Source organism: Biomphalaria glabrata, chromosome 5 (genome assembly GCF_947242115.1).
Source record: "Biomphalaria glabrata chromosome 5, xgBioGlab47.1, whole genome shotgun sequence".
Lineage (NCBI taxonomy): Eukaryota > Metazoa > Mollusca > Gastropoda > Planorbidae > Biomphalaria > Biomphalaria glabrata.
The window spans coordinates 28,526,460-28,644,814 of record NC_074715.1 but is presented as its reverse complement, the minus strand read 5'-3'; the positions used below and the strand labels follow the sequence as shown (position 1 = coordinate 28,644,814).

Genomic DNA, 118,355 nt, shown 5'->3' with positions numbered 1-118,355 from the left:
AGATACCTATGACTAATGTCAGATCTATAAAGGTAGTCTGTCAGATACCTATGACTAATGTCAGATCTATAAAGGTAGTGTGTCAGATACATATCACTAATGTCAGATCTATAAAGGTAGTGTGTCAGATACCTATGACTAATGTCAGATCTATAAAGGTAGTGTGTCAGATACATATCACTAATGTCAGATCTATAAAGGTAGTGTGTCAGATACCTATGACTAATGTCAGATCTATAAAGGTAGTGTGTCAGATACATATCACTAATGTCAGATCTATAAAGGTAGTGTGTCAGATACATATGACTAATGTCAGGTCTATAAAGGTAGTGTGTCAGATATCTATGACTAATGTCAGATCTATAAAGGTTGTGTGTCAGATACCTATGACTAATGTCAGATCTATCAAGGTAGTGTGTCAGATACCTATGACTAATGTCAGATCTATAAAGGTAGTGTGTCAGATACCTATGACTAATGTCAGATCTATAAAGGTAGTGTGTCAGATACCTATGACTAATGTCAGATCTTTAAAGGTAGTCTGTCAGTTACCTATGACTAATGTCAGATCTATAAAGGTAGTGTGTCAGATACATATCACTAATGTCAGATCTATCAAGGTAGTGTGTCAGATACCTATGACTAATGTCAGATCTATCAAGGTAGTGTGTCTGATACCAATGACTAATGTCAGATCTATAAAGGTAGTGTGTCAGATACATATCACTAATGTCAGATCTATAAAGGTAGTGTGTCAGATACATATCACTAATGTCAGATCTATAAAGGTAGTGTGTCAGATACCTATGACTAATGTCAGGTCTATAAAGGTAGTGTGTCAGATACCTATGACTAATGTCAGATCTATAAAGGTTGTGTGTCAGATACCTATGACTAATGTCAGATCTATAAAGGTAGTGTGTCAGATACCTATGACTAATGTCAGATCTATAAAGGTAGTGTGTCAGATACATATCACTAATGTCAGATCTATAAAGGTAGTGTGTCAGATACATATCACTAATGTCAGATCTATAAAGGTAGTGTGTCAGATACATATCACTAATGTCAGATCTATAAAGGTAGTGTGTCAGATACATATCACTAATGTCAGATCTATAAAGGTAGTGTGTCAGATACATATCACTAATGTCAGATTTATAAAGGTAGTGTGTCAGATACCTATGACTAATGTTAGGTCTATAAATGTAGTGTGTCAGATACCTATGACTAATGTCAGGTCTATAAAGGTAGTGTGTCAGATACCTATGACTAATGTCAGATCTATTAAGGTAGTGTGTCAGATACCTATGACTAATGTCAGATCTATAAAGGTAGTGTGTCAAATACCTATCACTAATGTCAGATCTATAAAGGTAGTGTGTCAGATACATATCACTAATGTCAGATCTATAAAGGTAGTGTGTCAGATACCTATGACTAATGTCAGATCTATAAAGGTAGTGTGTCAGATACCTATGACTAATGTCAGATCTATAAAGGTAGTCTGTCGGATACCTATGACTAATGTCAGATCTATAAAGGTAGTCTGTCAGATACCTATGACTAATGTCAGATCTATAAAGGTAGTGTGTCAGATACATATCACTAATGTCAGATCTATAAAGGTAGTGTGTCAGATACCTATGACTAATGTCAGATCTATAAAGGTAGTGTGTCAGATACATATCACTAATGTCAGATCTATCAAGGTAGTGTGTCAGATACATATCACTAATGTCAGATCTATAAAGGTAGTGTGTCAGATACCTATGACTAATGTCAGATCTATAAAGGTAGTGTGTCAGATACCTATGACTAATGTCAGATCTATCAAGGTAGTGTGTCAGATACCTATGACTAATGTCAGATCTATAAAGGTAGTGTGTCAGATACATATCACTAATGTCAGATCTATCAAGGTAGTGTGTCAGATACATATCACTAATGTCAGATCTATAAAGGTAGTGTGTCAGATACCTATGACTAATGTCAGATCTATAAAGGTAGTGTGTCAGATACCTATGACTAATGTCAGATCTATCAAGGTAGTGTGTCAGATACCTATGACTAATGTCAGATCTATAAAGGTAGTGTGTCAGATACCTATGACTATTGTCAGATCTATCAAGGTAGTGTGTCAGACAATGTTTTAAATGAGATGTACTGACAGTTACGCAGAATCCTCTGAAGATTTTTTGTGTAAATAAAATTCCCAGCATCAATTTAATTTCAATAAAAAATGTAAAATATGACATTGCAGCGAGCGGACGAACGCTGTCTTCCAATAGGTCACGTGACACACGCCTCGTGCCTTGGAAACAGTAGATCGAATTTGACAAATGTATAACATCCGACCCGTCTAGTATTTCTGTAATAGACACTTGTCTTTCTGGGCCACTGTATGACAAGGAACTCACAGAGAAGAGAATAGGGTTTTAGAGGGGAGTCAATCCAATCAGATCTTATGTTGTGAATCTGTGTCTTTGTCCTTTGACATCTTTACGTGCTAAAAAGGATTGATGCGAATATAGTTCAGACCCAAAGAAAAGATATCGTCTATTTAAAGCATGAACGAATAGACGAAAAAAATAGATAATTTTAATTCAACGGCTTTGTTTGCATCAGTTGTGACAAAAATGTAGGCCGTAGCTGGATCTTTGTACCCACGTGAGATAATGCAGTCTAATTTAACCGTCAGGGGACTCGCAACAATTCGCCTCTTATTAAAAGAAGTATTTCCCCCCCCCTTCACCCCAAAAAAAAATTATTCTAAAGCAGGTCTATGTCCAATGCTAACTGTCACCCTCAACCCTCACGAGGCTATATGTCACCTTAATGTCTACTAGATCTGTAAATAATAACAGCAGAATTTTGAAATTAAAGTTAAATGTACTCGTTGCTGCAATGATACTTTAGAATGTATTTCTGAACAGGTTTAAGAATCTAAAAAGAAATGGAATAAAATGCAATGAAATTGAACCGTGGTGAGATTTGCTAATATAATTTTTGAAAAAGTGTGTTACATTCTAGATAATTCCATTGAATTAAGGTAGCTATTTAAACAACCAACTTACCAGTTATAATTGCAAAAGTATCAATAACAGTCAAGTGGGTAACTTCTAGCTTTATGATTCTGTGATGTTGTTTTGACCACGTTTCTGTTTCTTAGATATAGAAATAGGCAAGATCGCCAAAAACGCTTCAGAGAAATATCCAGGCCCTGAACTGAGCTAGTGTTACCTACATGCGCTATTGGTGTATCCCAGTGAGAGACTTGTCTCCAAGTGTGAAGAAAGAGAGCATTGTTTCACGAGAAGACACAGACCCAGTTGCTGGTTCACACATTGTTTCACGAGAAGACACAGACCCAGTTGCTGGTTCACACATTGATTCACGAGAAGACACAGACCCAGTTGCTGGTTCACACATTGTTTCACGAGAAGACACAGACCCAGTTGCTGGTTCACACATTGTTTCACGAGAAGACACAGACCCAGTTGCTGGTTCACACATTGTTTCACGAGAAGACACAGACCCAGTTGCTGGTTCACACATTGTTTCACGAGAAGACACAGACCCAGTTGCTGGTTCACACATTGTTTCACGAGAAGACACAGACCCAGTTGCTGGTTCACACATTGTTTCACGAGAAGACACAGACCCAGTTGCTGGTTCACACATTGTTTCACGAGAAGACACAGACCCAGTTGCTGGTTCACACATTGTTTCACGAGAAGACACAGACCCAGTTGCTGGTTCACACATTGTTTCACGAGAAGACACAGACCCAGTTGCTGGTTCACACATTGTTTCACGAGAAGACACAGACCCAGTTGCTGGTTCACACATTGTTTCACGAGAAGACACAGACCCAGTTGCTGGTTCACACATTGTTTCACGAGAAGACACAGACCCAGTTGCTGGTTCACACATTGTTTCACGAGAAGACACAGACCCAGTTGCTGGTTCACACATTGTTTCACGAGAAGACACAGACCCAGTTGCTGGTTCACACATTGATTCACGAGAAGACACAGACCCAGTTGCTGGTTCACACATTGTTTCACGAGAAGACACAGACCCAGTTGCTGGTTCACACATTGATTCACGAGAAGACACAGACCCAGTTGCTGGTTCACACATGTCGTTAACACCACTAACAGTGGCAAAGCAACCCTGGCGCGAAGATATTCATTGCGACCTGGCCGCAACCGATAGGGGCCGAAACTGTAAGAATGTGAATAATTGTAATTCTTACATATTTTAAACAAAAACAAATATACAGAGGTGAACTGAGTGTCAAAATAAGCCGGGCAGTACCAGACGATTTGGTCCACAACTTGATATGTATACAATTGAACAGACGTGTGCAAATGTAGGTTTCCAAAACGTATTGTATTTCGAACTTAGGGATCTATACAAAAAGGAAAGTTCTCCATTTAGACCTTGTGATCTAGAGGGCAGATGATGTAAAGGTCATTTGTTTCTGTGGCCTACGGTTAACGAGGGTGTCATACGGACAGCACAACGACCAACCGCCTTTACTTTTCCCCAACTAATGTCAGGTAACCGTTAGAGTTGGGTGGACTCAGAGGAGCCCAAGGATCCCGATAGTAAAAATCCCAGTCTTCACCAGGATTCGAACCCGGACCTCCCGTTCAGAAGCCAAGCGCCTCCCACTTAGGGGCTATAGGAAATCTTAATTTGTGTTTAAAAAAGTCTAAAGTGCATCGCAATCTTAATTAGTTTATTACATTATTTCAATATAACTAAAAGAGTAAAGCTTAACACTTGGTGGCAGCCTTTTCGTGTGTTTTGCGATCTGGAATGTCCTCTCGATAGTCCCGGGTTCAAACTCTGACTGCCCACTTCTCCCCTTCCCCCTCCTTTCCCTCGAACGTCCTGTGTGTTGTTTGAAGTAACAATCAAAACATGTTTAAAAAAAAAGGGAAAAAACCCTAACCCAATTAGTTAATATAATAGCAATTGGTACAGTTATTACAAGACAACAATCTTTTGCTACAATCTTCATAAAACAATCTCCACAATAACCATTGTCCTTATATTCCTAGTGTCATATTTCTATTCATCAATTCGTTTAGTAATTATTAATGCCTACTCAGGAGACTCGGGTAAGTAAACGTCAAATAACATGATTGTTTCAAGACTCGACTCCACTGTTTCGTGATCGCATTTAGAGACAGTAAATTATTACAAGACATCTGAAGTTGAAGGCACACATGTGTATGCAAGAATCAGAGCGTTTAAGTCTCACATCTTTGTGGATAGGGGTGTCTTCACATCATCTGGCATGATTTCCAGGGCTAGTATGTTGTGTAAAAGATACTAATGTAAGCCTGTTCATAATATTACTGAATAGAAGTTGGAAGATAAAAAAAAAACACAGATAGTTGCACAGAAAATACATTATCCTCAGTAGATCCACAGAAAACATTCTAAGTTTTGTCTCTAATGGTTCATAACACAAACCTCAGCCACATTTTCATGTAATGCTTAATTACTCGAAGTTCGTTTACATTGTGTTTGTTAGAAATTCGTCCCTGGAAAGTTCGAGTTTCCAATGGACTTTTACTGAGTAGATTAATAACAATATTAACAAATGTGCTTCAAACACTATTGTCCTTTTGTTTTTTGTTGTCCTCAACTATTAGGGCTCAGTTACACTCAACATACTTGAGGAAGGGCCCAAAGTCGTATTCCTGAACCAGGTTACCTTTCTACACCACTGACCACAAATATTTTCTTGAATAAATCTACACTTTATATTGTTAGCTTCACCTTTAGTACACATCATCACACACATACAGATAGGACTTTTTATTTGGGTAAGGAAGTCTGTACTTTATAGTATAGGGAGATACATCATTCACATACAAACACAAACACACTTGGTGAGCCATTGTATTATTGTATTTATAGAGCTACCAATCATCAGCATAAGACTAGCTACAGGAAATTGTCCACAAGTTTACTCCATTTCATTTACACCCAGACGGACAGTTGAACAATTACCGACATCGCAAATACTTTCTCTTAGATAAGGTCAAATCTATTGATGTAATTCAATAGTTCAAGTTCCTTGATCCCGACTTCGTCTGCTGACAAGGTCAAGTCCCTGAGACGTAAGATAGTCCCTTCACAAATCTGGTTATTATGCCCCAGCAGTCCCTTCAAATTGAATCACTCATCAAAGGGACACAACTTCTAAATCTCGTTCTTTTTGCAAGAGTTTCGTCACACTTGGAAAGTCGTCCACTACAAGTAAACACACTTTTTTTGTCTTCCCTTGAAATTCTTGTCTTGTCTATGTGAAGGATATCTTGATGTGACCAATATAGACTTTATTCTCACAACGACTTTGTCCATTTTAATATATATATTAGTGCTATTACCTCACATAGTCATGTCACTTATTTTGTCTTCAGAATGCACCTAGCGTTATGTTAACAAAGAGCTAGAAGCACCAAGTGTTATGTTAACTCAGAGCTTATTTATTTCTAAAAGAATGATTGTGAATGATTGAAACAAATGATATATTTATGTCTTCCCTTATCAATCACACAATCACGACTCAGACTGTGTTACAGACTATTCTCCTACACCTACAACTAAGGTGGACAGACAGTCAATGATGCCATGTTTCTTCACATCCACTCATTGAGCCCCCTTGATCCACTCATTGAACCCCTTGATCCACTCATTGAACCTTGATCCACTCATTGAACCCCTTGATCCACTCATTGAACCCCTTGATCCACTCATTGAACTTTGATCCACTCATTGAACCCCTTGATCCACTCATTGAATCCCCTTGATCCACTCATTGAACCCCTTGATCTACTAATTGAACCCCTTGATCCACTCATTGAACCTTGATCCACTCAGTGAACTTTGATCCACTCATTGAACCCCTTGATCCACTCATTGAACATATATCCTCTTATTGATCTTCTTGATCCACTCATTAAACCTTGATCCACTCATTGAACCCCTTGATCCACTCATTGAACCCCTTGATCCACTCATTGAACCTTGATCCACTCATTGAACCCCCTTGATCCACTTATTGAAATTTGATCCACTCATTGAACGTTGATCCACTCATTGAACCCCCTTGATCCACTGATTGAACCCCCTTGATCCACTCATTGAATCCCCTTGATCCACTCATTAAACCCCCTTGATCCACTCATTGAACCCCCTTGATCCACTCATTGAACCCCTTGATCCACTCATTGAACCCCTTGATCCACTCATTGAACCCCTTGATCCACTCATTGAACCCCTTGATCTACTCATTGAACCCCTTGATCCACTCATTGAACCTTGATCCACTCAGTGAACTTTGATCCACTCATTGAACCCCTTGATCCACTCATTGAACATATATCCTCTTATTGATCTTCTTGATCTACTCATTAAACCTTGATCCACTCATTGAACCCCTTGATCCACTCATTGAACCTTAATCCACTCATTGAACCCCTTGATCCACTCATTGAACCCCTTGATCCACTCATTGAACCTCTTGATCCACTCATTGAACCCCTTGATCCACTCATGGAACCCCTTGATCCACTCATTGAACCCCTTGATCCACTCATGGAACCCCTTGATCCACTCATTGAACCCCTTGATCCACTCATTGAACTTCTTGATCCACTCATTGAACATTGATCCACTCATTGAACCCCTTGATCCACTCATTGAACCCCTTGATCCACTCATTGAACTTTGATCCACTCATTGAACCTTGATTTACTCATTGAACCCCTTGATCCACTCATTGAACCCCTTGATCCACTCATTATAAACCTTGATCCACTCATTGAACCTTGATCCACTCATTGAACCTTGATCCACTCATTGAACCCCTTGATCCACTCATTATAACCCTTGATCCACTCATTGAACCTTGATCCACTCATTTTAAGACTAAGACTAAGACTAAGACTGCTTTATTGATCCTTACGGAAATATGTTGTGATTACAAGGACTCGTTTCTCATATAAAGACAACACAACAGAAAAATACACATAAATACAACAGACAACATAAAGAGTTCATTCAGCGACTACACACAGGTATCTTGGTGCATTTCATGTTCCCTGATCAATGAGTGGCGGTGATAGAGTCTGACCGAGTGAGGTACGAACGAGTTTTTGTACCGCTCCGTTCTTGTTTTGATTGACAGCAGTCGCCCACTTCGCGACGACATGGAGTAGTTCTGATGGAGCGGATGGCCGTTTTCTTCCAAGATTTTTTCGATTTTTCTTAGGCACGTTTGTTCAAAAAGTTCCTTTAAATGTGGTAATGTTGTGAGTGTAATTTTTGATGCTTTTTAGCGGCCCCCGAAAGGGGAAAAGACGCTATTAGTTTTGTGCGAAATGTCTGTCCGTCTGTCCGTCCGTCCCGTTTAGATCTCGTAAACTAGAAGAGATATTGAAAATCCGACTTCACAATATTTTAGACCATTCAAAGTTCTGATGCAACGGCTACTTTTTTTTTTCCTGAAAGCGAAAATTCTAATTTTTAAAAATCAATTATGCAAGCAGTTTTTTTATAAGAAAAAGCTAATTAGTATGCATTATATGTTACAGCTAATTTAAGACGAATAGTAATCTTATAAACATCATTTTCGTAAACACATTTCTATATAGTTGGAAGCTTTTTTTTTTTTTTTTTTTTTTTTTTTTTTTTTTTTGAGAATTCGAAAATGAGATTGAGCCTTTTCAAAGAAATTAACTTATTTAATTCGAACCGAGGGTCCCGGGTTCGAATCCTGGTGAAGACTGGGATTTTCAACTTCTGAGTCTACCCAGCTCTAATGGGTACCTGACATTAGTTGGGGAAAAGCAAAGGCGGTTGGTCATTGTGCTGGCTACCGAACACCCTCGTTAACCGTAGGCCACAACGACAGATGAACTTTACATCATCTGCCCTATAGACCACAAACTAGTTAGGCCAGGTTCACATCTAACTTTACATTCACTTTCACGTATCCTTTGATCTGCGGGACGGTTGGGGCACTACACAAGATCTGTTAACCTTCTTTCTCCATTCTTATCTCTCATTTGTCTTTGATATAATTTCATTCGGATGTTCTTTCTGAAAATATTGAAGCCTACCTGGGTGGACCACTTTTCGTGCGGTTTGCGCGCTGGACTGTCGTTTGGATTTATCGACGATCGAAGGTTCAAACCCTGCCTGCTCCCATCCCCCGTCGTCCTGTGGGAGGTTTGGACTAGGAAGTAAACGATCTTCAACTCTGAAGGATTATCCGAATTATGTAAACCATTTTACTTCGGGGGCCGATTTTGAGTTTGTGTTTCCACACAAACTGTCTTTTGTAACCTTGTTTAATGATGTTTTCTAGACGTTGCAACAGTTTAGATGAGGCGTTGCCTTGCCAACAACTTATTCCGTATGTTAGCAGATTTTGAACCCCTTGAATCACTCATTGAACCTTAATCCACTCATTAAACCCCATTGATCCACTCATTGAACTTTGATCCACTCATTGAACCTTGATCCACTCATTGAACCCCTTGATTCACTCACTGAACCATGATCCACTCATTAAACCCCCTTGATCCACTTATTGAACCTTGATCCACTCAATGAACCTTGATCCACTCATTAAACCCCTTGATCCACTCATTAACCCTTGATCCACTCATTAAACCCCCTTGATCCACTCATTAAACCTTGATCCACTCCTTGAACCCCTTGATCCACTCATTGAACCTTGATCCACTCATTGAACCCCCTTGATCCACTTATTGAAATTTGATCCACTCATTGAACGTTGATCCACTCATTGAACCCCCTTGATCCACTGATTGAACCCCCTTGATCCACTCATTGAATCCCCTTGATCCACTCATTAAACCCCCTTGATCCACTCATTGAACCCCCTTGATCCACTTATTAAACCCCCTTGATCCACTCATTGAACCTTGATCCACTCATTGAACCCCCTTGATCCACTTATTGAAATTTGATCCACTCATTGAACGTTGATCCACTCATTGAACCCCCTTGATCCACTGATTGAACCCCCTTGATCCACTCATTGAATCTTGATCCACTCATTGAACCCCCTTGATCCACTCATTGAACCCCCTTGATCCACTCATTGTACCTTGACCCACTCATTGAACCTTGATCCACTCATTGAACCCCCTTGATCCACTCATTGAACCCCTTGATCCACTCATTGAACCCCCTTGATCCACTCATTGAACCCCTTGATCCACTCATTGAACCTTGATCCACTCATTGAACCCCCTTGATCCACTCATTGAACCCCCTTGATCCACTCATTGAACCCCCTTTATCCACTCATTGAACCCCCTTGATCCACTCATTGAACCCCCTTGATCCACTCATTGAACCCCCTTGATCCACTCATTGTACCTTGACACACTCATTGAACCTTGATCCACTCATTGAACCCCCCTGATCCACTCATTGAACCCCTTTGATCCACTCATTGAACCCCCTTGATCCACTCATTGAACCCCCCTGATCCACTCATTGAACCCATTTGATCCACTCATTGAACCCCCTTGATCCACTCATTGAACCCCTTGATCCACATAAAATCGGCTGAAATGCAGCATTGGATTTCGAGTAGCAATAGAAGGATATCTACAGGGAGCTGGCTACACATCTTCGGATTCTCAACTGGCGATCGATAGCTCGGCAATAGATATTTTAGTGTAGCCAAATGAGCAGAGAAAATATCAATTAAAAAATTGAAATATAAAAAAAAAAATCAATTTTAACACTGCAACTAGGCAAAAACAATGTCCGAAATGGCAATGTTTGAACTTGGCAGGTTTCCTGTCTAACATTGGACAAGATTGCTACAATCAGGTTGCTTCAACTAAGCCATATTACAGTCTTTGACATCAGGTTGATAGCTTCAACGAAGCCATATTACAGTCTTTGACATCAGGTCGATAGCTTCAACTAAGCCATATTACAGTCTTTGACATCAGGTCGATAGCTTCAACTAAGCCATATTACAGTCTTTGACATCAGGTCGATAGCTTCAACGAAGCCATATTACAGTCTTTGACATCAGGTCGATAGCTTCAACTAAGCCATATTACAGTCTTTGACATCAGGTCGATAGCTTCAACTAAGCCATATTACAGTCTTTGACATCAGGTCGATAGCTTCAACGAAGCCATATTACAGTCTTTGACATCAGGTCGATAGCTTCAACTAAGCCATATTACAGTCTTTGACATCAGGTCGATAGCTTCAACTAAGCCATATTACAGTCTTTGACATCAGGTCGATAGCTTCAACTAAGCCATATTACAGTCTTTGACATCAGGTCGATAGCTTCAACGAAGCCATATTACAGTCTTTGACATCAGGTCGATAGCTTCAACTAAGCCATATTACAGTCTTTGACATCAGGTCGATAGCTTCAACGAAGCCATATTACAGTCTTTGACATCAGGTCGATAGCTTCAACTAAGCCATATTACAGTCTTTGACATCAGGTCGATAGCTTCAACTAAGCCATATTACAGTCTTTGACATCAGGTCGATAGCTTCAACGAAGCCATATTACAGTCTTTGACATCAGGTCGATAGCTTCAACGAAGCCATATTACAGTCTTTGACATCAGGTCGATAGCTTCAACTAAGCCATATTACAGTCTTTGACATCAGGTCGATAGCTTCAACTAAGCCATATTACAGTCTTTGACATCAGGTCGATAGCTTCAACGAAGCCATATTACAGTCTTTGACATCAGGTCGATAGCTTCAACTAAGCCATATTACAGTCTTTGACATCAGGTCGATAGCTTCAACTAAGCCATATTACAGTCTTTGACATCAGGTCGATAGCTTCAACTAAGCCATATTTCAGTCTTTGACATCAGGTCGATAGCTTCAACTAAGCCATATTACAGTCTTTGACATCAGGTCGATAGGTTGACAATGAGAATTGACAAACACTCTCAAACACACTCTACATCCACACACTACACGTAAACACATCCACACACTGAGCGCATTTTATAAGCCACTTTCAATCCAAGTCAAATTTCGAGACTAACATTTTTTTTTTATTAAATTTTGCTGAACAGTGAAAGAAAAAAACATCACCAAAAATTGGCCTGTTGTTTTCTTTTAATTAAAAAAATTTTCAAAGCGGAAATTTGCCAGTTTCTTTTATCTTCAGAAATGTATTTTTTCCTATGTTGTAGGTTTCTTTTAAAAACAGCCTGAATCTATTCATCGTTCAATAAATATTAAACACACTTCAAGTTATCTTTACATAAGCCAATGTAAACTAGAGAACTGTACAACAAAACATGGCATGAACAGTTCAGGAAATATAACAAGGTTTCGTTAATGTTCTTGAAGATAAACAAGAATAAATTATACTGATATAAAATTGATCCTGAGAGATGGTATCCCTAAGAGATGATATCCCTGAGAGATGGTATCTCTTTAGATAGACTAGAGACTAATCAAACAAGGATTTTCTCAAATCTTGCCACTAGAAATCTGCTCGGATCAAGACGAATTCGCAAGTAATGAGACACACACACACACACACAAACTTAACCTGACGTTATAGTTCAGGTTGACCCTGACATTATTTTATGTTTTTCTAAGTTCAAATGATATGTAGAAATAAGAGGGGGGAGAATATATCATATATATTTTTTTTTCTTTTTACACATAAGGGAAGTTATCTTCCCCTGACATGCATATTGCAACTTCCGGCTAAGCGAGAAGGATGAGCGGTCTTAGAGATATCCCTTTATATCTTTTTAGTTCGTTGCTGGAGAGACATACAGAGAGTAGGAGTGTGTGTTTTCTTGTGCTAGGACAAAAATGTCAAAGAAGATTGGAAGAGAAGGGGCGAGAATGAGAAATACAGACTACAGTGCAGCCAGTTCCATCAGCTGTTTGACTCCAAAAACAAACACACACAAAATGCGCTGAAAATACGCAGCTAGAGAACTAGCAAAAACATTTTGTCACAGAACATAACACTCCAGGACACTCCAGGACACTCCAGGACATCCCTAAAATTTTTTACAAAAATTGCAAACAGTAAACTAGAGAGTGGGTAAAACACTTTGATTGTGAACCTAGGGGCCAGAGGATCGAATTTCAATGAAGCCTGTTTTTTTTTAACTCGTTATTTTTAGGATAAAAAAAAATCAAAGTACAACTTAAAAAAATAAAAACACGGGCACGAACAAATTGCTAGAAATATAAGAAGGAAACACTCGACACTCGGGTGCACACAAACAGGCAGTCATCAGGTCACCTATCATGATCTTATCTTCTAAGAGATCCAAAAATTGCTTTGTGAATTCCAATAGACCAAATTATTTCCTTTCTGTTTTGAATGAGTGTGATACATGCGTGTGTGTGTGTGTTCAACTTTGAAACTTACAACATTGTTCAATTATTGTTTAGATTCTCTGTGGCATTTTACATCTCGAGAGACGATCTTTTCCCTTTGCAACTTTTTGTGTGACTAAAGAGGCCAATCCTTGATACACAGCTGCGTCACAGGTTGGGTATTGCAATCACCAGGCGCCGTTGCATTTTCATCCTTCTTTCTGCTGCTGTGGTGTATGGTATCTGCAATCCGAGAACCGTCCTTTATGCTCTCTCTCCAAGTGGATCTATCCAGCGCTACTTTTTCTCAGCTGCTAGTGTCAATTTTGAAGAGCTTCATGTCGCGTTTGCATACATCCGGATGGATGGATTGTTTAAATTCAACGTAAAATTATCCTCCAAACTAGTTCCAGATGCCAGTCAGTAGTACACAATTCTTGTGGCATTATACTGAATGAGAAGGAAATGTAAAGCAGTCCCCTTAGCAATGAAGTAACAACATCGAGATGTTTTGTTTTAAAACGTGATTTGGCAGAACGTGACTCTCACAACATATACAATCATAAAAACATTACAAACACGCTCACACTTACATTTATACAAATGACAAATATCAGAAACAAACTCAACTTTATAAACTATCTTGATTGGCTATAGGAAACATTCCACATACCCTGCTAACCACATGATAGGCCCTTCAATTTTTAGCTGCCCTCGGAAGGCGAAAAGCCGCTATTAGCTTTGTGCAAAATGTCCGTCTGTCACACTCAGATCTAAAAAACTAGAAAACAAATGAAAAAATCTTATTTCACCAAGGGTTTTAGCTTGCAAAGTTTAGGTGCAACGGCTAATTTTTTTTTCTAAAAGCAAACCGTTTACTTTATAAAATTAATTATGCAAGCGTTTTTCAATAAAAATACACCAATTCTAAAACAATAATTAAATGTAAGGAAGATTATGTTTGCAATATGTTAACATAGAAAGACTATTTTTTTTTATCGACACTTTTTGCAAAGACTTTGGTGCAGGAGAGTAACAACCGCGGCCACTTGATACTAAAATAGATAGTTCCATCAAAAAGTTTTAACTAATCAGGTTTTTTTTTTTAATTAATTCCCCTATCAGCATAAAGCTCTTACTTTTGTGCATTTTGTCTGTTGGTCTGTTTGTCCGTCACTTTTAGATAAAAAAAAAGACTAAAAGCTATTAAAAATCTGATTAAACCTTTAATTTTCCTTCCAAAAAATCGCTAGTTTTAAGTATCTATAAATAGGTTGTTCCGGAGTTTTTTTGTGAAAAACAAATCAATGCCAATGAATGTTTGGTATTTAGCTTCTAACGTATATTACATTTAAATTTCTTGATTAAACGTTGCAAAAATTCATGATCAATAATATATTGTTCCGGATATTTTAATACATAACAAATACAAGCTAAATGAAAATCTCTATACTGACTTCTATCTCATTACTTATAAAATATATAGAAATATATAGAATAAATACAGATTTTAGATCTAGATCTAATCTAAAAAATCTAAATCAGATCTAGTCTAAAAAATGTAGTTTAGATTTAAATCTAGCTAGTAGATCTAGTTGGACTTCTCGATAATCCCGGGTTCAAACCCTGCTAGCTGCCATCCCCCGTCGTTCAGCAGGAGGTTTGAACTAGGAAGTAGATTATCTTCAACTGGAAGAAACATCCGAAACATGCAAACATTTTACAAAAAGCATTTTTACAACGCCAAGTGAATCTTTGAAAAATTATTACTTTGGACGATCAAAACGAAATGTTTCCTTGAATATTCCTTGCAAATAGGCGAATTCGATAGGGACCCTGGTGATAACACAAACTCTCTTTGTAATCTTGTTTAAATATAAAAGAGGAAAAGAAAACAACTGCCACTTTTGAAAGAATACACAAATAACAATAGAGTACAACTTCTACCTGACATGATCAATGAAGAAACAAGACATACAACTTCTAGGCTACAATGGCGCAGTCATACAAACCAGGTCTTGAGTCTAGCATATAACTAATCCCAGTTCCTGATTCCAATTAAGAAACTGATGGCGTTCATGCAAAATACATTCCAGTCTAGATTTAAATAAAACAAAGAATGAAAAGGGACACGACCAAGTTAACTAAAGAAACATGTCATTCATCGGCTAGACCCATTTAGCTGTCACTCGATAAGCTTGGCCTGGATCAAGCTGGTATTATTGTGTCCAACACGTCATTTGTCGTCGTCCGAATAAATGTCGGCTAATTATAGCAACACGGAGAGAGGCGTGCGTAACCGTGACCCTCCGGAAGTAAAGGTCCGGCTTATTGACCATTAGTCAGGTCCACCCGGAACCAAGCCGCCGGAAAGTGTCTGGATGCCAAACAAGAGTTTTGTCCGAACATGCGAAGACCTTGTCCGTTGACCTGTCTGGACAATTCTGTGCATTTATATCCTATGAGGCTAATATGTTTGGGGAGATGTGTGAAAAACAAATCATATTGACACTGACTGACAATTTTTTTCTGTGCTATTTGAAGAATATCTACTTTGGCTTGGGATTTTAGATAATGCGTATCATCGTCCAAACCCTTCTACTTTTTTCCCCATCAATTACAAATCATTTCTTGTGTTCGTTAAGCAGTTGAAGCGGCAGGCAACAAAAAAAAATCTTGCATGATCTACAGTGACACACCGTTCTTGTACCGCGTTATCAAAGACAGACCAATACATTTATGTTAAATAACATAAAAAGATTTACTAATTGATGTGTCAAGACAGATAGACCTACATAATTAATGTGTAAAGACAGATGGACCAACTAGTTGATATGTAATCTCATAGGCCTACTAACTGATGTATAATGACATAGATAGACATAGTTAGACTTGTTGATGTGTAATGACATAGGTAGACCTACAAAGTGATGTGTAATGACAGGCAGACCTACAAATTTATGTATAGTGACATAGATAGACCTACTAATTGATGTGTAATGACATAGATAGACCTAAAGAGTGATGTGTAATGACCTAGGTAGACCTACTAATTGATGTGTAATGACATAGATAGACCTAAAGAGTGATGTATAATGACCTAGGTAGACTTACTAATTGATGTGTAATGAATTCGATTGACTGAAGAGTGATGTGCAATGACCTCAAACTTTCTTATCTTGTACGTCAAAATGGTGCTGCCTTGGACAGAAGACTCAAATGCTGAATATTCACACATAAACTAGTTAGCTAGGAAACAACCAGCGCCCCTCTCCTCTTCTTCATCCACTCTTTTCTTGATGCCACTGAACAATCTCAACAATCATGATTGATATGAGATTTAAACCCTTCCCAGTCCTTGTTCGTGTTCAATTAGTTATCCCTCGCATAAGTCCGTAGTGTGGGAATGTTCACGAGATGAGGAAAGGTAAATAAACTTGTAGGTGGTCTTCCTCAGACGTTACGTCACGTACAAACTTGCAACTAAATGTATATGTACTCCTAGAGGCTTCACTTAGGCTGGAAGTTTGAAGAGGCGTGGGAAAAAAAATAATATTGATACTGTCTGACATTTTTTCTGTGCTATCTGAAGAATACCGACTTTGACTTGAGCTTGTAGATAATGTCACTGTGAAGACCCTTCTATTTTCCAAACAATTTCAAATCATGTCTTGGTGAGCACTAAGAGGACATTACTATCATGAGTGTTAAAGACAAAATAAAATGGCCACTACGTTTATAAAAAAAATACAAAAGGCCATATCTTCTAAAGACGTTACATTTATCTACAAAATTGTGAAGTTGATGTTAAACTCAGAAATAAATAGCTCTTCTATCTTTTCAGATTTCAATAAAATAGACAGACAGACAGCAGACAGACAGATAAAACACAAATATGCTCAGCAGCCCGCTAGAAGAGCAACTAATATAAAAGAATGACATAGAAATGGAATGGACTGTGTAACGACTGTTAAGAAAGAAGTTGAAGATGAAATGCTGTTAGAAATGTGTTGTTTGTGGGGTGTAAAGATAAAACATCGCAGGGATGAAATTTCATTTTGGTTTTGTTTCTGTATCGGAGATGTTCACGATTAACTCAACAATGTCAAGGACGCTAACTGAGCTTCAATGTTGCCAACTAAAAACTAGCTACAGTCGGAAGAGCTGAGACAATGTGTTTCTGCGGGGCTAAACTTGCACTAAATACTAGCTACAGTCGGAAGAGCTGAGACAATGTGTTTCTGCGGAGCAAAACTTGCACTAAATACTAGCTACAGTCGGAAGAGCTGAGACAATGTGTTTCTGCGGAGCAAAACTTGCACTAAATACTAGCTACAGTCGGAAGAGCTGAGACAATGTGTTTCTGCGGAGCAAAACTTGCACTAAATACTAGCTACAGTCGGAAGAGCTGAGACAATGTGTTTCTGTGGAGCTCCATTAATTCTTGAAATACTCAAAACAAAAGCTAGGCCTATCCACACTTCTCTACACCGGATACACCAAACAAGCAGCTTGCTATTGATCAATTTGTCGCCATGAATGTAAATCTCCACCACTGTGGCATTGAAAGTTACGTGTCTAGCAGAGTGCCCAACCAAACTCGGTGGAATTGGTCTGCCAAATCTGCAGTTTAAAAATCTTCCTGACCTTTGTCCAAGATTCGGGACGCTAGAGCTTTGTATGAATGTTTGTTGATTTATTAGACATCAATATTAGTTTTTTCCTTTTTTTTTTCTTTTGTAACATATTCAGTATATTTTTATATTTCTGGAGTGTTATTGAAGTGAAAACTCTATAAGGAGTTACCTTAAGCAGGAGCAAGAACGGGTTTTCTTTTTCCAATCTCAGGTTTGCAGATGACATCGACCTGAAAATGCAGATCAGGAACAAGATCTTTCTTCAAAACTGGATACTGCAGCTAAAGCAGTTGACTACAAATCAGTGCTAAAAAAAACAACAAAATATTAGTTTGTGGTAAAGATTGTACGACATGTTACAGTTGAATGGTCAAACATTAGAAGACTTAGAAGACTTAAGGTCAAACATTAGAAGACTTAGAAGACTTAAGGTCAAACATTAGAAGACTTAGAAGACTTAAGGTCAAACATTAGAAGACTTAGAAGACTTAAGGTCAAACATTAGAAAACTTAAGGTCAAACATTAGAAGACTTAGAAGACTTAAGGTCAAACATTAGAAGACTTAAGGTCAAACATTAGAAGACTTAGAAGACTTAAGGTCAAACATTAGAAGACTTAGAAGACTTAAGGTCAAACATTAGAAGACTTAGAAGACTTAAGGTCAAACACAACAAGAGATGGAGGAAACAACCAAAGGCTCGTCCTAACAAACGCGCTGACTGATCCAACCAAAGGCTCGTCCTAACAAACGCGCTGACTGATCCAACCAAAGGCTCGTCCTAACAAACGCGCTGACTGATCAACGTAAAAAAAAGGAAGAGATATCCTGCTAGCGCTGACCGGGTAAAGTGGAAAGATTTAGTTACACGAACTGTCACAGCATCCTTGTGACGTAAGGGACAGATGAGATGGTGAGCATGTTCTTTAAGTTGGTAGTTTTGTATTCTTTCTAAGCAAATGTTTATCTATCAAAATCATTCTCTATAATAAGATATTATCTTCAAATCCAACGATTAAAGAAGAATGCTTTAAAAATGGAGAACTATATCAGAATGACATCTATATGGTCCATGTTGACCACACTTGCGCATAGTTACACCCCGATTCCCCACTTCATCTATTGGCAACATTACGTCTAGAATTCCAATTTCTGCAGGAACTATATACCAGAAACCCAGTGGCGCATGTGGCACACACCCGCCTCATCCTAATCCCACACCAAGTTATTACGATCAACATTGTTAACATCTTGCCGCTTCAATTTCATGCTCAGAAAACCAACCAATCATCTTCACGTTAAAAAAACGAGCTTTGAAAACAAATTCATAGCGTCTGTTTCCCCCCCCCCCTCTTTTTTTTTTACAAGCGCACACAAACATACTGTCGTTGTTTTTTCAAACATTTTTAGCGGCCCCCAAAAAGAAAAAAAAGCAAGGCTTGAAAATGTATTTGTCTATTTGCAGATCTGATGTGACCGCTTTTGAGTTTGTCTGATAACACAAACTCTCCTTGCAATCTTCTTTTATTCTAAAACTGTACTTTACAAATCAAACTTTTTGTTTAAAGTATTTTTAGATTTTGTGCTTTAATTTTTGTTTAGAAGTATATTAATATTTTATTATTTGTTGGCTTTGTGTGTGTGTGTGTGTGTGGTTGTTTTATGAATAATTAGATTTAAACATCATAGTCCAATGGGCTGGTACTGAAACAAAACAACACAAATCTCTACCCATTAAAGTGAATTAAAAACGAGTATAAATACCTGCATGCAATATTTAGGCTTAGCATAAAAGAGGTAGAACAAAAAAAAAGTTTTTGGTCAACGGTTGTTAGCTTGTATACTTGACAGTGCATCAGCTGCTAGGGAGGGTAGAAAGTGCTGTTTGGTTAACATCGTTCTGAGCGCAGGTAGAACCTCTGCAATCATCTTATGTACAGGAGACGCCATACATTGAAAGCACATGAATATGAAATATATGCATTAAAAATATTTTGACAACTTAATGTACAAATAAAACTAAAATACATTTTTTAAAAAATTCTCCCTCTTAATCTTTATACTTCTCTTCATATATTCTTGGTCAACCTTTAAAGTATTTTCGTTAATTGTATGTACTAGATATGAACAACTAAACAGTTTACAGATTTAATGTTTTGTTTTATTTTTTACTTTCGGAAGACGTAATGTTTTTCTTTGTATGCATTTAGGCGTGCTTGATAATATGATGAAATATTAAATTGTATATAGCGCTTTTTGTTTTTTAGATCAAAACGTGACATACGGACGGACAAACAGAATACACAAAAGTAATGACGGCTTTCCCTCTTTCGTGGCTGTGATAAAAGAAGTCAAGAATTCAAACATTAAAGATTAACGCCTTTAAAAGTGACACATTTAAAATGGACTTTAATCTATATAAAACTGATGTTTAGATCATGGCCATTTTGTATTTCTCTGTAATGGCTCTAGGGAAGAGGAACACTTGTACGAATGTGTATGGACTCAGAAATGTTTCTCTTTTTTTTTTTTTTTGTCTTCCAGACTGTTTCATTAGGTTTTGTTTTTCAATGGAATTACCATTAAAAACAAGCTCAAAACATTTTAGCTTTTCGGATTTTATTCTTAAACCTAATGGAGACAGATTTAAAGCTATTAATAGCTCAAGAAATGTCACTACAACATTTTTGGCCAGACAGTTTTGCTTGTAATCTAGAAAATCTTTGCAAAACGTCTTAAAACAAAATAATGGTACTATCTGATACAATAGTTTGTAATCCTGGTAAAGAGTAAGAGTTCCGTTAAATCTCAATTGACCTCGAGCAGAGGTTTTGTTCTCTGAGACTTGGCTACTTGCCTGTGAACATGAGACCTCAAGTCGTAACGCCGCTATGAGAATACAAGGTAACTTACGAAAACATTCAAGATGGTAACAATACAATATAATTTATTAATTAGCAACTCATTATTACGTAGTGGGTATATATACCGTACTTAGTTTTATTTTAACACTGACATAGAGATATAAAGAGTTTGTACATTAGAGAATTCCGATGTTTAGAAGTAGCTAAATCAACTAGGAAATGAAGACAAGAGTTCAACATCAAAATTGAATTTTTACTAATTTTTAGTTTGAACTAGGCCCTACCTTGGGGAAACAATTTCTAATTTAAATGTTTTCATCAGCCTGTTTTTTCTCAAAGAGTACTAATCATGATGAGTTGCCGAAATATTTCATTTACATTAAGAAAGAAAGTAATTTCATTTCGTTTTACGATCAATGACTGAACGATTAAGTCAACTTTTTATATTTCTGTAAACTAGTAAAATTCTACATATATAAATCAGGATAATTGTAAGCAATAGAAATTATGAAAGAAAATAAGATCATACAAGAAAAAACAAAAACTAAACTATGTCTGGCACATAAGTCGTGGCACTGTTGGACGAGAACAAACAAAGTTGGACACAAAAAGAAAAAGAAACAAAGACCATTGGTCTAGAGTCTAGCCGTTTCAATCAAGACTTGAGTTTGTGCTCTGATGTATGACGGGATATTGTGTTACATCCTGTAACTATGACAACCGACAGTTAAAAATGCCAGGATGCTAAGAGGTCTCGTGTCACGTGGTACAAGATGTTGACAATGTTGTGGAGGACAAGTTGTTGAGGTGTCATTTTAGGTTTCATCAAATACTAAAGCAACCAGTTGGCTCATCAAGTACTAAAGCAACCAGTTGGCTCATCAAGTAATAAAGCAACCAGTTGGCTCATCAAGTACTAAAGCAACCAGTTGGCTCATCAAGTACTAAAGCAACCAGTTGGCTCATCAAATCCTAAAGCAACCAGTTGGCTCATCAAGTACTAAAGCAACCAGTTGGCTCATCAAGTACTAAAGCAACCAGTTGGCTCATCAAGTACTAAAGCAACCAGTTGGCTCATCAAGTACTAAAGCAACCAGTTGGCTCATCAAGTACTAAAGCAACCAGTTGGCTCATCAAATCCTAAAGCAACCAGTTGGCTCATCAAGTACTAAAGCAACCAGTTGGCTCATCAAGTACTAAAGCAACCAGTTGGCTCATCAAGTACTAAAGCAACCAGTTGGCTCATCAAGTACTAAAGCAACCAGTTGGCTCATCAAGTAATAAAGCAACCAGTTGGCTCATCAAGTACTAAAGCAACCAGTTGGCTCATCAAATCCTAAAGCAACCAGTTGGCTCATCAAGTACTAAAGCAACCAGTTGGCTCATCAAGTACTAAAGCAACCAGTTGGCTCATCAAGTACTAAAGCAACCAGTTGGCTCATCAAGTCCTAAAGCAACCAGTTGGCTCATCAATTCCTAAAGCAACCAGTTGGCTCATCAAGTCCTAAAGCAACCAGTTGGCTCATCACCCTCAAGTACTAAAGCAACCAGTTGGCTCGGGGGGGGGGGAGAGTCCAAGAGGTCAGTATCCGCCGATGTCTTTCAAATCTAAATAAACGTTTCAAAAGAGATTCAGTTTTGTTCATTGACTGAACCTGTTCAACTATACGTAACAAATGTTGTCAGTTACAAATGTAGTAACTTTATCTCGTCGTCCAGACTATGTCATAATGAGAATTTTTAAAAAAATTAAGTCTGTAGGTACTCAGTAAGAGCCCGATTGGTTCTCAGTAGGGTCTCACTAGAGTCTCAGTACGGCCTAAATGCTCTGCAGTAGTGTGTCAGTAAGGTTGTTTTTTTTATCTGAAGACTAAACGAGAAAAACATTTCAAAATACTTTTTAAAAACAGACAATGCCTCCGTTATACAACTTAAAATATAATTTTAAAAAATAATGCTTGGTTCAAACCGGGTATCGAGCCCATGATTTGACACTATTGTGAAATTAGGCATTTGTACCAATGCGGATATTGATATTATCTTTATATGGACATCTTCATCTATTGCTACACCTAGACTTCTGATTTAAAACTTAAGATCTAGTCTAGATCTCCTTCTAGATCTAGAATCTAAATGTTATCTAAATTAGATTTACGTATTACAATATAAGTCAAGCTTAGATATTCGTTCAAAAAAATTGAAGCAACGTTAAACGTTCTCTTTTATCAAGTCAAATTTACATATATTTAATTTTTACTTGGAAAAATTATAACGGTCAAACTAGAGTTTTCCCTATGTGGCCAACGAGCTATTAATTCTTTTCTCAGCGTTATACATCAACTGTTAAATTTCTAAAAAAAAAACGTTAGAGCCGTTTCTGAGATCAGTTGCCCGCCTAGCCACCAGGCTCCTCCATGAAGACGTGAACGTACTAGAGGTATTGTCAAAAGAGCAACAACAAAACTATTGACAAAGAAATGTGAGAAAAGAGAACTGTAGAACAAGAAAAAATTGCCACAAGAAAATAAGAGACGATTCTTATTCAATAACGTCTTGACCTATTCTGTTGAATGACATCCAGATAGAGGAAGTCAAGACACATAACTGATGGGGATTTAACAGAGAGAAAGAAAAGAGGGATGTCTAAAATAGAGAAAAAGTTCTCGTGGAGACAATAAATTATCATAAAAGAAAATTAGACTATATTAGAAAGGAAGTCAGAACTTCGTCCATTCTGCTCGATTGTCTAGCTAGAAAGCTTTACTGACCACAAGAAACTCGGGAATAGACCGTTACGTTAAGATGTGGAAAGTGAGAGCATAGCGTGAGCGAGGCTGAAAAACAAATAAGACAGTGATGGCCTGGGGGCGAGCAGGTTATGTAGGGGAAATGACCGGTGTCCTCAGATGTATGTAGAAATAACATGAGAATGTGATGGTGGGTGGGGGGGGGGGAGAGACGAAAGGTCTCTTATTTTGAAGTCTGCTTCCATCCTGGCGTTAAGACATGTCTTGATCATTCATGATCGCCAACCAATACGAGTTTTTATTTTGATCTTCAGAAGTGTAAGAAAATGTCTCAGTGTTGATATGATTACACACACACACACACATATATAGGCAACATAAACTATAGGGTAGGACCTTATAGACAATTTAGCACTGACATACGACATCTGAACTTATATAGGGCCCCTTTCCCATATGTCAAGTAGTTTAGGACCTTTTCATGTCTAAACACGACTTCGTTTTTATAGTTGTTATATTATTTTCGTTGTTGTTATTACCATTTTGTTGGTTATACTGTTTATTACTGCTGCTGTAGTTGTAGTTGTCCCCTTTTTTTTTTTTTGGTTGTTGTTGAGGAAAACAGTATTTAGTAATTAAAAGGAAAACGTCACTACCAAACATGAGTTGCTGTTCTTTGTATTGTTGTTTATCCGATGACCTGTCAGATTCTTTTCAATATACAAGAGACGTGTGCTTGGAATCAATCGTTTGAGAAACTGAGTTGCTTACCGGATGAGACGACTCACTCAGGTCAGAATAACATGGCTGTGTACTTCAGAGACTAGACAAGATTTATCTCCCTTGTTAACAACCACAACAAGGTAAATTTCATTTCTAAGCTTAGGCTTCTACAAGTTGTGATCAGTAGGTCTGGAATACTTTTCATTTCTAAGCTTAGGCTTCTACAAGTTGTGATCAGTAGGTCTGGAATACTTTTCATTCCTAGGTGTCACAGATTACATTATAGAATTGTTTGTACATTTCACTTTTGAAAGTAATATAAGCCCTCGACATGAGTCTCGGGATTTAATCCTCAAATTTAGACACTTGACGTTCAAGTCAGGATTTACCCAAGGGACGTAATTAGTATGTTTGAAATCTATTGGTTGATTTGAATTTAAACAAAGACATTTTTGAAAAGAGTTAGCGCCAGAGAATTGGCGGTAGTAAAAAGGAGTCGATAAAATAATGTTCTTGTAGCTAGTCACGTTTCTAAGAGCTCTGTTTGAAAAGCCTTTGTAATATGCTCATTGATTTGTAATTTGTACATAAACTGTACTTACGTTGTATTTAAATAAAGTTCCAGAGTTTTGTTTTATCAAAGAATCGTTAATTTGTGAGTCTAGATCGTCATTTTTGTTAACTATTGAATTCAAGTAAAATCCCCGGCATAACAACACATCGTAACATCGTGCATGTTGTTACATCTGGCACAAGTGTTGTTACATTGGCACTCTCCGACAAATAAAAGTTCATGGACAACTTTTAACGAAATTTATTCAAGATCTAGGACCAATTTCTAAAACTCTTCAAAGGAACTTCATTCTTATTTAACGGAGGACAGAATTTCTGTGTTTAACAGGTCAGTTGGTTATCGATAATTTATTTATAAAGATTTTCGTTAGAGTTACGTCTAACTCACGAAATCTATTATTATATGTAATTGGCAAAAGGAATAAGACCAATATACATAATAACTGGCAGTATAAAAAAGACCAGTAAATCAAATAACTGGCATTATAAAAAAGACCAGTAAAGCAAATAACTGGCAATATAAAAGACCAGTAAATCAAATAACTGGCATTATAAAAAAGACCAGTAAATCAAATAACTGGCATTATAAAGAAGACCAGTAAATAATCATTTGTGCAGCACAAAGTAAACAGAAGACCAGATTTAACCAACTGTTAAACCAGTAAAAAGTACATCGGCTCAATAGATCTATATATTCAATCATACGACTCCAGTAACTACAAGTCTACTGTCAAGAATTTATTAGCAAATTGAGGCTTCAAGAACTTTGTCATTATATTATTATTATATCTGAGATAAAGCCAAAATCCAGATATTGTAAATTTTGCTCCAATACAAGAAACTAACAAAAAAAAAAATTAAATATGGCTTCCAGTTCTAGAACACAACGATTCTTCGAATTAATAGAATTAGCCAAAGAAAAGCATATCCCAAAACCAGACCAGTGGCAGTGGGCAGAGAAACAAGAAGAAAAAGAATACCAAGAGCAAGAATCTGAAAAACGCATGCAATTAGAAGAAAAAAAATTGCAAGACGCCGAAAAACAAAGGCAAGAATCTGAAAAACGCATGCAATTAGAAGAAAAAAAATTGCAAGACGCCGAAAAACAAAGGCAAGAATCTGAAAAACGCATGCAATTAGAAGAAAAAAAATTGCAAGACGCCGAAAAGCAAAGACAACATGAAAAAGAAAAAATGGAATTCGAAAGGCAAAATAAAGAAAGCATTCCAATTCAAGGTCACTCAAATATGTTTGACAAATACAGATTAATGAACAAAATATCGGCTTTCAACGAAAACATTGACAATATGGACTCGTATCTCATAAGATTTGAAGAAATAGCTACAACATCCGGTCTACCTGAAGCACATTGGTCGAGCTCACTCCTCACCCTTTTGACTGGCAAAGCTGTCAACATTTGCTCACAACTGTCCATCAATGAACGCAGCACTTACTCTGATATCAAGGAAGCTCTACTGCGCCAATACGGAGCAACTTCAGCCAACTATAGAAAGAAATTTTATAATGAAAGGCCACAGCAAAATGATGATCCTCAAATTTTTGTAGCTAATATGTCAATGTGGTTTGATAGATGGGTATCCATGGCAAAAATAGAAGAAAGTTACCAAGCTCTTCGTCAACATATTATTATCGACAACATCACCCATGCTCACTCAGAAGATATTCAATCCTATATTATAGAGAGAAATCCTACTGATATACAGACATTAACCAAGATCATCAGACAATATAGAGCAGCCTATCCAAACAAGTCAGTCAAACCATCTGTTGAAGAAAATTTTGTCTGCTTTGCTCAAGACAAAAATGCAAGATATAAGTCAGATGACAAAGTCAAATGCAACAAATGTCATAAACTAGGGCATTTCACATCTCAATGCCGCAGCAGAACCACAGAATGTTCGTATTGCCATAAAAAGGGTCACCAAACTCATGAATGTTGGAAAAAACTGGCAGTCTCCAAAAATCAAAATTTTGATAGACCCACATCACCAACTCAAAGATACAGCAATAGAGAGCAATACAATCTCAACAAAACACCTGGAAATAATAAACCAGATAACAACAAACCTCGCTACAGAAGTCATTCACAGGACTCCAGACCACAATATATGCCAAACAGAAGCTCATATAACAGAAGCTATTACAATGAGCATTCAACTATGACAGTCATTGCAAAGTCCAATGGTCTCAAATTTTATCCAGGCTTTGTAGGAGACAAGAAGGTGGAAGTTCTTCGTGACACCGGAAGCACGTCCACATTAGTACATGAACGCTTCGTACACGCAAACCGTTTCACAGGCAACCACGTCCAAGCCACTGCATTCAACGGAACTGTCAGCAAGTTGCCTGAAGCCATCATTTATGTTACTACACCATTCTTCAGTGGTCAAACAAAAGCATTAGTAACACCCAATCTACCAGTGGACCTAATCATTGGAAACATAGAAGGAGTTAAAGAATGCACTCCTCAAGAACTTGCTGAATGTACAAATGCCATACAGCAAGGTCAAAAATGTTTGGCAGTAATGACAAGATCCATGTCCAGACAACAAGAACATTTGGCACCTGAACAAGTTAGCCAAAATAATCACATGGCTACCTCAGTTACTCAAGTTATGCAGAATGCAACAGAACCAGTTACTAGTCCAGTAGCCAGCAACAATCAAGAACATTCAACATGGACACCCCCAGTTACATCAAGCCCATCCCTACCGGTCATAAGTCCACCTCCAATTCCCGAATGTCCATTGTTGAACTTTGAAGAACAAAATGAAAGAGCCATTTCATGTCTTGCAGTCATACCAGAAGAAGATGAAAACGACACGTCCGAATTTGACGACATGCCCAGAGTCTCTAGCAATGATACAAAAGCTCTAACTGGCCAAACTGAAGTCCATCAAGACAAGTCATATTTCACACATGATGACTTCATACATCAAGACTTGAATAAGACTACATCTGCATCAAATACTATGATATGCATTGAATATTTTTGCTACAATCAAGACAAGTCTCATGAACCAGAAGCAGATACTTATATTCAATCAACTTTGGCGATACCAGACAAAAGAAAAACTATGCAACTTGACTCTAACACTCATACAAGTATTCCTCATTTGAAAGAATGTGAGTCAACTCAAGAAGCCATTACAACCATGAACATTGGAAGTCAAAGAATATTACATGAACACATGAAATCAAGATATTTTGCTCAAGGAGATCAAATCAATTTACTGTTACCAGATTGGAGTAACAAGCTATTCTACAAATGGCAAGGTCCATTTACCATCACCAGAAAGATTTCCAACCTGCTTTATGAAATCAATGTCAACAAGTTTACCAGAGTATTTCATGTTCATATGTTTGAACATTACCATGAAACAGATAATGAAGACATCAAAGCAGAAGTTGAACATTTTACAATCTTAGCAACTATTCCTGAGGAAGAAGAAACATCATCAACACCCATTTCTGAGATAGATGTTTCATTACCAACATCAAATAACATTGACATTCCCAAGGTCATCACTCTGGATGACATAACACTACAAACAGTGAAAGACACTAAAGTGTTTCCAGACCATGCAGATTTCTTTACCAGTGTTTCTGAAACATTTCCAGTACTGCAATTTGAAAGAAACTCAGAGAGCAACAACATTGACAACACCAAGTTTCATCCTCCGTCCACTCAAAGGGCAACTTTTCTTCAGAAAGGAACAAATGAACTTCTTCAACATTGCTGTATTGACCGAATGAACTCAGACATGTTCAGTCATTGCTCTATTGAACATTCTAATGCAAAGCATTCTGCTACCATTGTTCTACAGCGTCAAAGTTCATCAACCAGAAAATTGAGTTTTGGTTTCGGACAGTTCTTATTTTCACCAAACTCAAACGCGGTTCAATCAGACATTATCTGTGAGATCATTATGACATGGAGACAACAGCTTCATAAACTGAAAGACCTTTCCTTCAAGTTTAGAAAACGCACATGCACATCCATGTCGGCAATTCAGAAGGGTTCCGAACTTTACATTTCTACTCTACATATGTACTATAGCATATTTAGTGCCACTTGATCCATTATCATTCATACTCGTCAAGGAAGAACAGTGTTCAGTTGTACTTAATCAATTAATTTGTCTACTCATTTTTTCCACAGGAGTTCTATATCAGATGTTGTATTTATTTCAGCACCAAGCAACCCACTGAGGAAGGTCACTCATTCAAGATACTTTGTTTATTATATTTCAGCATCTTTGCATATGACATGCATCAGACATCTTAATTTTTAAATCATGAGCATTTTATTTCAGGTATTTTATTTCAGGTCGAATATTATTGCATATATCCTATTATAATAGTACAGATACATGACAGACAATTGGAATTTTTCATTGCTTCACACATGTTGAGATTTATTTCACATTGAGTATTATTTTTTCAGAAGATTGTCATGTATACATCATTTTTTTTCTATGTCAATTTTTCATATGCAATATTTTTTTCCATGTACACATTTTCACAAATGAGTTATAATGTCATATTTTAATTTCATCATGAAGCTTCATAACTTATTCAATTCAAGATTTATGCTTTGTACAATTTTTGATATTGTTCATGACAAGCATTGTCTCATTTTCATAACCACTTGAATAGTGAGACAGGTATTCAAAGTCATCAATAATTTAATTCACTGCATTTACATTTTTTATTATTGTTGTTATCTCCAAGTTGACTTTATTTTGTCATATGTTACCTCAACCATTTTTCTATAGTTTCATGTATGGTATTTTATGTATACATATGAGCATTTCTATTACCATACAAATGCTAAATGGAGAGGGGGGTAATATGTCACAGATTACATTATAGAATTGTTTGTACATTTCACTTTTGAAAGTAATATAAGCCCTCGACATGAGTCTCGGGATTTAATCCTCAAATTTAGACACTTGACGTTCAAGTCAGGATTTACCCAAGGGACGTAATTAGTATGTTTGAAATCTATTGGTTGATTTGAATTTAAACAAAGACATTTTTGAAAAGAGTTAGCGCCAGAGAATTGGCGGTAGTAAAAAGGAGTCGATAAAATAATGTTCTTGTAGCTAGTCACGTTTCTAAGAGCTCTGTTTGAAAAGCCTTTGTAATATGCTCATTGATTTGTAATTTGTACATAAACTGTACTTACGTTGTATTTAAATAAAGTTCCAGAGTTTTGTTTTATCAAAGAATCGTTAATTTGTGAGTCTAGATCGTCATTTTTGTTAACTATTGAATTCAAGTAAAATCCCCGGCATAACAACACATCGTAACATCGTGCATGTTGTTACATCTGGCACAAGTGTTGTTACACTAGGCTTAGGCTTCTACAAGTTGTGATCAGTAGGTCTGGAATACTTTTCATTTCTAAGCTTAGGTTTCTACAAGTTGTGATCAGTGGGTCTGGAATACTTTTCATTTCTAAGCTTAGGTTTCTACAAGTTGTGATCAGTAGGTCTGGAATACTTTTCATTTCTAAGCTTAGGTTTCTACAAGTTGTGATCAGTGGGTCTGGAATACTTTTCATTCCTAGGCTTAGGTTTCTACAAGTTGTGATCAGTGGGTCTGGAATACTTTTCATTTCTAAGCTTAGGCTTCTACAAGTTGTGATCAGTGGGTCTGGAATACTTTTCATTTCTAAGCTTAGGTTTCTACAAGTTGTGATAAGTGGGTCTGGAATACTTTTCATTTCTAAGCTTAGGTTTCTACAAGTTGTGATCAGTGGGTCTGGAATACTTTTCATTCATGGGGTTAGGTTTTCACAAAGTGTGATCAGTAGGGCTGGAGTGTCTTCAACTCCAACGTAGAATAAAAAAAATGAATTTATTCTACAGAAATTTTTAATACTGTGCAAAAGTGGTACCAAAATTATGTATTTTCCTTTTGAAGTCTGTGTCCAAAGTTTCAGCTCCTATTCCGAAGCCCTGATGCTGGCGCACATTAAGATGATGAGACACTGTCTCCATGACCTATATAGAACTGGTGTTGATGTTTGAGACACTGTCACCATAGCCTAATTAGAACTGGTGCTAGATGGTTAAGACACTGTCTCCATGGCCTTATAGAACAGGTGTTAGATGGTTGAGACACTGTCTCCATGGCCTATATACAACTGGTGCTAGATGGTTGAGTTACTGTCTCCATGGCTTTATAGAACTGGTGCTAGATGGATTATAGAATAGACAAGCGCTCAAGGGCCCGTGGGATCTCGCGCTGCATGTCTGTATGTGTTGTGTTGACGTCCACAAATCTCATTTGCTAGAAGACTTCGCTCCCTTGGAGCCAGCTCTGCTTGAATTAATTTGTTTTTCTTTTTCTGAAAAAATAAATCACAAGTTATTATCCAATCGTTGAGAAATTTAAATTTAAATTGTATCGTCTGGTTTGCCTTGTGTATAGGTGCATCTGATCAATTGCTTAAGATGACTGGGGAAAATTGCATAAACACACAAACATATTGAAACGATTCACACAGACTAATACATACAGACAGACTTAAATATACTCAAACATTTCCACACCAACAAAAAAACATTTTTAAATATACTGAAATGTAAAAACATGTTTTATGTATAGATTCAATGTGATAGGCCAAAAAAACAGCAATAACAACAACAAAACTAAATGAAATAGCTAAGAGCCCAGTCGTTTTGAAGTTTATGAAGCAAAAGTGCAGGCTATTTGGGAGATACAAGGCAGAAGCAAAAGAATCAAAAACAACATCTTGTGTTCAACTTGTGTACCTAATGTGTACAGCTTATGTATACCTTGTGTACAGCTTGTGTATAGCTTGTGTACAGCTTGTGTATAGCTTGTATACAGCTTGTATAGCTTGTGTACAGTTTGTGTACAGCTTGTGTATAGCTTGTGTATAGCTTGTGTACAGCTTGTGTATAGCTTGTGTACAGTTTGTGTACAGCTTGTGTATAGCTTGTGTACAGCTTGTATACAGCTTTTATAGCTTGTGTACAGTTTGTGTACAGCTTGTGTACAGCTTGTGTATAGCTTGTGTACAGCTTGTATACAGCTTGTATAGCTTGTGTACAGTTTGTGTACAGCTTGTGTATAGCTTGTGTACAGCTTGTATACAGCTTGTATACAGCTTGTGTATAGCTTGTATACAGCTTGTGTACAGCTTGTGTATAGCTTGTGTATAGCTTGTGTACAGCTTGTGTACAGCTTGTGTATAGCTTGTGTACAGCTTGTTTATAGCTTGTGTATAGCTTGTATACAGCTTGTGTACAGCTTGTGTATAGCTTGTGTACAGCTTGTTTATAGCTTGTGTACAGCTTGTATACAGCTTGTGTATAGCTTGTGTATAGCTTGTGTATAGCTTGTGTACAGCTTGTGTACAGCTTGTGTATAGCTTGTGTACAGCTTGTTTATAGCTTGTGTATAGCTTGTGTACAGCTTGTGTACAGCTTGTATACAGCTTGTACAGCTTGTGTATAGTTTGTGTACAGCTTGTGTACAGCTTGTTTATAGCTTGTTTATAGCTTGTATACAGCTTGTGTACAGCTTGTGTACAGCTTGTACAGCTTGTGTATAGCTTGTGTACAGCTTGTGTATAGCTTGTGTACAGCTTGTGTATAGCTTGTGTACAGCTTGTATACAGCTTGTATAGCTTGTGTACAGTTTGTGTACAGCTTGTGTATAGCTTGTGTACAGCTTGTATACAGCTTGTATAGCTTGTGTACAGTTTGTGTACAGCTTGTGTATAGCTTGTGTACAGCTTGTATACAGCTTGTATAGCTTGTGTACAGTTTGTGTACAGCTTGTGTACAGCTTGTGTATAGCTTGTGTATAGCTTGTGTACAGCTTGTGTACAGCTTGTGTATAGCTTGTGTACAGCTTGTTTATAGCTTGTGTATAGCTTGTATACAGCTTGTGTATAGCTTGTTTATAGCTTGTGTATAGCTTGTATACAGCTTGTGTACAGCTTGTGTACAGCTTGTGTATAGCTTGTGTATAGCTTGTGTATAGCTTGTGTACAGCTTGTGTACAGCTTGTGTATAGCTTGTGTACAGCTTGTTTATAGCTTGTGTATAGCTTGTATACAGCTTGTGTACAGCTTGTGTATAGCTTGTGTACAGCTTGTGTATAGCTTGTATACAGCTTGTATACAGCTTGTGTATAGCTTGTATACAGCTTGTGTACAGCTTGTGTATAGCTTGTGTATAGCTTGTGTACAGCTTGTGTATAGCTTGTGTACAGCTTGTTTATAGCTTGTGTATAGCTTGTATACAGCTTGTGTACAGCTTGTGTATAGCTTGTGTACAGCTTGTTTATAGCTTGTGTATAGCTGGTATACAGCTTGTGTATAGCTTGTGTATAGCTTGTATACAGCTTGTGTACAGCTTGTATACAGCTTGTACAGCTTGTGTATAGTTTGTGTACAGCTTGTGTACAGCTTGTTTATAGCTTGTTTATAGCTTGTATACAGCTTGTGTACAGCTTGTGTACAGCTTGTATACAGCTTGTACAGCTTGTGTATAGCTTGTGTACAGCTTGTGTACAGCTTGTATACAGCTTGTACAGCTTGTGTATAGTTTGTGTACAGCTTGTGTACAGCTTGTGTATAGCTTGTGTACAGCTTGTATACAGCTTGTACAGCTTGTGTATAGTTTGTGTACAGCTTGTGTACAGCTTGTGTATAGCTTGTGTATTGCTTGTATACAGCTTGTGTACAGCTTGTGTATAGCTTGTGTACAGCTTGTATACAGCTTGTACAGCTTGTGTATAGTTTGTGTACAGCTTGTGTATAGCTTGTGTACAGCTTGTATACAGCTTGTACAGCTTGTGTACAGCTTGTGTACAGCTTATGTATAGCTTGTGTATAGCTTGTATACAGCTTGTACAGCTTGTGTATAGCTTGTATACAGCTTGTGTACAGCTTGTGTATAGTTTGTGTACAGCTTGTATACAGCTTGTGTATAGCTTGTATACAGCTTGTGTATAGCTTGTGTACAGCTTGTATACAGCTTGTACAGCTTGTGTATAGTTTGTGTACAGCTTGTGTATAGCTTGTGTACAGCTTGTATACAGCTTGTACAGCTTGTGAACAGCTTGTGTACAGCTTGTGTATAGCTTGTATACAGCTTGTACAGCTTGTGTATAGTTTGTGTACAGCTTGTGTACAGCTTGTGTACAGCTTGTATACAGCTTGTATAGCTTGTGTACAGTTTGTGTACAGCTTGTGTACAGCTTGTGTACAGCTTGTGTATAGCTAGCGTAAAACTTGTTTACAACTTGTGTACAGCTTGTGTATAGCTTGTGTACAGCTTGTGTATAGCTTGTGTATAGCTAGCGTAAAACTTGTTTACAACTTGTGTACAGCTTGTGTACAGCTTGTGTACAGCTTGTGTATAGCTTGTGTATAGCTTGTGTACAGCTTGTGTACAGCTTGTGTACAGCTTGTGTATAGCTTGTGTACAGCTTGTGTATAGCTTGTGTACAGCTTGTGTATAGCTTGTGTATAGCTAGCGTAAAACTTGTTTACAACTTGTGTACAGCTTGTGTACAGCTTGTGTACAGCTTGTGTATAGCTTGTGTACAGCTTGTGTACAGCTTGTGTATAGCTTGTGTACAGCTTGTGTATGGCTTGTGTACAGCTTGTGTACAGCTTGTGTATAGCTTGTGTACAGCTTGTGTACAGCTTGTGTACAGCTTGTGTATAGCTTGTGTACAGCTTGTGTATGGCTTGTGTACAGCTTGTGTATAGCTTGTGTACAGCTTGTGTACAGCTTGTGTATAGCTTGTGTACAGCTTGTGTACAGCTTGTGTATAGCTTGTGTACAGCTTGTGTATGGCTTGTGTACAGCTTGTGTATGGCTTGTGTACAGCTTGTGTATAGCTTGTGTACAGCTTGTGTATGGCTTGTGTATAGCTTGTGTACAGCTTGTGTATGGCTTGTGTACAGCTTGTGTACAGCTTGTGTATGGCTTGTGTACAGCTTGTGTATAGCTTGTGTATAGCTTGTGTACAGCTTGTGTACAGCTTGTGTACAGCTTGTGTACAGCTTGTGTATAGCTTGTGTACAGCTTGTGTACAGCTTGTGTACAGCTTGTGTATAGCTTGTGTACAGCTTGTGCATGGCTTGTGTACAGCTTGTGTACAGCTTGTGTACAGCTTGTGTACAGCTTGTGTACAGCTTGTGTATAGCTTGTGTACAGCTTGTGTACAGCTTGTGTATACCTTGTGTACAGCTTGTGTACAACTAGTGTATACCTTGTGTACAGCTTGTGTACAACTAGTGAACAACGTTTGTTAGCTCTGTTGTTGCTCGCTCTAAACGTTTTAAAAGAGGCCCTAAATCATAATTAAACCTGGGGAGTAAAGTATGTCAGCCCGAGCCTAATTACATCACGTGAGACTGACTATTAGCAAGGGCTCTCAGGCCAACTAGATCTATAGAAAAGCTTTTAAGTCATTAAAACTCCATCGGCTATCTTTGAACCAAGTTTGTCAATGTCACTCAGCTCTACCTTGTTCTAGGGCCCGTGGACACAAACAAAACAAGAAAGAAAGCCAGCAGCTGTTGAAAGCAGGAAGTTTGTCATCACATCTAATCCAACGACATTTTTTTCTACAATTATTTGTTAAAAAGTTAAAAATTTCTGTAAGGTCTTCTCTGCCATTTAATAGTAAATAGTTCAACTGCCACGATAGAGAACAACATTATATACCTCTACCAGTATTACGCACGGTCGTTGATTGGTTCCAAAGCTATTAGATATTGTTTATTAGCACGGATCCTCCAATTCTTCAGTCCAATTAGACAATTTGCATTGAATACTCCACAAACATAATTTTGGATGAATTCGTGTATCATTTTTTCCCTCCCAAATGAAATAGTCATACATAAAATCTCAATTCAATGTCGAAATATAGGACAGGCTCTCGGTCGCTTTTCAGTCAGACTCCTCCCCCCCACCCCCCAACCACGCACACACAACTTTCTCCATGATTTTTGTTTATCTTTCTCCAGTGGTACAGTTCAAAATGAACACCACTCTTTGCAATTTAGTCAGTGTGGTTATTGTATTGGTACAGACTAGTATAGAGTATAGAAGAAACAATTCATGATTTAAGATATATTGGATCAGTGGTTCTCAAACTGTGGTCCGTGGACCCCCAGAGGTCCATGAGACGACCGTAAGGGGTCCGCATAAATATGAAAATTTTATACAATTAAAATAAATTCTTTGCTAAGAACCAGTTTATACTACTAATCTTGCAATCCATAACGTGAATTTAAATTGCTGATGTTGTTTCTTAGCTTAAGCCTCGTTACCACTTCGCCAAATTTACAAAATACCGACCAATGAAAAAAATACAACAAATGCTCATATTGCCCACCATCTCATATTACCCCACTTTCCCCCAATATGCATTAATTAATGTAGCTTTTCACTGACAGGTCCATGGGCAAGTTTTGACTACGTAAAAGGGTCCCCGGTTCAAAAAAGTTTGAAAACCTCTGCATTGGACAGTTTCACGTTGACAGTTGGGTATCTACATCAACATGTTAGATGTACCCATGACAGTTTCAGATATAGAATAGATGTATTATATGTTGTTAAAGCTTTGATATGTAGTATGTACAGAACAATTATCTGATGCTATTTTCCAATATACAACTGCTGAAAACGTATCCTGATGTGTTTGGGGTCTCATCAGGTTCTCCACGTCATGAGACACTGCTGTCGTACGATCAAAGGATCTCGGGGATAACGCTGTGCGGCCTGTGCCAAACGATTAGAACTGAACAAGAATTTCCAAATGCTGTTTTAGTTCGCATGTTGGCCCTTTAGACCAAGTCTAATGTGTTAGGCCTTCTACATTCAAAATGTTAGGCCTACAACATTCAGTCTAAGTGTTAGGTCTACTAGATCCAGTCTATTGTGTTAGGTCTACTAGATCAAGTCTATTGTGTTAGACCTACTAGATCCAGTCTATTGTGTTAGACCTACTAGATCCAGTCTATTGTGTTAGACCTACTAGATCCAGTCTATTGTGTTAGACCTACTAGATCCAGTCTAATGTGTTAGGTCTACTAGATCCAGTCTATTGTGTTAGGTCTACTAGATCCAGTCTATTGTATTAGACCTACTAGATCCAGTCTATTGTGTTAGGTATACTAGATCCAGTCTATTGTGTTAGGTCTACTAGATCCAGTCTATTGTGTTAGATCTACTAGATCCAGTCTATTGTGTTAGACCTACTAGATCCAGTCTATTGTGTTAGACCTACTAGATCCAGTCTATTGTGTTAGGTCTACTAGATCCAGTCTATTGTGTTAGGTCTACTAGATCCAGTCTATTGTGTTAGATCTACTAGATCCAGTCTATTGTGTTAGGTATATTAGATCCAGTCTATTGTGTTAGGTCTACTAGATCCAGTCTATTGTGTTAGATCTACTAGATCCAGTCTATTGTGTTAGATCTACTAGATCCAGTCTAATGTGTTAGGTCTACTAGATCCAGTCTAATGTGTTAGGTCTACTAGATCCAGTCTATTGTGTTAGATCTACTAGATCCAGTCTATTGTGTTAGATCTACTAGATCCAGTCTATTGTGTTAGATCTACTAGATCCAGTCTAATGTGTTAGGTCTACTAGATCCAGTCTAATGTGTTAGGTCTACTAGATCCAGTCTAATGTGTTAGATCTACTAGATCCAGTCTATTGTGTTAGATCTACTAGATCCAGTCTATTGTGTTAGACCTACTAGATCCAGTCTATTGTGTTAGGTCTACTAGATCCAGTCTATTGTGTTAGGTCTACTAGATCCAGTCTATTGTGTTAGGTCTACTAGATCCAGTCTATTGTGTTAGGTCTACTAGATCCAGTCTATTGTGTTAGATCTACTAGATCCAGTCTATTGTGTTAGGTCTACTAGATCCAGTCTATTGTGTTAGATCTACTAGATCCAGTCTATTGTGTTAGACCTACTAGATCCAGTCTAGTGTGTTAGACCTACTAGATCCAGTCTAATGTGTTAGGTCTACTAGATCCAGTTTATTGTGTTAGACCTACTAGATCCAGTCTATTGTGTTAGGTCTACTAGATCCAGTCTATTGTGTTAGATCTACTAGATCCAGTCTATTGTATTAGACCTACTAGATCCAGTCTATTGTGTTAGACCTACTAGATCCAGTCTATTGTGTTAGATCTACTAGATCCAGTCTATTGTGTTAGATCTACTAGATCCAGTCTATTGTGTTAGACCTACTAGATCCAGTCTATTGTGTTAGACCTACTAGATCCAGTCTATTGTGTTAGACCTACTAGATCCAGTATAATGTGTTAGGTCTACTAGATCCAGTCTATTGTGTTAGACCTACTAGATCCAGTCTAATGTGTTAGGTCTACTAGATCCAGTCTATTGTGTTAGATCTACTAGATCCAGTCTATTGTGTTAGACCTACTAGATCCAGTCTATTGTGTTAGGTCTACTAGATCCAGTCTATTGTGTTAGGTCTACTAGATCCAGTCTACTGTGTTAGGTCTACTAGATCCAGTCTATTGTGTTAGACCTACTAGATCCAGTCTAGTGTGTTAGACCTACTAGATCCAGTCTAGTGTGTTAGACCTACTAGATCCAGTCTAATGTGTTAGGTCTACTAGATCCAGTCTATTGTGTTAGACCTACTAGATCCAGTCTATTGTGTTAGGTCTACTAGATCCAGTCTATTGTGTTAGATCTACTAGATCCAGTCTATTGTGTTAGACCTACTAGATCCAGTCTATTGTGTTAGACCTACTAGATCCAGTCTATGGTGTTAGACCTACTAGATCCAGTCTATTGTGTTAGACCTACTAGATCCAGTCTATTGTGTTAGACCTACTAGATCCAGTCTATTGTGTTAGACCTACTAGATCCAGTCTAATGTGTTAGATCTACTAGATCCAGTCTATTGTGTTAGGTCTACTAGATTCAGTCTATTGTGTTAGACCTACTAGATCCAGTCTATTGTGTTAGACCTACTAGATCCAGTCTATTGTGTTAGACCTACTAGATCCAGTCTATTGTGTTAGGTCTACTAGATCCAGTCTATTGTGTTAGACCTACTAAATCCAGTCTATTGTGTTAGACCTACTAGATCCAGTCTATTGTGTTAGACCTACTAGATCCAGTCTATTGTGTTAGGTCTACTAGATCCAGTCTATTGTGTTAGATCTACTAGATCCAGTCTATTGTGTTAGATCTACTAGATCCAGTCTATTGTGTTAGACCTACTAGATCCAGTCTATTGTGTTAGGTCCACTAGATCCAGTCTATTGTGTTAGACCTACTAGATCCAGTCTATTGTGTTAGATCTACTAGATCCAGTCTATTGTGTTAGACCTACTAGATCCAGTCTATTGTGTTAGGTCTACTAGATCCAGTCTATTGTGTTAGACCTACTAGATCCAGTCTATTGTGTTAGACCTACTAGATCCAGTCTATTGTGTTAGACCTACTAGATCCAGTCTATTGTGTTAGACCTACTAGATCCAGTCTATTGTGTTAGACCTACTAGATCCAGTCTAATGTGTTAGGTCTACTAGATTCAGTCTATTGTGTTAGACCTACTAGATCCAGTCTATTGTGTTAGACCTACTAGATCCAGTCTATTGTGTTAGACCTACTAGATCCAGTCTATTGTGTTAGGTCTACTAGATCCAGTCTATTGTGTTAGACCTCCTAGATCCAGTCTATTGTGTTAGACCTACTAGATCCAGTCTATTGTGTTAGACCTACTAGATCCAGTCTAATGTGTTAGACCTACTAGATCCAGTCTATTGTGTTAGACCTACTAGATCCAGTCTATTGTGTTAGGTCTACTAGATCCAGTCTATTGTGTTAGACCTACTAGATCCAGTCTATTGTGTTAGACCTACTAGATCCAGTCTATTGTGTTAGACCTACTAGATCCAGTCTATTGTGTTAGACCTACTAGATCCAGTCTATTGTGTTAGACCTACTAGATCCAGTCTAATGTGTTAGGTCTACTAGATCCAGTCTATTGTGTTAGATCTACTAGATCCAGTCTATTGTGTTAGATCTACTAGATCCAGTCTATTGTGTTAGATCTACTAGATCCAGTCTATTGTGTTAGACCTACTAGATCCAGTATATTGTGTTAGACCTACTAGATCCAGTCTATTGTGTTAGACCTACTAGATCCAGTCTAATGTGTTAGACCTACTAGATCCAGTCTATTGTGTTAGATCTACTAGATCCAGTCTATTGTGTTAGACCTACTAGATCCAGTCTATTGTGCTACTAGATCCAGTCTATTGTGTTAGACCTACTAGATCCAGTCTAATGTGTTAGACCTACTAGATCCAGTCTATTGTGTTAGACCTACTAGATCCAGTCTATTGTGTTAGACCTACTAGATCCAGTCTAATGTGTTAGGTCTACTAGATCCAGTCTATTGTGTTAGGTCTACTAGATCCAGTCTATTGTGTTAGATCTACTAGATCCAGTCTATTGTGTTAGACCTACTAGATCCAGTCTATTGTGTTAGATCGACTAGATCCAGTCTATTGTGTTAGACCTACTAGCTCCAGTCTATTGTGTTAGACCTACTAGATCCAGTCTATTGTGTTAGACCTACTAGATCCAGTCTATTGTGTTAAACCTACTAGATCCAGTCTATTGTGTTAGGTCTACTAGATCCAGTCTATTGTGTTAGACCTACTAGATCCAGTCTATTGTGTTAGACCTACTAGATCCAGTCTAATGTGTTAGGTCTACTAGATCCAGTCTAATGTGTTAGACCTACTAGATCCAGTCTATTGTGTTAGACCTACTAGATCCAGTCTATTGTGTTAGACCTACTAGATCCAGTCTAATGTGTTAGACCTACTAGATCCAGTCTATTGTGTTAGACCTACTAGATCCAGTCTATTGTGTTAGACCTACTAGATCCAGTCTAATGTGTTAGACCTACTAGATCCAGTCTAATGTGTTAGACCTACTAGATCCAGTCTAATGTGTTAGACCTACTAGATCCAGTCTATTATGTTAGACCTACTAGATCCAGTCTATTGTGTTAGACCTACTAGATCCAGTCTAATGTGTTAGACCTACTAGATCCAGTCTAATGTGTTAGACCTACTAGATCCAGTCTATTGTGTTAGACCTACTAGATCCAGTCTATTGTGTTAGACCTACTAGATCCAGTCTAATGTGTTAGGTCTACTAGATCCAGTCTAATGTGTTAGGTCTACTAGATCCAGTCTATTGTGTTAGACCTACTAGATCCAGTCTATTGTGTTAGACCTACTAGATCCAGTCTAATGTGTTAGGTCTACTAGATCCAGTCTATTGTGTTAGACCTACTAGATCCAGTCTATTGTGTTAGGTCTACTAGATCCAGTCTATTGTGTTAGACCTACTAGATCCAGTCTAATGTGTTAGGTCTACTAGATCCAGTCTATTGTGTTAGACCTACTAGATCCAGTCTATTGTGTTAGACCTACTAGATCCAGTCTATTGTGTTAGACCTACTAGATCCAGTCTAATGTACTAATGACAAAGAGTAATAACAAAAATGTCAACTGTCAAACTTAATTTTTGTTTACAAATGTCCGTAATTAGATTCCACTCTATCTGTGTCTTTGGATAAAACAAGCGAAAAACATTTGATTGAGTGTTAGATTGATAAAATATCGCCAGCTTTAAGCTGAAATAAAACGACTCACTCACCTCACGAGTCAATGACATCCGGTCTCAGTTTGATTACAAGGATCTATCTAGGTCGATGTGACATTGTTCTAACACTCTCACACACACACAATCTCACAAATAACGTTATTTATTTCGGCTGTCAGTGCTCTTAGAAAAAAAAAACAAGGGCAGAATGACAGTTAGATTTAGATCTTCACTAAGCCCAAGATAAGCTCTTGAATCTTAACTACATTTATCCCCTGGCCAGCAATGTTTACAATGTGTGTCGACTTTGCGTTTGAAAAAAAATATTCATAATGGATATTTTATTTATGGCCATATTCTTATATGCTTGCGAGTCTTGGACGCTGACTGCAGAGGTAGAGAGGAGGATCCTCGCAATGGAATTGAGATGCTACAGAAGGATCCTAGCTAGGTATCATATTTCAAGACCGCCTCACAAACCAACAGAATAGAGGAGGCATGGTTACTACAGTGATTGGACCCCACGATGACCTGCTAAATATTCTAAAAATAAAACGCAAACTAAAACTATAGGGCCATGTTACAAGGTCTCCGGGGATTCAGTCAGAGACATTTCTTCAGGGAACAGTACCAGGAAAAAAGTAGAATAGGTATGTCGAGAAAAAGATGGGAGGACAACATCAAAAAAATGGACATGCCTGTCATTGAAAGAGGTTCTATCCAAGTCAAAAGACAGAGAAGAATGGAGAAAGACGGTCGACAGATCTTGCGTTGTGCCCCAACGCTCCAACAGACTAAGGGGTAGGTGAAGGTGAAGATGATATAGTTCACGATAATATTTTGTTGATTACTTCATAGCATAGCATAGTTGGCTAAGTACATGTATTGACCGTTGTGAGGGTGTCTAGTGAATGTACTGGACTCTCACCAATGTCGTCCTTGAATTGCTCTAAAACATCCGACAGTTGATTTCACTTTGACCCCGTACTTTCCTTCTTTCCAATGTCTCGGTGTTATTGATTCATTCCTTGGCTGTGTGTGTATGTGTGTGTATTCAGAAACAAAAATAGCAACTTCCTGTTTCCTGTTATGCTGACGTCAGTTTATTAATTTCGTGACGTCACTACGCTGATAAATAGAACTCAAATGTTTGCTATTGTTAAAGTTATTTATAGAACAAATGGAACAAGGGCTGACAGATATTTATACTCTCATTAAATCAATATATATTTTTTTACACATTTCAGTTCAATATTTGCAGAACATGTTGATCACTGGGCGACTAGGAATGTGATAACTACAATTATGTGAACAAATCTCGAGAAACTTCAACCAATTTAGTTCACTAATAATATTCAAAAGGATAACTGGTTATTGAATCACATACTCACAAGTACTATTGACTTTGCAGATATTTAATTACTTTGTTGTACCGATAACTAGTTCTACACAACCGGAACGCAATCAAAAATACATTCTTCCCCTATATTAATTTGAAACATTTCATATCGTCGGTAGGAGTCCAACTTAACAAAACAGGACGAGGCCGGAATAACCAAAATGAGGCGTAAGCCCATAAAAGAGGCATAAGCCAAAAATTAATTCAATTCGTAATGGGCTTACGCGGGCAAGATTACATTACAATGGAAAGTTTAAAGGAGTACAGCGTAACTCAGGCAGCAGTTTGCCTCTGAAAGTTTAAAGGAGTACAGCGTAACTCAGGCAGCAGTTTGCCTCTGAAAGTTTAAAGGAGTACAGCGTAACTCAGGCAGCAGTTTGCCTCTGAAAGTTTAAAGGAGTACAGCGTAACTCAGGCAGCAGTTTGCCTCTGAAAGTTTAAAGGAGTACAGCGTAACTCAGGCAGCAGTTTGCCACTGAAAGTTTAAAGGAGTACAGCGTAACTCAGGCAGCAGTTTACCTCTGAAAGTTTAAAGGAGTACAGCGTAACTCAGGCAGCAGTTTGCCACTGAAAGTTTAAAGGAGTACAGCGTAACTCAGGCAGCAGTTTGCCACTGAAAGTTTAAAGGAGTACAGCGTAACTCAGGCAGCAGTTTGCCACTGAAAGTTTAAAGGAGTACAGCGTAACTCAGGCAGCAGTTTACCTCTGAAAGTTTAAAGGAGTACAGCGTAACTCAGGCAGCAGTTTGCCTCTGAAAGTTTAAAGGAGTACAGCGTAACTCAGGCAGCAGTTTGCCACTGAAAGTTTAAAGGAGTACAGCGTAACTCAGGCAGCAGTTTACCTCTGAAAGTTTAAAGGAGTACAGCGTAACTCAGGCAGCAGTTTACCTCTGAAAGTTTAAAGAAGTACAACGTAACTCAGGCAGCAGTTTGCCTCTGAAAGTTTAAAGGAGTACAACGTAACTCAGGCAGCAGTTTGCCTCTGAAAGTTTAAAGAAGTACAACGTAACTCAGGCAGCAGTTTGCCTCTGAAAGTTTAAAGAAGTACAACGTAACTCAGGCAGCAGTTTGCCTCTGAAAGTTTAAAGGAGTACAGCGTAACTCAGAGACAGCTGGGGGGGATCTTCGTTAGGCTGCGGGACACATATTTTGAGCTGAAAGAAAAGCCCTGGCCGAAGACAACCGGTGGGCAACGGCTTTGTCCTCACGAGATGTCCAAAAATATGCCGTCTTCAATTGAGTTAGAGTGGTGACCTGCAATATACTTATCTGATCAAAGGTCTTACTGGTACCAGATTGATTCTGGGCGATGGGGCGGTTCGGCTTCCGTGTTTCGAATCCACCTCGATCTCTGTTTCACTATGTTTCATTTACCTTCCTCTTTCAATAACCTTTGTACCTTTATGCTGCTATTATTTGTTACGTACCGTTTGTATTGATCATCTGTTTCAGCGCTAAAAGCTTCAAACTCCATTTATTAAGAAATAATTGTACAATAAAATTAGAAGATATAAGATGTAGAAATCTTTCCTAATTATGTCCTCCATTATGAAGACAGCCTAAGTATTTCTTGTGTTTAATTTTTTTCCGTAAACTATTTCATTTGTTAGACCTTGAGGTTATCCAAGACTTTGTTGAGCTATTTTGAAGCGATTCCTAGCACTAGAACCGTTATTTTAAAGATCACATTCACTTCTGTACACAATGATCTATCTAGGTCCAATCTAGGTCTGTTTCCTTGAAACGGAGACATTACACAAGTACATCCAAACTACAAATACTTTTACTATTCCTCTTATTAGCTTGCAAACTCTTCATGAGCTAAACCTGGGACCTAAGAAGACACGGATCACGACAATGTCTCTAACGATTTCCCTGTGTATAACTTCAATATTTTGATATCTTTTTATCTATGTATATAATATAATATATATATATCTGTATATATGTTAATAAAGGTATATCTTTGGGAAAAATTACTACCTCATTGTCCACACAGTGAAAACTCTGGTTTGACCGTTATGATTTTTGAAAATATTATCATCATAATTTTAAATTTGGTCTACTCTAAACAGGGGTCAGTGGTAACTCCCTCATAACAGGCGTCAGTGGTTTCTCCCTTATAACAGGCGTCAGTGGTTTCTCCCTTATAACAGGCGTTAGTGGTTTCTCCCGTATAACAGGCGTCAGTGGTTTCTCCCTTATAACAGGCGTCAGTGGTTTCTCCCTTATAACAGGCGTCAGTGGTTTCTCCCTTATAACAGGCGTTAGTGGTTTCTCCCTTATAACAGGCGTCAGTGGTTTCTCCCTTATAACAGGCGTCAGTGGTTTCTCCCTTATAACAGGCGTTAGTGGTTTCTCCCGTATAACAGGCGTCAGTGGTTTCTCCCTTATAACAGGCGTCAGTGGTTTCTCCCTTATAACAGGCGTTAGTGGTTTCTCCCTTATAACAGGCGTTAGTGGTTTCTCCCGTATAACAGGCGTTAGTGGTTTCTCCCTTATAACAGGCGTCAGTGGTTTCTCCCTTATAACAGGCGTCAGTGGTTTCTCCCGTATAACAGGCGTTAGTGGTTTCTCCCGTATAACAGGCGTTAGTGGTTTCTCCCGTATAACAGGCGTTAGTGGTTTCTCCCGTATAACAGGCGTTAGTGGTTTCTCCCGTATAACAGGCGTTAGTGGTTTCTCCCGTATAACAGGCGTTAGTGGTTTCTCCCGTATAACAGGCGTTAGTGGTTTCTCCCGTATAACAGGCGTTAGTGGTTTCTCCCGTATAACAGGCGTTAGTGGTTTCTCCCGTATAACAGGCGTTAGTGGTTTCTCCCGTATAACAGGCGTTAGTGGTTTCTCCCGTATAACAGGCGTTAGTGGTTTCTCCCGTATAACAGGCGTTAGTGGTTTCTCCCGTATAACAGGCGTTAGTGGTTTCTCCCTTATAACAGGCGTTAGTGGTTTCTCCCGTATAACAGGCGTTAGTGGTTTCTCCCGTATAACAGGCGTTAGTGGTTTCTCCCGTATAACAGGCGTTAGTGGTTTCTCCCGTATAACAGGCGTTAGTGGTTTCTCCCGTATAACAGGCGTCAGTGATAACTCCCGCATAACAGGTGTCAGATGTTACTACCGCATAACAGGCGTCAGTGGTTTCTCCCGTATAACAGGTGTTAGCGGTAACTCCCGCATGAAAGGCGTTAGTGGTAACTCCCGCATAAAAAGCGTCAGATGTTACTACCGCATAACAGGCGTCAGTGGTTTCTCCCGCATAACAGGCGTCAATGGTAACTCCCGCATAACAGGTGTCAGTGGTAACTCCCTCATAACAGGCGTTAGTGGTAACTCCCTCATAACAGGCGTCAGTGTTAACTCCCGCATATCAGACGATAGTGGTAACTCCCTCATAACAGGCGTTAGTGGTAACTCCCTCATAACAGGCGTCAGTGTTAACTCCCGCATATCAGACGATAGTGGTAACTCCCTCATAACAGGCGTCGGTGTTAACTCCCGCATAACAGGCGTCAATGGTAACTCCCACATAACAGGCGTTAGTGGTAACTCCCTCATAACAGGCGTCAGATGTAGCTCCCTCATAACAGGCGTCAGTGGTAACTCCCTCATGTATTCAATAATTTGAAGTTGAATAAAGCAATGGACGTTCAGGAATATTATGCGCACGGTCTTATGAAGAAAGGATTAACAGGGCTGTTGAATTGATTTTTTTGACTATATACGTATGTACGCCTTAACACATCTATTGGACATGTGACTTTGATATGTGCCTACGCTCCTACTCTGAGCTCCACACCAGAGGCCAAAGATATGTTTTATGACAACCTTTTGTCTGCTCTTAGCGAGATCCCAACTACGGAACAGGTTATCATCCTCGGCGACCTCAATGCAAGCGTTGGATCTGACAACTCTGCATGGGACAGCTGTATTGGGCGTTTTGGTGTCGGAAAAGTAAATGAAAATGGACAAATGCTCCTCGAGGTTTGCTCACTACACTCCCTCTGCGTCACTAATACTTATTTCAAGACTAAACCGCAGCACAGAGTATCTTGGCGGCACCATCGCTCCAAACACTGGCACCAACTAGACTTAATCATGGTAAGACAAAAGTGCTTAAAATTTGTCAAACTTACCAGGTCCTACCACAGTGCAGACTGCGACACAGATCACTCCTTGGTATGTTGTAAGATCAATCTTCTCCCCCAAAAAATCCACCATACCAAGCAGATTGGAAGACCCCAATCAGATGTAAGCAAGATGTGTCACCCTGATCTCCAGATACTGTTTGCGGAATCTTTTGAACGCGAGTATAAAAATATCTCTGAAAATACAGCAACAGAAAAATGGGAACACCTCAAGTTCACCATACAAAAGACTTCCCTGGAAATCTTTGGAAGAAAAATTACAAAACAAAATGATTGGTTCGACTCTAAAGCAGTTATTTTAGCACCTGTCATCAGAGCAAAGAGAGATGCACTCGCTACTTACAAGGCAAAACCTACTCAACGCAACCTGCTAAACCTGAAAGAAGCTAGAGCCAATTCACAGAGGATAGCAAGGATCTGTGCCAATGAATACTGGGTAGAGCTCAGAGAGAATATTCAGCTCGCAGCCCAAGTGGGCAACATAAGAGGTATGCACGAAGGAATCAAAAAGGCTCTCGGACCCTCCCAAAACAAGACAGCACCTCTGAAATCAACCACTGGGGAAATTAACTCAGACAAGTGCCAACAAATGCACAGATGGGTTGAGCATTACTCTGAGCTCTACGCCACAACAAGCTCAGTCTCTGACTCAGCCCTTAAGGCCATCATACAATTACCCTTTCAGAGCTCAACAAAGCCATCATCATCATCATCATCAGACTCCATTAGAGTGAGGGCTTGAGAGGCTCAAATCCTCTCTTGCAAAAGCCCTGGACAGAAACCCTGCTGTCTTGCGTAGTGCATGAATGTCGCCATACAGGTCGAGAATTTTGGGTTTCCCAGACCTGACGAGACGGAGATCAGCAAGTCTGGGGCAGTCAAACAGAATATGAGGCACGGTTTCCTCTTCTTCCCCGCAGCGAGGGCACCGTGAATCGAAATTTGGCCATAGGCGAGAGAAATATGAGCCAACAGGACAGTGGCCTGTCCTGCGCTGTGCTATAATAGCTTGCTCAGGCCTGGACAGCCTCCACCACGGGGAAGTGCGGTCAGGGCGCCTCATGCGCTCCCAGACTCCACGTGCTTTTTGGGACTTGTCCCAGCACTCAAACCAACAAAGCCATAGACAACATTGCTGCCCGCAAAGCACCCGGATGCGATGGTATCCCCCCAGATCTTCTAAAACAATGCAAAACTACTCTAATCCAACCTCTACACGAACTGCTTTGCAAATGTTGGCAAGAAGGTGCTGTGCCACAAGACCTGCGGGATGCTAAAATCATTACACTGTATAAGAACAAAGGTGACAGAAGCGACTGCAACAATTACAGGGGAATCTCCCTCCTAAGTATTGTAGGCAAAGTCTTTGCTCGAGTAATACTTCCCAGGCTACAAAAACTCGCTGATCGGGTCTATCCAGAATCACAATGTGGCTTTCGCTCAGGGAGATCCACGATTGACATGATTTTCTCCATCCGCCAACTCCAGGAAAAGTGCAGAGAACAAAGGATGCCTTTGTACATTGCGTTTATTGACTTGACAAAGGCCTGCGATCTAGTTAGCAGAGATGGCCTCTTTAAAATTTTACAGATAATAGGCTGTCCACCCAAGCTACTAAATGTAATCATATCTTTCCACCAAAATATGATGGGTACAGTGCAATTCAATGGTGCCAGCTCTGAAAGTTTCAGTATAAACAGCGGTGTTAAACAAGGATGTGTCCTGGCCCTAACCCTCTTTGGAATATTATTTTCACTGCTAATCCACAACGCGTTTGACAAAGCCACTGAAGGCATCTATCTCCATTCCAGATTTGATGGCAAACTCCTAAATATTACCAGACTGAGGGCCAAAACTAAAATCAGAGCTACCCTCGTAAGAGATATGCTATTCGCGGATGACGCAGTGGTAGTGGCACACACGCAAGAGGAACTTCAGTCACTTATGTCCCGCTTCTCTCAGGCCTGTAAAGAATATGGCTTGACTATTAGCACGAAGAAAACAAATGTTACGGGACCAACTGCTACAGCACCACCCTCCATCCTCATAGACGATAACATGCTGGACGCCGTAAACGAATTCTGCTATCTGGGATCCACAATTACAGATGACCTGTCTCTAGAAGAGATGAAAAAACGCATAGGGAAGGCTGCCTCGACATTCGCTAGACTCAGACCAAGAGTTTGGGAAAACCATAAGCTAACTACGGTGACCAAAATGGAAGTCTACAAGGCATGCGTTATGAGTACACTGCTGTATGGCAATACTGAGATCCTTGCGCGATCAGGTATTCCCAGCATCTTTACAGCCCTCAGACAACGCCGTTTGCGCTGGCTTGGACATGTTCGCCGGATGGAGGACAAGCGCATCCCGAAAGTCATCCTCTATGGTCAACTCGCGACTGGCACAAGAAAAACTGGTCGCCCCCACCTCCGTTACACAGATGTAATATAACGTGACCTCAAATAAGTGAACATCAATACTGATAATTGGGAAGACATAGCTCTAGACCGCAACAGATGGAGAGAGACAGTGACCAAGAAAGCTATGGACAGTGAAAGTACATAGGTCTCAGCTCAGGAAGAAAAACGCACAATCCGAAAAATGGCCAGCTCCTCTACCACTGAAGCAAAAGCCACCTTAACCTGCGCTATCTGTGGACGGGAGTGTCTCTCCAAAATAGGGCTCCACAGCCACATGAGGAAGTGTGCTCTGAGATGAACCATAGTCGTTCTACGACTGAAGGAGGCCAATGATGATGATACGTATGTATATAATACTCATACAATTTATCAATACAAAACATCCCAGGTTCCAAGGATACATTACTTGGAATGATTGGAAAAGAAAAAGATTTAATCAATTTGCGGTTAAGGTTTGAATCATATATCTATCGTTATGGATTGAGGATGAAATTAATAATTATAATTACGTACTGCTCGTTTTAAATGCGAAAATGACACATGAGAATGAAGTGATACTGTTTACTGATACCATGGTTTGTACATTAAGTTAAAATATACCAAAAGATATGAAAAAGATATATCCATCAACAAAATAATACAACTAAACGTAATCCATACAGCTTTCATATTGCTTACCATTTAGTAATTATTAATGTTAGTATTATGGATTATTATGTATTCTTTCAATCTTTCAATAATTTAGACATAAGCCTTCACATTACTTGACAATACAGATGTATTATTTCAATCTTTCAATACATTTCTTGTGCATCACGTGCCAGAGTTAAAACTTCTGATTGAATAGAACTTTCGTTATCAGTAGTTCAAGTCTTCGTGACCCAGTTAAGGACTCAACAAACCTGTGAATCCACTGATTGTATTGACACACAAATAGTTGCGTAGGAAGGGGGGTTTAATTGCTAGAGTGTAATTCTGAGAGGCGCTACATTAATTATAGCCTACTATCAAACATCTAATACAAAACTCGTTTGTACAGAATATATATACATATATTACTGCTAAAGTGCAAAAATCTGTTATCCTGCAGTTTATCTAGATATTGTGCAGATCAACTGAGGTAATCCTTTAGTATTTATAAAGTACCTAGATAAAGTACCTAGATAAAGTACCTAGATAAAGTACAATCCCCCCAGATAAAGTGTACACGAGAAGCACAGAAATATAAGGTCTTTAGTGGTGTTCTTTATTGACATCTAAAGAATCAAGTTATTATAATCAGACAAACCCAAATTAGAATCAAATAAACAATTCATCATTAGTGAATAAAAAAAACCTTAAATACACACACAGGACGCACACGCAATGTTACTACTATTAAGGAAATGATATTTACTTATTAGTACAATCTGTAGATTGGTAACACTTTGAATTACATAGAAATTGCTTTTTGCGCAAGCAGACCTATCTCTGCTATATGTAGATTTGCATTCACATTTTTGAAACCCTGACCTTAAAGGTAACATATGTAACATATTTACATATTTACTCTGATCAAATTCAGCTTTACATTAGTTCGTTTGATATTATTGATAGAAATATTCTTATAACTTTCTTTTGCGTCATCTCTCTCGGCACTCCCCCCCCCCTCTCTCTCACTTTTCTAGCTTTTGCGTCTCTCTTCTTAAGTTGGATAGTTCTAAGCTTCCTCTATTTCTCGATTCTTCTTATTTCTAAAATCTGACTCATATTCTAAATTCATTAACTCACAATCTAAATTCATCGGTGTGAGAATTTTGAGTCATTTTCCAATTCAAAACATTTGTCACTTTAGGCCATTGAATATAGACTCAAATGGATTCATTAGTGTCTTTATTGTAATAGTTTCATAAGATGCGTGCAACAATGTAAGTGTATTACTTCATAGAGTGTGTTATAATGTAAGTTTATTATTTCATAGAGTGTGGTAGAATGTAAGTGTATTATTTCATAGAGTGTGTTAGAATGTAAATGTGTAACTTCATAGAGTGTGTTAGAATGTAAATGTGTAACTTCATAGAGTGTGTTAGAATGTAAATGTGTAACTTCATAGAGTGTGTTATAATATAAGTTTATTATTTCATAGAGTGTGTTAGAATGTAAATGTGTAACTTCATAGAGTGTGTTAGAATGACAGTAACTACATAAAAAAAAATATTAAACGTCTTTGAATCAAAGCACAAAAAATATAAGCAAAGAAAAAAAGAAGAAGAAGAAAATAAAAAAACGCCTCCAGTCGACTGCATTTGTAGTACTATAGTCTCTGTAAAGTAAAATCTAGTTGTTATAAAGGTTTTCTAATGAAAAAAATAGTGCCAAAATTAATTAATAAATTTAATTTTAGTTTTAAAAAATGTCTGCAAAAATTATACGTTTTTTTAAATATCTAAAACAAAACTACAACAACATACAACATTTATTTTATTTATCGAAGCACGAGAAATAGACAGTTAGATGGTGGAGAAACATAAAAGTACTTTCCTATACACAACACTGACGACACTTAACCATAGGCCCACTCGTGTTGCGTTGAATACTTTCCAACCCTGTGCAAACTAATAATCTTTCACTTTCGTCAAGAGAGAGCACAAAACAACATTAAAGTGACAGGTCATGGGCAAGTAATGCATCACATCTTCATCCACTTTTACTTTCAGAGAAATAAAACGAGTGATTTTCTTGCTTCGTTTTATTCTGGACACGTCCGTTGAATTCTGGGAAGAATTCTGTACACGTCATCAGCTCTGTGATAGGAATAGCAGACGAGACTCTTCCGCCCATTAAATATCTATTTTTTGTCAAAGCCTCGCTACATGCCTTGGACCAAGCATTATTCCGTCCCTTGAAGACACGCGCAGTCTCTATTTGAATTGATGCCGCTAACGTCAAGTTCAATGGACGCTTTATCTGTATGGAGTTGATGTACAGAAGTCTTTTATTTCATTCACTGCCTAGTAAAGGCTTGAACTCGCTCATATGGGCAAGACGCACATTGTCACACGATCTTTGATTGAACTAAACGATATGTATTGATTGAGTAGGCCATTTTAGTGTATTATTATCCATAATATTTGTCATAGATTAAGAATAACTTGGAGAGTAATGTTACCTTTGTGGAAGTAAAATCAAGAAATTATAGGTATCTATAATAGTAGCGTTCCGTGGGAGTTTTATATTCTACTAACAATGTTATTTATTTTACGAACATATGAAAAACAATATCACTCTACTCGAGGTGGAGGCGGTGTTATGGAATGTGTGTGTGTGTGTTTCTATGATGACGGTAGGAAGAGGTTCGCGATTGGTTGTGAATGATGCAACATAGGTGGCGTTGTCGTCATTATGTCTTAAAGGACTCCAGAACGTTAGACTGAAAGGTTTTGTTATTGTAGTGAGTTAGATTTTGTTAAAGAATATTATTACTAAAGTCTAGTACATTTATTTGATTTCGTATTAACTTGATTTTGTTTATATTATAAATAAATTTCTATTTATTTTTTTCACAAAAGGAAGTTATTTAAGCTATTAGAAGTTTTATTAGTTAAAATACATTAAGCCTACAACGGTTTAGTTGTCTACCAGAGGTTTGAAGCTACAAGTCAACGATCGGTTATAAAAAGCGGGAGAGGGGGGCGAAAGAGGGGGAGAGATCCTAGAGTTAAGGTACATGCTAGCAAAAACTTAGTAGACATTGTCACTACAAGCTGATCATCTATATATATATGCTGCATATTCTGACACAGTATTGAGACTGTTCTTAGGCTTGAACCTTTCTCCAAGAACGTAAGATTGTTTCAACCAGATTTGTAGGAGTGACATAACAAATGTACTCTCCAAGAACGTAAGATTGTTTCAACCAGATTTGTAGGAGTGACATAACAAATGTATTCTCCGAGAACGTAAGATTGTTTCAACCAGATTTGTAGGAGTGACATAACAAATGTATTCTCCGAGAACGTAAGATTGTTTCAACCAGATTTGTACAAGTGACATAACAAATGTATTCTCCAAGTTGGTGAAGAGCTCTTAATTAAGCGAAAGACTTTACATTGACTCAGGCGTTTACTTATACATTACTGGTTGTGAATATTCTCAGAGGGTTATTTATACATATGACTATAAATACATATGTTTTTTCATACATACGACTATAAATTCATATGTCTATTTATGCATAAGGCAAAAAATAATAATGGTCATAAATACACATGATTATAAATACCCTTGTCGACCGGCGGCGCCGCTATTTTACAAGGCCACTGCAACCTATGCGTCCGCAGTGTGCCCCGCACTTTCATAGGACCCGCGTTAATTCTAGGTGTATAAATTATTAAATTAAACCATTTTATAACTCCCGCGGCCTCCTGATTTACCAGGAGCTCCTGGAAATCTCCTGAAATTGCAAAATATACGAAAAAATCCTGGAAATATCCGGAAATTATTAAAATCTTTTGAAAACTCATACAAATCTCCTGAAATATATAGACAAAGCTTCTCGCGCCTCAAACTAATGAAGAATTACCTGAGGTCAACTATTCTCAAAGATAGATAGAAACATTTGGTAATTTTTGCTATTGAGCGTGATCTATGTAGGAAACAGAATTCTTATGATATACTGTATGACTTCGCTGTAGCGTGTACGCAAGGCTCGTGTAGTAATTCTGTGCGTAGTAGAATAAAATGCAAAAACTAATTTATTTTCTAATACAAACTCTTAATTTTCACTTATTATCCGTATCCATACCCAAGCTGGCCCCTTCGAAATCCGTTTCGCATCGGTCCCCACAGTGGTTAAGTCCGCCCTGCTATTTAGTGACAGGTGAATACTACTTGTTCTCCCCCCCCCCCTCCTTTTTTCACCTCTAAAATCACGTGGGGTAACTGTAGTCCGTCCGACTTGCAGAAATAAAAGAGTGATCTTTCCATTACTTGGTGTCCAAACTCTTGAGCCATGAAGAGAATTATATATATAGATATGAAGGTACATGATTATAAATGCAAATGTTTATAAAAACCCATGGTTGAAATACTTATGGTTGAAATACTTATGGTCATAATTTCACAAGATTATAAATGAAAATTGTTTCTTTTGTTTTTCTTTTATATTATAAATGACTTTTGAAAAAAAAAAAGAATTGTTTGTCGTCTCTTCTATTTATTCGAAATGTTTTTATAAAGTGTTTTTATAAAGTGTTTTTACGAAGTTTTTTCTTTCTTTTGTAGGTAGATCTATCAGCTAATGATCACTTCCCTATTCTCCAATCGTGCCATGAAAATCAATTTAGTTATGGTCAGCTCCAAGCGGTGTCAAAAAGTGTAGAATCAACAATGCGAACAAATGGAATGTAACTCTGTGTCCGTCAGCCAATGTACAGCGTGCACTTTGATGTCTGGTCGGGTCACCCTGGAAATAATTTGATCTGGTCTGTAATGGCAGACAACACGACTACATACCTGACCTACCCAAGGTTGGTAGACCATATGTCACAGTTAGATATGTCAATCTCAAATATGTCACTGTCAGACACACTTTATAGTCCTTAGATTTCATTATCAAGTGAAACGTTTTTCTCTTTCAATTTTCAAGCAATATCTTTTTTTGTGTTCGACATTTCCAACCAGCTGTTTGACCTGAGGGTTCTCTGACCATTCGACATTTCCAACCAGCTGTTTGACCTGAGGGTTCTCTGACCATTCGACATTTCCAACCAGCTGTTTGACCTGAGGGTTCTCTGACCATTCGACATTTCCAACCAGCTGTTTGACCTGAGGGTTCTCTGACCATTCGACATTTCCAACCAGCTGTTTGACCTGAGGGTTCTCTGACAATTCCACATTTCCAACCAGCTGTTGTGAAGTACATTTTGTCAAAACACTCTAGCTCTGCATTTAGAAACCCTATTTCCTCAGCCGGTGGTGCTTTCGGTTCTTATTGACTGTCGTTTGTCTTTACAGCTACAAGAAGATTCGCACATGATTTTGACATATAGAAAGTGACACAACAGTTTCTCGCAGCGCGTAGCAAAACATTAGTTAGCTCTGTCTGTCTGGTAAAATGTTTGTACACACCCAATCTCTGATCAAGCGGAAATTTTCACACTTATTTTGTTTACCCGAGAAAACAAGTACCAATTAAAAAAACATCAACAACAATTAGATAATTAACTATTGGTAATTTTTTTTTTTTGGTATCTCGAACAAAGGAAAGAAATAGTACTTGACTGATATGGACTGAAGCTGAATTAGTCAACTTAATACGTTGCTTTAACATTTTAAACTAACAATAGAGAACTATAAAACTTCCTTTATCTTAAGCACTTCTTTGCTACAGTGGTCTGTCACACGCTGGAATGAATGCAAATCTTTTTTTTCTTCTTTTTTTTTCTAAATGAATTAAAAAGCGATGACGGTTATATTTATCCAGATCACTTTTTTCCACCCTTCATTTCTCGACTGGTCCAGACAAGTGATAGGACCCCCCCTCATTTCTCGACTGGTCCAGACAAGTGATAGGACCCCTCCTCATTTCTCGACTGGTCCAGACAAGTGATAGGACCCCCCCCCCTCCTCATTTCTCGACTGGTCCAGACAAGTGATAGGACCCCTCCTCATTTCTCGACTGGTCCAGACAAGTGATAGGACCCCCCCCCCCTCCTCATTTCTCGACTGGTCCAGACAAGTGATAGGACCCCTCCTCATTTCTCGACTGGTCCAGACAAGTGATAGGACCCCCCTCATTTCTCGACTGGTCGAGACAAGTGATAGGACCCCCCCCCCTCCTCATTTCTCGACTGGTCCAGACAAGTGATAGGACCCCTCCTCATTTCTCGACTGGTCCAGACAAGTGATAGGACCCCCCCCTCATTTCTCGACTGGTCCAGACAAGTGATAGGACCCCTCCTCATTTCTCGACTGGTCCAGACAAGTGATAGGACCCCTCCTCATTTCTCGACTGGTCCAGACAAAAGATAGGACCCCTCCTCATTTCTCGACTGGTCCAGACAAGTGATAGGACCCCCCCCTCCTCATTTCTCGACTGGTCCAGACAAGTGATAGGACCCCTCCTCATTTCTCGACTGGTCCAGACAAGTGATAGGACCCCCCCCTCATTTCTCGACTGGTCCAGACAAGTGATAGGACCCCTCCTCATTTCTCGACTGGTCCAGACAAGTGATAGGACCCCTCCTCATTTCTCGACTGGTCCAGACAAGTGATAGGACCCCCCCTCATTTCTCGACTGGTCCAGACAAGTGATAGGACCCCTCCTCATTTCTCGACTGGTCCAGACAAGTGATAGGACCCCTCCTCATTTCTCGACTGGTCCAGACAAGTGATAGGACCCCTCCTCATTTCTCGACTGGTCCAGACAAGTGATAGGACCCCTCCTCATTTCTCGACTGGTCCAGACAAGTGATAGGACCCCCCCTCATTTCTCGACTGGTCCAGACAAGTGATAGGACCCCCCCCCCTCCTCATTTCTCGACTGGTCCAGACAAGTGATAGGACCCCTCCTCATTTCTCGACTGGTCCAGACAAGTGATAGGACCCCCCCTCATTTCTCGACTGGTCCAGACAAGTGATAGGACCCCCCCTCATTTCTCGACTGGTCCAGACAAGTGATAGGACCCCCCCCCTCCTCATTTCTCGACTGGTCCAGACAAGTGATAGGACCCCCCCTCATTTCTCGACTGGTCCAGACAAGTGATAGGACCCCTCCTCATTTCTCGACTGGTCCAGACAAGTGATAGGACCCCCCCCCCCTCATTTCTCGACTGGTCCAGACAAGTGATAGGACCCCTCCTCATTTCTCGACTGGTCCAGACAAGTGATAGGACCCCCCCTCATTTCTCGACTGGTCCAGACAAGTGATAGGACCCCTCCTCATTTCTCGACTGGTCCAGACAAGTGATAGGACCCCTCCTCATTTCTCGACTGGTCCAGACAAGTGATAGGACCCCTCCTCATTTCTCGACTGGTCCAGACAAGTGATAGGACCCCTCCTCATTTCTCGACTGGTCCAGACAAGTGATAGGACCCCCCCCCCCCTCCTCATTTCTCGACTGGTCCAGACAAGTGATAGGACCCCCCCCCCCTCATTTCTCGACTGGTCCAGACAAGTGATAGGATTATAATGTAGTGAGAAAGCTGAAACCGTGAAATGTGCTAAACAAAACAATTGATAAAAATATTTGTCATTGCACAGATTTATTATTGTTAGTCTAAATCTATGACCAATGTAATGACATGACTGACACAAACGTATTGATTAATATAAGCTTTATGTTTTTTTTAAAGCATTGTTTAAAAATAATTTCTTGTTGAACTCTTCTGCTATGTTCCTGTATTTCTTTCTACAATTTCAATGCCTTCAGACACTAATTACTAATTTTAGACTCATGTGAATGTAGGCCTATATCTGAGCCTTGAAGTGACATTTAGTGTACTCTTCATTCTCTGGTCATCTCTATATAGTGTGCAGACATCTCATGATGAAAGTATATACACACTTCATGATGATTCCTTGACCAATTACAGAGTTACCGGCACTGCCACTGCCCCTGAGCTGTGGATTCCCTACGTGATGATTGGGGTCAGCTGCGTGACCTTTCTGGCCGTTCACTTTTACTGTTATCACAAGAGGAACAGAGAAAGGTGGGTACTGGACTGAACTAGTGACCAGTGAGCTAGTGACTAGTGGACTGAACTAGTGGACTGGATTAATAAGGGAAATGAACTTGTAGACTCGTCAAAAATTTTAGTAGTGCATTAGTTAGACTAATGAACTAGACTTCTTGTTAGCCGCCAAACTGAAATGAAAACAGAATTTAGCTCATGAAGTGACCTTTGAACTCTTTATAACAAACACACACAGAAAACGTTGTTAACCCGAAAGCATTAAAGAAATATGTTGAATCCTCTCCCTTAGAAGGTCTTTAGGACAGATCCTCTTTCTTCCCGCCCACCCACCCCCTCTTTTTATTTCATGCTTACAACATGAACAAAAGACTAGGCCTACTGTACGCACAACTAGACTTCTAATACAAAGCAGTATGAAATTACTTTAAATGTGAAAACCCCTGCTCACGTTGTTTTAAAAATATAACAGTGCTCATATTATGTAGAAAACATTATTTTTAAAAATTAACTTAGAAGGTCTTTCTAATTTTAAAACAAATCTTGATTAAAAATATTTTCAGAAATGTGAAACATTTATTACATCATTCAACTAATTAAATGTATTTCTTTCTTTCTAAGTGATTACGTACATATTATAATTAGAAGGTATGTTTAGATTACAATCAGACAAAGATCTCGGACATTTTTTGGAAAGCTGAAAGCTATGTGAGGATTTCTCGATTTTTAAGGCGAGGCGCTACGTAATATTTTTGTTTAGTTTTGAATGCTTATCAGGAGGGAGGGAGGGGATGTGACTTCAGAATATGAACAAGAAATGGAAGGGGGAGATCATTACGGAGCTTGGTATATGAGGATATCAAAGAGGAACGCAAACTGGCTGCCAAAAAAATCGAAGTGAGATTGAAATAGGGCATATGATAGGGCATATGATAGTGATTAAAGAAACACTGATATTGGTGAGGCTGGAGGTTTACATAATTATTTTGTCCATTTTGCTCGTCCCATGGGCAGAGTTCAAGTTTCTAGTTCTATACAGCTGTGTTAGTTCTGAAGTGATGTCTAGAATTCCCTCCCATTTGTGTGGGTCTGTTAGGTAACAAAATCAATCTTAGATTTCAACTCGGGAAAACGTTGTTAAGGGCTAGTAAATCATCTCTCTGACCCCATGACCTTTAGCCGTCAATCATGCAAATCAGCTCCCACCAATAAATTACACCCAGTTCAGTTACAGAGTAACACGTAAGCAAAAAAAAATAAATTATACAAACAGGTTACCATTAGCATATAATAGTAACTATTAGTAACATTGTTTCTCTTGAATGTTCTAGTAACTTTGTTTCCTCAGATATTTACGTAAACGAGACGAGAAGCGGGTCAAATCTGGTCTTCTGGAGAGACGTAGAATCACCACGTTAATGGTAGCCAGGTACCAGTCAAATTTAGGTTAGACATATTTCCTAGACTCTCTTCTTATAGGCCAATGAAACTTGATGAAAACATTCCGCCTATTGAGTACCGGTACATAGTCTTTTTTTCAAAAGTGTGGATGTGTCTTGTGGATACATTTCAAAGCAAGGGAAATAACAACTAGAAATCAAAAGTCATGAGTTAGCAATGTATTTCGGACTTACTGCCCTTTTCTTTACTCTTCCTGTCAGCTTCATTTTGAGTGACATTTGATTGTATGTATTCAAATAATTAAAGATGCCTTGTTCTCGAACTGTCGTACTACTTTTTATCTCATATGTCTACTTCCACTAGCTCAGCACAACAGATATTAATATTAATCAATCAAGCCTCTGATCAGCAGATAGAGCATTTATTGGACTATAAAAGTGAAATACAACTGGCAAGTCCAGCCATAAAGAAGTACACATTACGTTTCCAAATTAACTTATATCCACTAATATATTCTAAGTACACAACTGGTAATACTCATTGAATCAAATGCATTATACATCGATACACTTTAAGAACATGGCTACTACTGCCCTCTGACCATGTGATCAACACTCAAAACGAGATTTTTTTACCCACAATGCAACTGTGGCCCCTTGATTCTCCCTGCGACATCATACTCTCCATATACAAGTGTATCTCATGCTCCACAACCAAAACATGTCACTGACTATCAAACAATGATGTGACACTTCCTACCACCCATCTCCTGGGCCCTACACATGTCTACCAAACAGCGCAATCATTGGTGGATGTCCATGGATTCTGCTCTTATTCCTTGGGTGCTAAAGATCTATCTCATCTAGATTTATAGAGAAAAAAGAGGTGCTGTGAATGATAATGTTGTGTCCAAAGGCTGTGTGAAACGTCTAGTGTGGTTGCTTAACTTGTCCCCACCACTGGCTAGCATCATTGAAAGGGGCGAAGTTTGTCTCTTGCCAATACATAGCCTTACCACAGCAATACCATTTTGTTCAGTTTTAATAGAATGGGCTATTAATCACAGAACTACATATTCACGCAAATATATGAAATAAAACCATTGCTTGTTAATTTCCATTGAGATTATGTTTCAAAAATCCTAGATCGAAATAATTCGCGTCTGTTGATTTTAATCATATTATGTACATAAAAATAGATTTATTACCTAGATATTTTTAGATTATGTATCTAAAAATTGCAAAATAATAATTATGCGACGAGAGTGCTCTTATTTTCGATGTTCAAATTACTAGATGTAGATCTAAACATTAAATTATGTGTTACATAAGTTGAAAAAAAAATCTACTTCTTAGAACTACTTTACAAAACAACGCCTTGTTCAGCTATTTTTGAAGTTTTTCATGACATTTTTTATTGTATTGTTAAAAGATCTCCCTGTCCAGTCTAGATATAATATATATAGGTCTGTAGTTTCAACTTGTCTTTGAGAATGGGAAATGGGAGAAATAACGGGTAGAAAATGTGTACCAGACAGATGGAGTGGGTTGATATAAACTTAGTAAACATTTAAGAAACCGAAAATAAAATCAATACAAGCCATTGTCATTATACTGAGCTTTCCTGGTTCATAGCCCGGCGATATTTATCTGGGTTTTTTCTTGCATCGAGGCTTGAGGAATATAAATTTCGGAGCTCATAAGAATAGTGCTGACTAACTATCTCGAAATGTAATTAAATGTTTATTATTCTGACTAATCTATTGTAAGTATGCTATTATAATAAAGTTACAATTTATTTGCATTTCATTTGTCTATCTGTATAGGGATAAGTCGAGATGATCCTTCTGTTCATCAACATTTATATTACTCCATGCAAGAGGATTCTCAAAATGTTTCTAAGGGAAACCAACAGGGAGTTTACTTGAATGATAAATGTATTACCGAGCTACATCATTCGTCCTTCCCTGAAAGTGCTTCCATGCATTTATCGCAGACAGCAGAGTTGCGAACCCCCAGAATAACGTCATCGAAATCTTGGCCATTGGTGTCTGAGCACAGTGCAGAGTCAAGCAATGCCCACTCTAAGATTGTGGTCGGTAAGGGGAAACCCGATCCAGGGGACCACACTTCAAACTCTCATTTTAAAATGTCGAAAAACACCGAGGGGGAACTTGCCAAGGAGTTGTTGGGGCATTCAAACGCCGGACGCACCAACATATACGGCTACGGCGGCCAGAGTTACCTGCCTTATCGGCACTATTCTCCTGCAATGCTGAGGCCTCCCCAGCCTCAGTACCCAAACGTATTTTATACAAACCTGCCAAGTAACACCCCCTCTCAATTTACTTCGCCGTCGCCATTGTTCTTCAAACTCAAGCAGAACAAGCAACGTTACGACGGTGTTCCCGTGGATGAGGTGTCAGACATGTACAAGCTGCACCACGAGCACCATCTGGTCCACGACAGGGGCGAGGTCAGCAGCCCTTTCTACGATGACGGCGACATGTCAGAGCCTTACATTATGGCGGACCCCAACGACGACGGCTTTGGTTACGGAAGCCGGGGTCACAGTCACTACTACCCAACTGTACTGGACGCCTCCGGGTTTGCTGTATCGGAAATTGAGGCGTATCCTTTCACAGATTTCAGGGGAGATTATGGCGGGTTAGAAAGAAATAGTGTAGCACCAAGGGAAATTATCAATATGGATAAATTACCTCCCAATAGACGCGTCATAAATGGGGGATACGCTAATTCTATTCGTCGTGATCAAGCTAAAATATCTGTACAAAATGGAATGCACATGAAAAGGAAGACAGTAGAAAGTAGGAATAATAACAACCGGCATCCTTCTATGACATTCAGTCTGAATGATACTATCACTCCAAATGAGCCGCCTAAAGGTAATCATTTTAATAACTATGTTAACTCCCCTCTACTGTATGAGCAGTCAGATCACTCTACTCATCCAAAAAGCATGGAAAATGCCTGCCAGTTAAACCCTGTGTGCAGAATCAACACAACTACAAACTGCAATAATCAGTTGACCGTTGATCAAATCCCAACTGTCGTTGATCAGTCTTCTAGAGCTCCAGGAGAACTCCCCGTCAAGCCTTATTTGAAGCTCCCATATGCCGACAACTGTGCGACCTCCTCTGAATCAGAAAGTCCTACAGAAAACTCTACCAGAAGTCAAACCTCTAAATATTGCAACCAAGCGCCTTGGTCACCATGGGCCACCCCCGTTTCCCCAAAGATATCCCGCTACGAGGCGTCGTCCTGCTCCCCACTACTGTCTCCCACATCCTTGGGTCACTACTCCACATCGTCGTCCAGGGGCTGCACATCGTCAACTTCCCCGCGACACACACCAGAGACGTCTCCCCTGCGCACCCCGTCAACGCCTGACAGTGTGACCTTACAGATATCTCCGCACAGGACACCTCCACTCAGGACTCTTAACCCTAACTTAGTTTTTCAACACAAGTCTAACAAAACAAATTAAAGGTTAGCTCAGACTAGTGGCACCATATGTTTTTGTAATGACTAGAAAGTGCACTGAATTCTTTTTCTGGACTGGGAGGTGATAAATTGCCAAAATGTAAAAAGTCTGAAATGTCTATTTATGATTGTTGTTGTTTTATGCGTATAACATGCGCTATGTTTATATTCATTTGACAGTACTGCATTTACTGCTTGATATTAGGTAATAAGCGATCGTTATTATAATATTCTCAGAAGTTTTCATGTGTATAATTACAGTAAATATGGTGGACTTTGTCTACACTGTCCTGAATGTGGGCTAGCGTCTGAACTATAGACATATACTAATTGTAAGAAGTGCAATTGAATAAACTGATTTTCTTGTTCTTTTGTAGTATTGTAACACATTATTGCTAGTGTTCAATGCATGGGCGTAGCCAGGGGGGTTTTGGGGCTCAACCCCCCCCCTCCGAAATGAAATTCCCCTCAAAAGGGGGGTGGGTCGAAATTAAGTGACTTATTTTTTGCTTTTATTCTATTTATTTTAGGTGAGATTTTAATACTAAACAATCTTTTCCCCCAGCGCAGCCAAAGGGGGGTTTAAGTTTAAAACTCACTACCAGAGGGTTTTGCAGTCAAATCCTCCTCTTCTATAAAACAAAACCAAAAAAAAAAAGAATGCAAACGACAATCCCCAAATTTTAAACCCCCCTCCGAAATTTACGATAACCCCCCTCTTCAATATAAGACAATCCACACATCATTCACCAGATTCTATGAGCGTAGCCAAGAGGGATGATGTGTTTAAACCCCCCTCCATCAGGTTTAAGAGCTAAAAACCAAATCTTCTATATAAAAAAACAAATTACACACTCAAAATTCTATGAGCGTAGCCAAAGGGGTTTTGAGTTTAAACCCCCATCAGCGGGTTAAAAGATTAATTATGTACACACACACACATATAATTTTTCTTTTGTCGGGGGGGGGGGAGAAAAATTCCCCCCTCCCCCCCGGAAAGAAAATCCTGGCTACGCCCATGGTTCAATGTCGCTTTAGGTCAGGCTGCTACATAGTATGACAGATGATCAATGTGTGTAAGAATGTTAAAAAAATATAAATGTTTGACAAGTCTTTAGGAAAGCATATATATATATAAGCATATATATATATATATATATATATATATATATATATATATATATATATATATATATATATATATATATATATATATATATATATATATATATATATATCTTTCTGTCTCGGAAGACAGATGAGTCAATGGTTTTGGTTTCTTCTTGAGACGGAGCAGAATTCTGTGTGACTAATCAAGCCTATTCTGGAGCGGCAAAGTTTGCCCCAGTTCGTGCATGTGAATCTGTTTTAGGGCCAGCTGATAGAGCAGCTTTCTTTTTGTTCTTCTTTACTAAAGCTGCTTCGTTTCTTTTGCTCTCGGTGCGGTTCATACCAGCATGCGCAGTCTGTCTCCATGAAGTCCAATCTTGGGCTACTTTCTCCCACACATTTTCATTTATGCCCGCGGCTCTCATGTCTCGCTTGCAGACACCACTGTAGGTTAGTTCTTGGCCCTTTGGTCTGACTCCCTCCGCAAGCTCAGCATAGAGAGTGTCTTTAAGAATTCTTCAATCTGGCATGTGCTGATATGTCGGAGTCAACATAGTGTTCTCTGTCAAAAGAGTACAGATACTGTGCATATTGGTCAATTCTCCCCCCCCCCCCAAAGGAGGTGTATATTAAGCATAGCCAGCACCGTAAGTGAACAACTAGTTCGTTGAAAGGAAATAACTGGAAACAGATGCACACCAAGGTCCACGTACATTACAGTATATCTCTCTCTCTGTTGTATGGCTCAGACTTCCTCTCTTCCATGACTGAAATGTACTGGCTGCAGTGCATACATGGTCTTACACCGCGCTCATAAAACTGGATTACTATTCGTCTGTATCCTGTTTGTATTTTAGTTTGCTTAATAGGCATGCTGGTTAATGTGGCTATATGGGATTAAGGATTATGAAAAAAAAGCATAGACATAAATAAATATAGACTGGCCGATTAAAGAGTTTTATGAAACGAAAATTTTTGACTTGCAATTTTGTGTACTTTATTATACAGCATTTATGAGCAGTATAAAAGTTGAGTATTCATATCTATTTTAGCCATAACCTATATAAGTATTACATTATTTTCACTAGTGTTTTTTTTAAATCTCTAAGAATGAAGATCATGCCATTTTTCATAATTCGGAAATCCGAATACAATAGATATACATGTTTTCAAGTTACATGAAGTTACTCCCTTCGGCCAGTCTATATTTATTTATGTCTATGGAAAAAAGTTAGTAGACATTTTTGATCTACTATGTCGATAATGCATAATATTTAAAGTAGTACTGACGTCTTGTTCATATGAATGCTGGAGATAATTGTGAAACTTTCTGAGATACACAAGGTGAATAAGATGAGTACTGCCTAAGGCTCAATCGTAAAAAGAAAAGAAATAATAAAGGTAACAACTCAAAGGTTACAGCCACAACCAATTCACAGGTTACAGCCCCAACCAATTCACAGGTTACAGCCCCAACCAATTCACAGGTTACAGCCCCAACCAATTCACAGATTACAGCCACAACCAATTCACAGGTTACAGCCCCAACCAATTCACAGGTTACAGCCCCAACCAATTCAAAGGTTACAGCCCCAACCAATTCACAGTTGACCTATGAAGTAAAGTTTCGATGAACCATTTAGAGAAACAAAATGTAAAGACAGAGAAAACAGCTTTCAAAATCACATTCCATTTTTTTAAAAATATTTTTTGTGTTGCTTGCTTTGTTTGTCGGTTTATATTGACTGCAATGTTTCCATGGCTTGGCAACAAGGGCTAACAATCATGTACATGCCATTCATTAAAACCTTTGTGTTAATTACCTTGTTATATAGAGTCTATTTACATGTGTGTCTGAGTTCCATAAATCTAAACGTGTTAGCTAACTAAAGGCCAACATTATAAATAGGAGTCAAAAAGTAAATAGAACTAGACTAAACTAAACTTTTCAAAATTACATTTTAGATTTATTTCTATTTCTTTTTGAAACAATGAGAGTAATTATTTATTTATTCGTTCAAATACTTTATTTAGAGTTGTGTACAATCTGTGGCATTGGACGTCTCACGAGGGAGACGACATTTTCCTTTGGTAACTTCTCATGCGGCTAAAGAGGCCAATCCCTGACACACATCCAAGATCACAGGTTGGACATTTGTACTTGACAGATACTGCAGCGTTTTAAACAGTTGTTTTTTTCTTACTTCTGATGTGTTCAAGATTTGCAATCCAAATCTTTCCTCTATGTTTTTACCCCCAAGTGGGACTATACTGTTTTATTTCCTCGTATGTATTGGTTTCAATCTTGAAGTGCTTCATTGCATGATTTATACAGATCTAAGATCTAACCAATCGTTAGACCACTGTCAATCTATAATTTTATGGCCATATCACAAGGTCCTCAGGGCTCGCAAAGAACTTCCTTCAGGGAACAGTAACCACGAAAAAGAAGAAGAGGAGGACAGAGAAAGCGATGACAAGAAAACATTAAATAATGGACGGGAATCTCAGTGAAAAAAATTCTATCCAAGACAAAAGACAGAGAGGAATGCAGATGGACGGATGACAGATCATATTTGGTGTCCCAACGACTCAACAGACAAAGGGAGGTGTACAGGTGAACCAATAGCTATAACCATGTGTATTAAATACTGAATAAAAAAGTATTCAAACTCTACGCTACATAATCATTTCCGAACACTACGGAAGAGACTCACTAAATACCCTATTTAGTGACACCGTCCCCTACCCTGACTACCATAAAATGCGAAGATGGCGGACTAAGTCTCTTCGCCTTCCCTGACATTCCCTCGACGTTGAGCATCAAAACGGGTTTTCCCACAACTAGACCGCACCAATATTTGGTTTCTAATCTTGAACGTACACAAGGAAAATGAAAGTACCCCCATCTTGTCACCGAGAGATATTATGAGCTGTTCGCCTCATGTATTTAGTATGGCCTTGGTTGCTGATTATGTTGGTTGGTGGTAACATGCCTGACTGCTTAAGTAATCGGAACATCTAAAATTCTCTCAGCGTCCAAGAAGTTTCAAGATCCAGAAAGAGGTGAGGATGGTTACCTGATCTCAGTGAGTTTATTTAGTCCTAAGAGATCCAGATATAGTCCTCTATATGATATATCTAAACTAATCTAGAGCCATTTAGAGTTTGTCTACATAATTGTAAGGCGTGGACCAGGTAGGGCTCTGCCTCATGCAGTCAAGGTTGGGCTCACTGCCGCATGCGGTCAAGGTAGGACTTACTGCCACATGCGGTCAAGGTAGGACTTCCTGCCACACGCGGTCAAGGTAGGGCTTAATGTCAAATGCGGTCAAGGTAGATATCAGTGCCACATGCGGTCAAGGTAGGACTCACTGCCACATGCGGTCAAGGGTCTTCTTGTTCGGCTTTAAAAGCCAGAGTAGACTTTTTAAAAACTCATGTTTCTATGAAATATTTACATGTCAATGAATACGCTCTTCGTCTAGAGTCTAGAGTCAGTGGTTCCCAAACGTGTACTGTAACGGAAACACTTTCACACACACACACATTTAGAGTTGTTGCTTATTGTGGCTTATTTTAACAAAGTTTATATCAACTCTGTCTGTCTGTCTGTTTGGCAAAAGTATGTACACGTCATTCAAAATTCGGATCAAGCTAAAATTTTGCACAATTATTTCTTCTACCCTACATAACACGAATCAATAAAAAAAAAGTATTTAGTTAATTAAATATTGTTACTTAGTTATTTTGTTTGGCATATCGAACAAGGGAAAGAACTTGTGGTGGTATAAGCTGAATTAGTCCCCTTTATAGGTCGATGTTTATCAAACAAACAATACCTATACATTTTTCTACAGCCATAGGAATCTCACTAGCAGAGTGATTATAATTCACCAATCCTTTCTCTCTCTCCCCCCCCCCCCCCCCATTTCCCCAACTTTTTTAGATAAGCGATAGAATCATAGCGCATTAAGAAAGCTAAAAGAATGAATTATTAGTAACCATAAACAATAGATAAAAATTGAGTAGAGTATACAACACTTTCTATTTTAGCAACGTATGGGTGTCGGCAGTTCTTAGAGGCGCCTTAGTCTGGTATGTTGAGCCACAGACATAACGGAGAGAAAGAGTGTGCATATCAAGCGTCAGCGTATCTTTATATGTCTTCTGAAGCTCCAATCATCCTAGACAACCTTCTGGCCAAAAGATATTCAAATTCGAGTATGGCGGAATAGTCTCTTCGCCTACTTATATCTATAAAGCAGTGGTTCTAACCACACCTTTGTATAGCTCTGAGACCTGGGGGTGCTAGAACCATCTACGAACATGCAGTAAGGATGTAGTGTACTGTTTGAGCAAGTGAATTAATAGAATAATAACTAACCCATCCTGAAGTATTGTTCTGAAGCTTTCAATGACATTTATAGCCAGTGGGTGACAGTTTCGCTTCCTCTTAGAAAATATATTTGAAGGTTTGTCTTACGAGAACCAGTCATTTCTTGTTGTTCTGTTGTAGCCCTGCATTAAGGGTGAATAACTAGTAGTAAACACAAACATTCAGTTCCATTTGTTTTCATTTCTAGGACTTGAACTTTACTCAAATCTAAAGTCGACCCATTTCAACAAAGGTCATTAAAAACGAATTTGAAAAATGGAGAATGAAGAAGAACCCGTTCCAGAGAACGAGGTGGAGAAGTCCTCCAGAAACACCATCGAAACTGCTGAGAACATTGTCCGCACTATTGTTTCTGATGCTCAGGTCATTGTTAGCGAAAGAGCCGCATCTGATAATCGAAACACAGATGAGACACTAGTAAAGAGTGAGCTACATGACGAGATTACTGTACCACAGCCGGACAACAAAGACGGTTCTGTCCTCGACAAGATGGATGCTGAGGTTAAAGTTGACACCGACGATGAAGAGCGTAAAAAAACAAGCTCTATGCCCAAGGAGGGTGAAGGAAACGAGGAAGATTCCCAGTCGTGGGGCAGTGAGAGTAGAAAGAAAAGTTTAGCAGACGAGCGAGGTTCCAGCCGCGCAAAGGAAGACAAACAAGACGATGAGGAGTCACTGGAACAGAAAAGACTTTCTCAACAAGAACAGGAGAGCTCTTTGGTGCAACTCGATTCAGATACACTGCAACAGGAATCAGACATTTTACCGCCAAGTGGAGATCACGTTCCGAAACGGACTGCCCAGGAGGAAGCTGGTAGATCCAGTATTCAGGAAGACAGATCTGGTGCCATGAAAGAGGCTGAAGTTTCGCAGCTAAACGCAGACCTTTCGCTGCTAGATGACGAAAATGTAGATAAAGAACTGGAAGAAATGGCCAAAGAGGAAGAACTTCTTGATTTAAATTCTAAGCAATCAGGAGAGATACAAGGTAACAAGTCTTGATGATTCTTTGAATTCTATTAGCCACGTGTATATGGTTCAGGTCGTATTAGGACTATTCATTTTGTGTCACTAGATAAGACAAGTTTTAATTATTTCGATGCAAAGGGACATAATCTAGAGAATAAAATCCTCGGTGTGAATTGTATTACATGTCTTTGATTGCAAAGAAGCAAGTTGGCCAACTGCCATAGAATATAGGAAGAGAAATATAAAAATACTTTTTTTAACAAAACATAATCTCTTATTGCGTGTAACTGTATCCATTAGCTTAGATCGGTCATGTCATTAAATATTTGCAATAGATTAACAATGATAAATCTGTGCGATTAGAGATATAGTTACCAATTGTTCACATTTAGCGCAATTTTATACTTTAAGCTTTCTAAATGCACTATGGCCTAAACACTCGTCCGGATCGTTTGGCAAAAAAAAAAAGGGCGGGGGGGGGGGGGGGGGGAAGAGGGTATCTGGGTGAATACTACTGTGATTACCAGCTTCCTGAAGGGAACTAATTTAACTTTAACACCGTATCAGTCAAGAACAATTTCTTTCCCTAGCTTGATACAAACTAATAATTAATTACCAATAGTTAATTAAATAATTTTATATTTTTTATTGATTCTTGTTTTGTCAGGTACAAGAAATAATTTTGCAAAATTTCGATTAAGGTAGCGTGTTGGAGAATTAATCTTTTACTGGACAGACAGACCGGCAGAGTGAGTTGATATAAACATTGTAACAAAAAAAACGTCTTGGTTGGTAAAGGATTTTTTAACGGTCACCTGACTTTGTTTAGCTATTATCACATACACTCTTAGGAAGTTACTTTTCCATCATGACGTCTTCGAGCTTTATATCAAAAGTAAACAATAAGTTCCATGGGTAGAGTAAAATGAAAGTCTATAAGAGTGTGATACCTAAAACATTCTAATTCACAAATTCGGCCTTCGCCTATTAAAAAATTGTTAATGCCTCTTTTTATACAAAAAACATATCATCAAATTTTATCTTGTAAAGCATTTCTTACCGGTAAAGATCGTAAATCAACTATTTCATTGGAGTATTTGAAACCTATACATTGGAAACATGTCCGAGAGTTGTTTTTGGATTGCTAAAATCAGCACTAGCTCATTCTATTATAATATATAAATACAAATCGTGCTATTATCTAAATGGGTTGGATGTACGGGACAGTGACCAGTGTCCGCCCTCAAAAATGACCCCACAAACTAAGAAATATACAAATCAGACACATACAAAATATGGGGGGGGGGGAATCTTAGCATGTATTCTTATGCACATTTGTTGTTTTTTTTATTTTTTATATTCAACTATTGATCAGAGAATTTTAGCGAAGATGTTCTCAACCAAACAGAGGACGAGACCGTTGACGAGGTTACCATTAACGAATTCTTTCAAAAGTCAGCAAGTAATCTGGACCAAAGCCAACCAGTGGATTCCAAGCCAAAGGCTTCCAAAAAGAAAAGTTCTGAAAAAGGTAACCAGGTTGTGTCTACAACTAGTATAAGTTTAATAATAACTTTATTTATAAAGCGCTGTTAACAAACAAAATGTAGGCTGACAAACATAGACACGAGAGCTAAAATGACAAACTAAACTAAAAAAAGTTTTAAACAGGTAGTTCTTAATGTTCTTATTGAATGTAGTGTAGCATGTTGTCTGTCTGAGATCAATGGGGAGTGAGTTCCAAACCTTTGGTCCGTGTGTGTAAGTGTGTGTGTGTGTGTGTGAGGTATATGGACTGCGTGTGTTTAAACTGTGTACGTTATTAGTATAAAGATAGATAAATAGATAGATAGATAGATAGATAGATAGATAGATAGATAGATAGATAGATAAATAGATAAATAAATAGATAGATAGATAGATAGATAGATAGATAGATAGATAGATAGATAGATAGATAGAGATAGTTTGATAGAGGGAGAGTAAAAGGTAGGTAAGTAAGCAGGGCCGGTCTAAGCCTATGCGACCTAAGTGGGCCCCGAGCTAATTCTAGGTATAAATTATTAAACTAAAACATTATAACTTATATTATTATTATCCCGCCGACTTCTGGTTTTCCAGGAGCTCCTATAAATTTCCTGAAATTGCAAAATATACGAAAAAGTCCCGGAAATATCCTAAAATTATTGAAGTCTGAAAAATCATTAAAAACCTCCGGAAAAATAGACAAAACTTTCATTCAATATGGAAAACGCCATTCCTAAGTGCATTGTCAGATTTCAATGAATACAAATGTAATAAAAGGACGAATTTCAACCAAAAGCAGGATACATTGCTTCAAGTGGGCAATCCTTGCAGAGATTTGAACAGTTGAAATCAAACCTCAATCTGGGGTTCTTGTCAGTATCAAGAACCTTCAGCTTGTTGACATACGAAAGTTTACAGCGAGCCTTGAGCAAGCATTGACGTCATCAAGTGACCTGTGACCAGATATAAGTGGGCGAGAATTAGCAGATGAAAAGGAATCTTTAAGGCATAGATACACTTCTTTCTCCAAATACTTTGTTGCATTCAGAATATTTTTAACAATACCCGTAAATGAGGCATCTGGTGAAAGAAGCTTCTCGCGCCTCAAACTAATTAAGAATTACCTGAGGTCAACAATTCACGAAGATAGATTGAACAATCTGATAATTCTTGCTATTGAGTGTGATCTATGTAGGAAACAGAATTTTGATGATATACTGTATGACTTCGCTACACGCAAGGCTCGTTAAGTTAATTTGATCGTGATTTTGTACTTAGTAAAGAATGAATGAAAAGACGAATTTATTTTCAAATACAAAATCTTAATTTTTATTATTATCCTTATCTTTGCCCAGACTGGAATAATTCATTTCGCATAGGGCCCCGCCATTGTTAGGACGGCTCTTTGGGTTGGTAGATATATAGTTTGATAGATGCATGTGTAGATTGATAGATAGATAAATCGATTGGTTGGTAGCTAGCTAAGTAGAGAGAGAGAGACAGAGAAATACGTAGGTAGGTAGGTAGATATATAGTCTGTCTCGTTTGTGTGAAGATTGATTTATTGACAAGTAGATATATGGATAGATCGATATGTAAATATAATTAGTAAAAGCTCATTAGAATTTCCTTACATCTTAATATCTATGGAATTTAATCTAAGACTTAAGTATAAATGCAACTTCATATTTAAATATGAGAATACTCAACCGAATAGTATTTCAAACATTTAATTGAATTATTTTACTAAATTACAAAAATGAAAGTGTTTTTTTTTTTTTTTAAATCATCATTTTTGTTTGTTTACGAGACTTTAGTTCTGAATTAATATGCTAGCTCTATCTCGTCAGGTACATTTTTTGTTTGTTTACGAGACTTTAGTTCTGAACTAATATGCTAGCTCTATCTCGTCAGGTACATTTTCGCGGCTATCTCAGACAGAGACAAGAGCAAAATATCAAAGAGCTGAATATCCCAACGGTCCGTACAGAGCCCGAATCACAGACGAGAACAAAATATCACGAGAACTTAGGGTAAATACGTTTAATTGTTAATGAAAAAGTGTTCCTACCTAACAGTATACATGCTTAGTCACTAAACAACTGTAAGATTATGAAATGATGTTTAAAGTAAATGTATCGACAGGGGCTGACGAAGTATGCGACATTCAGAGCGACAACTTTAGTTCAGCATAATACCATTAACATAATACCTTTAACATAATACCTTTAACATAATAAACATAATACCTTTAACATAATACCTTTAACATAATACCTTTAACATAATACCTTTAACATAATACCTTTAACATAATACCTTTACCATAATACCTTTACCATAATACCTTTAAAATAGCTACATACTATCACAATAGGAATCTACAAAACTTTGACACATAAACGAAGACTTGTAAATAGCACTTTTGTTTAAGGGGACCTTCCTTCGAAGAAAATAAGCTTTGATGTATGTTCACACTTAGTGACAGATTTGTTGGAATAGACCAGGTTGTTTCAATTCATGATTCATGGCCAATTTAAGTAATTTAAGGAGCGGACTGGCTATATGTGCATTTGGGCAAATGCCCGGTGGGCCAGTACCCCACATATAAAGTCTAAAACTAATCTAAATCATTGTCGTAAACACCGTACATCCGTATATAGGGCTTCTGTTGTCCTGTGCAAAAAAATAAATAATAATAATTCAAGAAAAATGTATTAAAATGTATTTCTGTTTTCTCACAGGCTCAACGTCATAAGATGACACAGATTTAGACTTAGGTTGACATACATAGAGGCTTTGCTAAATTGTGAAATAATTTTGAAAGGAATTGGTTTTACTAAACGTAACTAGACTCTATATTAAATTACTGTCAATCAAGTGGACTTGATGTTCTGTTGTGTGTGTGTAGCCAGCTCTAAGATTCAGACAGTCAAACTGGTTTTCAGGTTATTGAGAAAGCAGTATTTGACCTTGGGAGTAAAGTAAAATTTCCCTTTCAGACCTTGCGAGCTATAGGTCAGATGATGTTTAGGTCATCTTTTTTTTTGGCTAATTGTTAACGAGCAGCACAACAACCAATCGCCTTTGCTTACCACAACTAAGGTCAGGTACCCGTTATAAAGTTATGTGGACTCAGGGGCGCCCTAAGGATCCTGAGATTGTAAAGCTGCAGATCACGCGATAATATGAAAAACTACTTATTAATTGTTGTTTTAAATTATGTCCAACTTATATGGATACTAAATAGATTTTTTCTCTTTAAAAAAAGTAAAATTTTTTTTGGTGTAAATGTAGTAGTAAGAATAACAGAACTTACTTAACTTAGCAAAAAAAAAAAAAAAATTTTGACAAAAAATCTAAAACCATTTGCATAAATGTATTACAAAAATATAGCGGCCCTGCTTGCCACTTACTGAGGAGCCTCCCGCGTTTGTTACTACTAATAGTGAATAGTTGTAAAAGTGGTGTATTTTTATGAAAAAAAAAACTGCTTGCGTAAGTGATTTAAAAAATTAGATTTTTCGCTTTCATAAAAATAGAAAGCGGCAGTTGCATCAGAACTTTGAATGGTCTAAAATATTTTGATTTTTGGATTTTCACTATCTTTTCTAGTTTACGAGATCTAAACGGGACATTCCACACAAACTAAAAGCGAGTTCTCCCCTTTCAGGGGCCGCTAAAAATGGGTTCGACGTCCATCTCTACTAAGTAGTCTACCTTGGTGTGTTCATTGCGAGGTCAACTGTTTCAACGTAACTCTTTCCAAAAGTCTGACAAAAATGTTTGAAGGTTTATCTTCCTTTAACAGAAAATGACATCTTGACTTTAAATAGCTTGTGATAAAAATACCAAGCTATTAAAGTCACTGAAAGGAGTGATAAAAACATTTCGACTGCATAGAACAGCGGTTCTCAACCTTTTAGGCTCGGCGACCTCTTTTTACCATCCGCCACTCTGCCGCGACCCCCCCTCCCCCCCCCCACACACACACAGCAATAGAAGAATAGACATAATCAATCCTTATTTTCGATGGTCTTAGGCGACCCCTGGCAAATCGTCAATCGACCCCCAAAGGGGTCGCAACCCACAGGTTGAGAACCCCTGGCATAGAATATAGTGTGTTGGTGAGGGGATTTGAACTCGTTACAAAACTACTATTTGATACCAAACACATTTGGCCCTACGTAAATGCTAAATAAGATATATTGGAGATATCATAAGGTTATTAATAATTATTATAAAATTTTTTGTTCAACATAAATGAAAAAGTTGTGTAGTTACTGTCATCTGTATAGGTGTATGTGAGGGGGGGTATGTCTAATAATACACTGTCAGTATGTTGTATTTGTATGTCTAATAATACACTGTCAGTATGTTGTATTTGTATGTCTAATAATACACTGTCAGTATGTTGTATTTGTATGTCTAATAATACACTGTCAGTATGTTATATTTGTATGTCTAATAATACACTGTCAGTATGTTGTATTTGTATGTCTACTAATACACTGTCAGTATGTTGTATTTGTATGTCTACTAATACACTGTCAGTATGTTGTATTTGTATGTCTACTAATACACTGTCAGTATGTTGTATTTGTATGTCTACTAATACACTGTCAGTATGTTGTATTTGTATGTCTACTAATACACTGTCAGTATGTTGTATTTGTATGTCTACTAATACACTGTCAGTATGTTGTATTTGTATGTCTAATAATATGATCAGAACTAGTTTCTATTTTCCTCCACAGAGAGTTCCCCCAGCACACGATTACTTTGGCTATATTTTCTCTGCACAGTCACAAAGTAGGTTGACCTGTTTGTCTAACCGCATGTTCTCTTCACCCTCACAGTAGTTTGTGAATCACACTGACCTTGTATTTTGTGAATCACTCTAACCTTGTATTTTATGAATCACACTGACCTTGTATTTTGTCAATCACTCTAACCTTGTATTTTGTGAATCACTCTAACCTTGTATTTTGTGAATCACACTGACCTTGTATTTTGTGAATCACTCTAACCTTGTATTTTGTGAATCACACTGACCTTGTATTTTGTGAATCACTCTAACCTTGTATTTTGTGAATCACTCTAACCTTGTATTTTGTGAATCACTCTAACCTTGTATTTTGTGAATCACTCTAACCTTGTATTTTGTGAATCACACTGACCTTGTATTTTGTGAATCACACTGACCTTGTATTTTGTGAATCACTCTAACCTTGTATTTTGTGAATCACACTGACCTTGTATTTTGTGAATCACTCTGACCTTGTATTTTGTGAATCACTCTGTCCTTGTATTTTGTGAATTACTCTGACCTTGTATTTTGTGAATCACTCTAACCTTGTATTTTGTGAATCACTCTAACCTTGTATTTTGTGAATCACACTGACATTGTATTTTGTAAATCACTCTGACCTTGTATTTTGTGAATCACTCTGACATTGTATTTTGTCAATCTCTCTGACCTTGTATTTTGTCAATCACTCTAACCTTGTATTTAGTGAATCACTCTAACCTTGTATTTTGTGAATCACTCTAACCTTGTATTTTGTGAATCACTCTAACCTTGTATTTTGTGAATCACACTGACCTTGTATTTTGTGAATCACTCTGACCTTGTATTTTGTGAATCACTCTGACCTTGTATTTTGTCAATCTCTCTGACCTTGTATTTTGTCAATCACTCTAACTTTGTATTTTGTGAATCACTCTGACCTTGTATTTTGTGAATCACTCTAACCTTGTATTTTGTCAATCACTCTAACCTTGTATTTTGTCAATCACTCTAACCTTGTATTTTATCAATCACTCTAACCTTGTATTTTGTGAATCACTCTGACCTTGTATTTTGTGAATCACACTGACCTTGTATTTTGTGAATCACTCTGACCTTGTATTTTGTCAATCACTCTAACCTTGTATTTTGTCAATCACTCTAACCTTGTATTCTGTCAATCACTCTAACCTTGTATTTTGTGAATCACTCTGACCTTGTATTTTGTGAATCACACTGACCTTGTATTTTGTGAATCACTCTGACCTTGTATTTTGTCAATCACTCTAACCTTGTATTTTGTGAATCACTCTGACCTTGTATTTTGTGAATCACTCTAACCTTGTATTTTGTGAATCACTCTGACCTTGTACTGTATTTGTCAAAGACTCTAACCTTTTTTTTAATTGTGTGGAGTCTGTATAGTCTAGCACTTTATTTGTGAATCATTATATGCTAGCTGCTAGATTCTGCTAATTCTAGAATATCTTTTAAGCAAAGCTTTGTCGGAAGAGAGGGAGATAACTGCAGAAAACTGTTTAAACTCAAAGATGAAAAGTTCCTGCCAAGAGTTGAAACATTGTTAGGATGATGAAATCAAGTTATTTTTTATGAACATTTTCAGCCAACTTTTTGACTCTTAATAGCAAGAGTACGTTTCTCATATAAATAGAACACTCGCAACAAAAACATTTCGGTTTTGTTATATTTTTTTCTGGCCTGCAAGTAGATCTCAAACTTGTTCTTACAAATTATTTCGTGTGACAAAGTTCGCAGAGCAGAGTCATCTTGTGATTATGTCTGGCATGGGGAAACAAACGTGTTTAGAAACCCAACTAATGAATTTCGTTTGTACTTGGCACACATTACAGCTGCACTTAATCTAAGGAAAAAGAATTATATGAAATTTAAAAATCATTATACGCACGAATCTCGTTGTCTGATAAAAGTGTTTTCATCCAATTGAAATCTTTTTGTAAGTAGGGCGTGACTCGGGCTCCTCTCCCTTGCCCTGCTTTCACTCACTTAACACATGTATCAGTCAGATGGTGATTTGTGTGTCATTACAGGGCCACCCAACTACTACCATCAATACACTTTACCCATCTATAAGCAACCACTGCCACGACAACATATGTGTATCACTGGAGAAAGGTGAGAGGTCAATGATAGATGCCTTTGGGGAGTAAATGCTTTGAGGCTGTGATATAACGGGGACACCATGTGCAAACATGAGTACTGATTCTCTTCTCATCAGCTGAAGGAGACAGGCTGAATGGTATTGCGATATATGGGTGGGGCTGGAATTTGAATTTGATTTAATTTAAACATTACTTCTTAGTGTAATTTAGTCTGCTCTAGCGTCCTTAGCAACACGAATAAGTTGAACTATACGTTTAACGTTCGAGTGATTTATTCCTGTTTGATTTGTTCCTGTTTTAAGAATAGGCCTTTAGTCACAAAAGAAGTTGCAAAGGGGAAAAGATTGTCTCTCGAGACGTAAGATGCCACAAAAGAGAAAATACAAATGCCACATAATTATTCCTGTTTGTTGTAAAGTGCAAGCCTCTCCAGAAAAGGATTTTGTGTTTCTTCCATGCCCAGAGTGCCAGAAGAAAAGATTCACAAAGAGAAGACGATACTCCACCAAGCTCTACCGTTGAGTAGCCTCAAAATTCGTTGGCGATTGTCTCGCGTGAGTACTGTCTATAAACTGGAGGACCTGTACGCATATTTAACAGTGTGAGTAAGTAAGTAAGTCAGAGGTTGATTAAGCACCAATGTCCAAGCCTATTTCAAGCTCTTTAACAATACAGAATTCATGATAAAATGAGGCCATTTCTGATTATTCCTTTTAGTATATTTTGTAGTAGAAACATAGCAGAAGGACGCCCAACCATCTAGGGTCACATTTCACAGTACACATGTAGTAAAGGGGCACAAAACCTTGTTGGGTAACATTTTGCAATAAACACATAGCAGCGGGGCGTGCAACCTTCTAAGGTCACATTTCACAGTACACACGTAGCAGAGGAACACCTAACCTTCTTGGGTCACATTTCACAGTACACATTTGGTAGAGGGGCGCTCAATCTTCTTGGGTTATATTTAACAGTACTCATGTAGCAGAGGGGCATCCAACACTCTTGGGTCACGTGTCTCAGTAAACACTTAGCAGAGAGCGCCCAACCTTCTTGGGTTATATTTCACAGTACACACGTAGCAGAGGGACGCCCAACCTTCTTGGGTTATATTTCAAGGCCACATACACCTTAAAAAAGTATGCTGTGCACCTTCTTTGGGAGCTGTGGTAAGATGTTTCGTGGGACTATCAGAACATCTTGGATGAAATGTTATTAGCTTATCTCTAATAACATCAGGTTGAAAAGATAAGTGGCTTGAAGATGTCTTTAAACCCTGGTGTCCCTCTGTCCATGAGCTGGAGAGGGCAGGATTCTTTTCATTACAATCAATTATATAGCATGTCGATAAAGAAAAGATTTCATTCAAACGAAAAGAGACAAAGGGCTCTTATCTGGGACTAGACACTGTCCAGTAAACAGACAAGAGGCTCTATCAGGGGCTAGAAAGTCTCGGGTTTGTCACCAACAAAGTACAAAGTAATCTGCTTTATTATTGTGAAAGTTAATACTGATGGTAGTCCTTAGACTAGAGTAACAACTAGTTATGTTGTTGTTTTTCAGCTTTGGCCCTATCGACGGCGTGTACGCGGTCTCAGTGAACTCTGCCCTGGTCGTTTTCTCGGACGTCGAATCAGCCAGGTCTGCCATCATGTGTCCTTGTCTTGGGTTTCCTTGGGATCCTCTTATTGCCGAATGGGTGGAGCCCAAGATGAACAATATTGGATTCTACAACAAATACCATCGAGTGGAAGAGCCAGCCATCCATTCTAAAAACTAACAGCATCTTAAAGCTCGTTATAATCCAGAGACTGTAGGACATTCTGAAGCACACTGAGCTGGACAGAAAGATTTAGCTCAGCAGACGTGTGATCCAGTAAGAAGAGAGCTTTCAAACAGAAGTAACAGAAAAATCTTCAATCAGTATTGTAGCTTATTGTTAAATTGCCATCTGTAGAACTTTAGCTAAGCGACAACTATTTTCATATGAAACTAATTGGCATTAAAACAGCTGCTTATAAACATAAAAAATTACTGGGGTTTTTTTTCTATAAAGATTTCTCAAATCATATAGAGAGAGAGATAACAAAAGAAAACTTTTTCAAGAATTTTATTTTTAAAAAGAAGAACAATAATATTTACAGTTAGTATTTTGACTGTATACATTGGAGAACACTAGAATGCCACCAGCACTGTCCAGGATGTGCACATAAAGGTAGAAACTGAGAAAGTAATGGATGCAAACAATTTAAATGTCAACAACAAAAAGAAACGAGAATGATTGTGAAATGAAAGTTTTTCCAACTTTTGAAATTATTAATAAAAATACACATTTTTTCCCCATGACGAATGATTTCTAGAAAATGACTGCTCCCCCTCCCCCCCTTACGATGCAGGTGACTTTTCTTTCTTTAGCATGTAGCTCTAGAATACATTTTTTTTAAAAGTAGCTCCTAAACAAACTTGAGAACATACACTTAGAAGAAAATATTTACATCTCTGTGTCAAAACGTACAAACATTAAATAGTGTGTGTCCAGTTAGTCCAGAGGGTAGTTAGGTCAGAAGGTAGGACATAGTTTCGACGCTTCCTCTACCTCGCATTCTTGTCACTCTTCTTACAGCAGATACAGAAGACAATCAGAAAGGAGCCGATGGTTGTAGTGACCAGTCCACCGTAGCTGATGTAGAGTTTGAGTCTCGTGTTCTCTCCATCCACGACTATCACTTTCAAGGAGGCCACTTTGCGATTTTTGCACCAGCAGCTGAAAATTTGAAATGTTAATTTGTTACTTGACTGATACCGCCTTCTTTTCCACATGTTATCAATGAGAAACACGCAAAAAAGGGAGGGGAATGACGTCACACGCGAGAAGGTTGCCTACTTATCTTGGCTTGGTGTTAAAGAAACTTAATGAAGTCTAGAGAGGATTCAAAGGTAGAAGACATTAACTCCAGAAGAAAACAAGAACAATATAAACAAGGTTGCAAAGACAGTTTGTGTGGAGACACAAACTCAAAACCGGCTCCCGAAGTGGTCCACACAGGCAGGTAAAAAGACAGGTTTCAATATTTTCAGAAAGAACATCAGAATGAAATTCTATCAAGGACAAATGACAGAGAAGAATGGAGAAAGAAGGTTGACGGATCGTGTGTGGTGACCCAGCGGTCCTCAGACCAAAGGATAGGTGAAAGTGAATGTGAAGTTAGATGTGAACCTGGCCTAACTAATGTCTTGTAATAAATATATGATTGCTCTAATTGTTTATTAAAGAGACAGTCTCTTATTCCTCAAGATAAAAAAATTCCTTTCGTTCGGTGGATTTTCATAAATAGTCCAGTGCCGCAGTGCACGCGATAATATGAAAAACTACTTAATTTTTGTTTTAAATTATGTCCAACGTATATGCATACTAAATAGATTTTTTCTCGTAAAAAAAGTACATTTTTTTTTTGTAAATGTAGTAGTTAGTTTAACAGAACTTACTTAACTTAGCAACACAAATGTAAAAATAATTTTTTTTTTGACAAAAAATCTAAAACCGTTCGTATAAATGTATTAAAAATATTGTATATGATTATCCCCCCTGCTAAGGAGCCTCCAGTGTTTGTTGCTATTAATAATGAATAGTTGTAAAAGTGGTGTATTTTTATGAAAATGCAGCTTGCTTAAGTGATTTGAAAAAATAGATTTTTCGCTTTCAAAAAAGAAAAAAGCCGTTGCATCAGAACTTTGAATGGTCTAAAATATTATAATGTCGGATTTTCAGTATCTTTTCTAGTTTACGAGATGTAAACGGGACAGACGGACAGACATTCCACACAAAACTAATAGCGTCTTTTCCCCTTTTTTGTTGCGAAAATTTTTTATTTTTTTTATTAGAGGATCCAAGATGGCGGATGCATTATCTGTAATCTAGATCTAGTGAATTCGAATGGCTTGTGTCAAGGATTTTGGACGCTCTTTGCTTCTGGCTTAGGAGTTTTGATTGCTCCTGGGTTTATTTGTCAGGGGGAGTATATCGATTTAGTTGAATTTTCAAATTGCAGTGTTAATTTTGCGTTCTTCTTCATATTTGTTATTTCCTTGAAGTCGCTCGCGTTCCAATCGCGTCATACTTCCTTTATTGTTCATTTCCTGTTCCTTTTGTTATTGTTGTGCATTTATCCAAAGAATGTCTTATCCGACGTTTTTGATTGAAAAAAAGGACTTAGAGGGTGGTCTTGTCCACCCGAAGGGTACTCTCCTGTTAAAACTATCTGGCAATAACGCCATGAAATCTTCTATTGGGAGCCTTTTAGAGGCTCTCAAGTTGTCAGCTGCTGAAGTAACAGCATTATATAGGTTCGAAAACCCTTATACATGGTTTTTGGTACCAACAACTGCGAAAGTAAGAGACAGACTTGTTGGTAAGTCATTCGGTACTGAGACTTCTTTCAAAGTTGAGATCTTCCCAATAGAGGAAGAAAGGCTGAAAATTACCCTACATTGGGTATCGCCTTCAATTGCGAAAACCAGGATCGTTGAAATCATAGAAACATTTGCAGAGCAAGGATCCAAGGTGGAGGTGACGAAAATAGGTGCTTCGGACAAGTGGGTTTCCTTCATCAAAGCAAAAAAAGATGCACCCATCCCACACTACATTCAGCTACGGTATGAAGGGGACCCAAAAATTTATAAAGTTCTAGTCACCATACCAGGTCGTAGGCAACAATGCTTACATTGTAGACTGGACCAGCATTGGTCAAATCAGTGCCCCACCCGAAAGGCCGGCCCGGCTCGAACTGTGCCTCCCAAGGAGAAACCAGGTCCTCTGAGCTATGCACAGGCGGTCAAAGAAGGTAATCCCAAGGAGAAGGAAATCGAAAAATGGTTGCAGAAGGATGGCTTCACGATGGTAGAGAAGGGAAAAAAGGAGTCTTCAAAGTTTTGCCAAAGAAGATATCTAAAGTGTCGGATGTCGCGGCTTCATCGATGATGGCGGATGCAGCTACTTCATCGGTTGTTGCCAGTACACCAGAGATAGCTGTTGATGCGGAGGTTGGGACCCCCCAGAGTGGCGAAGACTTCAAACTAAAAAAGCGGTTCCGCTCTAAAGAGCATGTGAGGTCCGCTCCTGGGTCTCCGACAAAATTGAAAAGGAAGAGATGCTTATCTGTCTCCTCGTGTGAGGATCTTTTCGCGAGCCCGCGTATTATAAGAGAAGTTGTAAGCCCTCCTAACACGAGTCTTGATGTTAGTGCATTGGACATTCCTGAGACTCCACCCACATTGGTTATAGATGAGGGGGGAACACCCATAACCAACCACTAGAACTGGTTAAATTTACTTTTACACCCAGTCATGACAGACATTACAATCTTATCATTAAATATACGTAGTCTTAGAAATAAGCAAAAATACATTGTTCACCTATCCAGAAAATACAGGCCAGACTTCATTCTCATTCACGCAAATACACATCCGACATAGGGCTGAAAGAGGGCTGGTTTAGCCTAGGTAACGAGTGTAGAGGGGTAGCTATTTTTCTAGTCTCAGATAGGTTTAAAGTAGTGCATGCATTTAATGACACCAGGGGAAGAATAGTAATCATTAGAGTAGAATCAGGAAATCAAACATTTACACTTGCAAACATCTACGCACCAGCAAAGAGCGCGGAAAACAGGATTTTTATGAAAATTTAATCGATATACTAAACAATAATTATAGAGAGGATACGCTTATCATAGGGGGGGATTTCAATTACATAACTTCTGCATTAGATAAACAGACTACTTTGGCAGTGGGCCCTCCCTCTCATAAAACCTTTCCGAATCTTAGAGGAGATAGAGAGGAATTTTAATTTAGTTGATGCTTACAGGACACTAGAACCTATGGGTCGTGACACCACCATGGTGCATAGGTCATACCCCGTCTCGACGCGCTTAGATAGAGTGTATGCTCCTAATCATTTCTATATAAGTCGGGTGTCACATCTGGAAGAAACACTAGAATACACAAAGCGGTGTTAGTTACTTTGGACATAAAAAACAAAGAAATTAAAAGAAAGTCATCCCACTGGAAATTTAACAATTCTCTGTTGGAAATTCCCCTTTTCGTGGTGTTAGTTTCTACTAATCTAAATTCTTACTTACAAGATATACAAGATCCACATTTCGATTTAACACAGACCTGGCCACTCCTAAAAGGTTCTATCAAGCAGCAAAGCCAGTTAATATCTACATTAGCTCAGGGCACTGGCGGATCCAGGGGGGGGGGGGCGGTAGGGGCGATCGCCCCCCCCCCCCCCCACTCGGCCGACCCCCCCCGGGGGGGGGGGGGAGGCGGACGAACTTTAGTATAGGATTCACACAATTTGTATACGAATTTATTACTTATGTTAAAAATATATACAAATTATTTATATTTCAACCTATTTTTAGATTATTTCGCCCCCCCCCGCTTCTAGTATGTTGACCGATTTGGTGGGGTCAGGAGGGGGCGATGGTATCAATCCCGCGCCCCCCTACACTTTCGAGTGGGGGGGGCGGTCCAATTTGTTTGTAGAAATCACAGCTTGCTAACAAAATCAATTAAATATCTATATTATTAAAACTTATTATTGATATTTTAACCGATCTTTATGTCGTTCCCTGTTTGCCGATTGGTGGGGGGGGGGGGCGAATACCTCTACTGCCCTTCCCACCTAAACCCTTTGAGTGGGGGGGGCGGTCCGTTTTTATGGAGAAATCATAGTTTGTGAACAAAATTAGTTGAATTAATATATACATTTTATATTATGTCGCTCCCTTTCTGGTATATTAGCCGATTCGGTGGGGTGAGGGGGGGGGCGATTGCATGTACTGCCCTCCCCACTCTAGCCCTCTGAGTGCTGGGGGGGCGGTCCTATTTTTGTGGAGAATCATAGTTTGTGAACAAAATTAGTTGAATATCTATATAATATAAACTACGTATTGATATGTGACCCACTGTTTATTATGTCGTACCATACTCTAATCTCAAATTGTATCATTAGTAAATTTAAATGAAAGATGGTTGTACCAGTTGGGAGGGGCGATACATGCAATCGCATTTCCCCCATCGGAAAAATCAATACTTTTTCTTTTTGTATTATAGTTAAGAAATTACAAAATTAAAAAAAAAATCTGTCACTAATATAATTTATATACACTATAAATTAAATTCTTATATCGAGTCGCCCCACCCCTATTCTTTAATGCCAAATGCAATATCTAGCAGAAATTATTAAAGAAGCTAAGATTAATCGTTTTCAGTCTACCGCCCCTCCCATTTCCAGACAGAGTTTATTTATATAATTTCACATGAATTTATCATAATTATTTTAAGAAAGACTTTGCATTCAAACGAAATTTTTCAGTATAAAAGTCATGATTGAGATGAGTTCTAAACTCAAATAGTGTTTTCATAGTCGCCTTTTCCCAACCTTTACTCAATCTGATATTTTTCTAGTTAAATAAATTTGGGACTATAATTCACAATTTATACTTTTATTTTCTTAAATACTATTTATCGAATAATTTTTTTTTTCGGCGGCGATCCTCAAAGCAAAAAGCTAAATATGTGGGGTATCCTATCTTTTCAAGGAACAAATCAGTTTTATTTGCAATGTATTATGGGCCTATAAATTTATATTAGAATATTTTCAAGGTCCTTTTTTAATAGTATGAATAATGAGCTGTAGATGTCAGGAGAATGCGTTTCTGCAGTGAAGAATGCAAGAAAACGCTTTTGGCGTAGGGGCTTCGCCCCGAACTCCTTTGATGAAAATGAGCTGTAGATGTCAGGAGAATGCGTTTCTGCAGTGAAGAATGCAAAAAAAAAAAAGCTTTTGGCGTCGGGGCTTCGCCCCGAACTCCATTGATGAATAATGAGCTGTAGATGTCAGAAGAATGCGGTTCTGCAGTGAAGAATGCAAGAAAACGCTTTTGGCGTCGGGGCTTCGCCCCGAACTCCATTGATGAATAATGAGCTGTAGATGTCAGGAGAATGCGTTTCTGCAGTGAAGAATGCAAGAAAACGCTTTTGGCGTCGGGGCTTCGCCCCGAACTCCATTGATCAATAATGAGCTGTAGATGTCAGGAGAATGCGTTTCTGCAGTGAAGAATGCAAGAAAACGCTTTTGCGTCGGGGCTTTGCCCCGAACTCCATTGATGAATAATTAGCTGTAGATGTCAGGAGAATGCGTTTCTGCAGTGAAGAATGCAAAAAAAAACGCTTTTGGCGTCGGGGCTTCGCCCCGAACTCCATTGATCAATAATGAGCTGTAGATGTCAGGAGAATGCGTTTCTGCAGTGAAGAATGCAAGAAAACGCTTTTGGCGTCGGGGCTTCGCCCCGAACTCCATTGATGAATAATGAGCTGTACTTGTCAGGAGAATACGTTTCTACAGTGAAAAAAACAAGAAAACACTTTTGTCGTCGGGGCCTTATAGCTCTGCCACAGTTGTTTTGTTTTTCGCCGAAGGTTGAGAAATTATATATATATATATATATATATATATATATGTGTGTGTGTGTGTGTGTGTGTGTGTATGTGTGCGCGCGCGCGCGCTGTACGCACGTTTATGCATAGGGTTAGGGTTTGCTGGGCGTTAGGGTTAGGGTTTGAAAAAAATTCGCCCCCCCCCCCCACTCCAAAGTTCTGGATCCGCTAGTGGCTCAGGGACGTAGGAGGCAAGAATATGAACAACTCAAATACACATTATTACACACGGATGATGAAATCGTTGAAACAAACTCTTTTAATTAAAACTAGAAGAATTAAACAAGTATACTTATAGGGGTGCTGAGATTAGGTGTAAAAATTACTTAAGTAATGAAGGTCCTAGTAAACTATTCCTATCGTTTGAACAGAATGTACAATCAAGTAAAATAATAAACAACATCATAGATAGTGAGGGAAATAAAGTAGATGATTATGAAGATATTAAGAATATTTTTACAAAACACTTCACTACTATATACAGTGAAGAGCCAGTATATACTGATGCTCAAGATAATTTTCTAAAACTTTGCAATCAGCTGGACAAGACAGATGAAGATCTTTTAGGGAGTGCATTTACGCTAGACGAACTCAGGACTGCCCTGGACTCGACTAAGAACAATAAATCACCCGGTCCAGATGGCTTAACATTTGAACTCTATAAAACCTTCTTCCCCCTGCTTGGTCCTCTCTTACCGCGACTATATAGCGACGCCATTAAACTGGGACAATTTCCTCCAAATTTTAACGAAGCATACATCACACTTTTACCTAAGAAATCTGAAAATAACACTTCACCTAGCGACTATAGGCCCATTTCACTTCTCAACACGGACTATAAACTTCTCACAAAAATGATTTTCCTAAGAATGAAACCACTCATAAACCAACTTATCGGACATGGCCAGTACTGTTGTATCCCGGACAGAAACATAGACGGCATTTTACGGGATTTTATCATGTACAGTAAGGATAAAAACCTCAATGTGTCTCTTTTATCTGTAGATCAAGAAAAAGCCTTTGACCGAGTAAGCCATAGCTTCTTGTTCAAGGTGCTTGAGAAATGTAAAATAAGTTCCCTGTTAATCAGATATATAAAGCTTGTCTATACCAATGCAACAAGTAGATTGATAATTAATCATTCTCTCAGTAGGAGTATCCTCATACAAAGGTCTGTCAGACAGGGCTGTCCATTATCCCCCTTCTTGTATATCCTTTGCTTGGAACCCTTCTTGGAATCTGTAAGATCTGACCCCTCTATTATTGGGATAAATATACCGGGTCGTTCCTTCTCAACCATCAAAGTCAAAGCCTATGCGGATGATACAACCTTTTTTTCCATCTTCAGAGCAAGATATTGAGAATATACTAAAGAAATTTACACTTTTCGGAGAAGCTAGTGGTTCAAAAATAAATATAAATAAATCCTCTGTAATGGGACTAGGAAAATAGAAATTCAAAGAGTATTGCGCTTTAAGAATTGTTGATAAAATCAAGATTTGGGGTATTGTATATACCTGTAATCCTTTGTTCTATTGTAAAGACCAGTGGGAGAATATTTTTGTCCAAGCCTCAAACTTAATTAAACTTTATCAGCACACAGGTTCTACAATATTTGGTAGAGCTGTATTGATAAATAGTTTGGTCATTCCAAAGATTGTCTATTTAGCTAACATTACAGAGCCACCTCCTAAATTCATAAACAAGCTGAACAAGTTAATTAGAAGCTTTATATTTAAAAACACTATTAGGAGCATTAAGCACACTACACTCATTCAAAACAAAGAGGATGGGTGATAAACTTCCAAGATGTTAAAACAAAAATACATTCGCTAAGGCTAAAATTTGTAGGTCAAGTAGTTAGGAACCTAACAAACTTTCCCTTGACAATTTACTATTATGGTTTAAGATTAAGTAGTCTTCTTCCAATACACAATGATACTCCTCACTATTTTGGTACAGTCACTCATCCATTTTACAGATCTACTTCAAGAATTTTACCTGGTAATGAACATTTAATACACAACAAAACCAAAGAATCATACACAACACTTAAAAAGCTGTTACATGAAAGCCTAGTGAATAGGATTAAGTGGGGGAGAGTTCAAGGACACATTCATAAACCTACACAGCAAACATATCCCACCAAAAGCTAGAGAGATAAGTTATAGACTTATCTTTGGGATGACCCCTATGGTTAGAAGACGGGCAAATGACTGTTAATGTATATTATGCCACCTTGAAAATGCTGATAATGAGAAACATATGTATTTGGAATGTCCATTATTCCTTCAAGTTAGAAGTACTGTACTGGACCAATTGGAAGCAAACTGTGGCAATTATGTAAATGTTAACTTGTCTATTATTTTAAACAAGCTGCCAAAACTAAAAATTTAATGATACATAACTTTAACTTGATTATTGTTTCCGAATACAGGAATCTTGTTTGGGCTAGCTGGCTCAAATGTCTACATAATAATGTGTTTGATCCTAATCACTTGGAATTAACATTTAGAAAAATAATGGACTTTAGGGTAGAGAATTATCTAGTTTGATTTTCATATAGCCTACCTGTACAATGCTCATGTAGTTTTCCAGAAATAGGGTGTTGGGGGTCAGGGATATCTGATATTGTGTTGATTGTTCTGGAGTAGAGGATACTTGTATCATTTTTCTGTCTTTAGGGGGTTCATTGATTAGGTAGTATGTCTTTGATATTAAATAATATTTCAATTACTATTATTATATTTTTAGGTTAATCACTTTTCAATTGTTTATGATTTAATACTTGTGAATTATAATAACTTACAAATAAAAAAAAAAAAAAAGCCCACAAAAGAGGCACATAAAGCCCAAAAAAGAGGCAAAGAAAAGAGGCCTAAGCCCCAAGGATTCCTATGATGATAAAGCTAAAATTGAATAGCGCAAATTCTGAGGTTTCCTTTAAAAAAAAAAAAAAGAATAAGAGATTGAGCCTTTTCAAACAATTAGATTTATTATAAGACATCAGTTAGGCGTGGTGGCTGAGCGGTAAAGCGCTTGGCTTCCGAACCGGGGGTCCCGGGTTCGAATCCTGGTGAAGACAGGGATTTTCAACTTTGGGATCTTTGGGCGCCTCTGAGTCCACTCAGCTCTAATGGGTACCTGACATTAGTTGGGGAAAAGTAAAGGCGGTTGGTCGTTGTGCTGGCTACATGACACCCTCGTTAACCGTAGGCCACAAAAATAGATGAACTTTACATCATCTGCACTATAGACCACAAGGTCTGAAAGGGGAACTAGTTAGGTCAGGTTCACATCTAACTTTACATTCACTTTCACCTATCCTTTGATCTGCGGGACCGTTGGGGCATTACACAAGATCTGTTAACATTCTTTCTCCATTCTTATCTCTCATTTGTCTTTGATATAATTTCATTCGGATGTTCTTTCTGAAAATATTGAAGCCTGCCTGGGTGGACCACTTCGGGGGCCGATTTTGAGTTTGTGTTTCCACACAAACTGTCTTTTGTAACCTTGTTTTTTTTTTTTGCTTTTGTTTTGTAAGGTAATTAAATAATTGCGCATTCTTTCAGCTTGATCCAAGATTGGGTGTGGGAGAAATAACTAGTACAAACTTTTGACCTGACAGACAAACAGCTTTGTAAAAAAACAACTTTATTTAACCCATTTGTTTATTATATTTGAAACCCTTTAGTTTAACAAAATAGTAATAAGGCTTGTCACAGAAGATTAATGAGGAATGCAGTTTTTTCCCATGGTAACGTAGCCCCAGCTGCGACCTACATATTTGCCATATCCAGCGCAGGCATAACCATTGTCCGCCGATGGTCGATTTAGATTTATGTTTTGTCAGGTGATCCCACATCAGTGAACATCACTACTGACCATTGGGAAGACATAGCTCTAGACCGCAACAGATGGAGAGAGACAGTGACCAAGAAAGCTATGGACAGTGAAAGTACATGGGTCTCAGCTCAGGAAGAAAAACGTACAATCCGAAAAACGGCCAGCTCCTCTACCACCGAAGCAAAAGCCACCTTAACCTGCGCTATCTGTGGACGGGAGTGTCTCTCCAAAATAGGGCTCCACAGCCACATGAGGAAGTATGCTCTGAGATGAACCATAGTCGTTCTACGACTGAAGGAGACCAATGAATGATTGATGATGATGATTTTGTCAGGTAAATATATGATTGTACAAAATTTCAGCTTGATCCGAGAATGGTTTAACAAAAAAACATGAATGTAAATTCACGTTGGTTGTTTTATATTGAGCGTCCACACAAACACACACATCAGTGACACAAACATATTGGGAAGCTTGGAAAGCTAGAGAAGGAGGGAGAATGAAAGCGCGATCCAAATCCTATTTTGTTTCAATCTATCATTCACGAGTCAAATAATCGCAGACGTTCAGTGACAACTTGTGCACAGTCTTCGAAGTCTGGATCTATAGGACTATCATTGGACCTTTTGTATTTACGTTTATACAGGGTTTTATGTCGGGAGGGAGGAGTAGGGGCAGAGTAAAGACGTTTTTCTAAATCTATCATCCATTAGTTATTAGGAGCAAAATAATCGCTCCTACAAAGGTTAGTCCGCTGTCAAGGAAGAATAGTCTTTCTTATCAATTTATTTATTTTTTCATATTTTATTTGTTTGTTTTGGTCTAGATTTCTTGATTCTTACTTTTGAGAAAAAAAAGATTTGTTTTATTACTTTCAGTTTTTTTAGAAAATTGGATTTTTAATACAAATATATATATATATATAGATCTATATATAAAAAATAGATGAAACCTCAGTCGCGCACTAAAGCTTTAAAACTTGTTGAAGAAAAGAAAAAAGATTTCTCTTTTTATGAAGGAATTCATCACACTGTCAATATTTTAAAAATACAAGCTACAAAAAAGAAAGCTGCTTGAAAAAATAAATGGCGATATTTTTTTAATCAACATCAAGATCTCAAATGATGACGCCAACAATAATCAAACCTACCCCCAAAACAATGACGCCATTGCATAGAAACGGAAGTGAGAGAATGACGCGTCCCCTAGTTACAAGGCCAAAATATGCTAAAAGCCTTTCTAGTAAACACAGAAGATCTGTCGTTTCCGTCCTTCTTGCGGTCATGCGACTGACAAGATCCGAGCCATTTTGAACATCTCTGGTCCGGATATCTTGACAAGTTGTCTTTCCTAGGTCAGCGAGTGAAACAGCGAGAACAGCATGAGGGAAGTCATTAATATACACTTAGGGCAAGGAGGAGTACAAATAGGTAACGCCTGCTGGGAACTCTTCTGCTTGGAGCATGGCATTCAGCCTGATGGGCAGATGCCCTCAGATAAAACTATCGGAGGCGGAGATGATTCCTTCAACACATTTTTCAGCGAGACCGGCTCTGGAAAGCATGTGCCCCGTGTGGTCATGCTTGACCTGGAACCGACAGTCATCGATGAAGTAAGAACAGGCACATACAGACAGCTCTTTCACCCTGAGCAACTCATAACAGGTAAGGTTGTCTAGGTTCGCAGTATGTAGATTCTAGATCTAGGTTTATAGCACATCTAGCGCTAGACTAGATCTAGATCAAGCAACCACAAGGCACAATCTATCTAGATCTACCTTTATTTAATCCAATGTTAGTGTACACTGCCTAGTTACTAGTGCCATGATCTCGCCCAAAATAAGAGAGATCTAAACTAGATTCTAGATTTTACTAGTTCTAGATCTAGATCTAAACAAGATCAAAGTAGATATAGACTAGATCTAGATCTACTTTAATTCCATGTTAATGCAGTGACTAGTGCGATGATAGGAGATACCACAAAACATCTAGATCTACTTTTGATTTTAGATCTAAACTAGATTAGTTTATATTTTTTAAAAGTTTATTTGATTCGTTTTTATATTTAGTGCAAACTGCCTATCAACTCGATTTAATGTACGATTTAAGTAGATCAATCTCTAGGTCTAGGTCTAATCTAGTAGTAGATGGCTGCCTGGTCGTGCGATTTGCGCGCTGGACCGTTGTTCAGATTTATTGATGGTCCAGGGTTCAAACACTGCCCGCTCCCATCCCGTCGTCCTGCGGGAGGTTTGGACTAGGAAGTAATTATCTTCAACTCTGAAGTAACATCCGAAACATGTAAAACATTTTACAAACATATAGAATATGTCAATTTAGATCTACTTAATTTAATAAGCTGGCAATGCAGACTGTGTACTGCCATGATCTGAGGACATAAGGAGATATAATCTAATCTAGATTTTACAAGATGTCTAGATCAGTTTATTTCTACTTTAATCTATCCGCTATTTAGATCTATGTAGAACTATTAGACTATTACTAAAGAATTTATGACACAATAAAAAGTGATAATATCGAAAGCATAACTTCGTTAATTTAGATATGTGTCTGGATTTTAGACTAGATCCAGATTTATATGGTCTACATGTTTGCTAATTGACATTAATCATTATTACCATTTTACATGTAATGAATTCAAAGAGATTCAACCTTGATATAGATCTAATTAATGACTTAGTCTAATGTATGTAATTTGCCAATTCTTTATCATAATATTGTCTCAACTAAAAACCAATGTCTATTATGACCTTTCTAGTATGACCTGTCTATTATGACCTGTCTAGTATGACCTGTCTAGTATGACCTGTCTATTATGACCTGTCTAGTATGACCTGTCTAGTATGACCTGTCTAGTATGACCTGTCTAGTATGACCTGTCGGTGTATGGCACAGAACGTTCATTCTTTCTTTCTTTAGTTTTATTTCAATACACAGCTGAGTTATAAATAACAACATTCCATAATCACCCAATTTCAATTTTACCTAGACTAAGACTAGTTTAGGAGCGTTTACAAGATAGTCTGAGTACAATATTGTTTTTATATGTCTGTGTTTTCGTGTGTGTGTAGGAGTGTGTGTGTAGGAGTGTGTGTGTGTATGTGCTGAAACAAACGTACAATAAGTCAACAGTAACCATTTTCTTTTAAGATTTAATGCTCTTAAGCTTTTGTCAAAGACAGCTCTATATTGAGATGTATCTACTTGTGTGTGTGTCCACAGCTAAAGAAGACGCAGCCAACAACTATGCACGCGGACACTACACTGTGGGAAAAGAAGTTGTTGATTTGGTCTTGGACAGAATTCGGAAACTGGCAGATATGTGTACAGGGCTTCAAGGCTTCTTTGTGTACCATAGCTTTGGAGGAGGAACTGGTTCCGGGTTTACCTCACTCCTAATGGAGAGGCTCTCAGTAGACTATGGTAAAAAGTCAAAGCTGGAGTTTGCCATCTATCCCGCCCCGCAGATCAGCACAGCCATAGTGGAGCCCTACAACTCCATCCTGGTAACGCACACGACCTTGGAACATTCTGACTGTGCTTTCATCTTCGACAACGAGGCTATGTATGACGTGTGCAGACGAAACTTGGACATAGAGCGCCCCACATACACCAACTTAAACCGAATCCTCGCCCAGGCAGTCTCGTCCATCACCGCGCCACTAAGGTTTGATGGAGCTCTGAACGTTGACTTGATAGAGTTCCAGACGAACTTAGTGCCATATCCTCGCATTCATTTCCCTGCCATCATTCACTCTCCCATCATTTCCGCTGAAAAAGCTTACCATGAGCAGCTGACTGTGGCTGAGATCACCAACTCTTGCTTCGAGCCAGCCAATCAGCTGGTCAAATGCGACCCCCGTCATGGCAAGTACATGTCCTGCTGTTTGCTGTATAGAGGTGACGTGGTACCCAAAGATGTTAACGCCGCCATCGCCACAATCAAGACGAAAAGAACTATACAGTTTGTGGACTGGTGCCCCACAGGATTCAAAGTCGGCATCAACTACCAGCCACCCACTGTGGTACCGGGAGGTGACTTGGCCAAAGTCCAGAGGGCAGTTTGTATGTTGGCGAGTACTACGGCTATAGCTGAAGCTTTTGCTCGACTCGATCACAAGTTTGATTTATTATACGCCAAGAGAGCATTCGTTCATTGGTAAGTAGAGAGTACATTGTATACTTCAAATACAAAACCTAATAAAATGCCCAGAAAGACACAAAGATAAAGGCACATTCCTCGTTCCATATGCTAGGACAAATTGAACAAAAGCTCCTTCTTCCCTAGCACTATTAGAGCATGGACTCATGACTAGATGCATGACGCGTAGGACGTAAATATTTTTTTTGAAGTAACGTCTGTATTTTATAACATAAGATGACAATTTAAGTTGATAGCAGTAAAGTACACCGAAACAATGTGAGCGTAGAGAGTTTACTTGGATCAGCCTCTCTTAGGTTATAATTGTAGAATAGAGTTGGGTTTCTTCAGCAGTGGATAGCATCCATGGTGACTTATATGGGCTCACAAGGGGCAGTCATGCATTTAAAGATATGAAGTATTTTTAAGAAGATGTACAAACTTTTGAGTGTCATGAAACTATTACTGACAAAAAGGTACCAACTGATTTGAGATTATTGACCACCTATTACATATTGAAGGTGGTTACTGAATTGTCAGAACACTGTCACTTGTAAAAGGTGACACCTAGATTAGAATGTCTCTTTGTAAATAGACAGATGCGTGTGGTTGGTTCAACGGTCGATAGGTTGTAGCCCCAGACACCTAGTCCAACTAAATCTTTGTAGGCCGTGAATTAAGAAAAGAAATAAAATTCAATCTTGACCAAAAATGACGATGACTTGTATTCATAGTATCTATATACAGCTTTCAACTGAAATGTCCATGTGTATAGAAGCACAAGAGCAATATGTTTTACTACTTGAAACAATTGAAACCTACAACCAACACCCGTCCTTCTGTCTCTCAAGTATCTTCCACTTGGATATCAGCTGACTTGACTCTTCCTCTCCAGAAGTATTTCTCGTGCCGATAGTATTATTCATTTTGCTCATTTGTATTTCACTATCCTGATATGACAAAACTTCAGTAACTTTTTTGTTTGTTATCAGTAAATGCTATATTTGGCATTGAATTATAGGGGAATACATGCTTTAAAAAAAAAGTCCAGATTAAAGTTTATAAATCCAAAAATCAATTTAGTTTAATGGGGTCAAATCAACGTTGGCATCACCAATTAGGAGAGAAAGAGTTAAATCAGCCATTCACCGCTCCTATTAAACTTATAGTCTTACTCGTGGTTACATCATAATCCATTCAGTAAATTCGAACACGCACACACATTCCATAACATTCAAACCTTCAAGATAACTCAACTTCGAGTTTGTTTGTTTTTAATAAGGGGTCCCACAATCATATAATTAATTCGGGTGCATATACACCTTTGCTACTCTAAAGGAATTGGTTTCTTAACTCTTAAGGGCACTGAGGCGCATTATTATTATTATTATCTTGTCTATATTTTCTGTCAAGGCCTACGCACCGGTCATCGTGTTAAAAAATTAATTTCTGTATTGTAAGTCTATTATGACAACTCACAGTGAAAACAAATCTTTTTAACCAGAAATAACTAATTATATTGATTCCGCTGTAGAAGGCTGGACTGGTTATTTAAGCAGTACTAGAGATAAGCGAAGGTAATAAATGTTGGGGTCTATCTGAATACACGAGTCAATGATGTATCAAGTCATTGAGTTGTAGTTTAGTTAAAAGCATCCCCCGCCCTTCCATTTTGTTACTCATTAGAGATGCGACAATAAAACAATTCTTTGCCACAGTATTTATCATTTTTAATGTCCTCTTGATAACATTTGAGTCGCTGCTGTTGTATATGCCCGCTCTATAGAGTAGCTAATGTTGGAGTTAGTGAGATTTAAGTTGTTGATGCCTGAGTTTGCAAATGTTGCTTTGTTTCTCTTGATGTTGCTGACATAATGTATTGCTCTCCTCTCAGGTATGTCGGTGAAGGCATGGAAGAAGGAGAGTTTGGAGAGGCCAGAGAGGATCTTGCAGCGCTAGAGAAGGACTACGAAGAGGTCGGTCTAGACTCAGTTGCAGGTGAAGAGGAGGGTGCCGAAGAGGAATTTTAAGTCTATCAATTTACTGTCGCCGCCTCTGCTGCATCAATAGCTACTACCGTTATAACCTGAAGGGGAAAGCAACATGGGGACACCGGCAATGAGCATACTGCAATGTTGTTTCCTTGTTTAGATCTGTACTAGCTTGTCCGTCTAGCCACGTTTACAACAGTAAGAATGAATCTAAAGCAAATAGATTTAGTTCCAGCGATTTGTTGTTCTCACAAAGCATTATCTACCCTTTTGTATTCAAATGACACCCATACAATTACAGCAAACCTAGAAAAAGACAATTTTGTCTAAAAGAATGAAGATTATCGTTGTAGTATTGAGCGAGATCTCAAGATCACATGAAAAATAAAACTCTAGGGCCAACATGCAAGTCTATAACTCTAATATATTTAAACATTTAGCGTATAAGATTCTAGACCTAGAAGTGAAGTGTAAAAATAAAAGAAAAAAAACTCTCTCCAGGACCTCAAGTGTGGTGGATAGATTTAATGTATTAGACTAGGCAATACGTGAAATGATTACATAACTAATCTATTGACATAAATAGAATAATGTATAATTTGCTGTAGTGGATTTACATCTCTATTAGTCTGCCTATACGTCTACACTTGAGATACACAAGTATTTCTATTAGAATGTATACAATAAAATCAAAACTGATTCAAAACTAATTTCTTGGTGTTTTGTTGATATTTTGAAGTGCTGCTAACGTCTTCGTCTGTACACACTTTTAAGTACATGTTAACCAATCTCCCCCCCCCCCCCTTGCGATATTGGAATGTTGAGTAAATAGTTCTTATAATTAACACAATTTATTAACAGAAAACAAGAAAAATTTAAAAAAAAAACTTTTAAAAAAAAAAAAGAATACAAAATATAGAGCTTATAATTTTTACTAATTAACAAATGAATGCTAGATTTTAAAATAATTAGCCACCCACTAATTAGCCACCCACTTTCCCACCCCCAACGTGAAAAAAATCTGGTTAAACGAATGTCTAAATCTTCTAAACTTAATATATATTCTAACGATAAGCCATTAGATCTAGACTGAAAAGACGATGCGCAAAAGGTTTCTTAACATTAATGATAATTATAGCTATAACTTATACAGCGCCACTTTTATGATCATAGCATGCTCAAAGTGTCCAATCTCATTTGTGGACCAGTGGGGAAGGGGGTATCAGGGAAAAGTTTTTCGTGCTGCCTTTACTGCTCGAGTCTCCCCCTTCATAGGTAGCCAAGTTCAAGCGTACTTGGCCTTTAGACCATGCTTCCAATTAATGTATGAAATTCTTTAATGAATAGAATAAGGCCAACACTAGACAACTTTCAGATTTCTAGGAAAATCGTTAACCCAGATTTTTCCACCTCTTAGAAATGTGCGATTTGAATATTGGGATTGTAACCAACATTTAAAAAAGAGAACAGAGACATCACCATGTTTCTAAATGTTTTTATTTCTATCACTTTTACTATTTCAATACATTTGACGGATGATTTTTGTCCGGGCAGTAAGGTAAATGGAGTGTGGGTGTGTGTATATTGAAAATATACTAGACTAATCGTCCTTGTATAGCTACATGAGAGAGAGAATGTTTGGTCTTCAGTACTGGTCATCATTCTTGATCGCCGATACCCTCGTCCTCTTCAGTCATGACAGAATCTAACGAGACTTCTTCGTAATCTTTCTCCAGTGCCGCTAGGTCTTCTCTCGCCTCGGAGAACTCTCCTTCTTCCATTCCTTCTCCAACATACCTAAAATAAAACCAAATCTCTGACTTCAAGTAAGTAGCACAAAAATTAAGAAAGGCAACCAGGCAGCATACAGTGTACAACAATTATATTGGGGACTGGTTCAAAACCACACTTGTAGAGTAAGAAAAGGCTGCCTACTTTCACCAACACTTTTCAATATCTTCCTAGAAAGGATAATGGAAGTTACTCTCCAGGGCTTTTACGTTTCTATAAGCATTGGAGGAAGAAGAATGACTAACTTGCGCTTGGCAGATGACATTGATGGCCTAGCAGGGACAGAAGCTGACTTGGTGATGCTCATTGACAAGACTTCCTCAGTATTTGTTATGTAAATAAATGCCGAATAAAACCAAATTATGACCAATAGCCAACAGGGCTTTAAAAGTATTGGAGGTGAAAAGCTAACTAGTGTAAGTAGCTTCAAATACCTCGGAGCTATTCTCTCAGATGAGGGAACAAAACCTGAACTACTGGCCCGAATTGCAGTCCACAGCAGCCCTTACAAAACTTAAAATAATATGAAAAGACAATGCTTAGCCCTCGGCACCAAAAATAAGACTGATGCGCTCCCTGGTCATGGCCACATTTCTATATGTTTGTGAGTCTTGGACGCTGACTACAGAGCCAGAGATGAGGATCCTAGCAATGGAATTGAGATGCTACAGAAGGATCCTAGGTATCAAATTCAAATACCACATCACAAACCAAGAAATTAGAGACATAGTTACTGCAGCGATTGGACCCCATAATAACCTACTAACTATCGTAAAAAAACGCAAGCTAAAATGGCATGGCCATATTAAAAGGTCTTCGGGGCTCGAAAAGACCTTACTTCAGGGAACAGTACCAGGAAAAAAAAGAATAGGCAGACAGAGAAAGCGATAGGAGGAAAACATAAAAGAATGGATGGGCCTGCCATTGAAAGAGGTTCTAAGTAAGGAAAAGACAGAGAGGAATTGAGAAAGACGGTCGAAGAATCTTGCATGGTGCCCCAACAGACTAAGGGATAGGTAAAGGTAAGGTAATAGAACGCCATGTAAGTATAACAAACATAATACCTTATATCTTAGTGCCTATGGCTGAGCTATACCGTAATACAAATCATTATTATTATCTTTGAGGAATGTCTTTCAAGTTTGCATTACAGGAAAGAAAAAATTAATAAAGTTAGCAGACGAATATTACATCATACCACAATTTCACCCATTATGAAATGTGAAGGTGACATTACAAAGTTGGATTCTATATAATTCATTGATTGACAGGGAAACGAAAGAGTTCATGTGTGTGTGTTTAAATCGATGTCCTGTATCGATGTCTTGTATCGATGTCCTGTATCGATGTCCTGTATCTTCTCAATGATGGTACAATGTTCAAATCATGTTCCATTTCTTGTTTTCAAAATTATATTTTCATACTTGTCATACCACTACAATATAGGGTTGAAATGTGCAGCAAGCAATGAACTGGAAGTAGTCCTTATTTTATTTTCTTTCAAATCTATTAATATTTGTTCAGCTAAACGGCTAGTTCCTGGCACATCAAGATCAGAACATGAAAAAAAAAATAATTTCGATGATCTCAAATTCGAAGCCTGCCCGCCCCCCCCCCCTTCCCTAATGGTCCTGCGGGAATTGGGATGTAATGATCTTCCAATCTGAAGGAACATGTCAAACATTTTACAAACATCTCATTAGGTGATCGCTGATGTCAATTTAGATAAACATAACCCTCTTTATCTCTTGGTCGGAACATCTTACTAGGTCCTTATATAAAATGATGTTATTTCAGTTAAATTTAAGACATCTTACTAGTAAACTACTAACTTAGCTTAAGTCAAAAACGCTTTTTATTTTGTGGTAGTCTAGTCGAAGTTACGCCTGACCATTCATGTCTGAGTGAGCAAATCGTAAACACATCCAACACCGCCACCTAATTCTTAAGTTCTGAATATCAAAACATAAAGCAGAAAACTTACCAGTGGACGAAGGCCCTTTTAGCATACATCAGATCAAACTTATGATCTAGCCTTGCCCATGCCTCTGCAACAGCCGTTGTGTTGGCCAACATACAAACTGCCCTCTGGACTTTGGCCAAGTCACCTCCCGGTACCACAGTGGGTGGCTGATAGTTTATGCCGACTTTAAATCCTGTAGGGCACCAGTCCACAAACTGTATAGTTCTTTTCGTCTTAATTGCGGCGTTAACATCTTTGGGTACCACGTCACCTCTGTACAGCAAACAGCAGGACATGTACTTGCCATGACGGGGGTCGCACTTGACCATCTGGTTAGCGGGTTCGAAGCAAGCGTTGGTGATTTCTGCCAAGGTGATGGTCTCGTGGTAAGCCTTTTCTGCAGAGACAATAGGGGCCATGACCATCAGGGGGAAGTGGATGCGCGGGTAGGGCACTAAATTGGTCTGGAACTCGATCAAGTCGACGTTGATGGCCCCGTCGAAACGTAAGGAGGCGGTAAGCGAGGACACAGCTTGTCCCAACAATCGGTTCAAGTTTGTATACGTTGGTCGTTCAATGTCCAGATTCCTACGGCAGATGTCGTACAGGGCTTCATTGTCCATTAGAAACGCACATTCCGAATGCTCCAGAGTGGTGTGAGTAACCAACAGCGAGTTATAGGGCTCTACCACCGCGGTGGAGATCTGAGGAGAAGGGTACACACTAAACTCTAGTTTAGTCGTCTTGCCATAGTCAACAGACAACCTTTCCATCAGAAGAGCTGTGAAGCCGGACCCGGTTCCACCACCAAAGCTGTGATAGACTACGAATCCTTGGAGTCCTGTGCACTGGTCAGCGAGCTTCCGGATTCTATCCAACACTAAGTCCACAACTTCCTTTCCAATGGTATAATGTCCACGAGCATAATTGTTAGCTGCATCTTCTTTACCTGTAAATGTCCAAACAAAGAACAGATATAGTAAATGACATATGTGCATTAACCGTAGTTTAAATATGGACAGTTCCAAGTGTTATAACGTTCAACTGAAAATAACTTTGTTTCCTTATATTCTAGTTTTTGAACCAATCTGCCCTTCATATCAAACATCAATACAAAGTTTTTAAATTATAAAGAAAAAAACAATATTTTAGTTGGAATCTATTCTTATAATCCCATTAGGCAAAGTATCAAATCAAAAGAAAAAGAGTGAGCACAAACCTATGACTCAATAATTTCTTAATCATTAATGCTTACAAAAGTACATTACATACATTTGAGTATTATAAAACAACCGTAGGTGATACTTAAGTCTATTTGATTCTCATTTTTATGATTAATTTCCAATAAAGAAAAAAATGACATTTCAGTTCAGATAATCAAGTCACGTGACACTCGGCCTCAGTTGGGTTCATTCTGTTGAGCACGCTGTGCTATTTCAACTAACAGCTGCCGGTATTTGAGTTGGGCCATGGTCACTTCTCACACCTTCTACTGACCGAGTGACACTCAATAGTGTCCGATGACTTAGTTTTATTTCAATTTAAATAGAGTCCATATTTGTATTTTTTTCCAGACATAAACAATTAACTCTGTGTATTACTCACTAGTTATATACTAGATCTTGATCTATCTCTATATCAGACCAGTCAAGCATCATATTTTCTGACATGGCCTAATCCTAGTCTTAGATCAAAACTAAGAATCTTAGCAATTCATCAACTAAGAGTGGAAAAAAAAATGCATTGGCTCAAACTGACCTGAAATTAACTGTTCCGGGTGAAAAAGCTGCCTGTAGGTACCAGTTCGAACCTCATCGATGACCGTAGGTTCCAGATCCAAGAATAGTCCTCGGGGCACGTGCTTTCCGGCTCCAGTCTCTGAGAAAAAAGTGTTGAAAGAGTCGTCTCCTCCTCCAATGGTTTTATCGGATGGAAGAATGCCGTCTGGCTGAATCCCGTGTTCTAAGCAGAAGAGTTCCCAGCATGCGTTGCCGATTTGAACACCGCACTGCCCAATATGAATATTTATCACTTCCCTCATTGTTGGTTCTAAAAGACTATTGTCGTATAAAGCTAAATCTAGATCGTAAATAGCTACACTACCTTCTAGTTGTTTAATTAGGGCCTAGTTCAAACTAGAGAAGAATGTACTATTAGATGCTTAATTAGACATTCAATCCAAAATAGAAATAGGCCCTTTTCCTAAACTTTACACTACATTTAAAATCTGTAAAATCTGTATGTTTCTTAAAACCCCCATCCAAGCGTAGTGGAACTCTTCTGCGATGTGTTAGTTTTGTTTCATTTTGTATTCTTATTTTTAAAAATCACTGACGTCATATATAAAAAAAAAAACAGTGCATTTGGGATTTGAGAATTAATGTATAGAATTGATTTGTACGTGAAACTAGAGAGGTGAATGATATAATGTGCAATCCACGGACCTATATCTAAAGCTCGACTGACTATGAAATCACATATCTTGCAAACGAGTTTTTAAAAAACATATAATGGTTAATTTGATTCATGTATAATAGTATTTCAACAATTAATTTTGTTTTGCTGGAAGGGTGTGAAAACTAATTTTACCCAAATGTGATAGTCAATGTAGGTTATATGGTGGATACTCAAGTGACTAAAAATGGCACCATATTAGTTATTACTTATAGCGGTCGATCATTGTTAAAAATGCTTCGAATGACTTAAGCCAATGTATCTGTTAGTGTGTTTGAAGTCTGAATTATGTTACATGGGCTTCGTAATCCAAGATGACATATGACCTATCTCTGCGCTCACGTATGTTAGACTGTCTCGACTTGCGCTCGATTCATCTCGCGTGTTTGGAAAAAGCTAGAGACCTCCAATGTTTGTGTCTTTGAGTATGTGTCTTGAGTATTTGTCTTGTGTATCCCACTGGAACGTGATACGGAACACGAAGCAACACTTTCAATTCAATTAATTCCACTTGCGTTTTCCCGCATGAAAATGACATAGCAAGACAGCTACCCCACCTCCCTCCATCCAGCGAATTCATCTTGCCCAGACAACAACGCCGCCTGTTTTGGCTTCGTGATATTGGTGTTGTGGAGGGTGAACGAATCCCTTAAGTCATCTTTTATGGACAACATGCTACACGCACAAGGAAAACTGGTGGCAACCAACCATGTTATGTCAAAGTGATTAAACGGATTTATTAGCATAGACATAAGTGTTAATTATTTAGAAGACATAATTGTAGGCTGCATTATGTCTAGAGAAGTGGTAACAAGGCAAGCTTCAACAAGCCCAACAAACAAAAGAATTTTACATGTGATCTATATAGGCAAATATATTTCTTCAGGATTTAAACAAACTAAGCATTAGCCCTAGAGGTAATGAATATTTTATTTACAAAAAGCAATATTGTCTAATTCTTTGCAATGAAACAATTTCTATTGAAATACTCTAAAACGATATCTACAAATACCAAATTATTTATTTATTTAAAAGTGGCTAATAAACCAAATGACAACGGTTGTGTAACAATAAATAGTCATCAAGAATAGGTCAGACATCGTACAACAACATTGCTTTTTTGGTTGAAGCGTAAAGAGCTACTTGACTAATATCATATTTACACAGAGATACCCATATCTCAAAATAGAATGTGTTTTCCCAGACATGGAAATGTGTATTTTAAGGGTCAAATATGTATCTTTCTAAATATAAAGAAATATACTCACGAAAGACTGAAATTCATAAAATCACTCCAGCACTTAACATACACGAAATGCAGCAATCCATAAAACTAACACAGCATAATGTTATAAGGCATTCTGTACATTTTATCTTCAAAATATTCGCACATTTAGTCTTTGTCATATATGTTTCAGGAATATGTCAGAATGTTACCATTCTTTGTCAGTAGTACTAACTAACAAGCATCAAGATAAATGGACATGATATAAATGCAGTGGACAGATTCACATATCTTAGCAGCACACTCTCCAGAAACGGAAAGATCGATAATGATGAAATCGACCTGCGTATGTCAAGGCCAGTGCATCCCATGGCAGACTGTCTAAAAATGTCTGGAACAGACGAGGTATCCCCACAAATACAAAGCTAGTGATCTATCGAGCTGTCATCCTCCCTACATTGCTCTATGCCTCAGAAACGTGGACAGTGTACAGAAAACATGCAAAGAAACTGAACCACGTTCACATGACATGTCTAAGAAAAATACTGAATGTCAAATGGAAAAAAAAAATACTGAAGTCCTTCGAAGAGCGGGTCTGCAAAGCATCCACACAATCCTGATGCAGTCCACATGCGATGGGCAGGACACGTCTGCAGACTGGAAAACCGCGGTATCCCAAAACGATTCCTGAAGGCGGACAAAGAAACTCTTCAGGGACACACTCAAAGCTTCTCTGAAGGCCTTCAGCTTAGACCCAGCCACCTGGGAGACAGAGGCACATGGCAGAGCATCATGACATCGAGCTGTGAAAACTGGCGCACAGGTTGTTGAGGAAAAGAGAACAGCGCTGGCAAAAGAAAAGCGCAAGAGAAGAAAAGCAAGGCCAATGACACTAGCTCCAGCTGGAATAACCTGCCCTTTATGCAGCCGAACATTCCGGGCTTAGATAGGTCTCACCAGCCACATGAGGAGGCACAAAACCCCAGTGCAAAGCCCTCAGCCCCCTGAATGACAAAAGTGGTCATCATCGAACCACGATGGACGAACTATATTCCACATTCTATAACAGCATCAACAGAAAATTCATTTAAAAGGAACGGGAATTTTTGCAAGAAGTGACTTTAGATGTGCATTGTTTTGTTTGGCTGGATCAGTCACCTCCAGTTCTATTAAAGTAAAAATTGTTTTAATTAAAAGTTGTTGTTTCTTACAAGGAATGCTGACAGTGAAAATTTTTTATCAGCATTTTTTTCTTATTTCCTACCATTCTTTGCAGAATCAGCATTGAAAACTTTGGTATCCTTCACACTCAGTATTTACAAAGGTTTTTAGCAGCTGGCCTATCGAGTCTCCATCTATTGTAAGATAAAGATATTTTCTGGTTTCTGATGTTTGAAGCTGTTTTAGAAGACCATCCAACAGATGTTTTGAAAGAGAGGGCAAGGAAGCAAGAATTTTATGCTTTTTTTTTCTGCACAAGATAGCTTTTTCTTTAGCAAGCCCAGACATGATGGTCCCTGATTTCAACCATAAAATTTAGTGTTTTTTTTTTTATAAGTAACGGAACCTAGCTCAGTCACTAGTGACTATGGCAGTAGATTTAGAACTGCTGCACTGACACTAAACGTCACTTTCTATAAAAATAAACTAAAAAAAAAAACAAAGTATCAAGACGCTGATACTACTGAACTTTTATCTCAGCGTCATTTTCTAAAGCTAATACCAAGAAACATACACTCCAAAGTGGTCTAGCATTCCTTTAACATCTAACATTAAGTATACATTTTAAAGATTACTTGTAAACAGCCGTGTCACTTATAAGTAGCTGGTTGATGTGTAGCTGGTTACGACTATCCACATGCACACGTCCTCTAGTCTGTCGTTTGATGCTGCCTGGGTCTATCTGTCTCTCTCCCCTTGTCCAGTGGATCATAGCCACTTCCAGCTCCCTGCATTTGTAAATGAACAGCCGACAAGCGAATTACGTACAAGCTATTTCATTGTATCTCTTAATGGTAATAACGCAATGAGTTCAGTGTAACAACACAAGAATACATTCATTGTTCCCTGAACAGCTTGTAGCCTTTAAGCAAATTGACAATGGAGGATTTATAATTAACAAGAAAAATTAAACAAAAAATACTTTTTTTTTAAAGAAACCTTATATTAAGTTCGCGTGGTGTTAACTGAGTCCAACCAGTGACTTGTATTTGTTGTGGAGTGACCTAAGGGAAATCAGTCAATGACCCGGCCTCTTGTTGCCTTATCGACTATGCAACCTTCCCCCCCCCCCCCCCCGCCCTCAATTCGAACAAAATATACCTTGACAAAAGTGAAGTCCAACCACTAGCGGATCCAGAACTTTGAAGTGGGGGGGGGGGCGATTTTTTTCCAAACCCTAACTCTAACGCCCAATAAACCCTAACCCTATGCATAAACGTGCGTAGAGCGCGCGCGCACACACACACACACAAACATATAAATATATATATATATATATCATTTCTCAACCTTCGTCGAAAACAAAACAACTGGGGCAGCGCTATAAGGTTCTCTTGTGGGGTTCGGGGCGAAGCCCCGACGACAAAAGCGTTTTCTTGCTTTTTTCACTGTAGAAACGTATTCTCCTGACATCTGCAGCTCATTATTCGTCAATGGAGTTCGGGGCGAAGCCCCGACGCCAAAAGCATTTTCTAGCATTCTTCATTGCAGAAACGCATTCTCCTGACATCTACAGCTCATTATTCGCCAATGGAGTTCGGGGCGAAGCCCCGACGACAAAAGCGTTTTCTTGCTTTTTTCACTGTAGAAACTGACATCTGCAGCTCATTATTCGTCAATGGAGTTCGGGGCGAAGCCCCGACGCCAAAAGCATTTTCTAGCATTCTTCATTGCAGAAACGCATTCTCCTGACATCTACAGCTTATTATTCATCAATGGAGTAGGGGCGAAGCACCGACGACAAAAGCGTTTTCTTGCTTTTTTCACTGTAGAAACGTATTCTCCTGACATCTGCAGCTCATTATTCATCAATGGATTTCGGGGCGAAGCCCCGACGCCAAAAGCGTTTTCTTTCATTCTTCACTGCAGAAACGCATTCTCCTGACCTAAAGCTCATTATTCATACTATTAAAAAGGACCTTTCGAATAATGTTGTACTTGAAAAATATTCTAATATAAATGTATAGGCCCATAATACATTGCAAATAAAACTGATTTGTTCCTTGAAAAGATAGGATTCCCCACATATTTAGATTTTTGCTTTGAGGATCGCCGCCAAAAAAAAATTTTTTGATAAATAGTATTTAAGAAAATATAAGTATAAATTGTGAGCTATAGTCCCAAATTTATTTAACTAGAAAAATATCAGATTGAGTAAAGGTTGGGAAAAGGCGACTATGACATCGTTGAGTTCAGAACTCATCTCAATCATGACTTTTATACTGAAAAATTTCGTTTGAATTTTAACTTTTCCAATGCATAGTCTTTCTTAAAATAATTATGATAAATTCATGTGAAATTACATAAACTTTGGTCTGGAAATGGGAGGGGCGGTAGAGTGAAAACGATTAATCCTCGCTCCTTTAATAATTTCTGCTAAAGATTGCATTGGGCATTAAAGAATAGGTATGGGGCGACTCGATATAAGAATTTAATTTATAGTATATATAAATTATATTAGTGACATATTTTTTTAAATTTTGTAATTTCTTAACTATAATACAAAAAAAAAAGTATTGATTTGTCCGATGGGGGAAATGCGATTGCATGTATCGCCCCTCCCACCTGGTACAACCCTTTTTCATTTACTAATGATACAATTTGAGATTAGAGTGTGGTACGACATAATATACAATGGGTCACATATCAATATGTAGTTTATATTATATAGATGTTCAACTAATTTTGTTCACAAACTATGATTCTCCACAAAAATAGGACCGCCCCCCCCCCAGCACTCAGAGGGCTAGAGTGGGGAGGGCAGTACATGCAATCGCCCCCCCCCTCACCCCACCGAATCGGCCAAGATACCAGAAAGGGAGCGACATAATATACAATTTATATATTAATTCAACTAATTTTGTTCACAAACTATGATTTCTCCATAAAAACGGACCGCCCCCCCCACTCAAAGGGTTTAGGTGGGAAAGGCAGTAGAGGTATTCGCCCCCCCCCCCCCCCCCCCACCAATCGGCCAACAGGGAACGACATAATATAAAGATCGGTTAAAATATCAATAACAAGTTTTAAAAATATAGATATTTAATTGATTTTGTTAGCAAGCTGTGATTTCTACAAACTATTTAGACCGCCCCCCCCCCACTCGAAAGTGTAGGGGGGGGCGGGATTGATACCATCGCCCCCTCCCGACCCCACCAAATCGGCCAACATACAAGAGTGGGGGGGGGGCGAAATAATCTAAAAATAGGTTGAAATATAAATAATTAGTATATATTTTTAACATAAGTAATAAATTTGTATACTAATTGTGTGAATCCTATACTAAAGTTCGTCCGCCCCCCCCCCCTACCGCCCCCCCCCCCCCTGGATCCGCCAGTGAGTCCAACTCAGTTCTGTCTGTCGGTCTGGTAAAACGTTAGTTCTCCCACACCCAATCTCGGATCAAGATGAAATTCTGCACAATTATTTCTTTTATCTGACAACACAATAATCAATAAAAAAAATTTGTTAATAAATTATTGGTAATTCATTATTTTGTTTGGCACCGGACAAGAGAAAGATATTGTTCAAATGAGTTAAACCCCAAAGGAAACTAAAAAGTTTACTTCCATTAAGTGGTGATATCAAGGCGCAGAGAGGAGGAAACTACCCATGGCAGAGTTTACAGAGAGAGGTTAGCTTAGCACCCAACTTGACACATGTACAGAAGTTTTAAAATACAAAATATTTTTAAAATCCTTTTTAAAAAGCTTTGCTAGGGGATAGATCTCCGCACTTAAAAATTATATTTCTCAATCATGTAGAAGTTATTTCCTTTGTTCAATATCAAAAACAATAATTAATTACCAATTATTTTTTTTTACTAATAGGTTAATTTTTCATCGATTCATGTTTTGTTAGGTATAATAAATATGTATTTAAAGTTTTAACTTAATCCGAGAATGGGCTTAGAAGAAATAAAGTGTTTTATTATCTAATTGGACAAAGCCCAACATATTTAGCCTATCTGTGAATAATAATAATGTTTATTTCCCTTGTTGGTATAAACAAATTAATTGACTAATTTTTTTATTTTTTTTTGTCTATGCCAATTAATAATTGTGCACAGTTTCAGCTTGATCCGATTATGTGTGTGGGATAAATAAAGTGTACAAACTTTTTACCAGACAGACAGACAGGCAGAGAGAATGAGTTGATATAAGCCTCGTAATAAAAATGTTTAAAAAATGAATGCTGACTTGTAAACATCTTCGCCGACGTAGATAATATCATATAATAATATGATTGTTCAATCATATTGAATGATTTGATTATTATCAACAATGTCATTTTATAAGGCGTCAAAAAGAAAATCTCCAACACAACATCTTTTTATTTTTGTATATACTTTGAAAAAAATCAGTTATAGGATTTAAGATGGAAATGTATTGACTAAAAACAGTACAGACACAAAGAATGACAACCGTGTTAAGTAATCAGCATGTCTAATCAATTCAACAGTTACCTACCCTGGACAATGTAGTACAAGATGTGAGTTCTGTGGTTCATACAAAACTTTCCTCTTAATGAGAGGCGGCAGTGCTGGCTTCTGATGTATGGAGTGGAACCCTGGTTCTATGACATCAATGACTTGGCCAGACTTGTCTGTAACTGAAAGTTGATTCTGAAACTTGTATTTTATACTACCGAAATGTATTTTGACTGTCAATAAAAAACAAAACAATATTGATTATAGCCTCAGTCATCATTTAATGGAAGCCCAGAGACAAACATTATAATTGATTCAATTAATGAATGTGACATCATAATTTAAGTGTAAGCGCATTTAACAAGCAAAACAATTCTAGAGGCTAGAAATTCGTCTACAGTCCTGGATAGGGCTACACAGCTTATCAGTGATTGCCTAGACAAAATGTAACGCATAAGAAGTTAAAATTACTTTATTATTCAAGCCTTTACTGTTCTTAGTCTTAGGTCAGTGTGCCTGTGTCTGTTTGGGTGAATTTATTTTTTCAATCCCCATCAAACTATGTGCCAGGCTTAACATTTTATTTGCACTTCTTATTGTTGTCAAGGTAACATCTTTAATTTCACATATCTTACTTTCAATAGCTGGGGGCTGAGTAGGACAGCTCTCATTACAGGAGGCTACAATTGTCTCGCTGAAGCGTTCCCCGATCTCTGGAATCTGGCGAATATGTCTTGGCAGGGCAGTAGAGTGACACGGCACACCGTCTTTATAAAACATCAGGATTGGGTAGTCTCTTGGAAACACGGGAGTATCACTGTAGATTGTCTAGAGCAATAGAAGAACAGACAATTTGAAAACACGGGGGTATCACTGTAGCTTTTCTAGAGCAATAGAAGAACAGACAATTTGGAAACACGGGAGTATCACTGTAGATTTTCTAGAGCAATAGAAGAACAGACAATTTGGAAACAATGAGTAAGTCTCCCTCCCACCCAGGGAAAGTGTTGCAAGTCAGAAAGGAAAGAAATGAATATAACTTTTTTGAAAAACATTTCATAACACGGCCACGGATAACATGTTAAACAAACAAATCGAGCTATCATGTCCTTCTAATTTCAATTTCTTTTTCCACTAATGAAACGATATCTAGTTATCACATTAATAATTTTACAATTAGCAGGAATTGTCATAATAATAATAATAATAATAAAACACGTATTAAGACTTAGGTTTAGTCGAAACTTGTCAAATCACAAAGAATAATTATATACTATTGTGGTAAAACAAAAAAAAAAATAATATCAATGTTTGAATCCTAACCTTGACTGTGCACTGACCGACTCGAAATTTTTGTCCCGGCCTGTCGCACGTATTGCACTCCCCCCAGGGAGCCCACATTGTGAAGACACGGAGATTACGTTGTGTCAGATAAGTGTCGCCTTGTGGTACGTCCACACCGTGAGATATCTAGGGGAGGAAACAAATGTGTTTCAAACTAGTTCAACAGAATGTAACAGAAGTGAGAGATTTGTTACCACAATTAAATCAACAGAATCTAACAGAAGTGGGAGATTTGTTACCACGATTAAATCAACAGAATGTAACAGAAGTGGGAGATTTGTTACCACAATTAAATCAACAGAATGTAACAGAAGTGGGAGATTTGTTACCACGATTAAATCAACAGAATCTAACAGAAGTGGGAGATTTGTTACCACAATTAAATCAACAGAATGTAACAGAAGTGGGAGATTTGTTACCACAATTAAATCAACAGAATGTAACAGAAGTGAGAGATTTGTTACCACAATTAAATCAACAGAATCTAACAGAAGTGGGAGATTTGTTACCACAATTAAATCAACAAAATGAAACAGAAGTGGGAGATTTGTTACACAATTAAATCAACAGAATGTAACAGAAGTGAGAAATTTGTTACCACAATTAAATCAACAGAATGTAACAGAAGTGGGAGATTTGTTACACAATTAAATCAACAGAATGCAACAGAAGTGGGAGATTTGTTACCACAATTAAATCAACAGAATGTAACAGAATTGGGAGATTTGTTACACAATTAAATCAACAGAATGTAACAGAAGTGGGAGATTTGTTACACAACTAAATCAACAGAATGTAACAGAAGTGGGAAATTTGTTACCACAATTAAATCAACAGAATGTAACAGAAGTGAGAGATTTGTTACCACAATTAAATCAACAGAATGTAACAGAAGTGGGAGATTTGTTACACATTTAAATCAACAGAATGTAACAGAAGTGAGAGATTTGTTACACAATTAAATCAACAGTATGTAACAGAAGTGGGAGATTCGTTACACAATTAAATCAACAGAATGTAACAGAAGTGGGAGATTTGTTACCACAATTAAATCAACAGAATGTAACAGAAGTGAGAGATTTGTTACCACAATTAAATCAACAGAATGTAACAGAAGTGGGAGATTTGTTACACAATTAAATCAACAGAATGTAACAGAAGTGGGAGATTTGTTACACAATTAAATCAACAGAATGTAACAGAAGTGAGAGATTTGTTACCACAATTAAATCAACAGAATGTAACAGAAGTGGGAGATTTGTTACACAATTAAATCAACAGAATGTAACAGAAGTGAGAGATTTGTTACCACAATTAAATCAACAGAATGTAACAGAAGTGAGAGATTTGTTACCACAATTAAATCAACAGAATGTAACAGAAGTGGGAGATTTGTTACACAATTAAATCAACAGAATGTAACAGAAGTGGGAGATTTGTTACCACAATTAAATCAACAGAATGTAACAGAAGTGGGAGATTTGTTACACAATTAAATCAACAGAATGTAACAGAAGTGAGAGATTTGTTACCACAATTAAATCAACAGAATGTAACAGAAGTGAGAGATTTGTTACCACAATTAAATCAACAGAATGTAACAGAAGTGGGAGATTTGTTACACAATTAAATCAACAGAATGTAACAGAAGTGGGAGATTTGTTACCACAATTAAATCAACAGAATGTAACAGAAGTGAGAGATTTGTTACCACAATTAAATCAACAGAATGTAACAGAAGTGGGAGATTTGTTACACAATTAAATCAACAGAATGTAACAGAAGTGGGAGATTTGTTACACAACTAAATCAACAGAATGTAACAGAAGTGGGAGATTTGTTACACAATTAAATCAACAGAATGTAACAGAAGTGGGAGATTTGTTACACAATTAAATCAACAGAATGTAACAGAAGTGGGAGATAGCTGAGATTTGTTACCACAAACAGGTCAACATGATGACTCAGGAAAAACAAGTACAGTTGTGACAAACTTTGTTATTGGCATTAGCTTGGCTTTATAAGGAAGATTTTTTAAACCAGGTTTTCAAATGACGCACTGTTTGACCAAGATACCTGGTACCTCTTCTTCCAACTCACTTCCACGACCGCTTTAAAAACAAATCGTATCTAAATACAAGCATCCAACATTTATTCCTATATTCTTACGTGTTTTCTTCTGTCAGTCAGAAAGACATCCACCTGGTAGACAGCGGCATAGTCCTGGTGCTCTACACAGAAATACTGACCTGTCGATCAAATAGATGAACCATGTACAGCCTGACTAAATGACATAAGCTGTGTAGTAAACCAACTGTAGCTGTTACGATAGATAGTTGAATATAAACTAACTTACGATAGATACTTGAATAGAAACTAACTTACGATAGATACTTGAATAGAAACTAACTTACGATAGATACTTGAATAGAAACCAACTGTAGCTGTTACGATAGATACTTGAATAGAAACCAATTTGAAATAAGAACACTTTTACTTTCAGATCATAACAAACAACTTGAATCAGCCATCTTGGCAACCAGAGTAGTGTCCCCTATGCATGGGCACAACTCTTCCCACCACATCACATTCCTTCAACAGTAGCACTCACCAGCATCGTTCAGGTCTATATTTCTAATGGTCAACGTATTGTAGTAGCACTCACCAGCATCGTTCAGGTCTATATTTCTAATGGTCAACGTATTGTAGTAGCACTCACCAGCATCGTTCACGTCTATACTTCTAATGGTCAACGTATTGTAGTAGCACTCACCAGCATCGTTCAGGTCTATATTTCTAATGGTCAACGTATTGTAGTAGCACTCACCAGCATCGTTCACGTCTATACTTCTAATGGTCAACGTATTGTAGTAGCACTCACCAGCATCGTTCACGTCTATACTTCTAATGGTCAACGTATTGTAGTAGCACTCACCAGCATCATTCACGTCTATATTTCTAATGGTCAACGTATTGTAGTAGCACTCACCAGCATCGTTCACGTCTATATTTCTAATGGTCAACGTATTGTAGTAGCACTCACCAGCATCATTCACGTCTATATTTCTAGTGGTCAACGTATTGTAGTAGCACTCACCAGCATCATTCACGTCTATATTTCTAGTGGTCAACGTATTGTAGTAGCACTCACCAGCATCATTCAGGTCTATACTTCTAATGGTCAACGTATTGTAGTAGCACTCACCAGCATCGTTCACGTCTATATTTCTAGTGGTCAACGTATTGTAGTAGCACTCACCAGCATCATTCACGTCTATACTTCTAATGGTCAACGTATTGTAGTAGCACTCACCAGCATCGTTCAGGTCTATACTTCTAATGGTCAACGTATTGTAGTAGCACTCACCAGCATCGTTCACGTCTATATTTCTAATGGTCAACGTATTGTAGTAGCACTCACCAGCATCGTTCACGTCTATATTTCTAGTGGTCAACGTATTGTAGTAGCACTCACCAGCATCATTCACGTCTATACTTCTAATGGTCAACGTATTGTAGTAGCACTCACCAGCATCGTTCAGGTCTATACTTCTAATGGTCAACGTATTGTAGTAGCACTCACCAGCATCGTTCACGTCTATATTTCTAATGGTCAACGTATTGTAGTAGCACTCACCAGCATCGTTCAGGTCTATACTTCTAATGGTCAACGTATTGTAGTAGCACTCACCAGCATCATTCACGTCTATATTTCTAATGGTCAACGTATTGTAGTAGCACTCACCAGCATCATTCACGTCTATATTTCTAATGGTCAACGTATTGTAGTAGCACTCACCAGCATCATTCACGTCTATATTTCTAATGGTCAACGTATTGTAGTAGCACTCACCAGCATCGTTCAGGTCTATACTTCTAATGGTCAACGTATTGTAGTAGCACTCACCAGCATCGTTCAGGTCTATACTTCTAATGGTCAACGTATTGTAGTAGCACTCACCAGCATCATTCACGTCTATATTTCTAATGGTCAACGTATTGTAGTAGCACTCACCAGCATCGTTCACGTCTATATTTCTAATGGTCTACGTATTGTAGTAGCACTCACCAGCATCGTTCAGGTCTATACTTCTAATGGTCAACGTATTGTAGTAGCACTCACCAGCATCGTTCACGTCTATATTTCTAATGGTCAACGTATTGTAGTAGCACTCACCAGCATCGTTCAGGTCTATACTTCTAATGGTCAACGTATTGTAGTAGCACTCACCAGCATCATTCACGTCTATACTTCTAATGGTCAACGTATTGTAGTAGCACTCACCAGCATCATTCACGTCTATATTTCTAATGGTCAACGTATTGGTTTTGGAAATCTCCATCTCTTTCCCCTCTCTGACATCCTCCAGCTCCGTGTGCTCATGTTTTAAGACCTGCCAGGCTGCCTTCTGGGATAGCTCGTCAACATCAGGTCTGTAACTAAACATAACAATCACAGCCAACATCAGGTCTGTAACTAAACATAACAATGACAGTCAACATCAGGTCTGTAACTAAACATAACAATGACAGTCAACATCAGGTCTGTAACTAAACATAACAATGACAGTCAACATCAGGTCTGTAACTAAACATAACAATGACAGTCAACATCAGGTCTGTAACTAAACATAACAATGACAGCCAACATCAGGTCTGTAACTAAACATAACAATCACAGCCAACATCAGGTCTGTAACTAAACATAACAATGACAGTCAACATCAGGTCTGTAACTAAACATAACAATGACAGTCAACATCAGGTCTGTAACTAAACATAACAATGACAGTCAACATCAGGTCTGTAACTAAACATAACAATGACAGTCAACATCAGGTCTGTAACTAAACATAACAATCACAGTCAACATCAGGTCTGTAACTAAACACAACAATCACAGTCAACATCAGGCTTGTAACCTAAGACTAGTAGAAGGAAAGCTCAGTGGCAAACATGTCGGCCTTCCATCATGGAGGCTCGAGTTCTTTTTTTGGTCTCGAGGAAATTTATTTTTTAAAATGCTTTTGAAAAGGCAGCAAGAAAATCTCAACCTCCCCTTCCCCCCCCCCCCCCCTTACCTAACTGGACGTCAACAGTGACAGAATCTAAGCTTCAATGTTTTGCTAAACAAAAACAATGAATAAAAATATTGCCAAACGCACAAATTTATTATAGTTAGTCATCTATCAAAAATTAATTACACGATTGATTGAAACTATTGACGCAACTCAACTCATGGTAAAGTTTTTAAAAATAATTTTATTACAATATCTCTATTCAAGTCACTCCTTTATGGAAACTAGATCAAGGTACCTGGATCCATGAGCCTAGACACGGGATCTAAAAAAATGGCTCTAATGATTTTCCTAGAAAGTTAACAGTTGATGTATATCGCTGAGAAAATAATTACTAGCTCGTTGGCCACATGGGGAAAACTCTATAGTTTGACATTTATTCTTCTTCAAAGTAAAAAATAAATAAATGCAAATTTGGCTTGACTAGACTTAAAAACATGGTTTAGTCAGCCATATTGTTCCGAAATTATACGATAACAGAGTTCATTGAAAGTTGCATCAATTTTATCTGAGCCTTACAAATATGTTTGTATGTCAATCTAATATAGATAACATCTAGATTCGAAGTCTAGAAGGCGCTGTAGATCTAAACTAGATCCTAAATATAATGACAATATCAATAAATAATCACAAACGTATGACTTCTCGCTGGCAGAATTGAGAAATTCACGCATCTGTCAAATTCAGAGGTTCCATACCCGGTTTTGACAAAATATTTTTAAATTTTTATTTCATTTTATTATATTTTAAGTTGTATAATATTGTCTTTTTTTTTCAATGTATTTTTTAATGTTTTTCTTGTTAATATTTAAATCGTTGTTTGTCTCCATTCAGACGTAGATGTTGGCAGTGTACTTTAGAATTGAACAGACTATCTGTTTATCTCCAATATTCTGCATGCTATTTCGATGCGGTCCGATTACTCTTTTCACACATTGGATGGGGGGGGGGGTAAAGGGGAGGGAGGGGCGTCACTGCTAGATGATACTACTTACCAAATTAAACAGTCCAGGGTGATCTTCTCTCCTTCAATAGCCATGATTGGTTTTATAGGGAACTCTTCTGTTTGAAGTGCGTTCAGCTTCTCTTCCAGACATCGATTGTATTTTTCAAAGATCTCTGCTGCTTCCTTGTTACTGAGACCCCAGTCTGCTGCTTTGTTCACATACTGCTGCAGCTTCTTCCGAATCTTGCTCAGAAATCGGCGGTGGTGCTTAGATTTCTTCGCTGATGTCTTTAATAATGGCGCATACTTGTCTGCTCCAGTATCAAGAGTAAGTAAACGTCTGTTTCGGTTAGTTGATCTCGAAGACATGTCCGAGACATGGTTATCGAAAGCCCAAAGTTTTGAAGACTTATTTTGGGGAATTACCAGACTTGGTAACAATCTTTTAACGAACTCTTGACGCCTCCCGAAGCTGTATTTTATTTTTAGCCATTGCCAGTAATCTGAGAAGGTTTTATTGTCAACTATGATTTGGTCCGATTCTTTCAATTCTTGAGATTTGTCGTTTAAAAACTTACCGCTAGCCCTGAGCTCACAAAAAGACAGAAAAATTTGCAACAGCAAAAACATCAAAACTAACTGCCAGTGAACAAACATAGTTAGGGACTCAAACAATACAACACAATAGAACAAAATACTATCTCTTTTGTCCACATGTATGGGTTGTTTTTTTTTCATCGGAGTTACCTTTCCATTAGAAGGTTAAGCGGAAGCAAAGAAAAGGAGAGCAATATTATTTAGAGAGTACAGTGATTTTAATGACGTCATAATTTGGAAATGTGGGTGAGTCAATTGAACCATGGAACTATACGAAGATTGAACATATATTGGCAGGATGTTCAGCCTTAGAACCTTAGCTTGGAGATTAAGCGTTTAATAGAGATTATCTAAAATAACAATATACCCCAATGTCATATGAACAGAGGGGATAATGACGTCTGACCTTCCCGGACGGGCTCAACATTCCTAAGAAGACTCTCGCTGCCTGTCGGAGGGCGGTACTGCTGCAGATCTGCCACATCACCAGAAAATTCCCTAAAGGACACTGATAAAGTGACTTCAATGAATTTTATTTCTCTTTAACGAAACTCGACACAGGCAGAGGAATACTCATTTGTTTCTAACATAATAATAATAGCAATGTCTTTGAGTCCAAAGAAGGATGAGAGCAGTTTTTGACTGATCAAACCCAGTT

The 118,355-nt window shown here is 38.2% G+C and overlaps 5 protein-coding genes across 15 annotated transcripts; 3 read left to right on the top strand and 2 right to left on the bottom strand.

Annotated features, from left to right (window-relative positions):
- Positions 1–54,899: 54,899 nt before the first annotated feature.
- LOC106059835 (uncharacterized) lies at positions 54,900–66,140 on the top strand. Of its 3 annotated transcripts, XR_008777804.1 has the most exons (5): positions 54,900–55,141; positions 58,146–58,325; positions 59,656–59,753; positions 61,534–65,736; positions 65,905–66,140. XR_008777804.1 is itself a non-coding variant. In XM_056028246.1 (4 exons), exons 1-4 carry the CDS (start codon positions 55,041–55,043, stop codon positions 63,213–63,215), a joined length of 1,998 nt encoding a protein of 665 aa, XP_055884221.1. In that variant the 5' UTR covers positions 54,900–55,040; the 3' UTR covers positions 63,216–66,140. The 3 variants fall into 3 exon arrangements, 2 of the variants coding, with proteins under 2 accessions (XP_055884221.1, XP_055884220.1); XM_056028246.1 differs by having other exon boundaries at positions 58,209–58,325; positions 61,534–66,140; XM_056028245.1 differs by having other exon boundaries at positions 61,534–66,140.
- Positions 66,141–67,194: 1,054 nt separating this feature from the next.
- LOC106074832 (uncharacterized) lies at positions 67,195–80,177 on the top strand. Of its 5 annotated transcripts, none has more exons than XM_056031032.1 (8): positions 67,195–67,387; positions 68,908–69,708; positions 71,065–71,220; positions 73,131–73,249; positions 75,974–76,028; positions 78,075–78,159; positions 78,610–78,700; positions 79,710–80,177. In XM_056031032.1, the coding sequence occupies exons 2-8, from the start codon at positions 68,976–68,978 to the stop codon at positions 79,917–79,919; spliced, it is 1,449 nt and encodes a 482-aa protein (XP_055887007.1). In that variant the 5' UTR covers positions 67,195–67,387; positions 68,908–68,975; the 3' UTR covers positions 79,920–80,177. The 5 variants fall into 5 exon arrangements, with proteins under 5 accessions (XP_055887007.1, XP_055887005.1, XP_055887008.1 ...); XM_056031030.1 differs by having other exon boundaries at positions 78,610–78,747; XM_056031033.1 differs by having other exon boundaries at positions 78,610–78,751; positions 79,710–79,846.
- Positions 80,178–80,240: 63 nt separating this feature from the next.
- On the bottom strand, positions 80,241–117,861 carry LOC106059831 (Ig-like V-type domain-containing protein FAM187A). 5 transcript variants are annotated; one of them, XR_008777874.1, is made up of 9 exons: positions 117,150–117,853; positions 115,362–115,516; positions 113,246–113,325; positions 111,056–111,202; positions 110,368–110,560; positions 109,773–109,965; positions 105,879–106,031; positions 80,662–80,910; positions 80,241–80,368 (listed from the first exon to the last, which is right to left on the bottom strand). XR_008777874.1 is itself a non-coding variant. In XM_056028889.1 (8 exons), the coding sequence occupies exons 1-8, from the start codon at positions 117,836–117,838 to the stop codon at positions 80,739–80,741; spliced, it is 1,782 nt and encodes a 593-aa protein (XP_055884864.1). In that variant the 5' UTR covers positions 117,839–117,853; the 3' UTR covers positions 80,241–80,738. The 5 variants fall into 5 exon arrangements, 4 of the variants coding, with proteins under 4 accessions (XP_055884864.1, XP_055884866.1, XP_055884865.1 ...); XM_056028889.1 differs by having other exon boundaries at positions 80,241–80,910; XM_056028891.1 differs by having other exon boundaries at positions 80,241–80,910; positions 109,773–109,908.
- LOC106059833 (tubulin alpha-1 chain-like) lies at positions 91,677–97,359 on the top strand. The gene is made up of 3 exons (XM_013217520.2): positions 91,677–92,161; positions 93,740–94,676; positions 96,553–97,359. The coding sequence occupies exons 1-3, from the start codon at positions 91,879–91,881 to the stop codon at positions 96,686–96,688; spliced, it is 1,356 nt and encodes a 451-aa protein (XP_013072974.1). The 5' UTR covers positions 91,677–91,878; the 3' UTR covers positions 96,689–97,359.
- Positions 98,129–105,872, bottom strand: LOC106059832 (tubulin alpha-1D chain-like). Its single transcript, XM_013217519.2, has 3 exons — positions 102,162–105,872; positions 100,425–101,352; positions 98,129–98,446 (listed from the first exon to the last, which is right to left on the bottom strand). The coding sequence occupies exons 1-3, from the start codon at positions 102,442–102,444 to the stop codon at positions 98,308–98,310; spliced, it is 1,350 nt and encodes a 449-aa protein (XP_013072973.2). The 5' UTR covers positions 102,445–105,872; the 3' UTR covers positions 98,129–98,307.
- Positions 117,862–118,355: the final 494 nt, after the last annotated feature.

Excerpts from the sequence above, each read along its gene's own strand:
- LOC106059831 (XM_056028889.1), bottom strand. The coding sequence starts at position 117,838 with ATGAAAAAAAAACAACCCATACATGTGGACAAAAGAGATAGTATTTTG. Across the intron at positions 115,517-117,149 it reads ACCCTGGACTGTTTAATTTG|TTACAGACCTGATGTTGACG; the intron begins GTAAGTAGTATC and ends TGTTATGTTTAG. Across the intron at positions 113,326-115,361 it reads TATAGACGTGAATGATGCTG|GTCAGTATTTCTGTGTAGAG; the intron begins GTGAGTGCTACT and ends TTTGATCGACAG.
- LOC106074832 (XM_056031030.1), top strand. The coding sequence starts at position 68,976 with ATGGAGAATGAAGAAGAACCCGTTCCAGAGAACGAGGTGGAGAAGTCC. Across the intron at positions 78,160-78,609 it reads ATGTGTATCACTGGAGAAAG|AGTGCCAGAAGAAAAGATTC; the intron begins GTGAGAGGTCAA and ends TTCCATGCCCAG. Across the intron at positions 78,748-79,709 it reads CTGTACGCATATTTAACAGT|CTTTGGCCCTATCGACGGCG; the intron begins GTGAGTAAGTAA and ends GTTGTTTTTCAG.
- LOC106059832 (XM_013217519.2), bottom strand. The coding sequence starts at position 102,444 with ATGAGGGAAGTGATAAATATTCATATTGGGCAGTGCGGTGTTCAAATC. Across the intron at positions 101,353-102,161 it reads CCCGGAACAGTTAATTTCAG|GTAAAGAAGATGCAGCTAAC; the intron begins GTCAGTTTGAGC and ends GGACATTTACAG. Across the intron at positions 98,447-100,424 it reads AAAAGGGCCTTCGTCCACTG|GTATGTTGGAGAAGGAATGG; the intron begins GTAAGTTTTCTG and ends GTTTTATTTTAG.
- LOC106059833 (XM_013217520.2), top strand. The coding sequence starts at position 91,879 with ATGAGGGAAGTCATTAATATACACTTAGGGCAAGGAGGAGTACAAATA. Across the intron at positions 92,162-93,739 it reads CCCTGAGCAACTCATAACAG|CTAAAGAAGACGCAGCCAAC; the intron begins GTAAGGTTGTCT and ends GTGTGTCCACAG. Across the intron at positions 94,677-96,552 it reads AAGAGAGCATTCGTTCATTG|GTATGTCGGTGAAGGCATGG; the intron begins GTAAGTAGAGAG and ends CTCTCCTCTCAG.
- LOC106059835 (XM_056028245.1), top strand. The coding sequence starts at position 55,041 with ATGTACAGCGTGCACTTTGATGTCTGGTCGGGTCACCCTGGAAATAAT. Across the intron at positions 58,326-59,655 it reads CACAAGAGGAACAGAGAAAG|ATATTTACGTAAACGAGACG; the intron begins GTGGGTACTGGA and ends TTGTTTCCTCAG. Across the intron at positions 59,754-61,533 it reads CAGGTACCAGTCAAATTTAG|GGATAAGTCGAGATGATCCT; the intron begins GTTAGACATATT and ends CTATCTGTATAG.